General features: G+C 39.2%; 9 protein-coding genes, 2 long non-coding RNA genes, 1 other non-coding gene and 5 pseudogenes across 16 annotated transcripts in view; 7 read left to right on the forward strand and 10 right to left on the reverse strand.

Annotated features, from left to right (window-relative positions):
* The window catches only part of LOC111341812 (tetratricopeptide repeat protein 38-like), a 7167-nt gene extending 1494 nt beyond the window's left edge, over positions 1-5673 (forward strand). Inside the window, exons 2-6 of the mRNA XM_088748760.1 lie at positions 210-285; positions 600-753; positions 1399-3578; positions 3693-3770; positions 3852-5673. Of these exons, the coding sequence (XP_088604886.1) occupies positions 3459-3578; positions 3693-3770; positions 3852-3878 (225 nt within the window). The 5' untranslated portion in view covers positions 210-285; positions 600-753; positions 1399-3458 and the 3' untranslated portion in view covers positions 3879-5673. The remainder of the gene's footprint in view (positions 1-209; positions 286-599; positions 754-1398; positions 3579-3692; positions 3771-3851) is intronic.
* A 1902-nt stretch (positions 5674-7575) lies between these two features.
* On the reverse strand, positions 7576-8043 carry LOC148737888 (uncharacterized). Its single transcript, XM_088749348.1, has one exon. It carries the CDS (start codon positions 8041-8043, stop codon positions 7576-7578), a length of 468 nt encoding a protein of 155 aa, XP_088605474.1.
* A 1336-nt stretch (positions 8044-9379) lies between these two features.
* On the reverse strand, positions 9380-14250 carry LOC148737889 (fibrinogen C domain-containing protein 1-like). The gene is made up of 4 exons (XM_088749349.1): positions 14217-14250; positions 12922-13047; positions 11821-12186; positions 9380-10622 (listed from the first exon to the last, which is right to left on the reverse strand). The coding sequence occupies exons 1-4, from the start codon at positions 14248-14250 to the stop codon at positions 10447-10449; spliced, it is 702 nt and encodes a 233-aa protein (XP_088605475.1). The 3' UTR covers positions 9380-10446.
* A 7039-nt stretch (positions 14251-21289) lies between these two features.
* On the forward strand, positions 21290-22197 carry LOC148737890 (uncharacterized; annotated as a pseudogene).
* Positions 22198-22836: 639 nt separating this feature from the next.
* Positions 22837-24746, forward strand: LOC148737891 (uncharacterized). 2 transcript variants are annotated; one of them, XR_015996655.1, is made up of 3 exons: positions 22837-23277; positions 23373-23680; positions 24433-24746. It is a non-coding gene; the product is annotated as an uncharacterized LOC148737891 (long non-coding RNA). The 2 variants fall into 2 exon arrangements; XR_015996656.1 differs by having other exon boundaries at positions 22840-23277; positions 23433-23680.
* A 3168-nt stretch (positions 24747-27914) lies between these two features.
* On the reverse strand, positions 27915-34721 carry LOC148737892 (uncharacterized). The gene is made up of 8 exons (XM_088749350.1): positions 34712-34721; positions 33771-33893; positions 32727-32852; positions 32177-32302; positions 31418-31537; positions 29483-29608; positions 28266-28391; positions 27915-27928 (listed from the first exon to the last, which is right to left on the reverse strand). Exons 1-8 carry the CDS (start codon positions 34719-34721, stop codon positions 27915-27917), a joined length of 771 nt encoding a protein of 256 aa, XP_088605476.1.
* A 3190-nt stretch (positions 34722-37911) lies between these two features.
* LOC148737893 (uncharacterized) lies at positions 37912-39007 on the reverse strand (annotated as a pseudogene).
* Positions 39008-40223: 1216 nt separating this feature from the next.
* LOC111342948 (uncharacterized) lies at positions 40224-42063 on the forward strand. The gene has a single exon (XR_015996648.1). It is a non-coding gene; the product is annotated as an uncharacterized LOC111342948 (transcript).
* A 9808-nt stretch (positions 42064-51871) lies between these two features.
* Positions 51872-53116, forward strand: LOC111342947 (uncharacterized). Its single transcript, XM_088749351.1, has one exon. It carries the CDS (start codon positions 51896-51898, stop codon positions 53114-53116), a length of 1221 nt encoding a protein of 406 aa, XP_088605477.1. The 5' UTR covers positions 51872-51895.
* Positions 53117-57812: 4696 nt separating this feature from the next.
* LOC111342946 (uncharacterized) lies at positions 57813-70207 on the reverse strand. Of its 2 annotated transcripts, XM_088748751.1 has the most exons (13): positions 70066-70207; positions 67372-67634; positions 66600-66714; positions 65537-65659; positions 65167-65289; positions 64444-64569; positions 64012-64137; positions 62307-62432; positions 61095-61214; positions 60638-60763; positions 60329-60454; positions 58446-58565; positions 57813-58238 (listed from the first exon to the last, which is right to left on the reverse strand). In XM_088748751.1, exons 1-12 carry the CDS (start codon positions 70136-70138, stop codon positions 58483-58485), a joined length of 1530 nt encoding a protein of 509 aa, XP_088604877.1. In that variant the 5' UTR covers positions 70139-70207; the 3' UTR covers positions 57813-58238; positions 58446-58482. The 2 variants fall into 2 exon arrangements, 1 of the variants encoding a protein (XP_088604877.1); XR_015996649.1 differs by lacking the exon at positions 57813-58238 and having other exon boundaries at positions 58552-58565; positions 60541-60763.
* A 5449-nt stretch (positions 70208-75656) lies between these two features.
* LOC148737894 (uncharacterized) lies at positions 75657-77154 on the reverse strand (annotated as a pseudogene).
* A 7421-nt stretch (positions 77155-84575) lies between these two features.
* LOC111342945 (tetratricopeptide repeat protein 38-like) lies at positions 84576-91301 on the forward strand (annotated as a pseudogene). The gene is made up of 11 exons (XR_015996791.1): positions 84576-84591; positions 84790-84959; positions 85856-86029; positions 86451-86526; positions 86855-86974; positions 87807-87866; positions 88005-88043; positions 88357-88435; positions 88802-88872; positions 90276-90370; positions 91054-91301. The product of XR_015996791.1 is annotated as a tetratricopeptide repeat protein 38-like (transcript).
* A 2402-nt stretch (positions 91302-93703) lies between these two features.
* LOC148737895 (uncharacterized) lies at positions 93704-101106 on the reverse strand (annotated as a pseudogene).
* A 3867-nt stretch (positions 101107-104973) lies between these two features.
* On the reverse strand, positions 104974-109132 carry LOC148737896 (uncharacterized). Its single transcript, XM_088749352.1, has 4 exons — positions 109082-109132; positions 108092-108802; positions 106851-106985; positions 104974-105255 (listed from the first exon to the last, which is right to left on the reverse strand). Exons 1-4 carry the CDS (start codon positions 109130-109132, stop codon positions 105013-105015), a joined length of 1140 nt encoding a protein of 379 aa, XP_088605478.1. The 3' UTR covers positions 104974-105012.
* A 4805-nt stretch (positions 109133-113937) lies between these two features.
* Positions 113938-114546, reverse strand: LOC148737897 (uncharacterized). The gene is made up of 2 exons (XR_015996659.1): positions 114447-114546; positions 113938-114352 (listed from the first exon to the last, which is right to left on the reverse strand). It is a non-coding gene; the product is annotated as an uncharacterized LOC148737897 (long non-coding RNA).
* A 1063-nt stretch (positions 114547-115609) lies between these two features.
* Positions 115610-118616, forward strand: LOC111332300 (uncharacterized). Of its 2 annotated transcripts, XM_022937611.2 has the most exons (4): positions 115610-115911; positions 116117-116319; positions 116412-116575; positions 116860-118616. In XM_022937611.2, the coding sequence occupies exons 1-4, from the start codon at positions 115896-115898 to the stop codon at positions 117971-117973; spliced, it is 1497 nt and encodes a 498-aa protein (XP_022793346.2). In that variant the 5' UTR covers positions 115610-115895; the 3' UTR covers positions 117974-118616. The 2 variants fall into 2 exon arrangements, with proteins under 2 accessions (XP_022793346.2, XP_022793345.2); XM_022937610.2 differs by having other exon boundaries at positions 115610-116319.
* Positions 118340-120589, reverse strand: LOC148737898 (uncharacterized). The gene is made up of 3 exons (XM_088748752.1): positions 120282-120589; positions 119823-119966; positions 118340-119748 (listed from the first exon to the last, which is right to left on the reverse strand). The coding sequence occupies exons 1-3, from the start codon at positions 120295-120297 to the stop codon at positions 118421-118423; spliced, it is 1488 nt and encodes a 495-aa protein (XP_088604878.1). The 5' UTR covers positions 120298-120589; the 3' UTR covers positions 118340-118420.
* Between the last annotated feature and the right edge of the window lie 11801 nt (positions 120590-132390).

The raw sequence follows: 132390 nt of genomic DNA on the forward strand, positions 1-132390 counted from the left end.
GGAATTTCTAGGAATTCCAAGATCCATTTCACAAGAGTAGGCCGCGCTTATTTACTTATGGTACCTCAAGGGAAGGCGCTTATTAGAAATAGGGCGCTTATTTAAAAAAAAAGTATGAAAAAAAAAGGAGAAAAGAAAAACAGCAATGAGTTGAGTGTTAATATGACAGGTTTTGAGGAAACATTAAATTACCTTTCTATCAACGGCAGATATCTTCACGGAATGTACGAGTTTGGCCTGATAGAAACAGGAATTTACAGAGAAGCGGAGAAGCATGCACTTAAGGTTAGCTTTAAAACTTTGTTGATAGCAATTTTGTGATATTTAACTTCTTAAACAATTTAGGAATAGCCTGTCGTGATCTTCATTCTGAATCATGGCTGGGTAGTAGGCTTACAGTCTACATTTCCTTGTTGTGCTTCACATAATACTTCAATGATGTGGCTGTGTTCATTGCCTGAAGAGGCAGACTTCACCATTTTGCAGTCAAAACGCTGCAGTGATTACCACATCAGAAGTGGTTACATCCTAAAACAAACAATGGTATTCCAATGGAAGTGTTTTTTTTTTTTTTTTGTTTCCTTTTTTTTTTCTTGCAGTAATTTTATCTTGCGAAGGGTCTTGAATTGAATCCAAGAGATTGCTGGAGCACTCATGCAAAGGCCCATGTTATAGAAATGGAAGGACGTTAGGATGAAGGAATTAAATTCCTTAGCACGACCTTGAATGACTGGACTGTTAGGCCTACATACGGTGAATTGTACTTAACGTTAGCACCGCTGTCTTGCGCATGATATATAAATTTTTTTTTAATTTTACCTAACGTTAGAACCGCTTTCCTACGCATAATATATAAATTTTCTGCTGTTGCTGCCATTTAGATCTGGAGATTAAAAATAATTGGAAGGGTTGCAATAAGTTAGATTTAGAAGCCTTGGGCTCACATACCGAGATAACAGTCAAGTTTTTTTTTTTTTTGTTTTTTTTTTCAGCTTGCATTGGCTCGTTATACCAAGAGTAAAGTTACATGAATTTTTCCTTCAGGGGATTTAAAGAAAAATAAGCTCACACCCATACAATAATTCCGCCAGACACAGCCTTCAGTCTGAGCCCCATTGAGATTTTGGGCAATTGTCAGAAAACCCTAGCTTCAGATAACGGTACTACAAAATACCAGCAGGAGTTCTTTTTCTTTCCCGTGGTATGCAGTACGCCCTTAGTATTCCAGCACGTGCTGTGAAAGACATCGAGCCATTTCAACACACTTACTTCTCTCTGCCCTCCGATTGAAGCTTCCCCAGCAACAACAATAACAACAACAACAACAACAACAACAACAAAAGGACCACATTATTCCGTATTAATTTTAACTGTGCAGCTTTTCTTTCTTGTTCAAAGGTTGGGAAACGTTGCCATTCTGGTGCCATGCTTGCCTTAGTGGATGCTTCCTCACTGCTCTACACAGTTCAGATGGAAGCTAATGAGATAACACGTACCTGCAGATGTGTTGGGAATATCATTATTTGTTATTTTGTCGATCAATCGTTTGATCTATCGAATGATTCATAAATCAATTCATGGCACAATCAGTTGTACTAATCATTTGGCAGTCAGTCTACTAATTATTCAACCATTCAATCAATAATTTACTCAATAGATAGATTAAGGTACTATTCAAATAATCTATGAATCAATCGAGATTAAGCCTTAAAAAATTAAGCATTATTAATCATTGTAATGCAATTATTGTATACTGAAATTATTGGCATGGCTGAATTAAACGCACGACGTGATCCATTTTGTTTTACGATGTTTTTTGTTGTTTGTTTGTTTTTTTTCCTTGAGGTGTTGATGTTAATGATCGGTGGAGAGAGCTGTTTCATTTGTGGGAGTCACACACAAATAATCACATTTTGGTACGTGCCATACGTTACGCGGAGGTGTAGCATACAATAAATTATCATCTTCATATGCAAGTTGAGGAAAGTCGCAGGTGGTTACTGCAATGTCAGCAAACCTTGCAAAATGCCAATTACAGTCCCTTTTGAGAAAGCTCCGATGTGACATTTCTTAATGGTTTAAGGGAACCTCCACTCTTCTAACAATAGCGCTCAAACTATTCCAAATATACTTTTCAATACATCTGGTTTGAAAAAAGTTGTCTTACCAAGCATTCTGCCTTTTTCTTTTTTCTTATTTCTTTACATGTATGCGAGGTGGGAAATGTATATGACAGTGTCAGTTACTCCTGAAGGGATTTTGGCCATCTCCTGGAACTCCTTTTATATATTTGAGCTCCCGACGTCTGCATTTTGATAGTAACCCTTGGTTTCAATTTGCAAGAGCTTCAAAAGTAATGCGGGACTACCGAGATTTTGCCTTACTCTGTTGGGTGATTGGTCTAAGAAAACCCTTTACACCTCTTCAACCAATCAGAAGCAAACCTAGAATCAATGGCAAACTGGGAACTCCTGCGTTTTCCCGCGCCTCAGGCAGTTCTAATTTTGAGTCCTCGTTGGTTCTAAGTGATAGTTCCTTTCCTTATGGTAGGCTGATGTGATTACTTTGGTTTTCGCTCACGTTACCCAAGAGAGAATCGCTCTCCTTTCCTGGGTGGTCTTGCACAATGAAAAATACAAGCTGGTTCTTTCACCCAGACCTCTCATTAGCTATTGTTTAATTGATTTTTTTTTCCATATTTTGTTCAACTATTAACTTTTTCAACTCAGGTTTTCAATGATGTTGGTATGATGATGCATACACTGGGAGCAGAAAAGGAAGATGCAACACTAACTTAATGATGTCACTTAGAGACTTTGTTAGGAAATATGGGAAAAAAGTGTAGAAGAACGCTCAGATCAGCAACCTGTCATTAAGTAAAAGAGTGTTTAGTCATCTCTCAAGCGTCGATGGATTTTTGGCATTCTGATTAACTTACTACACTTCCTTCGATGTTAAATAGCCGCACACTTAAGTTATAGTTATTTATAACCGACCACATCACCAAATACTTTCCCAGAAACTGAAAAGGAGAGCATGAGAAGCGAGCGGAAATTTTATTATCATTATCTGCAAACGAGATTTGGTTGTTCCAGCTCGTGGTCGTAAAATTATTTCAAGTGACTGCTTTTCAGTGAGATTGTCTCATAAAAAGAAAGTAACTGAGAGCGGCGATATATTCAAACAATAGAAAGATTCATGAACTATCGTGAAAGAAGCACGTTACGTTAACCTTAGGTTAAAGTTTGTTCACGTATTTAAGAGCGTGACTTTTGTCTCTAGTAATATAATTATTTTGAAATTCTTTGTCTCTATGTGAGACGTTTTCAAGGGAGGAAGGGACCTTTAGAACGGGGGAGTCAGGCGCTAAGTTATTTGTCATCTCGATTATTTTTGTTATTAATGGCTCATGTTCTACTAAGGCATTAGCTCGATCGTTATTATGGCTTAGCCTTGCAATGTCTATTTTTTGTTTTTGGTTTTTTTGCTTTGTTTTGAGGGATGGCTCAGGAACAAATTGCAAAGTATCTGGAGAGGTTGGTTTGGTCCTCTGTGAAGCATTTGAACAGGCTGGCAAGGTACACTCACCTCTTTTACGGTCTCCCAACTTGACTTCACTAAACACTTAACGGACTTATGACTGGAACAATGAAATTCTTGAGGTTTAATTTTGTGTCTTTTTTTTTTGAAAGGGAAACTTTGACAGAGCTGTAGACATTTTAAAACCCTTCCGTTATGACGTTGTCAACATTGGGGGCAGTAACGCACAGGTTCGTATATTTTATTGCAATTCATCGTCGTTCATTATTGGAACTTGTGGCAACGTCTCTTTGGTTTCTTTTCATTGACAGTGCGGAATATCTATAACTTATTCCTGAATCACGCTGCTCTGCATTCATCACGAAAAGAGCAGCATCACTTGGCAAAGTAAAGTGCAGTTTCTTTTGTATGATCCTATATCCTTTTCATATCTAAATTAGATATCTGTTTATCCTGGCAGAAGAGACGACGACATATGTTCATACATTTTTTTTCGCTGAAGAATTGGGTCACAATATTCAAGTTATGGCAAGATATTCCGGTAGCCTGTTATTCTCTCCCAAACCTGTTTGAGTGAAAGTTTTTAAACTGTAAAACACCCCACTCAAGGCTCGAAACTAGCCAAGTGGCTAGTGACAACTTAGGTGTTACAACAATTTCAGCTCGCTTACTGGCTCAACTCAGGTCTGGAAATCGAAAACCACTAAATGTCTATTAGTCTGTGACTAGTGGGCTACCCTCAGTGCCATTGGAACCAGTTAGTGTGAGGTCGACACGCGTGTTATTGAAAAGCTATCACTTCTTTATAAACTTCAGATCTAATGCGTGAAATATAACCCACAATGGAATTGAGCTGAATACTATTAAGCGATACCTGGGCTGAGTCTTCAGCAAAGTGAGATGGTTTTTCTTTACACAAACGTCAAACTTTTCGTTATTGTTGAGACCCTTGGGCTAAAAGAAACTCTTTGAAAAAGATTCAGAGATTAAGTGTGGCCATTTAAACGAACACCACCCAGCTCCCAGTTCAAAATCTTTGGCTCGAGCCGAGAGTGTGATTTTGTACATATTTATAATCAAGTCAGAAATACGGGGTAATTTATGGTACGGGGTCACGGAGGGGGGGGGGATGGAGGGATGGAGGGTGGGGCATCATTTGTGTCTCATTTCCTGACCCTGCTAATGCATTTTTTAAAGCGTATTTTTTCATCTTAAACAATTCCAACAAAATTTTTTCCACGCACGCTAGCGTTTCTGGTTTGCTCCAAACAGCTCTCATTACTGGATTTGCAATTGAGAACGCATATATTTTGAAGCGTTATCGCCTATCGTCCAAAATAAAAGAAAAGAACGTCCGAGAACGCAGAGGGCAGCCACAGTGTATGTTTGGGACCTTTATCTAAAGTGATCAAAAGTCCGCCTTTTCACTTTTGTACTCAAGAAACAGTTTTTTCTGTTGTTATCGGTCCCTTGTGTTGATGTATCCCTGGTCATGGAACATCCGAAAATTCCAAAAATACGACTTTTCTTAAATAAAACTCTGCAAGATTAACCCTTAACGAAAAGGTGTGTCTTCTTTCCGGAGCATATAGACAGAGAGAAAGGCGATGAAAGAAATCGCTCCAATGACAGACCGACTCATGGGGCAGGCCCTTGCTTTACATGTGGAGTAAGGTCAGAGAGAGACTCTTAAAAATTCAAAATCGGATGGATAGCACCAACACAGTCCGGGTCAAAATAATGGCTCCATAATATTCGTTTAAGGAATTTAATTTACGAGAGCAATTCACCAGCTGGCCTGTAATTTCACTCTACGTTCATTTGTGTGTTGGAATTTTCGATTCAGTAAGTCGAAAGTGGTCCAGGGCTGAGATTGGTTCCTACGATTTTTTACTCACTGTTTGCCCCTCATTGGTTGTCAATGGTTTTCTCCTGATCACCTTCGTTCTCATGCTTAGGATACTCTCTCCTTCCAGATGACCCTGGTAACAAGTTTGCTTTTGGATTTGATTTCTCGACATTCAGTCGTAAAGTACTCTTACGTCATATCTCAAATTTTGTTGCATAACCACAACCATCTAACACCTTGTACAGTTTCCTGAGACAAAGTAAAATTTTATTTTGGTTGAGAAATCAGTGAACTCGTCTTAAAAAGGATTATTAAACTAAAAGGAAACAACACCTTTATCTCTTTCCACGTACGATAAATGGTTTGGTAAATAAGAGAATTGAACCCGAACGTTGCTATGCGTCCCTTGGAGCGTGGTGTGCAAAAAGATGTTTCAGTTGAACCCCTGTTAATTGGAGGTCTGCGGCCAAAGTGTAAAACTTGACTTGCATTGCTATGGTTTCATTGACACCATGTAACAAGGATTTTACACCTTATTAGAAGAGTAATTTCCTTACCGTTATATTAGTTTTGTGTAACTCTGACAGACAAACTATGTTTTCACGCTAAAAGTAAAATGCTAAGGTGAATTCAAGTTCCGCATATAGCTAACATCGTGTGGGAAAATTTTGCTGAAATGCACTTTTGTGAACTGGTCGCTACCGTAGTTGATTTAGTTAGGTTACTTAGTTAGAGACAAAGAGTCACTGAGGTCCTAATTAAAGAAAACATCGTAGTGCTTCTTAAGATGATTATGGTAGTTTAATATATTTTTTATATTCCTTCGTGCCCTTTTGTGGCAAGTTTCTTCTGTAGTTCTACAAGCAGGATCAGCTTGTATGCCCTCTCGGCTTAAGTTGTTCAGACCTGTTATTCACGTTTACACTTATTCAAAAACTTTCAAGGAAAAGCGAGCTGCAAGCTCTCTTACCAGTGCAAGTTTTCCCATCTGCAATAATTCTATGTTTACATACACAAATATACGAATCAGGGGTATTTTGGCAAATAGCATTCGGATCAGAGACAGGTAACGTAGCCTAGCATTCATCACCATCTAATAAAAAACAATCAGATATAATGTGCAAATTATGATATGAAATTAACTGGCAATGGGCTCTTTGAATGTTTACGTCAGTGTTGCGGGAATTTGATAATTGCCTGACAACACAACGGTTTTCCCAATAAACTCGCGCTAAAATCACTCGCACACGATATAACTTTTTTTAACAGATATATTTTCCTCTCACAATGTGCCGAGTTCGATTACAACACACGCGGTGTATTTTAGAACAAAGGATATACAATCGGTGAATGTTTCCTTTGATTAGTTACAGTTAATAACGATGACAGATTCGATGCCAGTCCCTTTCCGGTGACTAAACAACTAAATTCTAAACGCGTTAAAAAGGTTTTGATTATGTAAACACACGATTTCCGACACTCTTCCCCCATTTGCCTCGAGAGGGCAAATGTCCACGAACTTAAACAGTTGGAAAATCAGTCATGATCAAGAAATGTGTTTATTGTTCATTCTCGTTAATATCCTGAATGCGAAATCTAGCTGCTGCTGCAGCATCCCTTCGGGGTCTGTAGACTGGCGCGTCTGCATTCTGGGTTGCCGTTGGGGTCTGTACTGACTTGTCACAGCTCAACTCCAGAGGATAAAATTGCTGAATTGGGCGCTCCAAATGCACCTTTCCGGATTATAGCTTCGCCCCACGAGTCACGCCATCACGGCTGATGATTAAGTCTTCAACGACGCCCAACTTTCACTGAGCTCGGTTCTTCTCCTCTAATTTGATGATAACAACTTCTCCCCTGGATGGATAGGTCACGTCTCCTTTGTGCTTCAGCCGGTGTCTCTCTCTCAGTCCACGGAGGTACTCTCTTGTCCAGCGTGACCATAGTGTATCCTTGCACCCCCTCAAATACTTAGCTCTCTTCCGCAAGTCATGTTCCTGAACGCGATGAGGTTATAACTCTGGTATCATGTTCGGTTGACCATACAGGAAGAAGCTCGGGGTCAGAATAGGTAGCTGAATATCGACATCCACGTAACTCAGTGGTCTGTTGTTTAGTGCCACTTCTATGTCTAGCAGTACCTCTTCAAGTTCAGTCCAGGATGGTAGACCGTTTCCAGTGTGCTTCTAAAGAGCTCCTTTTGCGAGTCCCTCCATTCTCTCGAGTTGCCCTCCCCACCACGGTGCAGAACTCAAATTGAACTGCCACTTGTTCCCTTTGTAAGCGAGGAATTTCTGGAACCTTTCATCTTTCTTCACTTGGTTAATCCTCTGGGCGGCACCAACGAAAGTTCTTCCGTTGTCGGAATACACCTTTTGCGGTCTTCCACGTCGGGCGACGAAGTGCTTGAAACTCGCGAGGAATTCTTTAGTTTCCATGTTGGGCAGCAAATCCAAGAATAAAGCTCGTGTCAGGCTACAGGCGTACATCAACACATACGCCTTTCCCTTTGTCTTCGCGTTCTTACGGTACTTCAACGGTCCCGCGCAGTCGGCGCCGACTACTTGAAAGAGTGTTTGACCTTCCGTCCGATCCCTTGGGAAGTCTCCTTGGGATGGGATAAAATGCTTGGGCTTGAAACCGCCGACAGCCATGGCAACTATTTAGAATTCCTTTGGTCAATCTTCAATGGCGTGGAACCCAGCACAGCTCTCGGACCTTTGCCATGGTACCGACGGCTCCCCGTGGAGCGTTCCGAGATGAACTCGTGTTACGAGCTTCTCTGTGAAGGGGTGACTATCCGGAAAATATACCGGGAAATGCCCTTGGATTCTACCGCATGAAACCACTGAGAAGGGGTAAAAACTTCAGAACATTTTAATGCAAGGTAGGCTTGGACCGTCATCAAAAACATCATGTAAATACATAGATAAATAAATAAATAAGGTAAAATAAAGTAAATAAAGTAATTGAGCAAAAGATAAAATGATTACTTCGTCATTAGATAAGGACATTCAAGCGAAAACGAAGAATGAAAGATTGTAAATGACAATTCCCCTATATATGGTGATTTCAGCGAAAGGGACAAGACACTGTGCAGTATAGTAACTTGACTTGGATGTACTGTACCAAAATATTGAGTGCCTTATCACATTATGTTACACAAATGTCAACAAATACTAGCAATTGAGGTTTCTTGCCCTCTCTCTCCTTATCGCAAGGAACAAGAACTTTTTTTTCCCTTTATTACGGAATAAAACTAGTAATTGCCACTAGTCGCTCTTCTCTCTTCCCTTACTTTTATCTCTCTACCTGTTTCCGCTTGAAGTTCAGGAACAGAACCAAGAAGAACTGATGACAGAGAATAGTTTTATCAGGTTCGAACTGCTTCAATTATAAATTATATTAACGCCTGTTCTAAGGCCGTTTCTCGTTAAAACTCACCTACTATTTTCTTATTACTCTTAACATAATATCTTCCACAATTTGGAACAAAATTCTCTGTTCTGGCCTCCTTAGTCAGGTTGTTTAGTTCACATAGTTTCTCTGAAATGACGTAGCTAAAGCTGCGACATAGAAAATCCTTGTTACATCAGGCTGATGGCATTCAACTGCAATCGATGATTTCATCGTTCTGAAGGTGTGTCCGTCTTCCAAGCATCATACCTAAAATGGCGTGTCCATCCCTCTTGCATTGTTGAGCGAAAAATTCATAGACATAGCACAGAGCAATTACAATGAAGAATTATATCTTCATTACCCTTAGCTCGTCCTTTTCTGTGAGAGAACTTTCGAATGAATTTCAAGTTAAAAAAATTAAATAAAATAAATTCCATGATGGTTTAACTCACGAGCGTCTGTGCGAGGAAATTTACAGATAGACTTTCCCATCTTACAGCATGAAAATACATATTTAAGTTGGCGTAATGTTATCGTAAAGCTGCCGTAAAGGTCTAATTTACACAGCTTACATTTCATTGAATGTTACATTTCATTGAATGTTACATTTCATTGAATGTTACATTTCGTAAAGGCACGCTTTACGCGGCCTTTACGCATTGACGTAAATCTGGAGTAATGAGACTTCCTTAAGAGACCTTTACGCACAAAGTAAAGTTGGCGTAAAATAGAGTTTTACGCCGCTTTACGCCATATTTACAATTCGTAAAGGCACGCTTGACGCCATATTTACGCACCGATGTAAAGCTAGAGTAATGAGTAAAATGAGAATAATAAAGCTAGAGTAATGAGTTAAGAGACCTTTACGCACAGCGCAAGGATGGTGTAATGTAGAGATTTACGCAGGCTTTACGTAAGAAAATAAATATAGATGTACTGAGTCAATCAAACACTTTCATTGTTTGATCAGGCTTAAAGAAAGCTTAAAGAGGTCTTCAGATAGTTGAGGAGGGGGGGAGGGGCAGAAATTTACCGGATTCTCGCTCTGCTGCATTCCAATACACCACCCCCTCCTCATTGGTAGCCACGTGCTCGTAGCCATCAGAATTGAGGCAATAACGCAAAAACATTTTTTGCACCGAAATACTCCAAAAAATACGCTTATTTCGTTAAGTGAAAAAATTTTTTTGGGTCTAGGTCCACTTTAAACTTTCCGCAATCGCTGTGACTACAAGGTTATTTTGTGATGTTCTGCTAAGGATGCATAACAGATCTCCGATGGTGATTAGTGATTAAGCTTTATATAGTACCACAAGGCAAACTTCGCCTGTGATCGTTGTTTAGTTGTGCCCTTTAACGGATAACAGCTGGTAAATCAAATACGACCTCTTTACAAAATTATAAGTTAGGAAAAAATTTGTTAAAATGTTGACATGACAGTGACAGCTTTCCAATGCGAATATTTTACGGTTTGTCACATTAGATATGAGTCTGAATGCATTTTCGTTTACTTACTTCGTCCCTTCAAACTCAATCTATCATAGAAACCTACTCATTATTCGAAGCTATCTCGAATGAGATGCGCGATATTGTAAAAGTCAGCCTTTACAATTTACTCCTGAGTGGCTTCCGGTCTTCCGGTCTTTTTGGTTTAATTTTCATTTCCTCCATTTCCTCAGCCAATGGCAATTAATATTATTCATTTCACAATGTTTGTACCACCACCCTCTCTTACAATGCCTTGCACTTTCACAGTTTTTGTCTCTCTGACCATCATACGAATCTTTAGTGGAAAACTCTTTTCTATTTTGAGTTACCTGGTTCATCTCGCCATCTATGCAGATAAAAAAAGATAGAATTATGCTGAGTCAATTTTTTTTTCTAGTTTGTAAAAAAGAAAGAAGATGACAGAACAAATTAGATTGGCAGATGATATATCTAGAACTGGTTGATCATTAGATTTGCCGAATAGCAGAAGTTTTCCGAGCCCAGGATGACTTGAAAAAAAAAGCCCAGTCTGCGTGTTCTGGTCTACTGCAAAGCACGTGGGTAGTGTTTAGAGAAAGATAGAGGAGAAAGGGGAAAAGGACTAGGATGTAGTTAAAGAGTTCTTCACTTTTTCTTGATTACCCTGATAACCCTTTTGATATCATGTCATTGCTGAGCTGAGCCACAGATGAGAAAGGATCTTTTCTTGCAACAGATTGGGAAGTGGATAAAAAAGCTCAGAAAAACCATAGATCAAGAAAAAAAACAAATATACGCTGTAGGACAGGCACCGATACATGATAGCCAAGAGATGATCCGAGGCTTGATTGTCCGTGACATGGACTACGATATAAGGGATTCTGGTCAGCCACAAGACATTGCGCGCTTAGTCCTAAATTTTCCATTCCATTTTTATTCTTGAAATCTCCATTGTGTTCTATCATCCAAGAGCATTTACTGATTTAGATATATTTAGGGCTTAGCATTTGAGTGTTTATTCTGGGTACTTATTGTAGAGGTTTCCCACAATTTTTTCAACAAATTCTTTTTGGCAAAAAAGCTTGGACAGTCGATGGCATCTCGCTTTCCTTCACATGGAAGGCTTAAAGCCACGGAACAGACGAAAAACCTCAACCTCTGAAACGACAGGAATGGATACATCCAGCAAATGGCCAATTTTCGGATATTTTACTGTATTAAAGCGTCGATAAACTTTGCGCGAGGTGCAGGCACAAAAAGCAAATGATGACTCAAAGCTTGAAGTATTGTCGTGCCTGTACGACTCCTGCCATTCGCAAGCGATTTAGACATCTACCTTCAGCGATTAGTTCTAACCATAACTGGTAATATTTTCACGAATTTCCGGGAGTTGAGTGTAATATGAACGATTTTCTCTGCAGTTGCCCTCATACAAACAACAACAGGGGTATGGTTAACAAGGAATCTTCAACAGTTTAAGATCATATTCCACATTCTTAGGAAGTAAATATTCGCATACATATAGGATGGAATGCAAAATATTATCATAAAAGCTTCGTTATTACCTGGCGCTTCATATTTCAGCTTGTACCCGTCATCCTCATTCTGGACTTCAAAAGAATGAATCTGAAAAAATTTCCCCTGATCCAGATCAATTCGGAGTTTGTAGCGACCTCCTTTTGTCAGATGGTACATTTTGTCGAGCCCAAGCCAAAAATCTCCAGACAGATTACCAAAGCCTTCCTTGTATTGGAACCAATCTCTGTCTAAACTGAAAGAGGGATTTAATTTCTTTTGGAGTACTGTCCACCCCCCTCCATCCAAGGTTTGGTTGCAGAAAACATCAAAGGAACCCGCATTGTCCGGGTCTATGGTATAGACTCCGCTCCTTTGTACTCCAGAGTTGTACAGCTCAGCACAATCTCTAGGAACTGCGGGATATAATGTATTGGGAGAGGTCTTAGAATACATAGTCCAGACCAAGAATTAAGACTTGAGAACCCTTAAACTTGATTAAGCTCCAGACTTCTTGGCTCAGTTGTGGCAGTCGGCAAGATGTGGCTCCTTTATTCTGTACTTTCGCATCTACTTGTCCAAAACGAAATGTCAAAAAGCAACTGAATTTTTCACTCGGGTGCAAATATATATTCCACTCTAAAGGTAGCAAATTGATCTTAGGGAACCTAGAATGTAACCTAGAATGTAATTATGTCCGCCTCCCGGTTAGCTCAATGGATAGAGCGCTGGACTGTTGTGCGTGAGGTCGAGGGTTCGAGCCCCGGCCGGACCAATACTCAGGGTCTTAAAATAATTGAGAAGAATTTGCTACCTTTCTATAACATCAAGAAATAGTTAGATATTCTAGTCTTCTCGGATAGGGAGGAATAAATGGAGGTCCCGTCTCGTGTAGGGTTAGGGGCAGGAGACATTAATTTCCCACGCACGAGATTACTGTGTGATGGATGTCCTCCCTTGGGGTGGGATGGGTGGGTTTACTGGGCCCGCAGTAATTGGCGCAAACTGTTGCGGTGTCCCTGCCGGTCGGCGAAACTTAAATAAAGGAGTAATTTAAAGTGTTATTCATTTATCTACCTATTTACAAGAAATATTTAGTTTATATATTTATAAGTATTTATCAAGTAAGGAAGCGCTCTAAAGGATTCTACCGTAGCAGTGGTGTCCATCCCCAATGTATCCAGGACTACAAGAACAGTTGAACGATCCCTTGGTATTTGTACATATGGCATTGTCCCTGCTACAGTTGTTAATATTCTCAGAACACTCGTCGATGTCTGAAAGGATATCAAATGACAGTTAAAAGAAGGGACAGGGGGAAGGGTTAAACTATGCGTGCACTATGCATGAACAACTATGTACAACAAAAGCGATAATAAGAAACGTCATAAGAAGGAGCCTCAAACGCATATTTTTTAATAAGATTAGGGACCTTAAGAAACCACGACGGCGACGGCAACGAGGACGTGGAAAAACAAGAGATCTAATATAATTGGCAGAACAATAGCTCAGCACGTGAGTTTTGAAACTTTTTACATTTCTTAGCCGTCCTATGCAAAACAACAACGTGAAATCGCCAAAATTTGCGTCGTCTGCGAACCGAAACCGCGACGGCAAATCCATTTGGAACTCAACGGCTACTTTATACGTCATGCTGAAGTTCAGCTGTGGCGCTGTATGAGACAGTAGGCTCCTGCAGCTATTTTTGAAATTCTAACTAAGAGTAGGAATTCAATTTTTAATCCAAGTCTTCCTTGGCGTCGCCGTCGTGGTTTCTTAAGGTCCCTAATCACAAAAATGTAAAGAAAATGGTAAACACATATAGAAAACAGAAGAAAATATATAGCTCGTCTTCTCTTATTCGATACCAAAGTATCAGATCAGCGCCAAGGTTACGGCCCTTTTTTGCGGGAAGCCTGTGGAGTTGTGTCCATCGCCTCGGAATCCAAGATTACAAGACCAGTTAAACGATCCCTTGCTATTTGAACAAGTAGCGTTTTCCTCGCTACAAATGTGGATATTTTCGGCACACTAGTCAATGTCTTATAAAAAATCAACAGATTGCACTTATAATCGTAATTATCCTAACGCGGCTATAGCGTTGGCCTCAAGGATTGAGGAGGGCGCTAACCGGGGTTAGGGAAGGGGGTGGGAGGTGATATTTAAGTGTTTTATGGAAAATCTTTATTTAACCTTAGCTAATCTAGTTTTGATGGTAAAAGTAAGAGTTAATTCTGATCTTTAAACGCAATTCTGAGGGATACACTGAGATAAAAAAAAGTCACGTGGATGGAATGGGATCACGTGGAAGAGGCATATCGCGCTATTTGCAATGTAATCGCTCCAAAAGACAGAGAGGAGTTATTGCAAGCATTTAAAGTTCCGGTAACAAATGAAGTTTGCTCAGGTGACTTGAAGTCGCTGATAACCGCATACAAACAAGCACCTTCGAGGAACGTGAAAACACAGATCTTGAGCATATATGCAACGAGCGATTCAGCGAAATTCTTAAAGAAAATGCACAAGCCATTTGAAAAACTGATCGATCGACATATTAAGAAGGCAAGGGCTCATGCCAAAAATGTTGGAGCTGGTTCAACGTCAACAAACTGCCACACCACAGAGTGTGATAACGTTTGATAACGTATGATAACGTTTGACGGCGTAGAGAAGAAAGAAGACCTAAAACACGACCATGGTGAAGCCAGAGAGGCGATTCTTCAGTGGAAGGCGCATATAATCGGGACAAAGAATCAAGAGAGAGCCAAACAGAATTTGCTCGCGTCCCTCCGAAAAAATGCCTTCCTCATTTTCATGTACTGGGCTATGAAATTCATCCAACTGAAATACAGGGAAAAGCAGTCTGAGTGGTTCGGAAATAGGGGAATAAACTGGCATGTCATTTCAGTTATTACAAGAAATGCAGAGGACAACGACCTTGAGATCATGTTAAATGTTTATCTTTTTGAAAGCTGTGCCAAGACTGGTACGCGGTTTGCGCAATTCTGGAAAACCTTCTCGGTAACATCAAACAGATCAAGTCCATCGTTAACGAGGTATTTTTGCGATCAGATGGCGCAGGCTGTTACCACGACAACAATTTGATTGCAGCTCAGCTGCCTCTAACGTTGGTTCACGCGCTGAAAAAAAGGTGATGAGGTAAGATGAGAATGCTTTTTGATTACAACCCAAAAACATTCTTTCAAAAACATGAAATTTCTTAGCTTGATCGACTTCAGAACTTTTAAGTTAAAACTTTCTTGCTGTTTCTGTTCATTATAGTGACTTATATTTCAGAGCCGATACAAACAATTACGACGAATATATGAAGTTCATATATTTTTAACTGCGGTTATAGATACGTATGATGCACGATCTTCGCAGTAGAGAGCGCTATTTATGCAATAGCGAAAATCAGCTATTATTGGCTTGTTAGCTCAATTGGTAGAGCGCTGCACTAGTATCGCAGAGGTCAGTGGTTCGAATCCCGTACAGGCCTGATTTTTTTCAGGTCTGATTTTCGCTATTGCATAAATAGCGCTCTCTACTGCGAAGATCGTGCATCATACGATACAAACAATGTTGATCAAAATCTTTTGATAATACACCAAAGAAATGTAATTATCCTCTCCACCCTTAAAACGTAGCATTCCGCCGACCCCCCTGCTCAAAGGCAGATTAAAACGCATTTTAATCGCACAATACGTGTAGCGAATGAATGCTTACTTTCTCAAAGGACATCCCGAGAGAATTCAACTGAGTAGGTATTTATTTACCGCGGAGTTTTTCTTTTGTTGCCTCTTCTTTAGAATCCTTTAAAGTATAATTCTCATAAAATATTTTCATGATGAGCAGAATGTGGTAGTAGAGGCAGGAGCATACACTAAGCCTACCTAGTAACATCTGCATTAGTATGGTAGGTACTGATAGATCAGTTATTCTAACCAAGATACTTCCTTTTCTTCTTCTCAAGGTATGATTTTTCTGAACCACAATCTGGCAAGGATGTTTGTGATCGCATCATTAGTCCAATGAAATGGGAAATTTGTAGATATTGCAATGAAGGCCATAAAATTTTGACGGCAGCTGACATGCATGAAGCATTAAAAGTGAGACAAGTGAAGGGATCGTCAGTTGCTGTTTGTGAACTTGTCAGTGAAAGAGAGGAACTCAGAATTAAGCGCATCAATAATTTCAGCTTTTTCCACAATTTTGCAAATGAAAAGGGTGGTCTTCGGTTCTCAGAAGCCTATGAGGTCGGTAAGGGTAAATTAATACCATGGTCAGAGCTCATACTTGAAGAGCAAGACCCCGTTGTGTTAAGGGAAGTTGAGAATCATGGTTTCTTCGCAACAGGTCCACGGGCCATAAATCAGAATCGCAATCATAGCCAGGGTTCCAGCGATGATAATGAGGTTATGCTATTTCACTGCCCAGAAAAAGGATGCTGCACTGAGTTCACTTCTTCAGTAGATTTCCAAGATCATGTGCACCGCGGGGAGCACAGCAAGAGACATTAGCGAGCCTTTACGATGGCCTTAGATGTGACTGGGCAATGACATTTTCCTCCCTAACTCTTGAATCAAAGATAGCAACACCCGAAGTGACGGGCGAAGTTGAACTGATTAAAGTGTGTAAGATGGGCTGGGCCCTTCAGAAACCGAAAGGTAGCGGAACAAGATTCACCGAGAAAGTCAAAAGGTATCTTTCAAGTACGTTTCAAACTGGTGAAAGAACAAGCAGAAAAGCCGATCCCGCGCAAGTTGCAGCAAAAATGAGAAAGGCGAGAGAGGGAGATGGTAAAAGGAAATTCACCAGAAATGAATGGCTAACGAAGAGCCAGGTTAGAAGCTTCTTCTCGAGGCTTTCTGTTTAGAAACGAAGAAAATCCACAGTCCCGAAAGATCCAGAACAGGATGCACACAACGACGACGACGACGACAACGACGAAAGTCTTATCGCAGAATAAATTAAAGTAGTTACCTTGAACCTGAAGCAAGGAAAAGGGATGTAGCGGATGTCATTTCCGGAATCGACTTGCTCATCCAATATTATATGATGGGCATAATATTTGCGAACATGTTACAAATGACATGTTAGGGAAGTTTAAAGGCCCATTTTCAACCGAGATGCCTTGCGCGCCCAGATCATTTTTCATACATGAAATATACGCTATTTTCCTCGAAGTTGCGGAATCGCTCTGATATCTTCTTCCATCTTACTAATTAGGGCTTTCAAAGTTCCATCTCGAATCATGTGCGAACAACAAACTATCGTAGTATCCATATCAGTAAATAGTTTGTAATTCTTACATATATGACGGTGAAAAACGTCATTTGAAAAGTTGATGCCGCCGAAGAAGCGGTCTAGAGGAAGGCCGGGTCTGCCCGGCTCGGCAAAGGTTATTCGACTTCGAGAGTCTGTGTATGATTTATGGAGGGCAAGGAAAACAACAATGGGTCTCGGTAACACTACAGACAGTGCTTTTGCAGAAATGTTATTGCATTGTTCCTACGATGGAACCAGAGACTCCGGGGAGATTCTTTCGAGGTGAGAATAATGATTTGACTGATTTTTGCTTGAGATCTTGAGATATGTATATAAGCGATCTCATTTGTACAAGTCATTATTCATTGAAATGCGTAAAATAAATTAGTTTTGGCGTACATTGGTTATTTGTTATATTTTATTTAGTGTTGAAGCCGAACAATTTCCTTCAACATCAAGTAAGCTTTGTACAAGTTTTATACACAGTCTCGATTTATGATTTTTCAGTCTCAAATACTTAGCTGCAAATTTGTTTACTGCGTTCTTCACCAAATCTTTGTTTTTCTTTTAATAGCTCCGACCTCATTCGCTCCGACGAAGGGCTAACGCTCGAAACGTCAGCTTTTGTAATCATTACGGTGGCTAATTTACCATTTCAACTTTGTTGATATATCCAAATTATTTCTTTTAATAGTGTTTGTGAATGACTATCAGAGTTCGCCATTTAACAATAGCGCGTTTCCAAAACAAAAACAAACGACTGCAAAGGATCTCGGATGAAAATGGGCCTTTAAAGTCACCACATTGAGGGAAATGTTTGCTTTTTTGAACTTTCTTTCAAAGGGAGAGATTTGAAGGCCACTTTACTCAAGAAACGAAGGGACATGGTAACCGAATGCACGTGTTTCCAAGAAATTTCGGAAGGCTATTTCTAACTCTGTGCTTCATTCCATTTCACGACTTTCGATCGCTACATTAACTAGCTCTCAGGTATTTTATATGCGGAGATAAGTTACATTCACTGTGAGAATAGTAAGTGAAAACAGGAGCAAAGGGACCTGTCACTATTTATTGCCAGGGGTGGAGGATTTTGGGGGGATCACGCGGTTTTTAAGGGAAACGATAAGTTGTCACCAACAGACTTTAAATAGGGACTGATGAAAATAGACTGCCAATTCACCGCCATTGTGAGGTGGGGGTTATACGAATATCACAGTCTAGGTGGAATTTATTGTAATACTACCAAAATCCTCCGATTCCCCCCTGTACCCCTCCCGGATTATAAATAATGACCGGTCCCTAACTTCGACTGATTTCATCGCGAAATGTGTCATGCATTTTAAGACAAAAGTATTGAGACAAAGAAATTTAGCATTGTAACGATGGGAAGTGTGGCGAGGGGATTACCAACGTCTCGCTATTATTCTCTGCTTGGATATCCTTATCATCAAAAAATTACCTCAGAACTGAAAAGTTGTCACGCTTACGTTTGAACAATCGGAAAGTCTGATCTACTATTCACGAAATAATCTTTATGCTCATATACCTCGACTTTATACTTATTAATTACCAGAGGTAATAAATTAGTAATTACCAACATTTGCATCACATGAAGTGACAATTAATTAGCATAGTCAATACAATACATATTTGCCTTGCTGGTTTTGATAGTTGCAGGAAAAGGTTAAATTTGCCGCACAACAACGTTGAGGACTGTAACAACATAAAGTCTCTAATGATGGCAGCAGATGTTCAGAAAGGAGGGCCCGTTGACTGCATTCCGTGTACTAAACCTCGGTAGAAACTGCAAGAATTCTCGCAGAAGGTTAATTTGTAAAGAACACCGTAACGTACATGTGTCTGTGTGTCCTTTTTAAGCTGCAAAGTATGTCTGCAGTGATCATAATGCCAAATTGGACTCTATAATTTTGATCTTCTCCACTCTGTACGTGGCTATTGACTTGATTCAAGGAAAATTATCGAGGCAGCGCCCTCCGATCACCTTTGTTTACTTTGTCATGCAAGCGTTAAGACTGATTATATTTATGCCACGTTTTAGGATAACTCGCAATTTATTTTCCATCCATTTGTTAAGAAAACCTAAAATACTTTACGTAGATGATTAAGAAATGAGGTTTGAACGGTGAAAGACATATCATGGGTCATTTTCAGAATTAAGCAAATGACCTCTGACACATGCGCGATTAAGTAAAGACATTGATTTGCGTTGTTTTCAAGATGATGGTGGATGAAAGCTAGAGAGATACCCGCGGGTTTGAGGCAATCTATTACCTCCTTGGTGTATAAACTATCTTCTGATATGTCGTTTTAGCCCGATTTACGCCTGCATTTTGAGAATTCTTTGTTTTAAATTCAATTTGGTTAATTTTTGATTTGCAAACTAAGGTCGAAAGGAAGGGGCTCTTATGATCGCGCTGGTATAAATAGGATTTCTAGTGAAGTTTCCATATTTTGTCTGTGAACTAACTGAATATAGCTTGTAACTTGAAGCAAGAGAAAATTCCGTGAGCAACACTATTGCAGTCGCAGCGCGCTCGACAAAAGCTGTGAAATCTACACTTTCGATCGTTGTCTACACGGGTGGTTAGCCAAAAGTCAAATTTCGCTTGTGACGATGCAAAAAAAGAGAATTCAAAAACAACCAAACTATTTTTGAAATATGTGTCCTAAACCCTTTTCAAAAGAAAAAAAAAAATAAGGAAAATTTTTTTGGACGGGAAGTCGAGTGGACCGCTTTTAGCGGGAGTGGCACCTAAGTCCAAAATATACATTGTAATTCTCATATGCTGATCTGTACGTTTTACACGCCAAATCTCGCGTTTTGAATAATTTGAAATATCTAAGCAGTTGTATCCATCCCCTCCGAAACCAGTATTACAAGAGCAATTAAACGATCCCTTGCTATTAATACAAGTGGCATTGCTCTTGCTACAATTGTGGATCAGTATTTTCGGCACACTCGTCGATGCCTAAAATGAAACCAACAGTTGGTATCCAATATCGTGATCAAGTACAACGACGGGGAGGTTTGGGGATACTAAATTTATAGGTGCAGCTCAAGCTCATCTTGGTTCGATAAACAGACGAGTGAGATAGGTGAGTCCCTCATCATTCATTTTATCCCAAAAGTACACAAGGATTGAATAAAACCTTTTGAAGCTGTGCGTGGAGTTTCAGAGTTATATGGATTTCTGCGTTCATCAAAAGCATTCAATTGTGGATATTCATAACACACTCGTTGATGTCTGAAATAGAATTGACAGACCTAAGACCAAAATACTGCAGAATGAAAGCCGTACGAGGGGTAGTGACGATTCTTAATATTTATAAATCGAACTGTGTTTGCAATATAGTAAATTCCTTTTTGGCCGAGCCTGTTCTGTCAGGATGGCTGAATATGCCAAAGCAACTCAGCAAATATCCAGCGATCCTGACCTCACGCTTCAACAATAATATCCAGCGATCTTGAGCTTGCGCTTCACCAGTAACGCATATATCATGCCCTAAGTGATATCAGATTGCCATGCATATTGACTTTGTCTCAGCCAGGTTTGTAGGTTTTCCACGCAGACACGACAGAGCATTTTGTTTTGAACACTGTTTAGTACGTACCTGTGCAGTTATGTCCGTCACCAATAAATCCTGGTTTACAAATGCACTTGAATGCTCCCACGGTATTTGAACAAGCGGCGGTTATATTGCTGCAGTTGTGGATACTTTGAGAACACTCGTCAATGTCTGAAATCGTCAATGTCTGAAATTAAGTCGGCAGCCCTTCTGAGTACAAAAATACAACACTAAAGAATAAAAAAGAAAGGTGTCGAAATTGGGCTTCCAATTTAAAAACTGTATGGTGCTATATGGAAAAGAGAATTTTAACCCTTTTTCCGGTGGAGGGTGGCTCAAACGCACTCTAACTCCTAAGACAAAGGTATACCATGTACTTCCCTAGAGGGGAACTGAAGCCTAAAGTTGGTATTCTCTTCGCTTTTATTTCTAGTCAGCTCTAGAGGAGTAATATAAAGTGTCGATATTCGTTTTCGTTCACTTTTTGTTTTTTTACAAGAAAATCTGATTTGAAACCGCTTTTTTCCCGCTTTTGCGGCTGTAAGATCGTCAGCTCAAAATGATTAGCAGCAGTCGTTTATGACGTCAGTGTTGGGAACCAACTTGAGAAGGCCCAATAACAAAGTACAAAGCTAAGCGCATTTCTCCGTTCATTTGGCAAATATGAGTGGTATGTAGCCTTTTCAGTTCGAGCCGACGTATGATCCTGGTGAAGAACCAGTCGTCTCAGACGAAGAACTGGAAGCAGAAGCTCCGATAGATTATTCTTGGAGGGTTGGAAACGCAAAATGGTGTCTTTGCTGGGATCATTGCATAGCTATGCTAAAGGCTGACCAATGATTTTGTTTTCAAGAACTTGAGGAGTTGAGTCAAAAGTTGGATGATTCAGGTATGTTTCCGGTTGAATTTCTATTTTTTCGTTTTGAAGCGCTAGTAGTGTTTACTGTATGTGCTATGTAGATCGGTTGAGCTTCTCTTGTTTACTACATTTTCATGCTTTCAGTGAAACAACTTTGTAAGTCATTACCGTATGTACTGTTACTCGATGTAGCATCTATTGTTTACTTCATTTTCATTAGTTCAGTGTAACAACTTTATAAGTCAGACTTTTACTCCCGTGGCTTACCACATTTTGTATTTCCTCTATGAACCAGAGTTCTTTGTATAACTGAGTACTCGAAATTCAGGATTGCTTCCCTCGATACTGATGTGTTACGTACGGCACTTGTCGGTATTCACAACACATGCCGTAATCCTATCCCACATCCAATTAAGAACGGGTTAGTATCCATTATTTTTTTTTTTACAAAAGTCTCTCATCCCTATTTTATTTACCAACGCTTTGTAGTAACTACTTGTACCTTCGTTTTACTATCGATGGGTTCGTTTATTTCCTTGTTATTCATCTGTGTTTTCCTTTCTTTCATAGAATGTATTGCCTGGCAGCTTACCGCCATCTCTTGTGGCAAGAAAACAGGAAAGTGATTCCAGCGTGCGTTGTGAAAGCCGTACGCAATACATTTCTTGATGCGAGAGGTCAATATTCATATTTTAGGACGCGCGTTTCTTAGGTGTGGTAAGATTTGAGGCGAGTGCGGGAAGGGTGGCCGCCTTCTCTTCTTTGATTCCACAGCATCACATCTCCGCCAGGTTTATGGCCTTTTTACAGAGAAGTTGGTAAGTTTACGTGCTCAAAATCTCGCGTTCTTAATAATATGAAATACCTGTGCAGTTGTATCCATCTCCTCTGAATCCAGGTTGACAAGAACAGTTGAACGATCCCTTGCTATTAGTACAAGTGGCGTTGTCCTTGCTACAATTGTGGGTATTTTCGGCGCACTCGTCCATGTCTGAAATAATTCAGCAGTTGTGTTCAGTATCGCGACCAAAAAAGAAAATTACATGACGAGCTTTGCCCACCAAAAAAATTTATGCAAATTAGGCTAAGCCGGATCTGAGTTGCGCCTGGCAATTATTAACTGTAAGAGAAGATCTCAGTACGCGCCCACAGCACGTTCAAGGTGCTGCGGATGAAGTTTCTGTAATTACTTTTTGGCACTTTTCGGCGTCAAAATTGCATAGTTTGGGTAACCCAAAACCCTTAAGCTGATCTTTCTTGTCATAACACGAATGTTTTCCGGAAAGGGACACGCGGTAATGTCGTTGTCTCTCGTGTGCAGGCATTTTTCCAGGTAAAACCCTCGCGTGGAATCAACTCATGTTTAATTTAACGCTCCTTCTATGCGCACAATGTAAGCCAAAGCAATTTTATAGTTAAACGTAAAGATCAGAATATTTTCTTCTAAGGATGATAAATGATCGACGCTGAAATAAATTATACGCTGAAGAAAATGCAAAACAGCATAACATGTAAAAGAGGAAATTTGGAAAAATACGAAGTTACGGAAACCATGAAAATCTTCGATTTTTAAGAAAGGAAATTTTTATAATTCCAAGCTAAGTAAGCTTTTCTAGTGTTTCATTCTTTAAGGCTTTGTGTAGAGCGGGGCCTTTGTTTTATAAACCGTAAAACTTAGTGACAAGTCGAAAGGGCTCGCTCTTGGTTATGATACCAAAGAGTAGAGGGACACCACGGTGATCTTCCAGGTGTTTGATCATCGTCGCCGCTCGTGGTGTACTTCGCTACTTAGGTGAGCGAGATCGACGTTCTTCCTCTCTTTAATTCAGACAGCTGTATGAAAGACCTGATCCTTACAATGAAAAACGGTCGATTGTGCTTTTTCAGTGGCGGCTTTAACGCTCGTCCGTATTCAGCGCTTATCCTAAACATGCATGGCATCTCTAGCTATCTACAAGACACGCTGCGATGTATTATTCGTCCATGTTCAACACAACAACTGCGCTAGTGAGATAGAGAATCGAAAGATCACATTGTTGCGCTCGAGGCAGAGTGCGCTAAGTTTGCCAAGTTCTACAATGGACAACAGATCGTACGGCCTCCCGCAAGAATAAGGACAAGGTCTATCAGTTACAAGCAATGGATAAGTGGAATTGTAAAAAGTTTTAATTCGTCCGTGCATCGAAAGGCCGATGGTATGTAATTTTGCTCTTTTCCGTTCTTCACACACTCGAATACCTGTTAAAATTAAATTTAATTGCGGGTTGTGCAGTCAAAATGTAACGTCGCCCAATATGGTTTTAGTTAAACCAGTGTCTTCTGAGGCGCTTCCACCAAAATAATTTAGAAGGGAACAACAGCGCTAACCGATTTAATATCTTCTCAAGAACATGTCAAAGTCTATTAAAACGCAGAAATTAAAAATAGTAAGAATTGGTGGTTCATCTTAAAAATCATTAAAGAACAGTTCTCAGTTTGGCTCGATAGTGCTGTCACTTTGCAGTAGTTGTTCATAGTGACTTACTCATTACTTTCAGTATTTGTTCGAGCTGTTCTTCGACGAAATAGGGGACATACAAGAAATCGCAATTCACCTCTTAAACAAAAATAATAAGCTCTTCTCCCAATTGGACACCAGATATGACTGCGTAGTAATAATTGCGTTGTACGCGAAGTTGCAGTGTGAGAAAAATGAGTGAGGAAAATAATTCGAAGTGCTGTACAGCGCGGTTTTTAACATAGATTACCTAGCTAAATGACCTGCTTGTCTTAGATATTTACGATAATATGGGAAGGTCCCCAAGGAATACTAATAACCCGGCGTGTAATTTTGTGATTGACAAAACCTGATAACTCAGGTTTATGTTTGAAAGGGCAAATCATTTAGTACATTTCACTCCAGAAGTAAATAATCACTTAACTTTCGTAATTATTATTTTGGTCTCAGGCAAATGGTGTCGAGTTGAAAGATACTAAGTTCCTGAAACATACATCCAAGCTTTGTTAGCAGGCATGCCGAATGCTTTTATAAACGTGCGAGGGTAAAAATACATTTGCGGCCCCCTGTATGGAGAGAAAAATCCAAAGTTTTTTATTACAGGGATGGTAGAGTGAATGATGTTATTTCTGGTCTGAGTCATCAAAGTTCTGTACCATTAGAGTTAAGAAAAGCTATCGGGGGAATATGGAGGTTGCTGCAAGTAGTAGCTGTTAAACTCTCAACAAGCTTTACAGGCGGCCAATTAAGAGCATGGGGCAAGAAATCAAGCACGATTCTCACCCAGTAAACTAAAATGGTTGTTGGCAATTGAGATGGACGAGCAACCAGGAAATTTGAAGTAATCTGGTGGCCTGATCTTTTCTCAGGCACTAAAAATGGGAAACTGACCTTGCGATTTTATGTTCCTAAAGTGATACTTTGATTTCAATGATGTGTAGTACACAGTCTAGTTGACTTGTTCGTCATGTTTCCTTAAATTTAGTAGCTGTTTCTTGGCAGTTTTTGTAAGTTTGTAAAATGTGTTTTGCATTTAGAGGTACAAACTTGTCTGTAGAAGACTAAGATTAAACCCTGAATACAGCAAAATGACCCTGTAATATTAATGCAATTCATGTCTAGCTGGGCGCACTATACTCTGATGCCCTTCATTCTGTTGTAACCAAATTCAGAGGAAAAAAAAACCCCTGGAGAAACTCTTAGAGGGATAATATCTGTGGACTTTCACCATTTCTATGGTCATCAGGAATGACAGAATAAAGCAGTAATTGTTCACAAAGTCTTAATTCACTTAACTGAAAGAATAATGAGTTGGAGGGAACTATAGATCATTTTTTCCAAGCATCTCTAATAATTCATGATGGAAATAATAATAACATTGATAACAATGATAATGATAATAATGATAATAATAATAATAACAATGATAACAATAATAATGATAATAATAATAATAATAACGATATTAATATTTACAATAGTTAGAGAAATAATGTTCATTATCCTGATGGTTATAATTCCTGATTATTTCCATTAATCTAATCATTATTATTATCATTCATATTACTATTCTGATTATTTCAATGTTTATCTATGAACAAAATAGTGTTATTGTTAGTCTAGCTGAATGAGTATCCAAGTGATTGAAACTGGGGCAAAAACAAATCAAGAAAAGGCAGAAAAACCCCAAAAACTGTTCAGGACTGCAATTCTTGAGTTGGCTCATTGTGAAAGGTTTTGGGACTTCATTAAGCTAGTGCTGTCTGTAGTGGGCCCTGTGGCAAAGAGAGAAGAGTAGCAGCTGAATTAACAATTATAATAATAATGAAGACAATGATAGCATTGATTGACCAAAGTGCCTCCGACTAACAGATGATACGTGACAAACAGCATAAGCAACACACTTTTCAAAACAAAAAGAGCAGGCTAAAACTGCCATCAGATAAAAATAACTGTCCATAAAAGACTGACAGCATAGAGCTGAAAAAAATAGGGACTGGTTCTGCCATCAGATAACAACAGTCCATAGACTGACTACCCAAGAGAAACAGAACAGATTGGTGGTTCTGCCATCAGATAACAACAGCCCATAATGGACTGACTACCCAAGAGAAACAGATCCACCTGTTAGTTCTGCCATCAGATAACAACAGTCCATGGACTAACTACCCAAGAGAAACAGAACTAGGCAGGTGGTTTTGAATCAGAAAACAACTACTTAAGACAAGCCCTCTGAACAATGTGTCTTAGAAAATCTTCTGCATTCTAACATTCTAGTAAAGAGAAAAACTATCAGAAACACTTGAATTTCTACTTGGGGGAGGGGGGGGGGGTAAATAAATGAAAATCTACTTGCCTCAGCATGCCATCCTCATTGAGCAGCCTATTTCATTTTGAAAATGATTCAATCACAATCATAAAGATAATGATAACAATAACAAAATCATTAATAATAATGATAATTATAATAATCATAGCAATAACTACAATGACAAAGTCCGTGTTAGTCTGGCCTCTACCTTGCAGAAAATACAGCCCACCAACTGAAGCTGAATTCTTTAAAGGCATTGTATTGCAATTGGTCATTGAGGCACTCAAGCCACCTCACCACGACAAGGTACGAACATTGAGGTGGAAAAAAGGGTCTGTAAAATTGACTCCATGCTGATTCGAGATGAGAAATCTGTGTTCGAAGCTTCTTCAGTTCCACTCCAAGGGAATTTACCCTAGCTGATCTTTCTGTAAGTTAGGAAGCGAGCTCTTCGAAGTCGTGACTGAGTTTGGCGCCAAAAGTTAAATTTTTCGCGCCTTCGGGCTCAAAGTCTAGCGTGGCGGAGTTCACCAGATTTACGATAGTCATAAATCCCGCAGATTTAATAAGTTCGTCGGGGATTGTTTATTTCGAAGAAGATAGACCAGCTATTAGACCGAACGTGAACACAACGTAAACGAGGTCGGGAATCCTGGCTAACCCCACTACTTCGAACGATGAGTTGGCCGGCTGAAGTTCCCGTGTCGCCACACTTTGGATTTCGTCGGGAAATACCTTAAATACATCGCATATGAAATATTTACGCAAAGGAACGTCACATACCTCTTTCAAAAGTAGATACCAATGCTTGCAAGGGTCAAGTGTGGCACTTGTAATCCTGCAAAGACTCTACGTGGTTAAGTTAGCCGGTGGAAAGCCGCACGTCGAAAATCCGACTGCCTCTATGACTTCATTTCGAATGGTTTCGAAATCGAAAACATGATGCTTTTCGACATTTCGACATGAAAAATCTCGTCGAGGTTTAATATTATAATATTAGTAAGAATTTAACCAGGATACGAGGCCAAGTCGTGCGACCGCCACAGGTTTTGTACCAAAACAATAACATCGTGTACTACGATCGCAAAGCGTGAACACTGATCGATCCACCAAGTGACGCAATACTGGAAATTCGATACGGTTGTTATTCAGGTCGTGCGGCACATGAAAATTGCGATATCTTTTGTTACCGCTTTATGGCAAACCAAGCGAAAGAATCATACTTAAATAATCGAAAGAAAGGCTTTTCGAATACGGCGCCTCGCTGGTATTGCCTCTTCTGTGAAAAGGAAGGATCTTTGAAAGACTACGTGATTAAAAATGTCGTTATAAGGAAACAGGCAGAAACAGAGAAAACGCAGTATTTTATGACCATTACGCGCACAACAAACTTCATTTCATTTCATGATTTTGATTTTCATCGCCAACAGATGACCCGCGTTAACTCGCACGCAATCGCGTATCTCTCGTGGATTCGTGGACGCTAATCTGTATAATTACATTGTGGTGTAATTAATGTGATGACATCCACCCAACGCCTTCTTCCCCAAACCTCGGCATCAGTTTACGATGCCTGCTGAGAATTTTTTTCTTGAGCAAAGCTCGTCATGATGGGGAAGTTTCAAGGATGTGACTCTAATAGTTTGACGAAAATTGCAGTTGTTAAGAATTTCTTAGTTATAGCTTGAGCTCTTTTTATTCCCATAAATAATGAAATGAGATATATGAGTCTCAGATGATTATATTTATCCAAATAGCACGTCTTAAATAAAATCAATGGATGGTACCCATGATCATTGTTGCCTCTCGGAAGAAGGGAAGGAGAACGAGGAGCTAATGTGCAATTCAAATTAAACTCTACCACCTGTTAATCCAATTGAGTAGGGACGGGGGTGGTTTCTATGTTAGATGCGATGATTGGAGTAAATTATGATGAGGATTATAAAACGTGTGTTTCTACAATGTTCATTACCTGTGCAATTATTCACATCTCCGGTGAATCCACGTTTACAAATGCACTTGAATGATCCTTTGGTATTTTGGCAAACGACGTGTTCATTGCTGCACTTGTGGGTATCTGTAGCACACTCGTTGATGTCTAAAATAAAGTCAATAGACATTAGGTCAAAATACTGAATGACAGAGGTCACAGGAACGGGGAGATATGATTGCTAATGCTATTTGTCAGCAGTGATGCGTGAAGAAGCAGGTTAGAACAAAAAATGATTGACTGTGGATACTATACTCTCGGTAGTTGTATTCATCTCTGTTGCATCCAAAATTACAAGACCAAATGAACGATCTCATGGTGTTATTGCAAATGGCATTAGAACCGTTATGGGTGCTTTGAGCGCACTCTTCGATATCTACAATTAAATTAACAAACTGTATCATGATCGTAATAACGAGCACCACGGTTCGAGAGGGGAAAGTGAATAAAATTCGTACTGATTTTACCAGTATTTTACTGCAAAATTAACGTTCGTCCAATTAACAACGGGAACGACGAATTTTTATTTGTGATTAATGAACAAACTGGAGGGAACGTATCCAACAGCCATTGCACAAAGATACCGCGCTCTTTACTTCAGTTTTCTGATTTGAAGAATTAATTTTGACTTAACAAGTGACATTATCATTGCTGAGGCTGCAAGTACTTTTGGCATATTCTTCGATTTCTAAAGTACAAAATGGCAATGGAGAGAAGGCAAGACAAGACAAGACAAGTTAATGACATCTCGTTATCTCTAGAAATCGCTTCGTCCTTGTTGCATTTGTGGGTTTTACCAGCATACTGCGGATGGAGAGAGGGGTAAGTTGGGGAAGGAAGGCTTTAACACATAATGTTAAAAATACAGCATCGCCAGCTCATCTTTTTTTGAGAGCATGATAATTAACAAATGGTAAACACCACAGCGTACACTATCGAGTTATGGATGCACGCAGGAGGTTTCTAAGCACGAAAGAAGTGTAAGAGTCGCGCGAGTAAAATATCGATAAGTATTCTTGGGCCCGTCTCGGCTGTTTCAGGGCTTGTGTTATACCATTCAGTAAAGAATAACAGGTCATTGAAGATACCCCCTCTTAGTACGTTTCACCTCCTGATATGCTAAATCTCATGCTGTAATTGATTAAAGCATGTTTTTAATCATGAAATTAATTTGTTAAATAAGACAAGCTGTGAATCACCTTGGCAGATCCGTCCATCTCCAGTGAATCCAGGATTACAAGAACAGATGTACGATCCCTTGGTGTTCATACAGGTAGCATTGTCCCTGCTGCAGTTGGGGATATTGTGAGCACATTCATCGATGTCTGAAATGAAATCAAAAGACTCTACTTATGACCATGATCACGAACACCAAAGCTAAAGGGAAAAAGGAAGAGAGGTCCCCAATAAGCTCTGAATTATATCGAGTTATCATATATATTTATAACACAACCAAAGTAAAGCGCGCGCTCTGATTGGTCAATTTAGCTTCCCCAATTTGCCCATGGGTGTACGCTGCTGACGTGAGCAAATGCAAAGACTATTTTTCCGCGCGCGCTTGTTTTTTCTGGTCACGTAAGATTTGTTAAATAAAAGGGAACTCTTTAGCTACAATGCATCAATGTTATGTTATAAAATAAATGGTAAACACCACAGCGTACACTATTGAGTTATGGATGCACTTGGGAGGTTTGCTAAGCACGCAAAAAGCTAGAGTCGCTCTCGGCCATCGCCTCGACCAAACACCTTACGCGACCAGAAAAAAACAAGCGCGCGCGGAAAAATAGTCTTTGCATTTGCTTACGTCAGCAGCGTATACCCATGAGCAAATGGGGGACGCAAAAATTAACCAATCAGAGCGCGCGCTTTACTTTGGTTGTGTTATAAATCTAATTATTTAAAATTGTTGAAAATAATTAATATTAATGTTCACGATAGAGGACTGATTACAATATAAGAGAAAAGAAAAAAATTAGCATTACAATAATAGTAATAATAGTAATAATAATAATCTTATAATCTGATAAGTAAAAGCATATCTAAAACTATACAGAAAAGAGAAAGGTGAATGGCAAATCTAGAACCCTATATACAAGGCTGCTAAAAATCATTAAACAATGTCAATGGCTCCCTCGGCAGCTGCGATTTCAACGTCACAATTATTACAGTCATACGCAGCGCGGCGCTTCACCCGCGATCCTCAAATCATCATCGTCATCGATAATCATCATCATCATCATTTTCATCATGATAATGATAATAATAACAGTAATATTACCAATAATAATAACAATAGCCGGAAAAGAAAGCCAACTGTGTTTGTAGCACAACAAAGCCACGAGAGTAGTTTCTATTTTCTTTGTTTTGACTATCTTCTGCTACTTTTTGCGTTTCCATTGTCGACATTGTCCAAGAAGTACGAATTTAGTTCTAAGTCAAGTTTTTTTTCTTGCGCAGGATCAATGCGGGCAGTCCCGAGCGAGCAATATGGGCCCACTTCGTCCGCTCGGGTAGCCAATCAGAACACAGGATTCTCTTCATCTTGTCCACGGGCGCTGCAAGCGATGCAATAAAAGAGCATAATATTCCAAATAATATCAGATTTCCATTTACGGTAGCATTGTCAGGACCAGCTCTATAGATTTTTCGCGCTGATATGACAAAGCATCATGTTCTGAATAATTTGGTACCAGTGCAGTTGTGTCCCTCACCACTGAATCCTTTTTTACAAATGCACTTAAATGATCCCTTTGTATTGTTACAAGTGGCAGTTATATCGCTGCAGCTGTGGCTGTTTCGAGAACACTCGTCAATGTCTAAAATGAAATCAGCAGTCCATATCAATCATGCTGATAAAGAATAATAATAAAAAGAGGCTGAAAACTGGGCCTCCAATCTGAAAACCACAGGTTGTTGTTAAGATAAGAGATCTAACGTCACTCCAAATGGAGGCTGGCTCAAACTCTCTCTGAAAAAGCCGTGAATTGTACTTTTTCTTAAGTCATGGCATCTCAGGAACTCAGTACATGAGTTTGCAATCGAAAAGCAATATACCAGTCCGGTGTATTCTTAGGGAGTAGGGAATACCAATGGATTGCATGTATTTGATAAGATCGTGCTCCGCAGGATTTTACCTTCGCATCCATGTCCATCCTCGCTGAATCCAGGATTGCAGGAGCACTTGCAAGATCCCTCGGTGATTGTGCAGTTGGCGTTCTCACTACAATTGTGGTTTTGAACACACTCGTTGATGTCTGAAATGAAATCAGCAGACTGTCAAAAGAAATTACCAACCAACAACAATACTAGTTATAATAACAATAATAATAATAATAATAATTATTATTATTATTATCATTATTATTATAATGAAGGAAAAACTCTGCTAAAATTCAAATACTCCCTCCCAATAATCCTAACATTCGCATTCATTTTTAAGTTTGAATATATAGCTAAAGCAAAAATAATAATTAGTTAAATACCAATAAAAATAAAGAAATATAGTGCTAAAAAAAACAAAAACAAAAAACGGAAAAAAACTTGGGCTCGCCCTCTTCCTTGATACCACAACATCACGTCTCCGTTAATTTTTTTGCTTTTTATGTAGGGAGGCTGGTAAGTTTACGCACTTAAAATCTAGCAAATAACAATAATTATCAAAGTGACCATAACAATAATGATAGTAATGATAATAGTAATATATAATACCAAGAATAATAACAATACAGAAACAGTGAAAAATAATTAGAAAACCAAAGAGCAAAACATACATAAAAAATAGAGTTTCTTTCATTTCTTAGATACCCCAATATCACATCTCCGTCTAGGTTATAGCTTTTTATGCAGAGAGGTTGGTAAATTTACGTGCTCGTGCCCTGAAAAATATGACATACCTGTGCAGTTGTATCCATCACCACTTAAACCAGGATTACAAGAACAGTTTAACGATCCCTTGCTGCTGGTGCAAGTGGCGTTGCTTTTGTTACAATTGTGGATATTTTCAGCAAACTCGTCGATGTCTAAAATGAAACCAACAGTTGGTATCCAATATCGTGATGAAATATAACGACGGGGAAGTGTGGGGATATAACTACAAAAGCTGGAGGAAAATTGCTCTTGTTAAGAGTTTTCTAGATGCAGCTCAAGCTCATCTTAGTTCCATAAACAAACGAGTGAGGTAAGTGAGTCCCCGGTCATTAATTTTATCCCAAAAGTACACGAAGATTGAATAAAATCTTTTAAAGCTGTGCATGGAGTTTCAGAGTTTCTATGGTTTTTTGCATTGATCAAAAGCATTCAGTCATCCATTAAGGAATTATTCTACCAGAGCATCATCTTCCGAATCATATCTGGTTACCATTTATGTTGCCTTAATTCGTCCAGTTCTAAAGGTTTTTTCGCTCTGATACGACAAAGCGTCATGTTGTAAATACTGTTCAGTACCTGTGCAGCTGTATCCGTCACCACTGCATCCTGGTTTACAAATACACTTGAAAGATCCCGTGGTATTATTACAAGAGGCAGTTATATTGCTGCAGTTGTGGCTGTTTTCAGAACACTCGTCAATGTCTGAAATTAAATCAGCAGCCCTCATCAATTACAGTATTAAAGAATAACAACGAGCAAGGTATCGAAATTGGGCTTCCAACCTGAGTGTGCTCTAAGGAAAATAAGCTTTTAACCTTACTCCCAATGTGAGAGTTAGTGTCCTCGATTCTGAATCTCATTCTCATGGTGCCTTTCTTCACCCAGGTGTTTAAGTGGGTACCGGCGAATTTAATGCTGGGGGGAAAACCTTGCGGGGTAACCCTGCATCCCATCCGTTGGGGAGTAGAAGTACTCCTGGTCACTTCACTATGGAAGCCGGAGGTCTGATGAACAGACTTTACCCTAACAATGGAGCATGGCTCAAACTCATTCTGACCTCAAATAGGACATAAAATGTGCGTGTCTTGTATTATGTCATGTCAGATACTCAATACTTGCGTTTGCAGCCAAAAAGCTATTGTTATGCCTTGAGTAGCTCTGTTTATATCGCTCAGGGTCCTTCTTAAGCAGAAATGAAAATATATGGAATTATATCTCTTTAACAATATCATGCTCTGCTGGCTTATACCTTGGCACTGATGTCCATCCCCGCTAAATCCAGAAATACAAGAGCAGTTGTAAGATCCCTCGGTATTTGTACAGTTGGCGTTGTTGCTACAGTTGTGGGTATTTTTCATCACACTCGTCGATGTCTGAAATGAAATCATGTGACCATACCCATGATTGTTATCTTCAAAACAAGGAAGTGGGTGGGGGAGAGGAGTTGCTAATTTGCAATGGAAAACCGACTCTGCCGCTTGTTAATCCAGTTCTTCAGGAAGAAAGGCTTAATATTTGAAACCTGATACTAATAATTAGGATTCTAAAACGTGTATATCTACCATAGGCTAGTTAGGAGTAGGCATCATGCTCTGAACAATGCTCCTTAAAAATAAATACCTTTGCACTTGTCTATATCCCCGCTGAATCCAGGATTACAAGAGCAGTTGTAAGACCCCTTGGTGTTTGTGCAGTTCGCGTTCTCGCTGCAGTTGTAGGTTCTTGTAACACACTCGTCGATGTCTTAAATGAAATCAACGAACCGTACCCATGATTGTTATAATCAGAACAAGGAGGGGATGGGGAAGAGGAGTTGCTAATTTGCAATGGAAAACTGCTTCTGCCGCATGTTAATCCAGTGCTGACGGGAACAGGGCCTATTATCCTAAATATGATGCTCGAATCACCTCATATTTAGGATTATAACATAACTAAACTAAAGCGTGCGCTCTGATTGGTCGATTTAGCCTCCCCCATTTGCCCATAGGTGTACGCTGCTAACGTGAGCAAATGTTTCCAAGTGAGCAAATGTTTCGTAGGAAACTGTTTCTTTAAATAATGGCTGGAATCTCTTCTGCCGGAAATATGGAAATGTCTTCGATATTTCGGGAAAATGAGACAGATATGCCATCTTTAAATTATTTGATTTCTCATTTCTTGACCCACCTGTAAAGAGATTTGCGAGTCTAAGTGAAAGCGAACTTGCATTGCTTGTAAGCGAGTGGCACTCCAAAAAGACAAAAGAAACCACAAAGTGGTCTGTGTCCACATTTAAAGGTAAAAAGCAGCTATCAGAGATAACCTGACACTTTTAAATAGGCTTCGATAAAGCTAAGAATAATAACGAATTAGTTCTTGAAGCCTTTACCGATGAGTAAAATGTTTGTAACCGTGGAACCCCATTTAATTCTGTACGTAAACAATCTTGACGAAACCTTTTAAATTGCCTTTGTTAAAGAGCGTTGTTAACTACTCGGTCCTGTAAAAATAAGGTTCTTTATTTTCGCACACACTAATCCAAGTAATAATAAATGTAGAGTCAAAATTCACGTGTTTTATACCTTCGGGCATTTTGCATATAATTACGGTTACATTACAATATACACTAATTAGCAACGATTCTGTTGTGATAAATCTAAATGACAGCGTGAATTGCTGATTATGCAACATCTCCCCTCTAATAAAAAGAAACTTAGGCCTTAACTGAAAACATTGAAACTAATTAAATTGTCTCTATAAGTCTTTTAGGTCTTGTAATCACACGGCTTGGTCGTTCACTGCTACTATTATCGTCACGCTTCATACTATCGGCAGGAACGGGAGTAATCTCCTGTGCTGGACGAAGGAAGCGACGATTCCTCACGAACTGTGCTCCCTTAATAGTTTCGACACTGTACGATCTCGGTTGAGACGCTACTGGCGTTTTGGTAACGGTTGCTGGAGTCCACTGGTTATATTGGGGGTGAACCTGTACGTACACTCTCTGATTTTGTGGCAATGAAGGTACATCCCTTGCATTTTTCTTGTAGTGTTCGCACACTTTGTTCTTGTCTTTCACCATTTGCTCTCGGACAACCTGGTAACGAGGATTCTGGATAGGGGATTTGGTTGGAAGTAATGCTCTGTATTTTCGTCCATTCAATAGCTCTGCAGGTGACGGTATGCTGGTAGTAAGGGGTGTGGCTCTGTAGACCAACATAGCTAAGTTTGGATCATGTCCTGCGGCTGCACATTTTCTCATGCACTGCTTGACCGTCTGCACCGTACGTTCGATAAAAGCATTACTCTGCGGGTAACGAGGGCTGACGAGATGTGGTCAAATCGGTATTGGTTTGCAAAAGCTGCAAATTCCTTTGACGAGAACGGGGGACCGTTGTCTATCATAACGGTTTGAGGTACTCCATATTCGCTAAATACTTGCTTCAAAATCTCGGTGGTAGTGTTCGCATTGGTGCTGCGTACCTTCCGGATCACGGGAAACCTACTGTAGTAGTCTGCTATCAGGAGGTAGGTAGTAGACTGAAACTCGAAGAAATCAATTCCTAACTTTTCCCAAGGTCCTTGAGGAACTTCATGGGGCAACATTGTCTCGCGTTGTGGGCTCCTCGAGAACGTCTGGCACACTTCACAACCCTGTGCTGTCTGTAGTAAATCTAAAGTTATTCCTGGCCAGAATACTGCTTCTCGGGCTCTTAGTTGCATCTTCTCAAAACCAAAATGACCTTCGTGGATGGTTTGGAGGACTCTGCTACGCAATTTCTCAGGAACTATGGGCCGATGGCCTTTGAACAATAGACCATTCTCTGCGCTGATCTCTTCTCTGTAGTTCCAGTAGTCTACAAGAAGTTGGTGGCAATCTTTCTTTAACTCAGGCCATCCATTTGCTACCACTTGAATCAGTAGGCCGGAAATAGTGTCTTCTGCAGTTGCGCGTCTGAAATCTCCAACTCTCGTAGAACCGGCGGGGATTTCCTCTGTGAGCATGTGAACTGGGACGAAATCTTCCTTGTCTTCTCCTTCTTTAGGTGTTGGCTGAGGAGATACTCTGGACAGTGCGTCAGCTACGACATTATCCTTCCCTTTCAGGTATTCAATGTTTACGTCATACTGAGATAGTCTCAGCAATAGCCTCTGAAGGCGTGGTGAGTTACACACTATGGATTTCTTCCACACGCTGACCAATGGTTTGTGATCTGTTTGCACCGTCGCTGTGTATCCATACATATAATGATGAAATTTTTCAAGAGCAAAAACAACACTGAGCAGCTCTCGTTCAATGTTAGAGTAAGATTGTTCCGTCTCAGTGAGGGCTCTTGATGCGTAGATCACAGGCTTATCATCTTGGAGAAGAACTGCTCCTAGTCCTTTCTTGGATGCGTCTGACTGAATAGTGCTAGCTTTAGACTGATCAAAGTATGCCAATACTGGTGCACTTGTAATCTCTTTCTTGATAGCCTCAAATGCTGTTTGTTGTGAACTTTCCCAAGTAAAGAGAGTGTCCTTCTTACAGAGGGTTGTAAGCGGTGCTGTTAAATCTGCCAGTGATGGACTGAACCGGTTTAGGTAGTTTACCAGTCCTAGGAAGCTTTGCAGATCTTGAAGGTTGTCTGGTGGTTTCATCTCTGTGATGGCTTGCACTTTTTTGGGGTCTATCTTGTACCCGGCTGGGTAAGTTTTCCTCCGAAGAATGTGCAATCTTGAGACTTGAACACAGATTTGTTTGCATTGAAACTGAGATTGTTAACTCTCACTGTCTCTAGCAGGGTGATGACTGCAACGTCATGGGTAGTTTCTTCGTTGCGGTGGCAAAGGATATCGTCAACGATTCTAACGCTATTGGGGACACTTTTCAGTACTCTGTCGATTCTTTCCTGAAATACATCCCCTGATACCTTTAGCCCAAAGGGTAGGCGTAGCCATCGGTACTTGCCCCAGGGTGTATGGAAAGTTGTCAGGTAACTGCTTTCCTTGTCAAGAGAGACATGCCAATATTCCGATTTCGCGTCAAGCAAGCTGAAATACTTCGAATTTGCTAATTCCGGTAGGATGTCATCGACTGTTCTGCTGTACCACTGATTTCTCTTTATCGCTCGGTTGAGATCTTTTGGATCAAGACATAGCCGTAAGGAACCATCTGGTTTCTTAACTGGAACAATCGAGGTAATCCACTCAGAGCGCTCCCTTACTTCTTTAATGACTCCAAGCTGTGTCAATCTCTCCAATTCTGCTTTATAGGGTGGTTTTAGGCTGACTGCAACTTGGCGCGGTGGGTGTTGAACGGAGTTGTAGCCTTCCTTTAACTGGGTACGATAAGGTCCACCTGGTAAAGTTCCTATGCCTTGAAACACATCGCCGTATTCCTGCAGTAAGTAATCCTTAGTGGTGGGCAATGAGTGTGTCTTTCCGTTAATGGTTATCTTCTCTTTAGTGCTGCTTTGGATCACTGGTACCACTGGATCAGTGCATCTCTGAAGTCTTGGAATTACTGGGCCATTAGTGGTTTTCGTGGGCTCTTCCACGATTGTTTTGATAGACCTATCTGTTTTAGCTTGGACACCAGGTTTCTGGATTTCAGGGAAATTGACGTATTCCATGATTAACGCTTGCTTTCTGCCTAGGATCATATGACCTTTGCTGTCTGCGACTTCGCACAAAACTCTGAATATCTTGTTACCATGGTAAAGGTACACAATGCAGGAACCAAGGTTCTCCACTGGACTGTCATTGTAGCCCTTGAGATTCACGGTTGGTTTGCCTAACTTCAAGTCGTTTCCGAAGAGTGCTTTAGCCTTGTACAACGGCAGTATGTTACAACTTGCTCCGATATCAACCTCGCAGTCAATCTGGAAGATTTGTGATGGAAATTCCTGGCTGAGCCATAGCGGGCGGATGTGAGGTTCTGGTTTTGGATGATTGAGACTTTCTACTGTTACTGTCTTGAGGTGATGAATAGGCGCGTTCAAGTAAACTGGCTCGTATTCATTCAGTACGCAGTCCGTGCATTCAGAAGCTGTTGTAGACTGGACTTGTAACTCATTGACACGTGCGTCTTTACTCTTTGATTTGCACACGGAGCCGTAATGCCCTTCCTTCCCACACTTGAAGCACTTTGCCTTCTTTGCGGGACACTCACGTTTGGGATGTGACGGTTTCGCTCCACAATAGAAACAAGTTTCCCTCTTTGACCTTCCCTGTTTCCGATCACTGGAAGCTGGTCTCTGTTGCTGCTGTCTGTTCTGGTTGGCTCTTGATTGCCTGTTTCCTTGGAGTTTATGAACTTCCATTTGTAGTGGTTCGCCTTTGAATTCCGGTCGCATATAACCCACTTGGTGTGTTGTGGCGTCCTGATTCTGAGCGATTTCTATTGCCTCTTCTGGCGTCAATTCGGAACCTTTTTCAATGCATTTGTAATATGCCTCTTTCGAGCATAGTCCAATAACTATTGCATCCCGAAGTAGTCGGTCACGGGCTTCTGGAGGATATTCACACTGGTCGCACAGAATAGTGGCTTTATCAATGTACTCTGCAAGGCTAAGATCACCTTGCTCCAGGCGGCGGAAGTTTGATGCGGCTGCGAGTACGTTGGATTTCGGCTTTGTCCACTCCACGAACTTTTTAAACAGCACGCTTGGATCTCCCTTCTCTTCCGTAGTGAGATTCAGTGACCTAATGTGTGTTCTTCCAGCTTTTCCTGCCAAAATGAGAACATAATTTGCTTTCACAGCTTTGCTTTACGAAGCTAGCGGACCATTCAAAGGAAGTTCGCATTCCTCAACCCAATCCAAGCACTTTTGGTAACATTCGGGGCCTGGCGTAAAGTTTCCTTTCGGCGCTGGTAAATGCTCCAATTCAGCCATTGTAGGTTGAGAGAGTTGATCGCGGTGATCGCTGTCGACGTTAGTCTTGGCTGGGTTTGTTAAATCCTAACACCATGTTAACTACTCGGTCCTGTAAAAATAAGGTTCTTTTCGCGCACACACTAATCCAAGTAATGATAAATGTAGAGTCAAAATTCACGTGTTTTATACCTTCGGGCATTTTGCATACAATTACGGTTACATTACAATATACACTAATTAGCAACGATTCTGTTGTGATAAATCTAAATGGCGGCGTGAATTGCTGTTAATAGAGGGAAATGTTGTCTGTCCTTTCTGGTTCACCCAGGTTGAATTCCTGGCATTCAATGTAATGCCCGAGTGCTTCAGGGATATATAACATGTGACCTCTCACGCGAAAACGTACACTAGCGGCTATCCGTTCGAACGGCAAAACGCACGGCTAGTGAACGGATGACAAACGGATGGCCAAGCCGATTGAAACGGCTAACATGAACGGCTAAACGGCCGAAGAAAAATTTTGAACGGCTCAAAGTGAACGGCTGAACGGCTGAAAAAAATTTTTGAACGGTTCAAAGTGAACGGCTGTGGAAAATTTTTGAACAGCTCACGGCTCACGGTAAACGGCTGCGGAAAAGTCTTGAACGGCTGACAGTGAACGGCTGAACGGCTGTAGAAAAATTTTGAACGGCTGACGGTGAACGGCCGAACGGTTGTGGAAAATTTTTGAACGGCTGACGGCGAACGACTAAACGGCTACGGTGAACGGCTGAACGGATTGCTGTGAACGGTTGAACGGGTAAAGATGATAGTTATTTTCAATCAACGACCAGATTACTTTGACACAGAGCAAAGAAAACAAACATCATTCAATTTTCAGCTGAATATCGACTTTGTGGTTGCGTTTCCGACATTAACTCAGAACCTGTTTTTTAAAGTTCAAAATCAAACATTCCTGTGCACATTTCTCGTTAAATATCTACCAGTAACAGAGATACAGAGAACTAAGGTTATTTTAGGTGGACGAAACCATCTCTTTGGGTCAATAAGAGCAACGAGCGGCGTTTACACTTGTCAAATCACAACATTCGCCACAAGCGAAATTTGCATAACGTGTTTGATATTTTGCAAAAGGTAACGAAACGTTCAGTTCAGCCAATCAACTTCCACTCTAAAGCGCGTTGTCTTGACAACTACATGGAATTTAAATCTTGCTACAACTCTTCATCAAATCACCAAAATGGATGAAGGGGATCAAGTTGAGTTATTAATTGACAAAGAGGAAATCGTGGGGAAAGTGAAACAGTTTCTTCAAGCTGGATGCGGATGTTCTCTGGGCATTAAAGGTGGTCATTGTTCTCAACAATTCTTGGAAGCAGCTGTACTTGTAAATTTGAATAACTGTATGGAACTATCACATGGCGAACTCGACTTGGTCATACTGGCCAACATCCAAGCATTCACGAGCATTGAAGTATCGGGTGAAAAAAGAAAACGGAGTCCTCGATGCAGTTTTACTTTTCAAGCCAGAGCCATCTGCAAAGAAATGTTCCTAAACCTTTACGGGATCAGTTATTCCCGATTCCGCCGACTGAAAGACCACTACGAAGAAAACGGGATATCGCTGAGGGTTCACGGAAACCGCAAAAGACTGCCACACAACACCACACCGCACGCGGTGAGTGAGGATGTAAAAAAGCTTTCTAACAAATTACGCCCAAGAAAACGCTGTTCTTCTTCCTGGCAGGATACCAGGTTTTAAGAATGACGACATCAAGCTGCTCTCATCGAGTGATACCAAAATGTCTGTTTGGCGCGAGTTTAAAAAAGCATGTCTAGAAACTGAAAAGCAAGCGGTCTCCTACACTAAGTTTATTGATCTGTGGCAGCAGTTTCACCCGGACGTTTTTGTAGCAAAACCTATGTCCGACCTTTGTATAACCTGCCAGCAAAACACCTCTAAGCTACTACGATCTGCTAATCTTCCGGACCAGGAAAAATCCGAGTGCGTTCGAGCCCAGCACGAGCATCTGAACTGTGTTCAAACGGAAAGAGAGCTTTATAAGAGAGTCTGCCAGGAAGCGAAAACCAACTTTCAAACGATTGAAGACCAAATAGATTTGGACGAAGTTCACGAAGCCTGTTCCCTGCAGACAACAGTTCATTATTCTTTCGACTTTGCCCAGCAGATCCATATTTCTAGCAATCTGATGCAGCCAGGACTCATTTATTTCAAGACACCCCGTAAATGTGGAATTTTCGGTGTCATGTGCGAAGCAATACCCCGACAAGTAAATTATCTAATTGACGAGGTGAGTGACGTTGGTAAAGGAGCAAACACCACGATCAGTTATGCTCATCACTATTTCCAAAACCACGGACTTGGCGAAACACAGGCATATCTTCACTCAGACAACTGCTCGGGACAGAACAAAAACAATTATTTTATCTGGTATCTAGCATGGAGAACGATCCTGCGGTTGCATGACTCCATTAATTACTCTTTCCTAATTGCCGGCCATACGAAGTTTGGTCCCGATCGCTGCTTCGGGATAATCAAGAGATCTTATAAAGTACATTTTGTTTCATCTTTGTATGAGTTTGCGGACATAGTGGAGGGTTCAAGCACCGTTGGTGTCAACAAGGCACAGCTGGTTGGTACACACGACGGAAGGACCATTGTTACAGCTTACTATTGGTCTTCATTTCTCGAGAGGTACTTCAACAAACTGCCGAACATAAAAAGTACCATCATTTCAGATTTTCGAAAGACGAACCTGGAAAAGTTTACTTTAAAGAATTTAGCACTTCTCCCGAACAGTCACGAACGCTGCTGAAAAACAGTGACCTCGCTATCCTGCCGCCTGCATCCATGCTGCCACCCACGATCAACCCTGAAGGATTAAGTCACGACCGAAAACAGTATCTCTTCCGCGAGATTCGAACATTCTGCAAGCCCGGAACAGAGGACCTTGTGGCTCCACCTCCTTGAATTCTACCAGAACAAGACATTGCATTCAGCAGGGAAAATTCTGTATGTCGAACGTTCGACGTTGCACTACAGATAATAAACAAACGGCTCCTTTAGAGTGCACATGATGATTATGACTTTTTAGGTCTTTTAATATATTTTCTCGAAGTGTATTTAACAGTAAATTTCTTGACATAACACGTATGAACAGTTTATCAGTACTGCTGTTTACTGGCGGCATTGGCAGTGCGACTTATGTTACTAATTGTTTTCTTGCACGTTTTTCGGGAGTGGAAGCGGAATAATGAATAATGAATAACGGCTTGAAAAAGAAAATGAATAAGGAATAACGGCTTAAAAAGAAAATGAATAATGAATAACGAGGGCTTCATTGGGAATAAAGAATTATACCAAAATAGAATCGCGTAAAGAAGCGATAGAGATCATGCGCTCGAAACTTGCAACCTTCGTCAAATCTTTGATGTCTTTGATGGTTTTTATAACCTTTCGGTGCCTTCCAGTCTCAGATTCTAGTCGCGCTATTCAATTACAGATCCTCCTTTTCCAGCCGATTGCGCAACTTTTTCCCGATTTCGGTCCTGATTGGTGCGTGCTTTTTATGGTCGTTATGTCATCACTGTCTGGTTCGTCTCTTTGTGACTATCTGCCTCGAGTGACGTGTCGGTGTGTTTTTAGAGTTTCCAAGAGTAATCGAACTGTAATCTACAAATGGGGAAAAAAAGAAGAGAGATCGGACAGACGGTAGGTTAAACTCAAGCTTGATATCGTAATCGATATTCGGTTCATGTTTAATTGTCTGTTGTTCACTACAGGTCATACGCTATCAAAATTGTATTATTATTTCCAGGTCACGTTCCCAATCCTGGTCGCCTGAAAGGTCAGAGCGAAGCTCAAAACGGTCGAAGAGATCGGAAAGGTGGGTCAATTTTAAGTGCTTAAATGTTGATTTATTATAGTTTTCTGTTTAGTGAATTGTTTTCACACGCTGCAGCCAATCTTAAAACGCGAAATGACTGACGTCCACCGTAGAACAAAACTGAGCTTCCTTCGTCTTTTATTTAATAACTATTATTTAATAACTATCCGCAAAATACCGTTTAGCAAATTACGATTTCGTTTCGAAAAATAGCTAGAATTATTAATATGAAAAATTTCCCAATAAAATACACCAAAACATATACCATTAATTAGCGCATCGAGGAACTGTCTCGAAACTGTCTTCGTAAGCAAAATTGGCAAAGCACGTGGCGAGTTTCAAGATGTCAATCCCACATTTCCAACGGAATTACTAACTACTTTCTTCCAACTTTCTTTTCTACCGGCGAAACATACACTATCGAATATATGTGACCCCGTAACTGCTGTAATTTACAATATATCGTAGAATATTACACTGCCAATAATAAGCAACTATTCCCCATTGAAAAAATTTTCCCTAACCGAGACTCAATACATAAAGCTAAAGACGCATTCTTAATTTCAAAAGGCAGAACGCTTGTAACTCATGGTCTGAACATTCGAGAAGAAACATACTAATTATTCATTTTCGTATTAGTTTTCTTTCAATGTTTTCTTTGTATTTTTTGTTATCAGTTACTTTTATTTGTCTATCATTGCTATTTTTCTAAGTGGAGCCCCACGTACTTCCGTTGTTACGTAAAATTGTCACCTTTATTAAAAAAAAACATCTCACCTGAAGAAGGTTGGTTTGGCAAGCCGAAATACAGTATAACTATACATTTCTTCCTATGTTGTATCTATCTTTGCTTTTATACTATGATTTTAACTTGTTACACCGTTCGGTTTACTAGTTTGATTTAAACATATGAAGTTCCTCAAAGCAATAATGAACAATTGATTTCTCATCTACATTTTTGTTGGCACATCTCTTTCAGTTCTCAACACCTGTCACGATCACCAAGGAGGCGTGGCAGATCGCAAGAAAGAACAAGGTGACGATTTGAATGTATTTTATGGCACCTATTTGATCAGAGCTTTAAAGTTACGTTCAGACCGGTTTAATACAATATTGAAATAAAAAACAGACGATTATAGCTAAATGGATCATGAAAGAGCAAATCGGTGCTGGTTTACGCCTGCCACACTATTAGTATCAGTATAGCAGCTATAAAAACTCTCTAATCCTTTATTCTCAGTGATTAGTAAAGGATTAGAATCCTTTATTTAAAAAAAGATGTTAACCAGAACTTTGGGTTTAAGTAATGATCCGTACAACAAGGATAGCACTGAAAGGCAATGCACGATGGAATGTCAACTTTTTTCATTTTAACAACTAGTGATCTCATTGGCCTAGACTCAAAAAACCGCTAAAAAGTTATGGTTCAAGTTGCATTTTGTCTAATTTTTTTTAAGGTTTCAAGTATATTTGAGACCCAATCGCACAACATACAATTTTTAAAAGATATTGTATATGGCAAATTTAATATCTATTGTCTTTTGCTATTCTGATTGTTTAAGCACGAACATTACCTAAAATCTATTTGATGCAAATGGATTTTGTTTTTGTAACGAGCTCCTTCCCTATTCTTGAAATCAAAGATATTTTATGTGGGAAAGAGCCAATTAATGCCACGGAACAATGAAGTTTGCTATTGTTCTTATGTGGAACATTACTTAATATGGGTACCACATTTATTGCTTTCATTAATTTGTTGTGACTGTCTTGGTTGATTCTGAGGTGGATAAATTTTTGTTGTTATTGTTATTATCTTTTTCTGAACTGGCCAATTTGTCCTATCCATCATAGCGATGGACTCATGTCGTGAAAAAAGAAAAACTATTTTGATGTCTTTTGTTATCGATTTGTTCGCAGCAATTCCAAAATCCTTGTGCACTTCGAATCAGCTTCCAAGGATTTGTACTTGTCCATCGATATAATTTGGCTTTTTTGAACCATGTGCGTATGTAAATCAGTGTCTAAACTGAAAATTGGTGTTTTATTCCTAGATTTAAGCGCTCTAGGTTTCAGTCAAAGTCATATCACGTTCATTGGAAAGGCATCATTTTGAGATTACCGAATCGCGCCGGGATTCCTATAATAAACCAAGGTCAGTATAAGTGTTGTGGTCTGTTTAATTTCGATTAATTTGTGTTCACCAAGGTCTCGATACCTTCTCCAGTATTTTGAAGTAAAGGAGAATCTGGCGAAAAGTGCATTTTCAAAAAAACAGTGCTTAAATATGTTTTTAAGAAAATAACATCCGTCCGCCTCTTCAACGCCTTTCCCTTTCAACTTTGCGCAATACACTGGACTCGAACTGGACAAAACAATTCAAGATCGGTTCATATAATAACTTTTGAAAATAAGCATCGATTATGCGTGGAACTAGCTTACAGTCGAGGCTCATGCGGGGGAGTCTTATTAAAAATGTTTGCACGTGAAAATATTTTCCCGCATGAGCCTCGACTGCAGGCTAGTTCCAGTTCAATACCATGAATATGAATATTGTCGAACATTAACAGTCCTTGAACTATTTTCTACATTGACATATACTCTGAAGTAATCGGCAATCGATCGGCAAGCCAAGAATTCGGCCCTGGCATACGGCGAATTCACCGGGAAATACGCTTTTCAAAGGTTCATCCCTTAACTGTACATGTCGTAATAAAATGAGCCTTTTCGATCCTTTGGTGGTACTTTGACTGTTTCTAGCAAATGCACCGCTTACCGCTCAACTAGCTTTAACGTTTTAAAGAACCTTTTTTTCTTGTCGCGGATAACGTTTTCTATATACTTTTTCCTCTGTGTATGGGACAAATCCATTAGAACTGCGCTTCTGTTTGTAGAAAGGATTGTTTTAAATCTCCCATTTCAAAGGGGATTAATTGATAAACTAATAAATGAAAAATGTAAAACATTGCACAAGCATGGCGAATATTTGGCGCGAAAGCCTGTTGGTCGCGCGTACTTTTCCGCCTTTAGTTTATGGTCTTAATGTGAACACCATAAATTCCCATTTGTAAAATTTTCTTGTCATTGATGTTGCCATTTTTAATGGAAAAAGGGTAAAGTATGTTTAAAAGTTACTATCATACATAGCCCGATCCTAAATTGTTTTGTCCAGTGACGGTATTGTTGCATATGGCTTTATGATTTAGGCTTTACAGTTGAGTTTTATGGTTGTGCTGTAAAAAGAACTACATTTGTATTGATTTCGTTTTCGAAAGGATTTTTTGAAGTGCTGATTTTATGACAGGAGGGAAAACCGTATAACTCGCAGAAACACCTGTTGGAGAAGGGGGAGAACTAACGACAAACTCAACCCACATTGACGCCGGGTTCGGGAGTCGAACCCGGGACATATCGGTGGAACATGAGTGCTCTCGCCACTACACCCTCCCCTGCTACCTGTTATGATCGAGTTTTCAGTGGAGTATTATTTATTTAATTTATCTGTATATATATTCTCTTAGGTTCAAGCTAACTGAGTACTACAAACCAGTTCGTGAAAAATCGTTTCAAGTCAGTCAAGCTGGAGAAAGTAAGACTTTTATGTGTACATGTTTCCGTAGCACAATATAGTTTTGTGGGCCAACCATAAGTATGTGCTAGTTCTTGGAATTAAATGAAAACTGAATAAAGACTCCCTACGGTCAAATTAACGTACCCTTCTGATGTTTTTTCCTCGGTTGTGTCAGGACGACAGATCGTCCTTTTACTGAAGTTTCATGCGTATACATTGTATTCGGCGTTCAATATTGTATTCATTGTATTGGGACTCATTGTTCCAGTATATACATTTTTGTATTTCTGTACAAGTAGATATTCATTCGATGATATTATTAGACATTGCTTGTTGCACTGAAAAAAATATCAAATCCAATTTAAGGCACGTTTTGTTGAGATATTCAGAGCATTTGTACAAAAAAAATATTTAACGAGAGTGGCAGGTTACAAAATTAATGACAATTTAACATGATCTTCACAGGCACGATGATGAACATGACATTTCCAAAGTCTGACAAAGCGTTCTGTCTTGATACTGGAAATGAGATTGGTGTTACGCTATTTCGACAACCTCCTTTGCCACCGCCTAATCCTCCTAGCACTTATCCACCGGAACAAATGCGCCAATGGTGGGTAAGTAAGGATAGCATAGCAACCTATACGCTAGACGATGCTTTAAAAGAGATCAAGGCCCTATTTGAGTCAAGGAATACCTACATACTCCAATACTTTGATGGCTACCATCTAATGCCAATCGTGAATGACATGGATTTACGATCGTGTTTACGATATTTCTTTACAAACTCATCTAATCCAGACGTTTGCCGGGTTTTTCTCGAAGAGAAGCTTTACAAGAATGAAGAAAGTTTTAAGGTCCATATTGAAGTAACTGCCATACAGGCTTCTTCTACAAAGGCATTGTCCGAAAGTTTACATGCTGACTCTTCTCATAAAGGAAAGTCAAAACCAAAGAACACTCTAACTGAAGAACAGCATTTAAAAACGTCTCGAGCACGTTTTCTTAATAAACATGGCACCAATGCCGACGTGTTTAACAATACAACAATCACTTGCAAGTATGATCACCGTAGAAAGGTAATTTCATGTAAAGAATTCAATCAACAGAACTTTGACACACACGTGAAATCCTGTCATGCATCAAAGAAAAATCCTGCATCGGACATAAGGCTACTTCTGACGCTGATTGGTCAGAGTGAAAAAGAAGAAAGCGATGGAGAACAATCGCATGGAGCAAGTTCTGAGCGAGAGAATCTGCAAGATTGACTAGTGCGATATGATATTAATTTACTTGATGTTGATAAAATAGTGTTAATGTTTTGGTATCTAACTAAATCTGGACTTCTGCCGAGGACGCATATCTTTTACGAGGAGGTGAATGCATTTTGTTCTAGAGCATTAAGCTGTTACTCTACCGTTTCGCAAGCTTTTCCCCAGGAGTTTCCCGCTTTAACGTCCTGGTTGCACTCTAATCAGTTTTTACACGGCAAGGGAGCGACCCACTTTTTGAATGGTATTGGTGGTCATGGGCTTGGCCATCTCGGAGAAGTGAGCTTGTCACCGGATGAGTGGATTCAAAGTCATAATTTTGCGGGTCTTTCTCCGCGAACTCTTTCAAAAATGAACTCGATGTCACATATAACGAATGGCGTTCGAATTAATGGTGTGTATCAAATGTTCTTCTCGTTGAAATGAATGAACGCAATAAGTCTAAAAAGGCAGGGCGTAGTTGGTTACCTGATTGCTACAGCAAGTGATGCGATGGCTATTAAACCATGCCTTCAGTTTTCTCCGCAAGTGAATGGCGTTATTGGGCTTCTAGATCCACCTGTGATGATGTCAGAGGAAGTCAAAGAATTATTGGGAAATTCCGACACGGAAATAACAACATACCTGAAGACGTGCAAATTTAATACCCAGGCCCTGGAAGTCCACCTAACCTCAATGGATGACAGAGTTTCTCGGCCAGTTGCGGTGTTTTATGGAGGCTCACATGGCGGATGGCAAGTTGTGGAAGAATTGCATCAAAGGCTACGTGTCATTGACGTATGCGAAGGATGTCTTCTTGAAAAGAAGGTTAATGACTGCTCATAAAAATGCCATGACTGCTGGAGCAGTAAACGCCTTTGTTTGAAATGTCTTAAGGCGGGATTTAAAGAATGGCATCCAGCCGCAAGAACATGCACAGATTGCCATGAAAAACAAAAAAAACAAACCTGTTTTAGACTTTTGCAACTTGGTTGGTGCTCAGATTGCGAGTCCCGTCAAAAAGCTTTTATGGAAACCTTTTCCCAGAGACCTTTCAGTTACCACTGCCAGATCCCCCACACAATGTAAAATCTGTACGCTCCTCGGTCTTTTGGTGTTGGCTATTCCTGGATAATAGACTAGTTAATCTGAGGATCATCTTAGCAGTTAGAAGAGACAGCAACACCCGCGTGTCTTCCCCAGTGAAAAAGGCAGTAAGTCTGAAGGCACTAAAGAATAAGGAAAGAATGTCAGTGGAAACAGCCCTCGAGGTCTTTTCACCTGAAGTTCAGAAAGCGCTGCCAAAGGAAGACGTAGTTGTAACGATTGTCCCAGAAATTTACACCTTTTGGAGACAAAACAGGCCGGGTACTGTGGTTTGCCCTGTGGACACAGCTATGCACCATGAAACTGGGACTGTCTTCTTTAGTGACCATCAAGTTCACCAGATAATGATGTGTGACCTTCATTGTCCTGCTACGCTGACATCAATTGCAGGAGTGAGCCAGCCAGGGTGCCGCGACGGAAAAAAAGAGCCTGTTTTTAGAGCCATCAGGCCTTTGTGTTTACAACAACCTTCTCTTTGTGAAGGTGTAGTCTGATCGTCCGGGTGAGTGTAGTCCTGAGAAGGACTGTTGTCGGTGGCAGTGACTGACGTTTCGACAACCTGTGCGGAAGTCATCATCAGAGTCAAGTGAGTGATTGTTGTCAGTAGAATGTTCTTATTCCAGTTCGTGTGAAATGATCGGTTGGTTTTGCCGTGATGTTATTGGCTGTAAGACTCAAGTGACGTAAGTCGTTCGTGATTGGTCTGTTTCGGTCTGTCGGTAAAGCTAGGTTGTTCTTTTTCGGTCGTTTGTGATGTTTATGTCGTGAATGAGTCGTTTGTATGGGGCGGGTAGTTGTTGACATCTGTTTAGGGGAGTCTGTTCTAAGTTAGTAAACCAGCTTTCCAGAGTCAGTCGTTGAAAATAGTCAGTGCTGTAGGTTAGGCATTGCGCAGAGTCCCAGTCAATGTTGTGGTTGGTAAGTCGATGGTGTTCAGCAATGTGATTGCTGACATCACCTTTCCTCGTCGCCCGTCTGTGTTCAGTCAGTCTTGTTGTGAGGTTTCTGCCAGTCTCACCGATGTAGGAGGCTTGGCAGTCGGAACAATTGATCTTATAAATCGTTCCCTGTCTGTTCCTCGGTTCGTCTTTGTCTTTAACGTTGGTTAGTAACTGACGTAGTGTGGTGATGGGTTTGTGGGCGACGCGGATATTGAAGGGTAGTAAGATGCGCGAGATGTTTTCAGACATACCTTTTATGTACGGTATGGTTGCTGTAGTCGTAGGGGTTGCGGTGTCGTTTGTTTCGGTAGTGGTAGTGGGTCGGTGAGTGTTTCGTCGGATGAAGTCGTTGTTGTAGTTGTTCTTCGTAAAAACACGGTGAAGGTGAACGAGAACAAATACCTTCACCGTGTTTTTACGAAGAACAACTACAACAACGACTTCATCCGACGAAACACTCACCGACCCACTACCACTACCGAAACAAACGACACCGCAACCCCTACGACTACAGCAACCATACCGTACATAAAAGGTATGTCTGAAAACATCTCGCGCATCTTACTACCCTTCAATATCCGCGTCGCCCACAAACCCATCACCACACTACGTCAGTTACTAACCAACGTTAAAGACAAAGACGAACCGAGGAACAGACAGGGAACGATTTATAAGATCAATTGTTCCGACTGCCAAGCCTCCTACATCGGTGAGACTGGCAGAAACCTCACAACAAGACTGACTGAACACAGACGGGCGACGAGGAAAGGTGATGTCAGCAATCACATTGCTGAACACCATCGACTTACCAACCACAACATTGACTGGGACTCTGCGCAATGCCTAACCTACAGCACTGACTATTTTCAACGACTGACTCTGGAAAGCTGGTTTACTAACTTAGAACAGACTCCCCTAAACAGATGTCAACAACTACCCGCCCCATACAAACGACTCATTCACGACATAAACATCACAAACGACCGAAAAAGAGCAACCTAGCTTTACCGACAGACCGAAACAGACCAATCACGAACGACTTACGTCACTTGAGTCTTACAGCCAATAACATCACGGCAAAACCAACCGATCATTTCACACGAACTGGAATAAGAACATTCTACTGACAACAATCACTCACTTGACTCTGATGATGACTTCCGCACAGGTTGTCGAAACGTCAGTCACTGCCACCGACAACAGTCCTTCTCAGGACTACACTCACCCGGACGATCAGACTACACCTTCACATGTTACCCCCGGGTTCAAACCATTTACTGCACAACCTTCTCTTTGTGTGTGATTCTGGAAATGCGTCCATAAGGGTCCTTGACGTTGCAATGCTGGTAACGAGAAAGAAAACTGCTCACACGCTAGAAGTCAGTACAAGCGAATCAGAAGAAGAGGAAAATGATCTCCCCCTCACAGGAAAATACACGATCACCTCTACCCCTGCCCTGACATCAACGTGTAGCATTCACTTGGTTAGGTCGTTTTCTGTTTGCTGAGGTCGTAGAATTATGCAAGATTACCCGGACTTTTATGTCGGTGACACAAAACAAGTAAAAGCATTCAAGATAACAGATGTTAAGCTCACAACTCAATGCAGTGGAAGACTTCGGAAACTATATCCAGCAGCTGCAACCAACATCAGGGTTGCTCCAGTGGCACTCGTCTTTTACCAAGAACGATTGTTTATTGCTAACGCAGACACAAATGAACCGGGTATTTGTGTCGTACATGCTAATCGGGGAACTCTGTTGTCTACCATTACTTCACCCCATGATCTCAACTCCACCTGGAATATGCCTTGCAGACAAATGTCTTTTCGTATCATGTGGGAATCATACCATTCTTAAAATCTCTCAGATAGACACAAATGTGGCCGTTGAACATTTTTTCTGGAAAGCGTAACGAATCAGGCAATGAAGATGGCGTTGTCTCTTCAGCAAAGTTCCACTCTCCTCACGGTATTGGAAGCATAGGATGTTCCTTATTTATTTGTGACAGTAGAAATAAGTCGATCCGACTTGTTACAAACGCTGAGCCCTTGATAAAACTGTTATAGGGGAGCCGCGAGATTTTCATTTCGTGAGGCAATCTCTTTATTGGGCAAACTAGTGGAATTCTTAATGATGTGGGGCGAACAAACCAGGCGGAGGACCAGTCGAACAGCAACTCAAGGTCCCGACCAAGTGTTGTCATACACAACAAGGAGATCAATGGAGATGATGCATGGCAGCCTAACGCGACTGCAAAATTTTCTCTCCGAGTTAGGTGCTGAAGACCTTCCAGCACAAATTCGATTGTCTGCGCTGGTCACCCTTATGGTTGAAAATTTTTTTTCGCTCATGAGACAAGAGGATCCCATGCCTACTCAACTCGAGTACGGAATTAGACGCACAGCCTGTGTAAGGGAACTGGAGAAGAGAATGTATCGTGGGCATTTCCACTACTTCACCGGGCCCAAAAGCTATTATCCGGACAAAGAATTGGATTCTCCTCCTCCTCCCAAGCCATCCATATCCCTAATCGAAGATCAAATGGAGAAACTATCCCTTAGCGACACAAACGAGTTAAGGGAATTCGCTTCATCTTTCGGGAAGAGTGTTCGACAACATACTGTCAGAGACAAAAGCAAAGAAGATACTGGTCAGTTGCCGTATGCAATATCGTTCTCGTTGCAACAGCGTGAGCCTGGGTCAAATGTTGCAACAAGTTCTCTGTTACAGGGTGACACTCAACAAGTACTTTGTCAGCAGTCCGTCCTTCATTGTGAAATTTTGTTGAAAGCAGGAGAAGTTGTCGCTGTGAAACACGGTCGACGAAGGGAGAAATGGGGTTTTTTCTTGGCTCTCCTTCTAAAGGATCTCTTAGTTAAGGACAGAACTGCAAATGAACTGCAGTTTATCGAAAATGTAATGGATATTATGTGGCTGGACAATAGCGAAACTGAGGACATGTTCCTGTTCAAAGAAGCGTACGAAGACCACAAAAATTCGCCCTATTCCATTGTAGACCGTGTTTGTGTCGCTATCACCTCTAACCAAAATGATTCAAAATGCTATCAACTTTCGCAAGAAGTTGATAGAATTGAAAGTATTCTTAAAAGTGGAAACAACAGTGACATCGAGTCCGACGAGGAAAGTAGAGAAAGCGAGGTTGCTTCCGCATCCAGGGATGACCATCCCAGACGTGTAGCTTGTAATACGAGATCTGGACGCACTGCAACATGTTTGAGCCTAAATTCAGTTAACACTTTGCTTAACGCAACACACGTATTCATTGATATAAGTATTCTAGGATCTCAAAGTTATTTCTTTCGTTGTGTTATTTTTAAAAGCTTAATGTAATTTTGAGAAAGTTGAGTGACAATATTTCCACATCGGAAAGAATCAGTAAAATGTGGTTCTCGGGTATTTACCACCAAATCTACGAAGAATTCGCGCTATTATATTGTTGAATAACTATGCTGTTTTGATCTTAAATACGTTATCAATTAAAATTCCAGTGTTTTTTAGGTTACGTTATAGAGACGAAAGACTCAATCCGATGAACGAAAATAAGAATATCAAACATTATGATGCTTAGATATCTACCAATAATTTGCGCAAAGTAAATAGGACTATCGAAAAAGGTATATGTCGAACGCCATCGTAAGAGCTTTCCGTCGTCACTGCTTAAAGTCCCTCTAGTGTAGATGTTTAGTGTACATTTTTGTTCAGTGTACAGTATGTAAAAATAAATGCCACGCCTATAAGGCTGATATCTAAATAAACCTCAGGCTGGAGTTAAGTAAATAAATACGGTAATTAGATTGAACATGACGCTGACGGTTTTAAATTCATATTTTAATTGAAGTGAAATCATCTATTTCACAATAAGGCGAATTAGAAACTGCCTGAAAAACTCGAATACAGAATAATGAATAACGAGAAAAATTTAAAAATGAATAATGAATAACCTCGAAAAAAATGAAAGGAATAATGAATAAATGAGATCCAAATATTCCACTTCCACCCCCGACACGTTTTATAACACCCCAGCGCTTCATTGAAGATAATAATGTTTTTGGACGTTGCCTTTTGACAGGTTACTAAAGTGAGAAAGTGTACGCTCTTCTCGTATCGATGTTTTCGACTAAATGCGATGCTTTGAGATGTAAATGAAATAGTTGCCTTCTTACACAAAATAAAAACAAGCACGAAACACCGAAGCAAAGTATAATCTCTAGAAGAGTTATTGGAACTTACTGTAGAATGGTTAAATTTAGCGGTGGTTTAATTTCGCGCATTCAAAGTTTCAGCGTTTTTAGCGGTGTTTTAATTTCGCGGGTGCGTCAACCTTCTGTTTCATTGTTGTAATTTTTCCAAGGCTTTCAAAGATGTGTGAAAGAGTTGAGAGTAGTGATGCCATTACATATGCCATCACGTATGCCATTACATACACTATGTATCAGTCTCGCCCTGTATTCCCTTGTATCATGGTTAAAAAAGGCACCTTTGCCGTCGCCAAGTGTCCCGGGTTTATCCGATCCAAGCAATGTTCATGATCTCGTGCAGTGCAATGTTCCAGCAGAAGCTATCGCCAGGGTCAACGAGGAAACTGCTGTTCGCAGCCGGAAAAGGAAACGTGGAAATTTTGACTCCGACTTCGCGGTATCTAAATTTCGCGCCAAGTCCCCTTGCGCGAAAAATTAAACAGTGCTAACAATGAACCACTTTACAGTAGTGACATTTCGCTATTGTCGTGCTGGCTGTGTTAGAACCTCCCCCTTCCCCGTAAAACAAAATAATAATAGTAATAATAATTAAAATTCATTTCCAAGAGCTATTTTTACTTGACGCGTGCGAATAGTTTATCAGTGCTGCTGTTTACTGGCGGCATTTTAATGGAAGGTGCGACTTATGTTACTAATTGTTTTCTTTGTTTCCCGTATCATAACATCTTGGCGCTTCATTGAAGAGATGGTTTTGGACGTGACCTTTCGCGTAAATGAAGCAGTTGCTTTCTTACATGAAATAAAAACAAGCCTGAAACACGGCTTATACTATTTTGCGAAACGAGACGAAACGAAGCGAAATTTTGCGAAATGGCGTTTTTTCGCCTTTATTTAGCAAATATGTCCTCTTCGTCCGAAACAAAATGTTTCCACCAATAAAATGATCAATATTTCTAAGAGCCTGGTCACCTCTCATTGTATTGACCATAACAGAACTCGTTTCGCAAAGGAGTAATTTTGACAGAATTACTATTTTGCGAAATGGCGTTTTTTCGCCTCTATATAGCAAATATGTCCTCTTCGTCCGAGACAAAATGTTTCCACCAATAAAATGATCAATATTTCTAAGAGCCTGGTCACCTCCCATTTTATTGACCATAACAGAACTCGTTTCGCAAAGTAGTAATTTTGACAGAATTACTATTTTGCGAAATGGCGTTTTTTCGCTTTTATTTAGCAAATATGTCCTCGTTCGAAAAAAAATGTGTCCACTAATAAAATGATCAATATTTCTAAGAGCCTGGTCACCTCTCATTTTATTGACCAAAATAAAACTCGTTTCGCAAAGTAGTAATTTTGAAAGAATTACTATTTTGCGAAATGGCGTTTTTTCGCCTATATTTAGCAAATATGTCCTCTTCGTCCGAAACAAAATATGTCCACTAATAAAATGATCAATCTTTCTAAGAGCCTGGTCACCTCTCAATTTATTGACCATAATAGAAACTCGTTTCGCAAAGTAGTAATTTTGACAGAATTACTATTTTGCGAAATGGCGTTTTTTTCACCTGTATTTAGCAAATATGTCCTCTTTGCCCGAAACAAAATGAAAGACAACTACTTGTTTTTGTTCTCGATTGCTCTTTATTGGCTCGGAGTTTACTGTTTATTGTTGTTATAATTCTTTTTTCTATTCTGCTCTGTATTCCTTGTATTTTGTTCTGTTCTATTTATGGTTGCCGCAACTCGATTTTATAGCTGACCAACAAGCCACATGCGTGACTGGCAATTCCAGTTGAACTCAATTAACGCTCGATGTTTGGTCAAACTGCTAGGAAAATACGTTTTAAGGTGACCAGAGGTGACCAGGCTCTTAGAAATATTGATCATTTTATTGGTGGAAACATTTTGTTTCGGACAAAGAGGACATATTTCGGACGAGGAGGGCATATTTGCTAAATAAAGGCGAAAAAAGGTAATTTTGCAAAATTTCGTTTCGTTTCGTTTCGCAAAATAGTAGAAGTCCTCTTCGTCCGAACGAGGAGGACATATTTCCTAAATAAAAGCGAAAAAACGCCATTTCGCAAAATAGTAATTCTGTCAAAATTACTACTTTGCGAAACGAGTTCTGTTATGGTCAATACAATGAGAGGTGACCAGGCTCTTAGAAATATTGATCATTTTATTGGTGGAAACATTTTGTTTCGGACAAAGAGGACATATTTGCTAAATAAAGGCGAAAAAACGCCATTTCGCAAAATAGTAGTTCTATCAAAATTACTACTTTGCGAAACGAGTTCTGTTATGGTCAATACAATGAGAGGTGACCAGGCTCTTAGAAACATTGATCATTTTATTGGTGAAAACATTTTTTCTCGGACGAAGAGGACATATTTGGCGAATTACAGCGAAAAAACGCCATTTCGCAAAATAATAATTCTGTCAAAATTACTACTTTGCGAGACGAGTTCTACTATGGTCAATAAAATGAGAGGTGAGCAGGCTCTTAGAAATATTGATCATTTTATCAGTGAAAACATTTTGTTTCGGACGAAGAGGACATATTTGCTAAATAAAGGCGAAAAAACGCCATTTCGCAAAATTTCGTTTCGTTTCGTTTCGTTTCGCAAAATAGTACAATTTCGTTTCGTTTCGTTTCGTTGCGCAAAATAGTATAAGCCCTGAAACACCGAAGCAAAGTGTAATCTCTAGGGGAGTACTTAGGCTAAAGGACTAAATGGCTATTTATAGACGGCGGCAAACGTGAGCGACAAACAAATTGTAGGAGGAGATTGCACACTTAACTGACTGACGCATTGTACAGCGGTTATTTTTGAGCGCTCGCGAAAAAAACCTTCGTTTCCAGAGTTCATGCCAGCATGGATCGAGAGCGTGAAATCCTAAATTACATCTGCGATGAACGCCTCGATTTATTGGAGGTACTAAAGGAAACTGAAATCAATCTGCAAGAGACAGCTGCAGCTTTACCAGAAAGACAAGATTTGTCTTCTGTTATGGAGAATTATCGTTCTGTTGTTGAAAGTGTCGAGAACATGCTGAAGGGACTAGATGAATTGGAGGAGAAAGTAAAATCGACACTTTTGTGACTGCTATTCTTCGAGCAATCTATCAAACAACGGCTCTTTTAGGGGCCACCAAACACAGTAAATTTGTGACCAACTGAACAAGACTGACACCTTGTTTTTGAAATTTTATTTAGTCCGGACTAGCAAATTTGATCGGTAAATCTCATCAAGGAAACAGCCGTAATTTCAAGAATTTCTTACTTTTGACTAATTTATTTACTGCAATGTTTTGAGAAAACTTTGCAAGCTCTGGGAGCCGCGCAATCAAATTCAGTATCTGTAAGGCGTGCTCCCAATCTCAATAGAGTACGTAAAATTCCTTCTCAATAGAGTACGTGAGCAAATTCCTTCGCCAGAAATCTCTTTTTTCGCGCGAGCGGCCAGTTTGTCAGCACGGGGAAATATATTAACTTATTAAGCTTAACTCAGATTCCACCAGACGTATATGAGTAAAATTTATATCAATGTTGAGAGAATAGTCCGTAGTAAAAAGCGATTAGCTTCATTTAAGCGCGCTACAGAAAGCAGAGGCAAAATGCGAGTCCGCGGCTCATTAAAACTCCACAAAAGAACCATTACTAACCAAAGCCCTAAAAACACAAAATGCAATGTAAACGCTGAAGTTTTCCTAAGCGTCAATAAAATTACAATGGACGTTCACAAACGTTGTTTTTGACTAAACGCTTCGCAGCTCGGCATTTACAATTTATTTTTCCCTTGATTCCTCTCCACGCTTTATCTTTTTCCTCGCTACAACTAACTGGAAAACTGGTAAACAATAATACTTTTAAAGAATTAAGTTTGTTGTTGTCTAGACATTTTTTGTCATGGGAACCGTCCGTGTTACTTGTCGCAAGTTCTTCCTTGCTGAAAAAAAAAATGGAAGAAGCTTAAGTGCGCATAAGTGCCGCTGATTTTCTCTTCCCAGTGTCTGCTGGACGAGCTTTATTTTGGTGGGAGTCACGCAGGTGCCTATAAGCTCCTCGCCAACGTTCTGTGCTGTGCAGGGCGACTGCAACGCGCAGAAGGGAGGTGCAGGCTAGTCTCTGGTTGGTTCTCTTCGCAAAGTGTATTTAAGGTATCGATGTTGATGGTGGCAAGGTCTTCGCTGTCGGTTTCGTCTGCGACTCTTTCATTCACGCAACCTGAGCTGATAGTGACATTTAACTACAAAGGCAAAGAAATAGCAACCCGTTCAGTTTAAGTCAGGTGATAATTATGTGTCTCGGTTTGGATAATATTATACGAGTTAAGCAGTTGACTGCAATTTACTCGTAGCATATTGGGCTTAAGTTTATGCAAAGAACAAACAACCGAAGTGTAACTTGAGCAATAGTACGTATACAGAAGCAGAAAAATTACTGTGCAACTCACCAAAGAGAATAGATTAACTTTTTTTCTCTTGAGTCCCTCAAGGCGCTCTTCTAGTTATGAAAAACCTGCGGCGATTTTTTCTTCTAATCCTGCTATACGGCCTTGTATTTTCGAGAGCATCTAAAAGAGAAAGCAAGACGTGATAATGAGCTTAAAATTGAGGTAAATCCTGACATTACTAATAGAACCAAATCGAACGCTCGATTCAGCGAACTCGATTACTTTCGGCATCGATTTAACGTTTTTCTGGCAATTGAAATTTCAACCAAGGAATCCAAATTCATCAAAAAGCGTGTGTTCAACGAGTATACTAATTTTGGGGGACAATGATGATAACAGACAACAGGAAACTGGCAGCAAATTTCAAAGAAACGTTACCTTCAAAACACTCTCTTGAAAATCCATCTGCTTTTTCATAATTCCTCATTATTTTCTAACTTTATCCTCAAACTTAGTGACTAAGAAAAAGATCTGTGAAGTAGCGGTACATTTTAACAAAACACCACATGATTTAAGCGATTCCTCATTCCAATGCATTGATCAAGTGCAGGCGACAGTAAACAATTCAAGTAACATCGAGAAACTTTTAATTACCAAAGAAGCATATTGGAGCGCACAGTTGTTCTCTCTGGCACCCTTCGGCTTGAATAAGCGCCAGGAATTTCACTCCAAAAAAGGAATAAACTATAATTAATGCGGAGAATTTTTAAAAATTGGGCGGGCATCAAAGGTCCCATTCTCAGCGTTGATTGGGAATTTCAGTACAATTCTCGCCTTTCAAGTCAACGCTGGTTCCTTAACATTTCAGTGGATTCGACAATTTTTCCATTTCTTTTTATTGTGATAATTTTTCGCGTAGTAATTACTGTGTTTGTTTATATGTGTCATCACGACCTATATAAATCTATTTAAGGAATTTGTAAATTATTATATTACAACTGATGAAGGTCTCGGACCGAAACGTTTTTTATTAAACTGTCTTAGACTTTTTATTTGAGTATGTGTCTTTCTTAGCTCGAAGTTGTCCGTCCTCGTGTACTACGATATTTTTCCTACTATTTATCGAGGTTTGGACTGTGAATCCCTTTGGATACTTCTGGCGCGGCGTCACTGTTGGCTCGAGGCCTTTTAACTTGTTATATATATATAACAAGTTATATATATATATATATATATATATATATATATATATATATATAACATATATATATAACATATATATATATATAACTGCAGACAGTACTGTTTCGGCCTTCTGGGCCTCATCAGTGCAGTGCTAATGCTAGGATGGGGGAGAACCGAGACGGTCACCCCAAACGACCCAACCTTTGTGGTATCGTCTAAGCCATGCCAGAGTGCTCAAACTAGAGTAAACCAGCGAGCATGCGCAATTGCAACGGCAATGACTCATCCTAGATAGAGTGCTCAATTTGGACATGAAAGCAAAGCTTTGTATGCCAAAGAGCTATATCTAATATATATATATATATATATATATATATATAGCTATATATATATATATATATATATATAGTTGTTACAAGTGGCAGTTTTATTGCTGCAGTTGTGGCTGTTTTGAGAACACTCGTCAATAATATCTTAGCCCTCCATTTGAGCCAAAAGAGTGCGGCTCACGCTCTTTTAATTTAATCATGTAAGCAAGCTTGTGAGATACGAGTCTCGGATCACTTCTTGTAGCACGCGAGGATTGAATGGAAACATTCGAAAAGGTGCATACAAGAGTGTACAAGAATGGCTATTTAGCGCTGATTTATATCATTCGGTAAGCAAATATTCGACTGGTGCTTGGGCGCCCGCTCAGGGCAGCTACCAGAAACGAGGAAATTTACTTGTTGAATGATAAGACATCATTATGATCTTACCTTGGCAAGTATATCCATCTCCAGTGAATCCAGGATTGCAAGAGCAGTTGAATGACCCCTCAATGTTTGTACAAGAGGCGCTGCCCTTGCTGCAGTTATGGGTATTGTTAACACACTCATCGATGTCTGAAATGGAATCAACAGATCATACTCATGTACTGAGGCTGTAGGGATGAAAGGGAGGAGAAATTGTCCCAATATACGATCATCACCTTCCGAACGATATTAGGTTACCATTGATGTTGCCTTTGTTTCGGCTAGTTCTATAGACTTTTCGCGCTGATACGACAAAGCATCACTGTATGGCACCTGTGCAGTTGTGCCCATCACCACTGAATCCTGTTTTACAAATGCACTTGAATGATCCCTCGGAATTGTTGCAAGTGGCAGTTTTATAGCTGCAGTTGTGGCTGTTTTGAGAACACTCGTCAATGTCTGAAATGAAATAACTGAGTAGTCTTGAACTTCATATATTCATTGTAACTGAGTAGTCTATATTAACTATGCTGATAAAGAATAACATTGGAAGTGAGCTGAAAACTGGCTTTCCAAACTGAAAAAAACACAGGGTGCTCTTAACAAAAAGGGACCCCTAACCTCACTCTTAATGCAGGCTGGCTCAAACTCTTTCTGTCAAAGCCATAAGATTTACTTAGTACATGAGTTTACATCCGAAAAGCTATGCATCGTTTAGGAGCGTTCTTACGAGAAAGACTACCAATGGAATTTTATCTATTTAAAAACATAGTGTTCTGCAGGATTTTACCTTCGCATTCATTTCCATTCCCGCTGAATCCAGGATAGCAAGAGCAGTTGTGAGATCCCTTGGTATTTGAACAGTTGGCGTTCTCACTACAATTGTGGTTTTGAAGACACTCGTCTATGTCTGAAATGGAAGTAAAGGAACGCTCTCTTGATCATTTTCGTGGATGAAAAGGAGGGTACGGGAGTGATAGGCTACTGTCAAATGCAAAACCGATTCAACCACCTGTTAATCCAGTTCTACAGGGAGAATAGTAATTATCTTAGGTGGGATAATCGTTATAAATTTTGAACCCATCTTGCCCGCTCGGGATAGTCCGTTTTGATCCCGCGCAAGAAAAACATTTTGTGTAATCGTAGTCGTTGGACAATGTTGGTGGTGGAGACACGAAGAGCGACAGATGACATTCAAAACAAAGGAAACATGACCGACTGTCGTTAAAATATTGTGCAGCAAACATAGTTCCTTTTTTTCTGGCTCTCGAAATAAAGAAGTCATCTTTAATTCTAAATAAAGCGAAATATTTTTCTAAATAAGGAATATTTTGTTGACTGAGCTTGTTGTTCAGGAGGGCTCATTTAGCCTCACTTTCCGAGTTTGTTTCTTTGTAGTACTCAACTTCGTCTTGGTCCACAAAAGCGCAGAAAGAACTCAGCCATATCCTACAGTCTTCATCTCACGCCCTGATCAGTAACGTATAACTATAACATCGCTAGCATCGTTCTGCTTGGCTATCGAAGCAGGCAAGATGGGCCCATCCTGCCCACGCGGAATAGCTCGCTTTGATCTCAAGCATAAGTTCTTGATTCCTGGACAATGTCGGTGATGGAGACGCAAAAAATGGCAGACGACAGTCAATTAAAGAAAACAAAAACGGCTCTTGAGTTTACATCGCTAAAAACACATTTGGCTTTCTTTTCTGGCTCTCAAAGTGAACATGGCATTCTTAATTCTTTATAAAGCGAAATGTCTTTGCAATATAGTAAATCACTTTTTGACCAGGCCTGTTCTATAATGATGGCTGGATATATATAAGCTTCGTTCTCTTGTCAAAAGAACTCGGCCAATATCCAGTGATCTTGACCTCACGCTTCACCAATAACGCAGACTGATCATGCCCTAAATGATATCAGATTGCCATGCATATTGACTTTGTTTCGGGCAGGTTTGTAGATTTTTCGCTCAGACATGTTCTGAACACAGTTTAGTACGTACCTATGCAGTTGTGTCCGTCACCAATAAATCCTGGTTTACAAACACACTTGAATGCTCCCACGGTATTAGAGCAAGTGGCGGTTATGTTGCTGCAGTTGTGAATGTTTTGAGAACACTCGTCAATGTCTGAAGTTAAATCAGAAGCCCTTATCAGTACATCAGTCACAACAATAAAGAGTAAAAAAAAAAAGGAGGGTATCGAAATTAGGCTTCCAATTTAAAAACCATAGGGTTCTCTTAGTTAAAGAAAATTAACCTCACTTCCGTGACGGGTGGCTAAAAGGCACTCTAACTCTTGAGAAAAAGACATAACATGTACTTCCTTTAAACCATTCCATTTCAGGTACCCATTAGCAGACCTCTCGCAGGCTCGCGTTGCTCGACGTCCCATGCTCTCCCGGGGGAGAGGAAACGCAGATAAAGTTGCAGTTAAACTCAACCGAAACTATTCCATTAAGGCATGGTATACTCTGTTCAATGCAAAAGGTATTTTTGATTTGATATCTTTACACAAATGACTCAAATCTGATGCTGAACCGGCACATTGGTTACAAAGCTAATATTTTTTTAAAAGATAAAACTGTAACTGAAACATCAGTGAATGCTCATTGGTCCATATAAATTCGCAGATGGATGTATTCTCACCCAATTCTAAACTGTTAAAGTTTATTTGACTTTCTGAATATTTACTGATGCCTACCTAGACAGGCGTTGCAACTTTTGAAGCAATTGCGCAGCATATATTGTGGAGTTTTTGTGCATTCACCGGTTGATGCCCAGTATGTACATTGGTGGTTTTTATCCTCACTTCTTCATGCCAGGTTATCCGTCTGCCGAACTTTTGTTTTTTTCAAAATTTTGTCTCCCGCTCCTTCCTTCGTAAATTAATTTCTTATAAACCTGCGTTTCTTCGCTTGCGGGAAGATTTGAGGCGAGTTAAGGAAAGGTGGGCACCTTTTCTTCTTTGAGTACACCGTCATCAAATCTCCGCCAGGTTTATCGCCTTTTGCAGGGAGGTTGCCAAGTTTACGTGCTCAAAATCTCGCGCTCTTAACAATTAACAATTATTGAACGAGGTTGAGCAAAAAATATCGTGATTTTCCCGTGGCGAGCGGATCAATTATTTGCCGAAGCCGAAGGCTGCGGCAAATAATTGATCTGCGAGACACTGACAAATCACGATATTTTGCGATAACCGAGTTCAGTAATTGTTTTATCATTCGATCACCGAGTTTGTTTTCATTTTTTTGGGGGAAGCGTCAAGCAAGTTTCTTGTCAATTTTTTGGGGGAAGCGGCAAGCGCGCACTGCTGCCAGAAATTAGACGGTTTCCTTCTCAGCTAAATAATTTATTCGGTGCACTTTAAATTGTAAGTACAGTCAACTGTTAATTAACAAAATGTATGCCTTCAAATGGCTGAAACTTCCAGGAACAAGTTCACAGACCTCAAGGATTTGAAATCCGCAAAAAAAAGCTCGGGGAAGCGATCGCGATCCGCCATTTCACACAAGAGTGACCACAAGAGCGACCACAAGAGCGTGGTTACTATTACGCATTGGCAGAATATTATTTGCAGCAATAACGGAGTTAGACGGTATTACGAATGAGCAGACCATCATTTGTAGGCATTTATTTGCAGGTCACGTGGTGGGCTTCCGGCCAATGAATATGGGGGAAAAATCTATCGAATGATAATATGAAATACCTGTGCAGTTATATCCATCACCTCTGAAACCAGGATTACATGAGCAGTTGAACGTTCCCTTGCTATTAGAACAAGTGGCGTTGTCCTTGCTACAATTGTGGATATTTTCGGCGCACTCGTCGATGTCTGAAATAAAGCAACAGTTGTGTTTAGTGTCGTGACAAACAAAAAAATTACGAGCAGAGGAGCGATCCCTCGATATTTTTGCAAGTGGCAACGTCCTAACTGCAGCTATGGGTATCGCTAAGACAGTCATCAATGTCTGAAATGGAATCAACGGACCATACTCATACACTGAGGTTCCAGAGATAAAAGGGAGGAGGAAGTGCTCCAATATAATAGCATCATCTTGATTGTACTTGTCTCAGGTATTTCTACAAGTTTTTATGGGACGATATGACAAAGCGTTATGTTATGAATACTATTCGGAACCTGTGCATTTGTTTCCGTCACCACTGAATCCTGGTTTACAAGAGCACTTGAATGATCCCTTAGTATTGTTACAAGTGGCAGTTATATTGCTGCAGTTGTGGCTGTTTTGAGAACACTCGTCGATGTCTGAAATTAAATCATCAGCCCTCATCAATTACAGTATTAAAGAAAAACAACGACGAAGGTATCGAAATTGGGCTTCCACTCTGAGTGTGCTCTAAAGAAAAGAAGCTTTTAACCTTACACTTAATGTCAGAGGTGTGGTGGCTTCATATTTAGTGTGCTCGACTCTGACTCTCATGGTGCCTTTCTTCACCCAGGTGTTTAAATGGGTACCGGCGAATTTGATACGGGAGGGGGGGGGGGAAGAACTTTATGGGATAGCCTTGCATCCCATTCATGGGGGAGTAGAAATACTCCTGGTCGTTTCATGCTATGGACGCCGGAGTTAAGTGCTGCTCTGATGAACCAATTGGCTCGTGAACAGACTTTACCTTAACAATGGAGTGTGGCTCAAACTCATTCTAACCTCAAAGAAGAAGACATAAATGTACGTATCTTATATTATGTCATGTCAGGTACTCAGTACTTACGTTTGCAGCTAAAATGCTATTATTATGCATCGAGTAGTTCTGTTTATATCGTTCAGGGTCCTTCTTAAGCAGAAATGAAAACATATGGAACTATATCTGTTTAACAAGATCATGCTCTGCTAGTTTATACCTTGGCATTGATGTCCATCCCCGCTGAATCCAGGAATACAAGAACAGTTGTAAAATCCCTCGGTATTTGTACAGTTGGCGTTCTTGCTGCACTTGTGGGTTTTTTGATCACACTCGTCGATGTCTGAAATGAAATCATGTGACCATAACAATGAGTGTTATCTTCAAAGCAAGGAGGTGGGTGGGGGAGGGGAGTTGCTAATTTGCAATGGAAAACCGACTCTGCCGCATGTTAATCCAGTTCCGCAGGGAGAAAGGCTTAATATTTGAAACCTGATGCTTATAATTAGGATTTTGAAACGCGTATTTCTACCATAGGCTAGTTAGGAGTAGGCATCATGCTCTGATCAATGCTTATTAGAAATAAATACCTGTGCACTTGTCTATATCCCAGCTGAATCCAGGATTACAAGAGCAGTTGTAAGATCCCTTGGTGTTTGTGCAGTTGGTGTTCTTGCTGCAGCTGTGGGTTCTTGTAGCACACTCATCGCTGTCTGAATTTGAATAAACGAACCGTACCCATGATTGTTATTATCAAAACAAGGAGGCGATGGAGAAGGGGAGTTGCTAATTTACAAAGGAAAATCGCTTCTGCCGCATGTTAATCCAGTGCTGACGGGAAAAGGGCTTATTATCCTAAATATGATAGTCGAATTACCTCATATTTAGGATTAGGAAACGTTTTTTTCTACCATAGGTTAGTTTTGGACTAGCCATCATGCTCTGAACAATGCTCATTACTTGGGTAATTGTCAATATCCCCGCTGATATCAGGATTACAAATGCACTTGAATAATCCTTTGGTATTTTTACAAGTGGCATTTTTATTGCTGCAGTTGTGAGTAATCATAGCACACTCGTTCATGTCTGAAATAGAATCGACTGATCTTTCACCAAAATACTTAAGAATTAAGGTCGCAAGAGGGGAACTAATGTAAAGAGTTTTGCTATTTGTCATTAGATGCGTGTGACGAAGCTAGCGAGTGAAAAGTGGTGGTTCTGCGAATAGGAGAGTTTAAATCCATTGCTTTACTTTTCCACTGAATGCCTCAAATAGGTTGGTCCTAATGGAGGTGGCTTGAGCTCTTACAGATGTCAAACGACTGCACTGAGAGATATCTACAGAATAATACATGAATGCACGTGAGACTGCAACTTGAAAAGGAGAGGACGGTCTTTAAAAAAGAAAACGGATTTTATAACCAATGGGGCTGGCTTTAGTTCATTCCTGTTCACTCTAAACAAGACACCATACCCAGATATTCGAAAAAGAAAAAGATAATGAAATTGCGCCCCTGCCCTCCTTTTCCTCCACTAAGTCACATTTAACACGTGAAATAAGTACAGCCGATTTTGAATCTTAAACCATCCGAAGAAATGGACCACTGTGTTTTAATCAGTTACAAAGTTGATTTTTATCATTTTAAGTCTTACCCTCTTCACAATCGTGGCCAGTAAATCCAGACGCACACAAACATCGATATGGTTTTTTTGTAAATCCCGACTGGCAAGTGCCGTTGTTTTGGCATGGTGATCCATGGCAAAAATTCTTAAAAGAAAAAAAAAGCATGTCACAAGTAGTTGTCCACTATCTTCACAGCCTTCTCCTACATTTCGCCGAGAACTTGAGCGCGAAAAATAAATCGAGTAGGGGCGTCTTTGGACAGGATTTAAAGAGTAGAGTGACGTTCCTAAGAACGGCACTTAGTAACTCCTGTCGTAGCTCAACTCTGTCATTATGTCCATAGTGGTGAGCATCTTCTGAGCCATTTGATGGATCTAATTATTTCGATTGTTTTTAAACTTCGAAACCGATGGAATAAAACTGCCTTTTGCAGATATACCTTAAAATGACCATTACACTTACCTTTACTCACAAGAATTTTCTTATTAGAAGCAAGGTTGTAATTGTCTTTGTTAGAAAAAAGAGATTGATCAATTGTTTACTCAAAGCTGGTGAGCATGGTTTCTAAAATGAATACGACAAATTACTTGCTACTGTTAATAGAGTTAGGTGTCCTCAAGGCACTGAGAGGATTTTTGTTTTGAGTGACTGCTTATTTACAAAAGATCCGTAACGACGCTAGCACGCGGTTAAAATTATGTAAAAATAAGAAGTAATGGATGAAAGTACCCCTCAGCTCTCATGAATGACCTAAACAGAGAGAGGTGCAATTGACATTTAATTAACAGCTCGTCCATGTACCTTAGTTCCGTGATAAACATAGTTCACTGCTTTTACCAGATCCTCCTCATACTCTTTAGCTGTTGAGTTATTCAGTTCACAGTTGTGTATTTCTGCTCCATTTTCTCCAAAATAAAAGTTAACACTGACGCAGTTATAGTCCAAGTAGCAACGATATTCACATGTATCTCTGTCAATCACACTGATGTTTTCGATGGTGTGGTTAATAAGACGTTCTCCAACGAAGAACAGAGTCGATGGAAAGGCTAATATACGGCATTGATCTTAAAATACAGATTATTGAAAGTTAAATAGCGACATGGGTCATCAATTCTAAAGGTCTCAGTTGTTGTTAAACTCGCCTTCCAAGCGCTTGGTACTTATACTGATAGATAGATAGATAGATAGATAGATAGATAGATACTTTATTAGGCACAGAATCCATAAAGCTAAGTCACCTATTTACACATATTCGTTAAGATACCAAGATCAAATTAAAAATATATATTTTTTTTCGAGCCCAAAAGATCTCTAGAAAAGGATTGTATGACCTCCAAAAGCCAGATAAGTCTTTTCTTTCCTTTCTTTTGACCTCTGTTGCCCCAGCTTACATCAAACAAAGTATATCTGTCTTTGTATTTCCTTGCAACTACTTTCTGCCGGACACCTGAAACAACTAGCTTTACAGTTGATAAAAATGATACCGAAAATTGCAAAGTGTACCTTGACGAGCCCAAACCCCAAAGATAATTTGTGCCCAGAGAACTCAATAACTTCCATTAATGTTCAATGATGAAAGAGGCAAGAAATTTCAAGCACGAACTCCCAACTTGTGCCCAATATTTCAAATCACATTTTCCTCACCTATCTTTAAAGTTACTATGATAACGCGCGAGTGCAAATCCTGCTTAGCTTCTAATGAGCCACCCTGATGGACATCTTTACGCAGGCATGGCCTTGTATACATAACACGACGTGTGCAGTTCACTTCATTTGGTAAGTTCCCGTCTAGCTTAGCCAAGCTCTCTTTCTCCGATTGAGGTACACTGTACATCTTTCGAAGCTCAACGAAAGTAGATATTTGCATAAAAAACAATGATTTTTAAGCTCTGTGAATAGACGAAAATAGCTTTGGAGTTGGCGTTATGTTATCCCTAAACGCAGGACGGTTTATGGCCGTAGCAAGAAATCTGAGCTCTCTTACCCTTCTTTAAAATAGTACGAAATATTTGAGTGTTGTTGAATCGGTTACTTGTCTTAAAAGCTTACAATTTTCAACACAAACAAATTCTCGTCGTAAATTCTAGCAAAAACTTATTCAAGCATGCTAAATGCATTTCGCAGGTGTTGTGACTGCGGGAAATTCGTTCGGTTTTCGCTTCCAAGTAGAAAATTTAGCACTTCCTTGTGAAAATTTTTGGTCTTGGAATATCTCTTGGTCTCACTTCATTTAACTCTTATGCTACCCACGTGCTCTGAAAACTTCCTGCTGCAGTACATCCATTTTATGAAATGCATGGGCCAAGCACGAACAAATTCTTAATTTTGGATTGTGATATTTATTTTGTTTTTGTTCTGTTTTGTTGTTCTCATTATTCATATCGAATAAACTTGGTTTAGATAAAACCTGTCCATGAAGATTTGATAAAAACCCTCGGAAACCGCTATTGAAGATTAAAATCTCCCCATCGCTTCATTGTGCATAAATTTTGATTGAATTATGAAAATGCACTAATAAAGAGTTGCTAAATAAAACTAATTTCAGTATGTTCATGGTTAGACATTCATATCATCTATCTATTAGCCACCTGTCGAGTGAGAAGTTTTGATGTTCTCGCTCATTCGCAGTCAGCATTCCTTTTGCATTATTGGAAACATAATTACTCTGCCTGCATTTCAACAACTTTCTCGCTGTTTTTATTAGCTTTGAAAAAACTTACTCATTACGCTTCCAAAAATTGCGTAATTCTGTATGTACATAACACAGGAAGGCTGCTATGACGAAGATAATATGCCTCGAATGCCGAGTTCTAAAAATTACAAGACACTCGTTTTGGTATATGTTTAACACCTGTCGGCAATATGTTTTCGAGGTGTATAAATTTTTACTACGAAAATTTTCTGTAATTAAAAACAAATTATGTCAACTAAATATGAAACCAGCGAATAACTAACTACCCCAAGAGAGACTCTTATTCTACAGGAGAATGTAAAAAAAAGGAAGGCAATTCTTCGACTTAAAAAAAAATATCCTCTCCAACTGGCTAGTTGATATATCAATTCTTATTTCCTTGAGTGCCGGGCTAACTTTAGGCTCTTCCTTCAGTTTGTGCAAGCATTAAAATAAAGGATTTGTGAAAATATATTCATTAATTTTAGATGACCTTGATAAAATTTTAGTGGACCTTTATGAGTGTCTGAAAATAATTCAGTAATTGCGGATGTTGTTCGGTTATAACTAAAAAACTTTGTAAGCACATTTCACAAATTGTGAAAAATAATCTAGAATAGTTTTGAATGAACAGAAGATAACAGCACACTAAAATGGACGATGAGTTTCACTAGCCATTTTGTTACTTAGGCCTCTTTATACGAGAATTTTAGTCCTCGAAAATATGCGTTTCCTTTTTTTTCCTTTGATATATCGCTTAGCTGAACAATTAAGAGCAGAATAATAAAGGTTTCTTTTCAAAAAATGCCAACTTAAAAACATACCATCTGGGCAGGACTGAAATTGTCCGAGAGAAAGAACCACAGAGATAGGGAACAAGAGGAGAAAAACTCCCATGTCCGCGAAAAACAAGCTGAAAAGAAATCCTTTGAATGTTTTGGAGCTGGTGAGCAAACCGAAGAGCTTAACAGCAGTTTGTTGACTGAGCTGTACCACCAATTAAGGTTACACTTCCTAGAAACGCGTTAGCCAATCACATGTGGTCGTGATATATGAAGGATGTTTCGTCACCCGTCACAGAGACGCTGTGAGATTAATTAATGTGTGCTGAAACAGTAAACTTGGCTACTATTCTCCTCAGGCAGTTATTTCCAACTTTCATTCTCTATCCGGACCAGCACTAAAGATCTTAAAACAAGTGCAGTGAGAAGAATATGCTACCTTTCTATAACGTCAAAAATGTTTAGATACTCTAGTCTTCTCAGATAGGAACTAATAAATGGAGGTCCCGTCTCCTGGAGTGTTAGGGGTAGGAGACATAATTTCCCATGCACGAGATTACTGTGTGATGGCTGTCCTCCCCTGGGATGGTTGCTGGGTGGGAATTGGCTCTGAAAATCCCCCATGGGGAGTGGCAATTAACACATGTATGTATGTATGTATGTATCCTTAGGGAATCGTCGTGTACCTGTTTTAGTAATTATAAGCAGCATCAAACGAGAAAAGAAATTTTCAGTTAAACTGTGAAAATTAAAGCGCATAAAAAAGCCTAGATATTCAAATTGATGTCTCTGTGGCATTCTGACCAAATTTCCTGAGAAATTTTAGAACAAAATTTTAGAGATCATAGCCTCAATGAGGCATATTCTTTTGTTAAGTGTCGCTCTCGCTGAGAGTTTTTTTCAGCCCGATTGCACCTGCAGTTTAAGTATTCTTTCTCCAAATTAGTGAGCTTTTGATATGCAAATTAAAGTCGAAGAGAAGGTTCTCCTCTGATTCCAAGTGAAGTTTCCATATTTTGTTTGTGAAATGACTAAGTACGTCTTTTAACTTGTAGCAAGAGAGAATTTCGTGAGCGCGCTCGACACTTTCGATCGCTGTCCACACGGGCGGTCTGGCCAGAAATCAGTTGTAGCTTGTGGCGACACCAAAAAAGGAGGATTGGAGAACAACCAAACTATGAATGTTCAATACTGCCCTAAACAATTTTCACGAGGAAAGAAAAAAAGGAAAAACTTTCTCTTGACGAGAAGTCGTACATTTCCCCACCGATATATGGAGAATGCACTGTCAAATGCCTCAACCCAACGATTGCTTATAACAATTTTTAAACCAGAATTTTCCGCATCTTTTCTTAAAAAAACTGGTTTAGACGACAATATCTACCACAATAAAATCAACTTGTCCAGAATAAAACTTTTGGATATGAAATGAATAGTTTTAAAAAGGCCTTTGAAACCTCTATAGATATTCCTTTCGCTTTATTGTGCATCAACAATTATTGAATTATAAAACTCTACGTGGAAGGTTGTTTTATGCAACTACATACGCGTGATGATGGTAAACATCGCATTTGAACTCATGGTCTACCTATCAGATGAGCATATTCTATGCCTCCACTTATCTGCGTTTAAAATCTGCCTAATCTTTTTTTTTTCTCATTCAGTTGGCCCACACCGTCGTAATGTCGCTAAATTTTGCTAGTGCTTGTCACCTTATCCGTCAGGTTGCCCAGCAACAGTAAATATGGGAGCCTTAAGTCTCTATGAAGACAATTTTCGAAAGAATAGGCTACTTTTTGAGATCCTATAATTTAGTGTACTTTTTGCCAAATGATGCATCCTTCAACTTGCAAGTTTGTACCGTTAAACATTGCTCAAGTTTTTCCATGCAAATCTTCTTCGTCTTAAGTCTTATTTCTCCCTAGTTTGCAACCGACAAACTTTTCATCAGCAAATCGTTGATGAATCTGAATCTTACGGAAGACATAAAACGAAACTTATAATGTCACCGCCGCAAACACTATTTTATTTTTATTAAAACAAACAAGTGCTATTCACGAAAATTGAAAATTCGAGGAGCCTACAGGCCTGATCGAGAGTTGTTGTTCAGAAAACCTCATAACTGAAGTTCATCTTTAATTGTTTTTCAGAAAAAAAAAAAATTTTGTCATTAAGTCCCAACTGCTTCATATTGATAATTAAAATAAAAATTTTCCATGAGTATTTTCAAAGTTGCGTTACATAACAAATTTTCCCATTCTTATTATTCATATCAGTTAATCTTGTTTAAGTTGAAGCGTCTACACATCGAATAAAACATGCATAGGGAGTCCTTTGATTAAGTTCGAGATCTTCTCATGGCTCCACTGGATATGGGCAGTGATCGAGTTATGAGAAAATTCCTGTGACTGTTTCCATAATGCTTGTATAGCATCTGCATCGTTTATTGGCGCTCAATATTACAGTTATTCCAGGTATAACGCAAGAGAGACCCAAGTGTATGCGCATGCGTTTCACAGCAGATCAATGATAGTTTGCATGATTCTGGAAAGAATGAAAAAGAAAAATCACAAGGATCTAGAATTACCGGAGAAAAATCTTTTCGAAGGGATGGCAGAGAGAATTAACTAATCCAGTACACAGAAATTATTCTGACAGCCTTTAGCTCGCTTGCATGCGATAGTTTTTGTTTTCAAGTGCTAGATTCAGCGCGATGAATATTCGGTCGCCATATTGGACGGGTAGAGATTTGGTACGAGTGACAAAGCGCGGGGAAGGGAGAAGGGGAGATAACCAGAAAAACCGCCTGCCCGAAACCCATGATTTCTCACAAACCGTCCCATGTCCACTGCGTGACATCCCCGACAAGTCACACATTCTTGAAGGAACAATCAAATGGGATGGAATGGAACCTTTTCTCAAAAACTGACTGGCGTGTCATGTAGCAAAAGCGGTAACAAAAGTTGAAATCAACAGAAATTTGGAAAACGAGGAATGTAGAATTTGCAAAGCCAGACTACTCTTCCTATACGGGAGACGGCAACTTACATTTGAACGGAAAATTTATTTTGATCCCATAAAGAAAGGAATACAAGGGCCCTGAGATTCACGATATAGCGAACAAACCTTTGTACGGTTATGCAGTAAATAACTTGGGAATTTGAATTCATTCAGATTATAACTACATTCTAAATATAACCGAATAACTAAATCATACTGAACTGACTAACTAACAAACTAACTTATTTTAAACTAACTAGATATTTCAACACGGCAAAAAAACTAGCGTTCACCCTACGGAAAACAAAAGTTGAATTCACGGAAAACATGACAATTTACTAACGTTTACCCGCGTTTTGCCTACGGAAAATTCGACGTTTTCTGTGCGTTTTCGCATCAGTGAATCCTAGCATTCGTTCCATTATTCGGTAGTTTTCCTTCGCGGTAAATGCATGCAGGTAAACAATTTATTTTCCGGCATTAACCGCTCGGTTAACGCAGTACCGCAAGCAGCGTGTTTTCCTTTTGTTCATTGACATTTTCCGAGTGAACAACAACGTATTCACCAGAGTTAACAGCGGAAAACACACTTTTTCCGGGAAGGTTGATATGTGTAAATACGGGAAAACGTAATGTTTTCCAAAGTTTGCAGTTCGTATAATGCATAGAAAATGCTATGTTTTCTTTTGTTCGCAACCGTTTTTCGCCCGGTGAATGAAATGTTTACAAGAATTATCCAACGTTTTTCCGCGATAGCGAAATCGACGAAATTCATGGAAACGCATTTTCCGGCGTTTTACCTTTCATTGTTGTTCAGTTAATCTATGGAAAATAACAATATGTATTCTGCCATTTGCTGCCGTTCTGCGCATTCGAACGCTATGTTCACTGGAATTAACCAACCAAAAGCATGCATTAATTTTCCGGTATTTTCTGCAAAGGTGAATTCGTGCAAGGGATGCATTTTCCCGCGTTTACCGTCGCTCGGTTAATCGCTGTTCGTCAAATTTCACTTCTTAGACACAACTCTACTGCAGGTTCTCAAAGAATTTTGTCCTATTTCCCTCTTCCAGACAGGATAAGCACTCTTTACTAATTCTCGTCAAGTTTATTAATGCACAATGATATTAGCGGTACAATTTATTCAGAGTTCAAAATAGAGCCTGATAACAATCGTGTTTCTTAGCCTTATTTAACTTTACACATTTCTCTGTCTAAAGCCAAGAAGAGGCAAAACTTAACCTTTACAGTACAACTGATATGATAAAATTTGAAGGATGTACTGTCTGAAAAGTCATGTGTGAATCAATATATACAAACTATGACCAGAAAAGTGTGTTAAGGACATTAGCCAGAAGGCTCATTCTTTGATTGATTATTGATTAGTTCACTAATTTCAGAATGATCTTAGATAGCCACATAGTTACAATGCTTATCTGTTTTTCTGTATTTCGATTGGTTTTGTAATCGGACCTTTCAGCGTCACCACGCGCATATAAAAGGCAATTTTAGCGTCCCTTTAATCAGTTCTTCGTAAGTTTTGAATAGCCTTGGTAAACTTTCGCCCTTTCGTTTTTCTCAACCTCTGGCACAAGCGGGACCGATATGTGAGTACCTTTGTAACTTTGTTTTTCCCTCTCCAGTCTTTTCAGTGTTGGGCGACAATATACAAACAAATATTGCAATGATCTGTATAGATTTAAGATTCAAAGTCCAAATTCGTGCCAATTTGCGAGTCAGTGAACGCCCATCATTTAGATAGAACAATGGGCTGTTTATCAGTCATCAAACTCTTTTAATTTGTTTCCAAATTTTTTTTCTGTTTCACTTGTATTGTTAATCTCGTTATAGACTTTAGAGCCCAGTATTTAACATGCGATTCTTTGATCATGTATTCCGCGGCTTTTCGTTAGATTGATAGAACTTCGTTGTATTGTTGTTTCAGTTTACGATCGATCGTTCGATAGATTGATTGACTGTCAGAATAATCGTTATTTTCGTAATTGATTGTGGTTCGTGGTCGACTGCTTTTCAAGAATAAAGATTCGTGCAAACATTCAACTTTGGGTTGTCATTTCGATCAGTAAAATAGTCCCAAACACCTCGTTAACCGCGTTTTGGAGCGACACGCCCTTGAACTTTAGAATTTAGATTTTGGTGGCCGTAAACGCTACAAAGTGATTTGTAGATACATGTTTCAATTTCTAAACTTCTATCATAAGCATTTTGCAGAAATGAGTGTCAAGGTTTGAGGAAAAAATAATATGTGAACTTCATGTGCCGAGGGAATCAAGGCAACATGCTGAGAATGTCACCTTACATTTAATCTTACATCTGCATTAAATCTATTTGAAACACTTCTGATGTCTAAAATTGAGACACTACTCCATCTGATGGAGAGCTAGAGAACTATAAAAGAGAGAATGAAAATTTTAGCTTCCTCTAAAATAGCAGATACATCCAGGATTTTGGGCTCTTTAAAATGAGCATGGCAAACTGTCCTCACAGATAAAAGCTCACTGGAATGCACAATTTAGTCAAATATGAAGTAGTGTGATAATGTTCAAATATGCATTCATATATATGTGAATTATTTGCCAAAAAACACCTGTATTCAATCCTGGACATAAGTGCCAAATAGTGATCAGGGAAGGGAAAATATTCTAGAGACTGAATTCACTTTCCATTGACAATAACTTAAATGTAGGCTGCTCAATAACTTTAATTGCTCAAAATATTACATTTTAGACATGTATAAGTTTACAGTCTTCAAACTCTCTTGTAATCGACCATGATTGTACAAAAGTCTCACTTTAAATTTGCCAACTGAGGTGGTTTCATGTGAGAAAATTGAAATCAGCAAATTGTCAAATTAAAAGCTTAAGTCAGACAGAATAAATGAATGGAGATGGCAGACCTACATTATCTGTATCATTGGGCAAAAATATAGCAAGTTTATAAAAGATGGTCCCTAGAAGAGAATTGAGTGACTGTATACTAAAGTTTAAATTGGATTAAAGTGGTGGCCCAGTGCAATTTTTCTGGGATCTCTCTACTATTTCTATGAATTGGTCTACCAACCCTTCTTTTCACTGACTGCCTCTTTTGCTGATTCGTCATGGAAGACTTGTACCGCTGGTCTAGTATATGGAAGAAGTTGGTAGCTTCTTCTGTCCTCCAGGTAAACAAGGGGAGCCTCTTCACCATTGATGTGGGATCTTCTTAATCACACTCATCCGAGGAGACAAGACTAGGATGCTGGGCCTCGAAAATTGGTTCCCTAGTCTCTTCTTGACTTGCCACTTTGAGTCTCTTATCCAGTTTCTAAAAGGAAAAAATGTGAAAGAGGTTTTATAATACTGAATGGTGAGCAGTTCCTACAATAAAGCATTTATAAAGCTCTTGAATGAATCTCAGTGTCACTGGTTTAAGTTGTTCTTGGCATAAAAAAGTTTTTTTATCACCAGATCTACAGTTTAATTTGAACCTTAACCAGTTTTTAAATCAAACTTGAATTCAAACCTTCTGAAATTTATTCAAACATACAAGCTGATAAGATAGTTGAGTGTTAAACAGCCAAACAACTTTTTTTACCCTTTCAATTCTCTGTCGCTTCTTCTGCTCCTTCTAATACTGCTCGTACCATTTTCTTCCTGTTGTCTACGTTTCTTTGACGATGCGAAGTTTTGAGAAAGAGCATCTGAAAGGAAAGGTAGGTATACCAAAATCAGTTATACCAAAAATATTTTCAGTTTGCAGGACTGTAGTGAGGAAGGGGCAAGATGGAGCACTTGTCCCATTTAATTTCAACCCAAAGTTAAAGAGAAATTGTGTTTACGTTTATTTGGCGAAACAATCCCCGATTCAACATACCCAGAATTCTTCTTTCAGTACAAGGAGAATCATTTTGAATCTGCTCTATTTCTTTGACCTCTTTCAAGATGGTGGCTAATACAGCTTCGTTTGGTGGTTCATCCTCTCTGTGAGAAATTAGAAGAACTGCATCCATTAATAATATGACAATGAAACTAAGAAAGATAAATTTCAAGTTAAAACAGGATAAAACAGAGTTCTTGTGCTCGAGTATAAAGCGCAAATTAAAAACCTCTGGAAAATTACTTGAGCTTTTCGTTTTGCAAAGCCGAAACGCGCCAAATTTACCTTGTTTCAAAAAAGACTTTAAAAAAAATCCAAAATTAGAAAACAAAGACTACTAGTGAGGGTTTAGTCTGATCGTCCGGGTGAGTGTAGTCCTGAGAAGGACTGTTATCGGTGGTAGGGACTGACGTTTCGACAACCTGTGCGGAAGTCATCATCAGAGTCAAGTTCGTGTGAAATGATCGGTTGGTTTTGCCGTGATGTTATTGGCTGTAAGACTCAAGTGACTTTAGTCGGTCGTGATTGTCCTGTTTCGATCTCTCGGTAAAGTTAGGTTGTTCTTTTTCGGTCGTTTATGATGTTTATGTCGTGAATGAGTCGTTTGTATGGAGTAGGTAGTTGTTGACATCTGTTTAGGGGAGTCTGTTCTAAGTTGGTAAACCAGCTTTCCAGAGTCAGTCGTTGAAAATAGTCAGTGCTGTAGGTTAGGCATTGCGCAGAGTCCCAGTCAATGTTGTGGTTGGTAAGTCGATGGTGTTCAGCAATGTGATTGCTGACATCACCTTTCCTCGTCGCCCGTCTGTGTTCAGTCAGTCTTGTCGTGAGGTTTCTGCCAGTCTCACCGATGTAGGAGGCTTGGCAGTCGGAACAATTGATCTTATAAATCGTTCCCTGTCTGTTCCTCGGTTCGTCTTTGTCTTTAACGTTGGTTAGTAACTGAAGTAGGGTGGTGATAGAATTGTGGGCGACGCGGATATTGAAGGGTAGTAAGATGCGCGAGATGTTTTCAGACATGCCTTTTATGTACGGTATGGTTGCTGTAGTCGTAGGGGTTGCGGTGTCGTTTGTTTCGGTAGTGGTAGTGGAGACTACTAGTCTCTGCGAAGTCCTATCGTTATCGCTATTGTTTTCATTGAACAAAGACTGAATGCATAATTAATGTATGGGGTTATATGGTACTCTTGCGGAAACAACTTCTAAAGGAAAAATTTTGTATAATTATAGCCTGGGCAATTCCTTCTGATTTTAATAAAGTTTTTTTTGTTATTGTTGTGTTGATATTAGTTGCGAATGTGACCGTTATAACAACATAAACATAAACATGGCTTCAGGAAAAAAATATATGTATGTTGAACTTGAAAGTGAACCGTCTCGAAGTATTTGTAGGATATAAGAGGGAACTCGAGTGTTTTGGTAATGTTTTTCTTAATGTGACGTGCAAGTCATGTTGGTCACGTAATGCGCTTCTTGAGCTCAAATACGCTTATATAAATCGCTCTAAAAATTCGAAGTTTAAGTAGCCCAAAAATTTTAAAGCAGTTTCTGAAAGAAAAACATTGTTTTTGAGAACGGTTATTGTCTCAGTTTATGCAGCCATGTAACAATGGCCGATTTTAGTCGCCAAAGTTTAGCTATCTCTGAATGGGTGAAATTTTACCTGAATTATTCGTAAAAAATAGTTTTTGGGAATCCTAGAAAAAACTCTTTAGAACCTTTGAAAAACATCTTTTGTTTTAGAATTGTTATGTGGTAATCGAATTGCTGGCGAAATAAGCTTTTTCGGCCCGTTATCTTGAGATGCACTATTTCACCGGGAACCGCTTGACCTCCAAAACAAACGTCATTTGTCATAATTTTGAGGCAACAGAGTATGCAAAAGGAAACCTTTCCCGAAAAATAGAGGTTCGTAGTTGACAATATAATAATAATAATAATAATAATAATAATAATAATAATGATAATAATATTAATAATAAGGATATATACATATTGAAAAAGGTGAGAAATTCTTGGCTATTAACTAAAAAAAAGTTTAAAAAAAGATAGGCTTAGTGCAGGCGTCTCACAAGGGCGAGTGAAGCGTGCAATTGTTTATTAAACTTGCCATGTTTGATTTAGAGTTAAAGTCAACGTTGGGAAAAGGGGTAGGGAAAGGTGAAAAATATTCATTGCCCCACTACCTCCCCTCTCTTTTTGACCGCCGCTCGCTCGCTCGCCCCCTTTTGTACAAATTTATTTCTTTGCCCAGCCTTCCGTTGCGGTGAAAATCAAAGGTGGCAGCTATAATTTTCACCCAGATAACACTGAGTACTCGCCAGCCAAAATTACGTCTGTTCTGCGAGCTAAATAAAAGGCAACACTGAGAGCATATTCCGTTGTTCTTACTTCACGCTTTCCGACTCCTGATTTCTGGTTCTAGATTTTGTTTCCTGCTTTGCACCGCTGACTTCATTACAGTGCGGCCGCAATAATTACGTCTAGTTTAACGAGGTGTATTAAGTAAAGGAACATAGCACACTAAAACTGCATATTTTTTTTTCTCTCGGAATGTCTTATTTGCACAGTAACTGGAGGGATCTTGACTTAAGTGAAGACTGTTGGGTCTTATCTTTAGGCACGAAATTTTGTTGACATGAGTCTACGGTATCATTATACAGTTATGTTACTCGGTCGTACAGTTTCTTTCGACCTCCTCTCCACTAAATAATGTTTCAGTCGTCATTTGATGTACGTAGCTTTTATAAGTGTGTCCTAACTCGTTTATCATTAGTTTCAAAATTCTGAGAGGAACAAACTGATGAAAGGTTGGATGGACCTGAACTAAATGCGTTATTACTCCCAGCTCAGCGTGACCTCCATTGGGGACTCGCAGCGAATATTTGTTGTTTTTGTTTTTAAAGCGGCACGCACCTGCTTGGCCAAAATTTGTGTTCAAATTCTACCCTTTGATATATATTTTTATAGCACCTTACCCTTCACAGTTTCTCTATAATTTATTTTACAATGTGCATATTATGATGTGCATTCTAATTGCCGAATGCTTCTTTCAAACTCCTTAAGAGACTTAATCAGGTGGCCAGTTGTCTTTAAAAGAGGTCAAGGGATCCTAAAAATTTTGGCGGTGTTTTTAGTTGAAGAAATGTCATAATTTGGGCATACCATGCAACCACTGATATTAAATTGCTTGATTTTCCGTGTGTAAACAATTTAGGAAAATTTGTCCTCTGATATAGTTTTTAGAATCCCCCTGCATATTTTAAACAAACATGGAATACTATCAGTATTAGGTTTGCATTTCCAGGCATGTAGCCTTTTTGGACTATTTGTTAGACCAATGCTTTATGTTATCATTTCAAAAGCACCTTGTTTGTGTTATTTTATTTATTTATTTTTGGATAAAGGCTGAGGCGACTGTTCACTGCATTATATGAATTAACCCACTCAGTTAAATGATTGACTACTAGTTCATTTTGACCTGCTCCATTGGTTTGTGAGGTTCAATTACAGTATTCATAATTTTTATTAGTTAGCATCTTGATGGAGTGTCCAAACAACAAAATCAAAATAATGATAACCGACAATCAGAACATTCAATTAAAATAGTCAGACCATTTTACAGTTGTGTACTTAGCTACCCAGCCTTTGATTTGAAGTGAGGCTGAAGGTGACCTTATTGTGATCGAGATCAGTATGTAGTTAGCATAAGTAAGACTTTATTTATTGAGGATAGCACGTGATAGTGCACAAACACTAATAAACTTGTGGTCCTCCTAATTACAATAAATATATAAATACAATAGAATCATTAATATATTGAAAAAAAAAAGAAAAAAAAAAAAAAAAAAAAGATTACAAATATAAATAGAAATTTAGCTAATTACAAATAATATTTAATTGATAAAATATATAATACAAGATAATATAAACAAGTAAGAATATATAAAACTACTATCAATAAAATTTACCGATTAAAATGAGCTAAGCATGATTTGTCATCATAATAATATTTAAATACGTTGTCTTTAAAGGCCTTAAGTGTATTAGACTTTTTTAATTCAGGCTTTAACTGATTCCATAATTTTATGGCAGAAACTAGAAAAGTTTTCCCTCCTTCTCTAGCCCTTTTAAACTTAGGTAATAAAAAGTTGTATTTACAATATCCAGTGTTGCGTGAATGTACTGAACTTAATAATCTTAAGCTATCATTAAGATAATTAGGTACACAATAATTAATCCTTTTAAATAGTATTGAACATTTAGCTATCTTAGTAGAGTTATAAAATGGTATCCACTTTAAACGATTGAATAGCATAACTGATGAACTACGTGGTTCAGCATCTAATAAAACCCTAGCAGCTCTCTTTTGTAGCCTAAGTATTCTTAAAAGAGATTCATTAGAGCAAAGTGACTGCCATGCAACATTGGCATAATCAAATAATGGCTTAATCAAACTATTATAAAATAGAAGTCTTTGGTTAAATGGTAAACAAAGTTTGATCTTATTCAAAATTCCAATTCTTTGTGAAATTTTTTTGCACAGTCTGTCAACATAAGTGTTCATTGATAAATCGTGGTCAATGTCTATACCAAGAAGTTTAGCTGAGGGTACTTGTTCCAATGATACACCATTCATAGTTTTAAGAGATAAATTATAACCATCTGGAAGTTTCTTCCCAAGGCGTTTGCCTGTGACCAGTAGTGTTTTAGTCTTTTTTTCATTGAGAGGAAGTTTATTGGTGTGCGTCCAGCATTCAATTTCCTTCAAAGAAGCAGCTAGTGAATCTTGTAGAGAATCAACCGCTGAGATATCTGCCGATAATGTCAGTGTGGTGTCATCAGCATAGAGATCCAGGTCAGCACCATTAACATGTAGAGGCAAATCATTGATATAAATGACAAAAAGTAAAGGGCCAAGGATACTACCCTGTGGAACACCATGCCTCACAAGAGCAGAGTCAGATGTCACATTATCAAGAGCAATAAATTGATGTCTATCAGTCAAGTATGAACTAAACCATTTACGTGCAACTGGAGTTAAACCATAGGCATTCAGCTTTTGCAAAAGAATTTCACGGTCAACCATATCAAAAGCTTTCCTGTAATCAACTAAAAGAAGACCGCTGACTTGATCATTGTCTAGATTAAATAACAAATTGTCTATGACTCGTATAAGAGCAGTGTCTGTTCCATGGTGTTTCCGAAAACCTGACTGTAAAGGGTACAATAGATTGTTTTCACATAAGTAATTATAGAGATTATAGCATGATAAGTAATTATAGAGATTATAGCATGATAACAAAGTTATTTGCACTTGAAAAGCAGCAAGATTTATATCATAACCAGGTCACCCTTAGCCTCACCACTGTTCAAAGAATATTATACGTTAAACTTAACCACAGTAAAGTGTGTGCTGTGATTAGTCAACTTAGTGCTGCCCATGGGTGAATGCTGCTGACATGAGCAAATGCAAAGACTAGTTTTCCCCACACACATGTTATTTTTGTGGTTACATGAGATTTGCTAATTGACTAAAAGGAGACTGCTGAAATGTGTCAATGTTATGTTATAAAACAAATGGTAAACATCATTTGGAGGTTTGGAGATTGGAGGTTTGCTTAGCACTCAAGGACCCAGAGTCTCTCTCAGCTATTGCCTCACGTGACTGTTATGCCTCTCTCATGCTTAGTAACCTCCTGTGTGCATCCATAACAAGAACCCAGAGTCTCTCTCAGCTATTGCCTCACGTGACTCTTATGCCTCTTTCATGCTTAGCAACCTCCTGTGTGCATCCATAACAAGAACCCAGAGTCTCTCTCAGCTATTGCCTCACGTGACTCTTATGCCTCTTTCATGCTTAGCAACCTCCTGTGTGCATCCATAACAAGAACCCAGAGTCTCTCTCAGCTATTGCCTCACGTGACTCTTATGCCTCTTTCATGCTTAGCAACCTCCTGTGTGCATCCATAACAAGGGTGTATGCTGGTGGTGGTGTTTACCATTTGTTAAATGGCAACCAACTATTGGCCGGGGGTCAATGAGACCTCAAAGTAAAAACAAGCCAGTTGCCTTGAGGACATGAAACTGGGAGTGGTTGAGTTGCAAATGTTTTTTGCTTTTTTAAGTCTGGTTAGTGGAGAACATGGAGGAAGTCTCTGGGACTTATAGAGGGGGGCTAAGCAAAATCAAAGTGGTACGGTGGATTGAAACTCAACACTCACTTGAAAACTGCTTCATTTTTATGCATCACTTTTTAAAATAATTTCTGGGAGGAGGTGTGTGTTTCCTTACCGCTTAAAATCATGAAATGGTTGCCAAGAATGAAAATATTGGTCACCTATAGACAAGTAGACAGCATCAAGTATTACTTGACAACTGAACTACACCACTAATAGCCTCAGTAGAGTGAGTGGTGTGGCTAGGATTTTGAAACTTGGAATTAAGAAGGTTCGAGTTGGAAATTGTAAGCATGAAGATAGCAATAAATTGTTTGTTCTCTGTTTTTGTAGGCTTGGAGAAGTGAAGGATTACCACTGACAACAAGTAGCAATGATGCAGCAAAAATGTTTGATGCTACCCTAACACAGGTTGGCTTTGGTTGAAAATTTATATGGATATCAGGGCTAAACTCTAATTCCCTCTCTATGATAGAGCCTCACCAAAAAGAAGCCCCTTCCCAAAATTAGCTCCTTCCAAAAATAAGCTCCTTAAAAGGTCCTTTGAAAAAGGCAAGCCCCAGGGCTTACTTTCAGAATACTACAGTTACTGTAATTCTCACAACCATCAATGAATAGCAGTGATGAGTTTGTAAATAGTCTATCAGGTGCTCTGTTGATGGGGGTTATTACAAGATGAATTGGTTTTATCAACTGAGTTGATCACCAAAGATAACTTAAATGATTGGGATCATACCATAACTTCCATGTAGCTTTTTCCTGAGAGATATGACAATTAACCTTGAAAATTAACCCAGTGAAAACTAGCTTGGATCCTTGTGAGAAAATTAGTATCTAGTGTTTATTTGCTTCTTTTTCTTTTTTTTTTTTCTTTTTTTGGTTTTAGTACACAGGATGGTATGATGACAGCAGTGTCAGTGGAATTGAGGGCTCTGTCTCAAAGATGTTAGCAGCAGATCCCAACTTTGGTGAGAACTTTTCTATTCAGCATTTTGAATAGCAATTATTGTGCAACTTTTTATTGGCATGGACTAATGACAATTCTGGAGAGAATAGTCTACTGTTTATTAAAGAGATAAGACTTAGTTGAAACGTGTGTTAAGGAGATTGATTGTAAAAAGGAAATGTGAATTATTATCAAAACCATTTAAAAAAAATATATTGAGTGGAGTTGTTGAATTTTAACTAATACCTAACATGCAAAGTACTCTTCCTTGGATCTCCCCCTTGCCATTTTAGGGAGTAAGTTTCTGCACTCCTTTTAGTTCCTTAATTAATTTAGTAAAATTGACTGCTTGGCTAAAGTCACTGTTTCTTTCCAAACATTTGAGCAGCTTAGATTATTTATTGCCATTATGATATTAGTGAATAGGTGATTTAAAAATGACTTCTGGTGACTTTTAGAGATCAGTAGAGCTTAGTTATAAAGGAAGATTTTTATTGTTTTGACTACAAACATGAGAGTGCTTTTATCTTTGATGATCCTAATCAGCTAACAGTATGCTTGAGGAATGTGGTATGTCACTATCATGCAGGTGAACCCAGAAATGCTGTAACATAATTATTAGAGAGAGTTTCTGTGGTTCAGTGGTAGAGAAGTATTCGAAAATCAGGTTTACTTTAGGCACAAACCAGACCTTCATTCTGAAAGAGTATTATGGTATCATTTTTCTGGAGAGCCCAATTTGATTGACATAACCTGTTTTTGTTTCAGTAATGGGTCATGTGATCTCGTGTGGGTTAGACCTGATCTCATCTGGAAAAGGAATCTACACAGATCAAGAGCTGAAGAGCAGCATGCTGTCCCTCGAAGGGTTAACTGCCAGGAGTAACATCACAAACAGAGAGACTGCATGTCAAGGCAGTCAAAGAATGGGCAGAAGGGTGAGTGTTACCAAGATGTCATGTTAATCACTGAGACAAAATTTTGACTTTTATCAAGTATTTCTCTGTTCCTTTAAGACGTGTTTATCAAAATGGGTGACATTCTTAGTGACTGTGAAATGAAATCATATACGTGAACTGCGGATGAAGAACTGAGCACCATTCAAGCAGTAATAATAAATAAAGCCTTAGAAACAATTTTTAGGCCTGTAGGGGCTTTGAACCCATGATCTCTGAGATACTGGTTACTGCAGTGCTTTTAAACGCAGATTGTTCCCTTTCCTTATCTATGGTGCAATAGTTTATCTCATAACTTTATGGTTGCTACCAAGAAAACAGGCAAGGACATCTTTCACACCGAGAATTCGCTGCTCATTTTTATGCTTGAAAAGTAAGGGTGGTCTTTATCATCGCCGCCTTTGTCACTTCTCGACGACTGAAAATATCTTTGAAGGAAAAAATCTCATTTTTTTTTTACGTACCCACCATTACACCTACCCCTGTAAATATAAAATTGTCGTGTACAAGACAATTTGTGAAATTTCTGCGGCAATGAGTGGCAAGTGGCAAATTTCTCAAATAATCCCTCCCCCCTCCCCCCTCATCATCGGCGCTACGCCATGAGAGTGTGAGCGACAAGGAATACAATTTGGTTGGACAAAGAGGCCGTACTCACCATATCTCTTAGTTTCACTCTCCTTGCTTTATCTTTTCTGCTGCAGTTTCTTGAACAACCCCTAGTAGGTAAGATGGTATGATGGGAGTTAAGGGAGGGCGATTATAATTCTTGCCAAGGCTTTCATGTGTACGTCTTTTCCCGGCTACATAGAGGTGCCCCCTGTGGACCGCAATATAAGCAGTTAATGACAATATACTTCTATTCTCATTTCTTTCAGAAATACTGCCCAAGCATGTCTAACGTGGGAAGATATATTAATGGAGAACCCAACTGACATGTTTGCTTTGAAAATGGCTCACGACTCCTACTTCTATCTTGGATACCAACGTCAGTTGAGAGATTCCATCGCAAGGGTGATGCCGAAGTGGAAGGAAGACATGCCACTCTATGGGTAGATGGCACAGCACTAACTGTTCTAAGTTCTTTCAGTATTCAATCAGTATTAAGTCAGTCTTGTGTGGTGGATCCTGCCTTTCTCTCCCGGCGAAGTAAGAGGCTAGGCAATCAGGGAACTTGATCTCATAAACAGTCCTGTTTGTGTCTAAGTAAAAAAGTTGGTAAGTTAAACCTCAATTAAATACTGTTTTTGATAACCGTAATGACTCGATTTAGAGCCCATGGCGCTTATTTACTTACTGTACTTCAAAGGGGGGGGGGGGTGCTTATTAGAAACAGGGCGCTTATCCAAACAAAAACAAAAGAAGGAATGAAAAAAAAAAAAAAAGGAAAAGAAAACAGTGAATGAGTTGAGTGTTAATCTGACAGTTGTAAATTTTTGAGGAAACACGAAATTACCTTTCTATCAACGGCAGATATCTTCACGGAATGTACGCGTTTGGCCTGATAGAAACGGGATTTTACAGAGAGGCGGAGAAGCATGCACTAAAGGTTAGCTTTAAGACTTTGTTGATAGCGATTTTGTGATAATTAACTTCTTAAACAATTTAGAAAGAGCTTGGCGTTACCTTCATTCTGAATCGTGGCTGAGTAGCAGGCTTGCAGTCCATAATTCCTTGTTGAACTTTACATAATACTTCAATGATTTGGTTGTGTTCATTGCCTGAAGAGGCAGACCTCACCATTTTGCACTCAAAACGTAGCGATTATCACATCGGAAGTGGTTACATCCTAAAACGAACAGTAGTATTCCGATGGTAGTGTTTTATTTGTTTGTTTTTAATTTTTTTTTTTCTCGCGGTAATTTTATCTTGCGAAGGGTCTTGAATTGAATCCAAGAGATTGCTGGAGCACTCATGCAGAGGCCCATGTTATAGAAATGGATGGACGTCAGGATGAAGGAATTAAATTCCTCAGCACGACCTCGAATGACTGGACTGTAAGGCCCACATACAGTGAATTTTACTTAACGCTAGCATTGCTGTCTTGCGCGTAATATATAAATTTTTCTAATTGTACTTAACGTTAGCACCGCTTTCTTACGCATAATATATAAATTTTCTGCTGTTGCTGCCGTCTAGATCTGGAGATTGAAAGTAATTGGAACGGCTGTACTACGTTACATTTAGAAGCCTTGGGCTCGCATACCAAGATAACAGTCAAGTTTTTATTTTTTTAGCTTGCGTTGGCTCGTTATATCAAGAGTAAAGTTACATGATTTTTTTCTTCAGGGGATTTACAGCAGAATGCGCCTAACCGCTGGGTTTTCACAATGTCACGCGTTTTAATAGCCAGTGTAAAGTTATCACAGTAGATACACACACGCACACGCATGCACGCATACACATCCATACAATAATTCCGCGAGACACGTCCTTCAGTTTGAACCTAATTAAGATTTTTGGCAATTGTCAGAAAACCCTGACTTCAGATAACGTTACTACAAAATACTATCAGGAGTTCGTCTCTTTTTTTCGCGTGGTATGCACTACGCCGTCAGTGTTCCAGCACGTGCTGTGAAATATATCGAGCCGTTTCAACAAACTTAGTTCTCTCTGCCCTCCGATTCAAGCTTCCCCAGCAACAACAACAAAACGACCACATTATTCCGTATGAAATTGCACAGACCCGAAACCGGGATGATTAGTGAGAAAACAGTTGAGAGAGGAAGGGTTGGGGTTTATGGCCAACGTTCAGTTCTTCGTTTGTAAAAGTTAAAGATGTTCTTATTTCTTCCTTTCTTTCTTTCATCCTTCAATCACCCTGTGTAGATGGGAGCTATGCTAGCCTGTCATAATTACTGGCACTGGGCGCTATACCACATCGAGAAGGTTGTTATCTCTTTCTTTAAAGTTGTTGTTATGGTTTTTCTGTTTGTTTGTTTGTTTGTTTCCTGCTTTGGTTTTCGCATTTGTGGTTATTTTTTTTTTAGCCATGTTTGCTATTAAACGCCAGCCTTTCTTTATTAGGGAGAACATCAAGCCGCAGTGGACATTTATGACGAGGAGGTGTAGTGTAAACATGATCGATAACCTGTGATTTATTTTTGTTATGAGTAATTCTCATCAGGTCACATCTGATAGGTACATACACGACGTACATGTCAAATTAAAGTTATTTTATGCCAGTTTGTTTTTTAATTCGCTCAATACTTGGAGATTCAAATTATTATAATATCTTCTTTCTCTCTAGAAGTGCGATATACTTCATGTGTGTTTGTACAGTATCGTACACCTAGAGGGCAAATACATATTACAGTGACCTCGTTATGGCACTATTTGAATTGATTATAACTGTGTAGCTTTTCTCTCCTGGTCAAAGGTTGGGAAGCGTTGCCTTTCTGGTGCCATGCTTGACTTAGTGGACGCTTCCTCACTGCTCTACAGACTTCAGATGGAAGGTAATGAGATAACACATACCTGCAGATGTGTTGTGAATATCATTATTTGTTTTTTTGTCGATCGATCGTTTGATCTATCGAACGATTCATAAATCAATCCTTGGTACAATCAGTTTTACTAATCATTTGGCAGTCAGTCTACTAATTATTTTAACCATTCAATCAATAATTTATTATATAAATAAATCAAGGTACTATTCAAATGATCTAAGAATCAATCGAGATAAAGCCTTAATATTAAAGCATTATTAATCATTGTAATGCAATTATTGTATACTGAAATTATTGGCATGGGTGAATTAAACGCACAAATTGATCTATTTTGTTTTACGATGTTTTTTGTCATTGTTTGTTTTTTTCCTTTAGGTGTTGATGTTAATGATCGGTGGAGAGAGCTGTTTCATTTGTGGGAGTCACACACAGATGATCACATTCTGGTACGTGTCATCGTTACGCGGCGGTGTAGCATACAATTAATTATCATCTTCATAATTAGCAAGGTGAGGACAGTCGCAGGTGCTTACTGCGATGTCAACAAACCTTGCAAAATGCCAATTACAGTCTCTTGAGAAAGCTTCGATGTTACATTTCTTAATGGTTAAAGTGCATATGACACTAAATTTTTTTCTCATGTTTCTTGTTGTTGGATATCTATAGAAAACGTTTCGAAACCTCAAAAGAGCTGGAAACATCTAAAAATAGTTTTTTTTGCTTTCAAAATACGCGCAATTTGCCTTCAAATTTGTCCCGGTCATTGCGCGGCCAAAATTGCACGTGACGTCACATTGTGTACCCAGATTCTTCGAAGTCAGTGGAACTTTCAGAAGAGTCGGACACAAAAGAATTACTAGAATCACTGGACATCTGTGCCTTTCAATGCACTATCTATCTACTACGAAGTACTGCAGAATCCTCTTAGCGACAACAGACCTTCGTGGCAAAGGTATACAATGTGACGTCACGAATAACTTCGACGGCGATAAACTAGGTCCCAGTCTCCGGGACAAATTTGAAGGCAAATTTTTCGTATTTTGAACGCAAAAAACATGCTTTGTACATTTTTTCAGCACTTTTAAAGCTTCGAAACGTTTCCTATAGATATCCAGCTACAAGAAACAAGAGAAAATGATTTCGTGTCATATGCACTTTGAAGGGAACCTCCACTCTTCTAACAAATAGCGCTCAAACTATTCGAAATGTATTTCTCAATACATCTGGATTGAAAAAAATTGTCTCACCAAGCATTCTGTCTTTTTTTTTCTCTTTGTGCTTTACATGTATACTACGTGGGAAATGTCTATGACATAGTGTCACTTAGTCCTAAAGGGATGTTAGCCATCTCCTGGAACTCCTTGTATATGTTTGAGTTCCCGGCTTCTGTAATTTGTTAGTAACCGTTGATTTCAATTTTCAAGAGTTTCAAAAGTAATCGGGGATTGCTTAGATTTTGCCTCACTCTGTTAGGTGATTGGTCTAGAAAACCCATAACACCTTTTAAAAACCAATCAGATGCAAACCTTGAACCAATGGCAAACTGGGTACCCCCGCGTTTTCCCGCGCTTCGGGCAGTTCTAATTTTGAGTCCTCATTGGTTTTTAGTGATAGTTTAATTTCTTTCGTTATAATTGGATGGTGTGATTACTTTGATTTTTGTTCACAATACCCAATCGAGAATCGCCCTCTTTTCCTGGGTGGTCTTGCACGATGAAAAATACAAGCCATTGCTTTCACCCAGACCTCTCCTCACCTAAAGCCCAGGTCACTCACACATCATTCATTAGCTATTGTTTAATTAATTTTTTTTACATATTTTATTTAATTATTCATTTTTTCAACTCAGGTTTTCAATGATGTTCATATGTTGATGTGTACACTGGGAGCTAAGAAGGAAGATGCAACACTAAATCTATTGATGTCACTTAGAGATTATGTTAGGTAATATGGAAAAAAGTCTAGGAGAACGCTCTGATCAACAACTTGTCATTCAGTGAAAGAGTGTTTAGTTATCTCTCAAGCGTTGATGGATTTGTGGCATTCTGATTAACTTTCTACACTTCCTTCGATGTAAAATACCCGTAGATCTAAGTTATAGTTATTTATAACTGACTATATCACCAAGTACTTTCCCAGGAACTGAACAGGAGACTATGACAAGCGAGCAACAATTTTATTATCACTTTCTGCAAACGAGATTTGGTTGTTCCAGCTCGTGATCGTAAAATTATTTGCAGTGACAGGTTCTCAGTGAGAGGGTTCTTAAAAAAAGAAATCAACTGAGAACGGCGATGTATTCAAACCGCAGAAAGATTCTTGAACTATTGTAAAAGAAGCACGTTTCGTTCATCTTAGTTTAACGTTTGTTCACGTATTTAAGTGGGTGATTTCCGTTTCTAGTAATATAATTATCTTGAAGCTCTTTGTTTTTATACGAGACCTTTTCAAGGCAGTGAGGGAACTTGAAAACGGAGGAATCAGGCGCTAAGTTATTTGTCATCTCAATTATTTTTTTTATTAATGGATCATGTTCTACTGAGACATTAGCTCAATCATTATAATGACTTAGCCTTATAATGTCTTTTTTTTGTTTTTTGTTTTCTATTTTTTCTTTTGTTTTTCAGGGATGGCTCAGGAACAAATTGCGAAGTATCTAGAGAGGTTGGTTTGACCCTTTGTGAAGCATTTGAACAGGCTGACAAGGTAAATTCACCTCTTTTACGGTCTCCCAACTTGACTTCACTAAACACTTATTTGGATTTATCAACAAAGTTGAAATGGTAAATTGGCCACCGTAACGATTACAAAAGCTGACGTTTCGAGCGTTAGCCCTTCGTCGGAGCGAATAGAGGAATTGTGGGTTTTGTGTGCTTTTAAAGCAGAAAATGGAGCTCCGTTATTGGTGGGAACATGGCAACGAGAAAAATTAGAATAAATTAGTGGAATGAAAAGCGTTCGTTGATACCTGTGGGATTTAGATTGCCGGTTTGAAAGATGAGCTTTTGTTCAAGATCTTTACGGCTTTCCGTGCTACCTAAGTGTAAGGAAAGACCGCAGATTGCCATATGTTGCCTAGAATGATTAGGTAAATTAAAATGTCTAGCGACTGGTTTCGATGTGTCATTGTCATTCCTTTCCACGTCTCGAAGGTGTTCTCGGAATCGGTCACCTAGTCTTCTGCCTGTTTCGCCGATGTATATCTTTTTGCTATAAGTGAGAGTTATGCAATAGATTACATTGGTGGAGGTGCACGTGAAGTGATCGGTGATCTTAATGGATCGCTTAGGTCCCGATATTTTATCAGTGTTGTGAATAAAAGGACACGTTTGCGAAACAGGCTCATCTTTCAAACCGGCAGGGGATCAACGGACGCTTTTCATTCCACTAATTTATTCGTGTTTTTCTCGTTGCCATGTTCCCACCAATAACGTAGCTCCAGTTTCTGCCTTTAAAAGCACACACAACCCACAATTCCTCTATTCGCTCCGACGAAGGGCTAACGCACGAAACGGCAGCTTTTGTAATCGTTACGGTGGCCAATTTACCATTTCAACTTTGTTAATATATCCAAATTATTTCGTTACTCCCACCGACGCAGCCCCAAACAGTTTCTTTCAAAACTATCAGTCTTTATTCACTAAACACATGACGGACTTATGACTGGAACAATGAAATGCTTGTGGTTTAATTTTGTGTCTTCTTTTTTGAAAGGGAAACTTCGACAGAGCTGTAGACATTTTAAAACCCCTCCGTTATGACGTTGTCAACATTGGTGGCAGTAACGCACAGGTTCGTGTATTTCATTGCAATTCATTGTCATTAATTGGTGCAACTTGTGGCGACCTCTCTTTGGTATTTCCTTTGACACAGCGGGACATCTTCAACTTATTCCTGATTCACGCTGCTCTGCATTCTTCACGAAAAGAGCATCATCACTTGGCTAGGTAAAGTGCAGTTTCATTCGTTTGAACCTATATTCTTTTCATATCTGCATTAGATATCTGTTGATCCTAGCAAAAGTTTAAGTTTAAGTTTGAGTTTAATTTATTCGTCACAGGAATGGCAGGAGAGGGGAACAGAACTTTCGTTCTAATTGACACCTAACCCCCATTTTACCCACCCATCCCACCCCGGGGAGGACATCCATCACACAGTAATCTCGTGTGTGGGAAATTAACGTCTCCTACCCCAACCCTACAGGAGACGGGACCTCCATTTATCGTCCCTATCCGAGAAGACTAGAAAGTCTAACCATTTGCAGATATTATTACAAAGGCAGCACGTTCTTCTCAGTTAATTAAAGACCCTAAGTGTTGGTCCGGCCAGATTTGAACTCACGACTTCCCGCACAACAATCCGGCGCTCTACCAATTGAGCTAACTGGGAGGCGGTTTGAACTAACCATTGGCTTGACCCCATTGGGGCCAGGTAAAGTGAGGTCGACACATAGGCGTGATATGCAAAAGATATCACGTTTAAATAAAATTCAGATCTAATGCATAAAATATAACCTATAACCGAATTGAAATGACTACTGCTAAGCAATACCTGGGCTGAGTCTTCAAAGGAAAGTTAGGTGGTTTTTTTTAACATAAACGTCAAGCTTTCCGTCATTGATGAGATCCTTGGGCTAAAAACAGCCCTTTGCAAAAGATCCACAGCGAATAATAAGAGTGGCCATGCAGATGAACACCACCCAGCTCCCAGTTTAAAATCGTTGGCTCAAGCTGAGAATCGGATTTTTACATATCTATAATCAAGTAAGAAAGACGGAGGGATAAATTGCACGGGGGAAGAGTGGGGAACCATTTGTCACGGTTCCTGACCTCGCAAATGCATTTTCTAAAGTGTACCTTTTCATCTAAAACAATTCAAAGAAAAATTTTTTTCGCGTACGCTAGCGTTTTCATTTTGCTCTAATACAGCTCTCATTACTGGGTCCACCTTTTTAACTTGTGTACTCACAAACAGCGTTTTATTGTTATTGTTCCCTTGTGTTGATGCATCCATGGTCACGAACCATCCGAAAATTCCAAAAATACGACTTTTCTAAATAAAAGCCAGCAAAATTAACCTGTAACGAAAAGTGTGTCTTTTTTCAGGAGCTTATTGACAGAGAGAAAGGCAATGGAAGAAAACGCTCCAATGACAGACCGACTCATGGGGCAGGCCCTTGCTTTACATGTGTAGTAAGGTCAGGAGAAGACCCTTTGAAATTCATAGTCGGATGTACAACACCAACACGGTCCGCGTCAAAATAATGGCTCCATGATGTACTTTTAAGAAATTTAATTAACCATAGCAATTCACCAGCTGGCCTGTAATCCAATTGAATAAAACAGTAAGGAAAAGGTTTTTTATTATCATTACTGATGCATGGTGAACTTTCTAGAATGTAAGCGAGTTAAAAATCAAATGAATGCAGACAATGTATCCCACAAAAGCGAGAGAAAAGGAAGCTGGGCAGTGGATATTCAAGGTGGCTTTTTTAAATCACCGTTTACTTGTCGAACTGGAATTTGGAATGTTTTTATGTTTGTTTGTTTGTTTTTTGTTTTTTGTTTTTGTTTTTAACAAAATAAGTTGTCAGGTTATTCTTATGTAATTACACAAAGATAGTCCCAAAAGCGGAGGTTTGCTGCCTAATGGACACAAACTCGGCTACTTTCGCCTCCATACTAGCGCGATATCCTTCTCTATGGTAGGCGGCGAACATTGCTGGTGTAAAGAACTGATGATTGGTAGAGTGCTGTGGGAAAACCCCACACAACGCGTCAGACAAGCTGCGACATGTATTCCCATGGCAACATTCACAGCAACAGAACGTCAAGCGATTAGCCTCCTCCGATGACAGCTCGGGACCAGCCCCCTAAAGACCAGCCTCCAGGTCTTCATCCATGTCACCTAATGCTTCTTCCCAGGTGACATAAGGTGTAGTTTTCACTGCTTTGTCAGGGTGCCTGGGGACTATGTACAGAATTTCTCCTTCTCCAACTTTAGTCTTACCGTCACTGTTAACGTTCTTGTCATAATAATGTACTTTGAATCTGGGAAAAAAAAAAAAAGGAAAAACAAAAAAAAAAGAAAACTAAGACACTACATCAGCTGTCGGTGCGGTGCATTTCCAGACCTATAATTTGCCTAACCGTCCTCTAGCCGTCCTTATTCCAGGCAGCGAGTGCCCTGTCTTTTTGATAAAAAGGATTAGGCTAGATTGGGCAAGAAAGAGAACAGATAAATTTTACCGTTGCAATATTATTAAATCATACAAAAAGTTTTGTTTGTTTTATTTATTATTTTTTTTTACGTTCACACCCTGATAGCTCCTCAGTCATATGCAATTCAGTGGTATACGCTTAGTATATATTCACTATACAGAACATTAGGGAGATGACATTGACAACAGATTTCTGCACTTGAGGAAGTCTTTCTCATCTGTAAAACACATTCTATCTTTATCATAAGTTCCATAACGATTTCATCATTTATTTGGTTTCTTGGAAAATGGATCTGTTGCTAATCGCCCCATAGATACTCGTTAAAAACTTGTGAAGGTTAATTAAAATACATCTGGCCAATTCTATTCGCTCCGAGGATTGTTTTCTCATCGCCAGCCTCGCCGCCAAATTAAATTATCCATAACATTTCAAGTTGAGTGTCATGCGCTTGTGGCGGTTGCAAGGATTCAGCAAATACAAACATGAATTGTGAAACCATTGCACTGTATGTTATAGGAAGAATTTGGTATAACGTATGGTGGGCAAACTGAATAAGTTTTCGCAGGAGCGAAAAAAAACAGCAGCGATAGCTTATCTTGCTTTATATAGCGCACTTGTAATTGCTCGGCTGTGACCCGGGGCTCCTCTCCGCGAAGTTACCCCGAATATCCTCGCTTATATCTCGTCCATCCACAGCTGAAAATGAACATCCTAGCTTTTCCCTGGCCAAATTCAGAGCAATCAACAAGGATTTTCCATAGTCTTTGTCTACAATAGAGCGTCCTCCATGCACTACCATGATCTTTCCCAGTCTCAGTTTCAATAGGGGAAGAATACCAAGATTTTCAACGTGGCCGCCGTCAGTCAAGGATAAAACAGGTGGGGGTTTGGGTCCTATGTTGGTGGTATTCATCATTAAACGATAGTAGTGTATGGAAGAGACGTTGATCGTGAACCATCTGTCAAATGGATTAAAATATAAATAACTAAAGTGGTGAAGAAAGTAAGTAATTACTATCTAGGATATCATGAAGTGAACCTTTTTTACAGAATCACTGGAAAGATATAAGAGATTCCGATATTTCGACTGGAGTCGAGAATTTCGAACGTAGAGAATATGTCTTTGAGTAATGCTTCGCCCTCGAACGTCCGTAGCAGATATTGGGTTATCATCAGTTCAAAGTGTCTAGTTCCCAAACCTCTTGTCCGTGAAGTGTTTTCAAACTTTTAAGATGTATAGAACACTTTCTTAATTGCAGCCGGATTAATATTCTTTTGCAGTAAATGGTTTGAACCCGGGGGTAACATGTGAGGGTGTAGTCTGATCGTCCGGGTGAGTGTAGTCCTGAGAAGGACTGTTGTCGGTGGTAGTGACTGACGTTTCGTCAACCTGTCCGGAAGTCATCATCAGAGTCAAGTGAATGATTGTTGTCAGGAGAATGTTCTTATTCCAGTTCGTGTGAAATGATCGGTTGGTTTTGCCGTGATGTTATTGGCTGTAAGACTCAAGTGACGTAAGTCCACTACCACTGCCGAAACAAACGACACCGCAACCCCTACGACTACAGCAACCATACCATACATAAAAGGCATGTCTGAAAACATCTCGCGCATCTTACTACCCTTCAATATCCGCGTCGCCCACAAACCCATCACCACACTACGTCAGTTACTAACCAACGTTAAAGACAAAGACGAACCGAGGAACAGACAGGGAACGATTTATAAGATCAATTGTTCCGACTGCCAAGCCTCCTACATCGGTGAGACCGGCAGAAACCTCACAACAAGACTGACTGAACACAGACGGGCGACGAGGAAAGGTGATGTCAGCAATCACATTGCTCAACACCATCGACTTACCAACCGCAACATTGACTGGGACTCTGCGCAATGCCTAACCTACAGCACTGACTATTTTCAACGACTGACTCTGGAAAGCTGGTTTACTAACTTAGAACAGACTCCCCTAAACAGAGGTCAACAACTACCCGCTCCATACAAACGACTCATTCACGACATAAACATCACAAACGACCAAAAAAGAACGACCTAGCTTTACCGACAGATCGAAACAGACCAATCACGACCGACTTACGTCACTTGAGTCTTACAGCCAATAACATCACGGCAAAACCAACCGATCATTTCACACGAACTGGAATAAGAACATTCTACTGACAACAATCATTCACTTGACTCTGATGATGACTTCCGCACAGGTTGTCGAAACGTCAGTCACTACCACCGACAACAGTCCTTCTCAGGACTACACTCACCCGGACGATCAGACTACACCTTCACATAATATTCTTTTGTTTACATTTCAATTAGCCCTTCATGCCTCGCTTGAGATAATGTATTCTTTTGAATTTTGTACTGGAGAACGAGGCCAGAAGTGGTGATTTAAATTTAGACAAAAGGATATTAATCCGGCAGCCATTTATAAAAGGGGTCTATAATAAACTATTATTGAATTCAGCAAGCCTTTTCCTGGCAAGTCGTTCAAGTCTTCCGACATTTTTTCCTCCAGTTGGTACCAGCGCCAGTAAGGAAAATATCAGACAAATACCAAAATGAATCAACATTCCAGCAACCAAGACGGTTTCTTGGTCAATCTTCGCGAACAGGGTAAGAATGAGAGCCAAAGGAACCAAACGTATCAACTCTATTAGAACAGGAAGATTCTAGAATGAAATATGTGATAGTAAAGGTTAAAATAACTGAGATAGTACGAGTGAGCGACCTAATTGGTCTATAATCTGTCGTCTAATGCACCGGTGAACGCGTAGAAATTTGAAAAAATTAATAAAAAATTATAGGGAAAAAAAATCGAAATTTAGTAACCCACGCGGGATGTTGGAGGAACATTTGAAAAAAATTTTAACCACTTGCCTCTAGCTCGTGATTCACAAATTTTCCTCGTGTACTCCCAAAATCTCCTGTTGGTTATTACGCCGGTAAGCCTATGCAAAGTGAGGTCTACTGGTTGAACAATGTATGTGAAGCGAACGAAGAAACAAATCGCAGGTTGAATTTGGAATTAACAATGTTATTTTCTGTTTTTTTTTTTCCTAGAGTGCTGTCGCTAATGTTATAACGAATTTTCCTAACCTTTTAACTCCCATGAGTGACCAAAAAAGAATTTCTCCTTACCGTATCAATAGATTATCAAGCAGACGAGTAAAGGGAATAAAGGAAAATATCAATTAGGGAATTATTAGTTGATCCAATACCGATTTCTCCAAACTAACATCATAAGAACTGTAAGCAGACAGTAAGGAGAATTACTAATGAAATCTTGGTAATGCAAGGGTTAAGGCGAGGGGCAGCAACAACGAAAGGGGTTATCAGCTATTTTGGCTTCTATTAGTTAACAAATAGATTCCATGTTGTACGTCTGTTCCGTCATAACATCACAGATGATTTTAAAGTATGGGAAGAGAAAAACAGAGGCAAACAAAGTGCAGCAACCAATCAAAATGCGCGCATAATTGAGCTTATCATATAATTTTCACTACATCAATCATGCAAGAAATCTGTCACTTCTAATGAGATGTTCGCACGATGGATGTGTGGGATTCTCCACTACAATCCGATTCTGTTCCCTTAACCAGTTATGCATCATGATCACCTTTACGCAGAAGTGTTGTTTGTTTTCATGCCTCTGATCAGCCACAATAGACGCCCCGGCGGAGAGTCCCAAGATGACCTTTAAGTCCCGGGAGGGTGCCTCGTCACTTTGCTGCACTCCCATATCATAGCTGACTGCGGCATTCGACGTTGCCGCGGCATCGGAAAGGTATATGTCTTCGGGCAATAGCTTACCGTGAAGCTCTTGCTCGTCAGGAGATCGATCAATTCGTTCGATACCATGTGGGGACATGATAAGGACTTCGTAATGGAGTTCTCTGGGGGAAGGGGTGCGTCGCCATCTGTTGACAGTGGTGCAAGCGATGTAGATAGGTGTCAGGTCATCCACATCATCTAACGTCAAGGCTTGTCTGGAAGTTAGGTGTTGGACTCTAGAAATACTGAAACCTGGAAAAAAAAAGGATGAGGTTACGCCAAGAGATTCCGCTGCAGCCGTATCTACCAACGGTCTGTGGATAGTAGAACCCCTTTTGGATTATCCATCTTAGTAAAAACTGATAGAGATAAAAATAATTTTAAGTAATGGAAAGAAAAACATGGAGGTTATTCAGGCAACTGCGTTGCACTAAGTTTGCAAAATCACCCATCTACTCTACAAGCAGCCTTTTTTTTCCAAGCCTTTTTTTCCAAGGGTGACTTCGCCCTTGCCAACCCCCCTTTCTACTGAGCAGCGTCACTTCGTGCATTTAACCGTGGCCTGTGTAAGGTTATATAACATTGAACCTTCCGTAAGCATAGGTGGTCGCAAAGGGGGTTAGATGGTAGTCATTCATGAATTTTGTCCAGCAGATGTTTCTACTTTTGATTGTAATTTTTCTTTTTTCATTTTTTGGCCATTCAATAGTTACTTGACTGTCTCAGATTAATTTCTCAGCGCAATTGAGGACCATTCTTTAAGGCACTTCTTGTGATGTGGTGTCCTTGCCTGAGGTTAGATAACGATTGATAAAGATCACGATACTTCTACTATTCTTTCTCTCACCACCCACTCCTCCCAGCTAACTGCAAATAATCAAGAACATATGTAATATCACGATGATATAGCTAAAATGAAATGAATGAATGAAATAACTAGCACTGCACGAAAAAAATGGATTTACATAGGTGTCAAAAACTAGGCAAAACTGTAGTAAATGCACGTTTGCTACGATTTGCACACATTTATATTTGAGCAAATATCATTTACGCGCAAGATTTGCCCACCTTAGCAATGCTCGTAAATGCCACATTTGTATTTGATTTAGAATGCTTTGCAAAAGTGAAGTGCAACCATGAAATTGACAAATATTTGCTGTTTATGCAAAGTTCAGGTCAAATTTGTTGGTATGAGCACTTTTGTCCTCGTGGCAAAGATGTGCAAAGACTTGGTATTGAACTCGTTTGCTCCACATGGCAAAACAGGTGAAAGCTATGCAATTGCCAGTAGTTTGCTTTGGCAGGTAAAAGGCCGTCAAAGTCCTTAACTTGCACAGATTTGTTAGGGCAGTAAATGTGTCCAAAGAATTGCTATTACTAACATTTGCTCTTGGCTGCAAAATCGATCGAAGGCTCGAAAATGAGCAAATTTACTATGTAGGACAAATTACTGTAATTACTCACATTTACTTTGATTTTGCTGGGTGTTGGAAAGCTGATCAATGCTTCACTATTACACATTTGCTCAAGTTTAAAAAATAATTCATTTTACGTTTATTGCTCATGTTTTCCACAGCGCGGTCAAGAATGTCAAATCTCAGCTTTGCCTAGGCTATAGCTTTGTTTGGTTTCGCTATGCTCCACGTAACAAAGGAAAAAACAGATCACTCGCTTGTTTCCGCTGCATAGTAACAGAATTGATCAAAAGTCCTATTGCAGTCTTAATGAGAAAGATACATAAATTTTTACCTGACACATAAGTGGGGAAGACTTCGTTCAATGGTTTCGATCAGAGGATTGACCCACAATAGAATTACTGACAGAGCTAACAGATAATTAAAGGTTTTTACTGTAGGAGATTCCAAAGATACTTCAACGAAATACTCTGCTGTGAATAGTGAACGAGTATAGATAAATGACTACCATCAGAGTAGCATTTCTGCGCACGAGAGGAAATGAAATCCAAAGAAAGTGAATCGGTATCACAAAAACTATTTTTAACCAATCTGGAAGGAAAAGAAGAGAATCATGGAAAAACCATGGAAGAAACAAGATACCAAAGAGTGACGCACATAAAAGTACAAGCCAATTTGGAAGCTGTTTTCCCTTTTGGACGTAGCCTTTCAAGACAAAGCATATGAAAACAAATCCAACAGGCACGACGAATAGAACAAAACGGCTGTTAATGATGTAAGACGTTTGACGGCTCTCTTCGCAGTCTTCGAAGGTTATGTTTGGGCTTTCTCTTGCATCTTCATGACACGAACTTGTGCCTCCCCTGAGAACATCACCAAACACATAATCGATGAAGAGGGCTAACGGATAGGCGTATGAACCCCAGAGGAGGAATGGAGCTATAACGGAAACGAATAATATCATGGCACAGATGACCACAAACTCCACAAATCCACGACAAGGCCTTTGGAAGTTGCACACCAAGCCGGCATTTTCTTTCAAATGGTTAAAAAAGTCCTGACGCCATCTCTTGTTGTCTCTCTTTCCATATCTGTATTTCCAGTCCACGTGCGCGGAACCTCATCAACCGCTCCTTGGTACACAGCTTAGATAATCTATTTGTATTTCGTTCTGTAGCAATCTGCGTAACACTCCTGAACAGAATGGCGCTGACCGAGTACCGCCACCAGAAAATGAAACTCCAGATTTTGCCATATGAAGGAACTGAGATGGGTGGCACTGTTTTATCTGAAAGAAGAATATTTAAAAAAATGAAAGGGAGTGTAAACTTTTATTCTGAAATGTAAGTGAAAGCTCTATTAGCTGTGTGTATGTTGTGTCTTTACACGCCTCATAAGCAAAAAAATTGATGCAAAGCAAAGAGAAGTGAAGAGAAAAAACGAGGCAGTAAAGACGATTGTTACTGAAACAGGCGAACAAACACCCGTCAATTACTTTTAACATGCCCAGTGGTAATGGTTCAAGCTGGTTCCATGATCACACCGAAACTTCGGCCTACGAAAAGGCTTGGTACAAAACAAGGTAATTTGGTAAAATCAACTAAGTTAAAATTGTAAATTAGCCACCATAAAGAGTTAAAAAGCTGACGTTTCGAGCCTTAGCCCTTCGTTAGAGCGAATGACGAGGGGCTAACGCTCGAAACGTCAGCTTTTTAACTCTTTACGTTGGCCAATTTACAATTTCAACTTAGTTGATATTACCAAATTACCTTGTTACCCCCACCGACGCAGCACCGTGATAATTTCTATAGAAACTTATCCCCCCTTGGTACAAAACAGAGAGGTTGAGGCTTTCGTTCTTCCGGATGGATCTTTTCTTTGAATTAAGCAGGTATTAGATCTTAAGAAGGGTTCTTTGAACCAAAACCAATGAAAACAATCGGGACAAAGGCAAGAATCTCAAATAGCCAATGAGAACTCTTGTCGAAAACAGACATTCTGTCCTTGTCGATGACCATTGTGATAAATCCGTTTTCGCAAATAATCTGTTTTAATTAGTCTCAATTGATACAAAGTAAAATATTTCTTCTCACAAAGAAATAACCTAAATAACCTAAAAATAACAAGCCAAGCAAAGACACAAAATATAAGGTAAAACCTAACATAAAAAAAGAAAAAAAACAACAACAACTAAGGGAGTATACAAAATAAGACTGGTTAAAGCGAAACCATGCAAAAAACGAAAAGCTTGAACAAAGACAATTACATGATCCTGGAACCTACACTAACTAACGCTGCACGTAGTTGTACGCTTTTTGCAAAAGCAAAGGCCCTGTGATTACGTCACTGCGTCGGAATAGAGCTCTCCTCATCTCTTGTTTATAGGTAAATCTATAAATGTACGATTGCGATTCTCATGATTATGAAACCAAATGAAAGTGACGAGACCGTTGAGACCTCTTGATGACACTTACGGTTAGCTCTGTAAATCTGGGTTTTAAGATTTCAACTTTCAACTAATTAGTTTAGTTATACCTTGACTGAAAGACTGCACACTAATTAGTTTAGTTATACCCTTACTGAAAGACCGCATATTAATTACCTTGGGGTCATTCCTTGAGTCGCTGTGAACCAATTTTTAAACTAGACCTACTTTTCCTGCTGTTTTCTACAAATAATTCGTCAATTTGTTGAAACTCCAGATTGTGTTTATTTGTCACGAATGAGTGACAATATACGATGTACTTCATCGTCAAGCTTTTTAACGAAACAGGAATTTATGTTACCATAATTTTTCTCTTAGTATGAGAAAGGCACGTCCATTATTTATAACTTGACTCTTTTGATGTCAGTAGCTTTAAGAGAGAAAAAATAGTTTTCTAGCACAAGATTTAAGATCGATACAAGCTTTGATTCGTAGTGTTTATCAAAACAGAATTTGTGTATTGTAAAAAATTGGAGTTTATCTCACCCGCAGACTCAGCTGACGAGGTTCCATTCAACCTTACTGATATGAGTAAATCACCCATTTGCGTTGTCATGAAATAATTAGGTTGACCTTACCTTGATCTGAATAAATATCGCTGCCGTTGCTTTACAAAATTGACCTAGACCTTTAACATTTGTGATCTTCGAAACCTGCCCTAACCAGTAAAATATTCATGTCTTACATTTGCAATTTTCATCGAATTGAGTCAGTGGGTACCAGACTACAATCATTGCCAGTTACTCAAAGTACTGTCGAAGTGCACGTCACTGACTTCTTCCAGTCACTGTAAACCAACCTTAACATCTCAAAAGTAATTTCCCACTGTTTGCGTCAACAGATTTAAGAAAAAAAAAATCTGAAATTCTAAAGCTCGGGTCACCAATGAAGGACTATGTGTATTGGCCGCTTTAAATATTGCGTTTGTAATGCTTATGCTAATTTATGCTCTGTTCGGACTAGGTGCCCATGCCGGTTCTTAGGAGCGGGCACTTGGGTGTCTAAAGTAGCGTCCATTTTGTTGCCAGAGTACACTGCCTCGGAACGGGCATCCAGTCTTAATCGGGGCATTTTACCACTTGAATTAATTTGATGAGACATCCGGGGAAAGAGAATGATGCAAGGTTTTTACTCTATGACATAAAGAGCTCTTATCCTGTTTGAATATTTCTCACATAGCGGAGCTATGTGAGTGTGCCAGTATTTCAAAATCTGTCTTATCGGAGTAGTTAAAGTAAAAATTAATCATCAGGCGCAGGAAAAACTTCAGGTGCGCCGAAGAACAGCCTGACTGGGACTTACAAGAGGGACTTGAAGAGTATACAATAGCAAGACCGGGGAAAACATTGGAAAATAAATTGAAATTATTGTTTTCTTCACAAATTTCCCCAATTCTAGCATTTTTTCCGCGTCTAACGGCGCCACACGATAACTTAAGAAACGATCAGCTCCCGTGCAAATGGAATAGGAAATATGTAATTCGCCGACATTTTTAGACCTCAAAGGTTCTCTTGCTTTGCAGAGGACGGAGAGAAAATGTACAGTGCTTTAAACGCACGTGCTAAGCAATCGTCACGCTCATTATATCTTTGCGTTAGCCTCCATGATAAAAAGAAAAAAAATTAGATCGAGACTCGGGGAATTTTGCTGACAGATAGTAAATGACTGAAAACGCTCTTCCAATTTAAGTTCAGTTAATTAATGTCTAAACTCACAACGATATTTGCAGCTTTCTTTTAAACTTCTTTGGAAACCAGCCTAAAGCGCTGCGGCATCCTTCCTCGTTCTACAACTGAACGAAACTGCCCGAAGAGCTCGGCGTCGATTACCTTGAATTTACCCGCCTCTCAATGCCGGAAACTCATTTGAATTACAAATAATTTTTTTTTAATTGATATTTATATTTGCAGTGATTCTTGCACGTGGAATGAATTTACGAACTACAAGAAGTTTCAGCGTCCTCTCTAGCTTCTATGCAGTCAAGAAAGTATATACTTTCGACCTTATTGCTCTGGATATTTTCACTCTTGTCCAAGTCGGCTTGAATATTCCTCGTGTTGAATGCAGTGGTCCAAAATCCACGTTTAAGATTTATGCTCTTCATCTCCTCGTGACTTTTCTTCAGGTAAATAATTCACGGAAAGATGCATTTTGAATAGAAATCGGAGGAACTTAAGAATACCCGGTCACTTTTGAACGTTAACAATTCGATTGCTTTTGTGCTCCCGAAGTCGAAGAATAATTAAAAAAAGAATGCATCTAAACTAGTGCTCCCGCAGTCCCGCGCTCCTGAAGTCGAGGAAGGAATATATCTCGCAGCTGTTCAAGTCGACCACAGAATTTGCACTGCGGGACAGCGGGACTGCGGGACTGCAGGACTGCGGGACTGCGGGAGCAACTATTTAATTTGGCGACTTCTAGATTGTGGAGGCAGCTATTTAAAGACGCATATTAAGTGGCCGGGTATGCACACAGCACAGCGTAACACAGATCTTTAGTGACAGCAACTGATCTTTAGAGACCAGAGTACTGGTTCCTATCCTTCATACAGAGGCTGCAGATGACAGTACTTGCTGTTATTTTTATTGTCAGGAATCCTGACGAAACACTTTATGATAACCTGTTCTGCGTCTGTTTTTCAACCAGGGGAGAGTGGCTCTTACATTCTCATTTCCTTCATGCTATGTGAAGCAGTGTGACCAAGGAGAATAAAATTATTGTAATATCTTCTTTCTCTCTAGAAGTGCGAAATATTTCATGTATGTTTATACAAGATTGTACATCTTGAAGATAAATACATATTATAATGACCCCGTTATGGTGCTGTTTAAATTCTAACTCTGTAGCTTTTCTTTCGTGGTCTGAGATTGGCAAAAGTTGCAATTCTGGTGCCCAGGAGTGACCAAGACAGAATGTCTCCTTACAATGTTAATTAGACAGGTGATGAGAATAGAGACAACTATCAATTATAAGATTGCTAGTTGATTAACTAATAATCTCCCAATTAATAGTATTCTCTCCTCTCAATAAGAATCAAGGCTGCGTTCAATAGATTTGAAAGTCAACCCTTCATCGAAAAAATCCTATTAATAATAATGAATAATAATTTACTGACTTATATGGCGCAATTACCGATAGAAGAATTTTCGCTTGCGCATTTCAATCAAATGTAAAAAATTCATCGCTACATAGATACTAAAAACTAACAAATGAAATGTTCACTAAGAAGATGTGAAAATATAAAAATTAGATACAAAGAATTAAAAAAACTTTTGCAAATAAAAAATTCTTATTGGTTTTCTTAAACTTGTTGAAAGATTAGGTATGTCTGATAAAGCCATGAAGATCGTTACACAATTTAGGGGCTGAACCCAACAGATCGGATTGGTGCATAATCCACGCAGCCTCAGCGATCCTTGCCAGCTGTTAGCTATTGAGCTACTGAGAGTTATATCCTGTTTCTTTTATGATTCTTCATCTACGCAGCATCACCGGCGCCAAAGACAGATTCAGTGGCATTGGTGCCCAGGATCATGACTAGGCGTTGGAGAGAAAATTGACACTGAATTAGCACAGAACGTAACTGAGCCCTATTCTTAGTGGCCGAATTACACAGTGCAACCGCTGCTAACATGCAAGTAACTATAGGTGAAAAATGCTGAATAGATAAGGTCAGACATTTCCCAACCGACAAGCCACGAAACCAAGAACATTTGCATGTTATGATTGCGGGCAAAAGTTGAGCCACGTAGACCAGTATTTGAATTAACAATTTAATAAACTCAGGGGCTACACCGCTGACCTGAAAAGGCATTACTTTTAGGCCTAACTTTCCTCTTTGGTTAATCAGAATAGGAGATTGCTGAATTACCTTTGGTCTCTTTTTCAAAACGAGGCCTAATGTGCAACTATTCTTATAAATATGAGTTTAATTTTATCTCTGTGATTAACAAATGAATTATCATAGAAGACGATAGAGCACCAGGACTTTGAAAAAAAGGCCAAAGATAAATAAAAAATGGGCTTCTGGAGCGCTTTTCGTTGTTTGTCGAAGAATAAAAATCAAAGTAATCCCAGCGACCAAAGGTTTACGTTTTCATTAGCCCATGAGACCTCAAAGTGTAAACAAGCCGGCAAACTACTTAAAGCACGGGAAAACACAAAGGACCTCGTTGTCATTGTTTTGCGTTTTGCAGCTAATTGATGGAAAGGGAGGTACAGGTTTCCTGGACCAATCACAGAGTAAAAGTAAGCAAAACCAAAGCCATCCCTTATGGCTTTCGGCACTCAATTGAATATTGCTCTATTAACCACGGGATTGAAGGTAACTACCCCTTCTGAGCCAATAGGTTAAAAATGATAAGAATAACGATTATTTTCAGCGTACATAATCAATCATAATTTTTCACGATCAATTAAGGATTTGCTTTGTTGATCTCCTTAAGAAACCACATTGAATAGCAAAATATCAGCTACTTGCTAATGCGACGTGGAATTTGTATCGAGACACTCACCCTGTTTTTGCATATCTCTCTTTTGCAGTTGCATTGTTCTCCGCATTTCTTCCTCGCAGCTTTGCATTTACATTGACCTTTACCCTTCGCTTGGGCGCACTTTTTTCTTGGACTACAAGGGCAACCATCTTTTTCCTAAAAATGGAATAAACGTGAGTAATACTAAAAGACGGGCTGCGGGCTCTTTATGATAGTTCTATCCCTGGACTGGAACTGATCGTCAGCATACTTTTCTTGACGCTTAAACACTTGTTCACAAGCCGAAAATTATTTAATGGTATTTATTCCTGAGTCGGTATCCTAGTTGTGATACACTTATTTTTAACAGCTCAAACAGTATCTCGAGCCTTCAGGATACTTCCCTCCATCTCCAAATACCTTCGCCATTTATTTTTAAATCGAACGTTAGTAACAGCGTCAACGTATGGCGGGATCAACATCTGATGGATCGGGGTTTCAAAGAGCTCTGAAAAGAGCACCCAATCGCATACAGTTTGCTCAGCGATCGGAGGTTCAGCGAGCTCTGAAAAGGGCTCCCCAGCACTGAAAGTTTGTTGGACGATCGGGGATTCAGTGAGCTCTGAAACGGAGCTCCCGATATCGCCTACAAATTGCTGTGTGATCGGGGATTCATTGAGCTCTGAAAAGAGCTCCCGATCGCATATAGATTGCTGAGCGATCAGGGATTCAGTAAGCTCTGAAAATAGCGCCCGATCGCACACAGTTTGCTCAGCGATCGGAGGTTCAGCGAGTTCTGAAAAGGGCTCCCCGTCACTGAGAGTTTGTTGGACGATCGGGGATTCAGTGAGCTCTGAAACGGAGCTCCCCGTTATCGCCTACAAATTTCTGAGTGATCGGGGATTCATTGAGCTCTGAAAAGAGCTCCCGATCGCAGCCAGATTGCTGAGCGATCGGGGATTCAGTGAGCTCTGCAAAGAGCTCCCGATAGCATACAGTGTGCTGGTCGACTCACGCCATCATGACTTAGCTTAAATGAAGGTTTGACAGTTTGATGGCAGTCAAAGATACGTCATTCTTAATAATTCTATTCATTTGTTATATATATTCAAAAGGAGCCGGATAGTTTATGCAACAAGAATATGGCATAATGCCTTTCAGATGTTTGACTTTATCAAAACTCCACAAAATGTGTTTACAAATATCGCTATCGAAAAGCATATCGCAACTACTGCCCTTTCAGAAGTATGGGGCTTGACAATCCAAAAAGCTTTCGACCTTACCCTCTCAGTTTTCTTTTCGCTTCTACAGCTGTTACCTCTTTTACTGGGTTTTTGTGTCGTCCAGTCGTAGTTATCCATTTTGACAAAAAATCCAGCCTTTTCAAGTTCTGTAAAATCAGTGCATAGACGTGGATCGCTGTCTTTAATGTCTTTGGATGAAATAGGCACAATCATAATGCCTACCTCTGGGACGTTATTTCCTTCGCAAAAGTGTTTCAAATGAGTTGCGAGTTTCTTCCGGTAAATCATCGCTTGATGAAGTTTCTTTGAAAATTCAGCTGCTGATTGCCAAAAGTTGGGTAAATCATTACACCGTATCCAGTCGATAACTATGACTGTATCATCCTTCCCGACGCCAATAGCATCGATTTTGCCATTCCAGTGGTGTGTTTCGCCCGATTGTTTGTGGCTTGCATACCCATCAATTTGTAGTTCAGAGGCTATGATTCTGAACTTAAAGCGCTCTTCTAAATCGTTTATAAACTTTATTATCTCCTTTTCGTCGGGCTTTAAAGCAAGATCAGCCTTCCTCTCAAGCCTCCTCTTTATGTATTTTTGGAGCCTACTGTGTAGTTCCGTCCCTTTAACAGCGCTATTACTCTTATCCTTGCCGTTAGATGAACTTGTATTGGAAGTGTTCCCAACAGCAGTATTATCCGGTTGTCGGAAAGAGGACTGAACGACAGTTTTTGCGGACTGTTTTTTGCCAAACTGGAATTGAGCAAATTAAACATAATCAGAATAGTGGAAGTATTAATTTTCACTCGGAAAACTAGAATATATTTCGTCGTGGTAACAGTGAATTATCAGCAACTTTATTAACGAGTTCGGTAATATCGTAATTTGTTACTCACATCTACGGCTTTTATGACTCCCGAATCTTTGCTTGGTCTTTTACGTATTACACCATCGTCGCTAAAATATCTCCTTAACCTTGGGGATTTCAAGTACTCTACAAATTTTTTTAATTTCCTCTCTTGTTCTTCTAACTTCTGTCCATCGTCTCGCCCTTTTTTTATCTATTTCTTCCCCCGTTGCCATTCTTTCTAACTCCCTATCTCCGTTATACTGATGAGCGACAACTGGAGAACAGCGACAAGTTTGACTCAAAAGGTAAGTCGTGCGGCTTGCGTCGTTTGGGGAGAATTGTATACGCTTTATAAGAGAGCCCGATGAAATGAGTCTCCACTAGTATCTGTTGGATTCTAGTTTCTCAATTGAGACTCCACCAGGTTAGAGTATCCTCACAAGAAACTGTAGGTGTTCTGAAACTAAAGAAAACTTTATTTTTTTCAAACTTCGTGACTGGGTGGTATTTTACAAATCCTGCGATTGAGTCGGTTCGATTAATTGTTTCCGGGAGAAGGCAATCCTTGGGTTTCACCCACGTGACCAATACCTTAGCAACGGTTACTATCCGCCATCTTGGTGTCCCTCGAGCGTAAACAAACCGTATCTAACGAAGAGTTCATGTGAGAAAGAAGGGATGGTTTTATGCATTATTGTTGGCTGTTCGAGCAAAAGTGGAAAGCATAAAGACTAAGGATTTTTTCGTGTAATAATTTAATAATTTTATTATTTCTATAGCGCAAAATTCATTATATATATGATATAATGCGCTATACCTAAGATCATCACAAATCAAGGGGAAGAACAGGAGGAACTAGAAGTTGTTGTATTGTTCGAGGCTGGCGGCTGTTGTAGATCCTCGATTTTTTGGTCGAGCTTTTCTTTGAGCTTCTTAGCCTATGAGAAATCGATGTCTTTAGCCCTCGCATACGGCACTTCATTGACCTATGTCGGCAAAATCCATGAGCATTTTACCTGAGTGCAAGTAAGCTTGGGGTGTCACGAAAACTCACACCCCGAAAACTCAGACTCCTCGAAAATTCAAGAGATAAACTCGACTCATGATCACTCCTGGTAATCACTCGTGTATTTTGACCTTTTGGGTCTTCATCCAACTGAAGCAGCAAAAACAAGGCCGCAAGTTGCACGTTTCGCAAAATCGTCCGATGGTTGAGTATTAAAACATTTTAGAGTGACACAAGACTTCATTTAGCTTAGATTTCCTCCATTTTTCCCGTTAATTTTGAACTTTTCATTCACAGTTAACAGGATCAAATGCGCTCGCTCCAACACCAAAGTATTAAAATGTGGCGTGACTTTGACGAGCCGAAAGGGAAGTTTGTTTACCTTTTTGTACTTCGTCGCACAGATCCTTGTTGTCGCTCTGTTAAAATTCTTAAATATTTTGCGATAATAATGGATACAAACAGAGACTCGGCCCACCAGTCCCAAAACGAAGACAATTTTGCGACCCTTGGGCTAGAATTCTTAAATGAGGCAGAAAGAGAAAAACAACGCGAAAGAAGACTCGGCATCATCGCCGTCACGATTCGCCTCACTGAAGAATCACTCTTGATATTATTGTTCGTCTTTCGCGTCGGATTTGTTGCATTATTCCACCGGTTATATTATAAAACAATTGGTTCATGCTTTATGCTATGCACTATCGAATTATGGAGCACTTCGGAAGCTTGGAGAACACTTCGAGGGACCTGAGTTTTCGGTGTCTGAGTTTTCGTGACACCCAGCGACCTTGCCATGAATTCTAGTAGTTGCCTCTAACATAAATAAAACACTCGCGATATGTGAGCATGACTCAGCCAGTCCAGCTTTGCATCCCAAGCAATGGGCTGAAAAAATAGTCCCATCGTTTTCGGAAATGACCCAAATGTTCACTAAAGGATCATTCATATGCTGTGAATGCCAAACTCGTGCTCTCACGGCATACTTGCCGGCGATTACTTTGCCTACACTTGAGGTTACAAATCCCGACACCATTTGATTAAACGCCTCTAGACTCTTGAACGCCTTGAACTGCTTCTTGGTGTAGAAGCTGGTCTCAAGAACGAGGTAACTCAGCAAGTCCGACGCTTCCACAGGAGGCAAGCATTTTGGACTGAACTTCTCGGCTGGTATGCTTGCAGGGTCAACCCCAATGACCGAGATCTTTCGCAAACATCTTTCCTTCCAACTCTCTAAGCTTTCGGCATACTCAGAGAGCACTGGGATACCTTAAGATGAATGCAAGATACTTTTATCGCTTTTTTCTTCCTGGATATTCATGTAGTTAGCGAAATAATACGGCGATAAGAGAGAGGGCTTCCCTATAGAAATCGACTAATTATTCATAAATTTGACACCCGAGGGACACCAACATGGCGGCACTAACTTCAGCAAAGCTTGTGACGTCACCTGAAACCCAACCATATTTTCCCATCCGTTCCGCTCTCAGCGGGCGGTATCCGTTTCGTGTTGATCCTGAGACGCTTTGCAGAACATCTCTATCTTCTTTGCAGTTGCCATTAACACACCTTGTTTTGCCGGCTGGAAAGTATTTTTAAGCAAAAACTTCGGTCACGACCTTTTGGCGATAAATAATATCAATTTTATCTTCTTTCACCAAAATTGAAATAATTTTTGTTGTATATATTAAACTTGTTTTTAAAAAGATTGACATGCAGTCTGAAAACCATTTGTAATTTCAAAAATCTTCTCAAAAAGTAACTCAAAAAGTTAAAACGAGAAATATCTTCAGTTAAAAATTACAATTATCAGTGTGATTCTCGTTCATTTATAATTTATAAAACGTTGAGCGTGGCTTTAACATTTCTATAAAATCACCTTTGCTTATTCATTTTCTTCGCAAATCCCTTGAATTTAGACATTTCTACTATAAATCTCTTTGTTGAAACCGAAGAAATTTGATGACTGAAAGTCGCATTTAAATCGCTTGTGTCTAGCTAGAAAAAAGCATCCCATTTGATTTCAGTTTTTCGGTGCAAGAAAGACAAGATTAACACACGCCACTACAGAAAACAAAATGTGAAGACTCAAAACAAACATTTGAATTCACTTACAATTTGACTTCCCTTGACATTTAAATCTGAACAGTGGCAAACCTTTGAAGAATAAGATACAATGAAATACATGAAGTTCATATGTATCTTTGAAGAATAATCGTCTTTGGAAATGAACAATACTTTCCGTAAGATCTCTCAGCGTTTCAAGAGAAGATCGTCGCTAAAGTCACGGATATGCAAAGCGTAGAGCGCTATTTTTAGGGACTAGCAAATGAAAAGTTGTCACGACTTTCATTCGAAGGAGTTTCGAGTAATACTCGTTGCAGTCAGCACATGTGTAACCAAGTCAAAGAGTCCGTGTACCTTAGTGCCAACCGATTATCAATTCCGTAGGAAAATAAACATCAAATTTTATTTTCAGTGTTCGCTATTTTTTGCGCTGCAAAATGACGAAATTGGACTTCCGTTTTGGTTTTTCCTTTTTTCCCGGCCGAGATCGGACTTCGATGCTAAAGGTAATAGCATGTTCACAACACGCTTCCACTTTAGAACAAAGGAAATCAGTTTTAGCACGCTTAAATTGTGTCCAAGTGCAAACTTCATTAGCAAAATCGTTTGTTTCATAGAAACAATGGCGCAAAATCTTTTGTTTCATAGAAACAATGTTGCAAGCGAAGTCACAAGTATTTATATAAACGGACTATGCGCTTCTACAAATTTTCTGTTGTCTTTGTAGTTTCGCTCGCCAAATTAAGATTAAGCTTTTCCAAACTCTCAGCCGTCATTTCCAAGTATTCCACCGCGCTAAAATATCACAGAAAGTTTGGAGTGTCTTAGGGCTGGGAATAAACATAAGGCGCGTTTGGTTTCGCGAGTGTTCCATGGTGAGAAAACATTCGTTGCTAGATTCTTGCTGGTTTTAAGAGGGGTACTGTTGTCTCACTTGAATCTCGCTTGTGTCTGGCCATAAAATTTCGAACGGGAGGGCTTGAATATGGCCCGATCAGACGCGCTCGGCGGCACACATGTCTCGCTCTCTTCTCGCTCAATTCTCGTTTGTTTGTCTCGCTCGTGTCAGCCGAATCATCGCCATGACTTGTCATGTTTGATTCTCGCCGATTTGCATATTTTTTATGGCTGGTGTCTCACGACTGTTTCGCGGCGGAAGTTTAGTTCGCGCATGCGTTCTACAAGAAACATGGAGTCAATTATTACTTCTCTGGTTAATACCAAATTATGTGAGATACAATGAAATATATGAAGTTCATATATTTTGAACTGCGGTATTACATACATATGATGCACGATCCTCGCAGTAGATAGCGCTATTTAAGCAATAGCGAAAATCAGACCTGAAAAAAATCAGGCCTGTACGAGCGCTGCACTAGTATCGCAGAGGTCAGTGGTTCGAATCCCGTACAGGTCTGATTTTTTTCAGGTCTGATTTTCGCTATTGCTTAAATAGCGCTATCTACTGCTAGGATGGTGCATCATATGTACCAAATTATGTATTTGCATAAATCTGGCGTCCATGGCAACCACTCGGACTAAGGTCCAGTTTAGCCAATGAAATCTTGCTGTATTTGTAATGTATGCGAGTGAAATTTGGCATGGCGGATCCATGCACATGGACGAGGCACTTGCTGTCGAAAATTTGGGTAAAATCGGTTAAATTTTGCCTGTGTTCGACGAAAACGCGTTGCTATAGTGGAGCCCAACAAGCACACCCTATGAAATCGACTGAAAACTTTGATTTTGATTCGGGAAAGGCCCGAATTTTTTCCAGCAAAGCGAGAGTCACAAGAGAAGACGTGAAACCTTACTAAACAACTGACGGAGGTAAGTGTTTTAATCCGAATTGTTTTAAAGTCCATTCAAGGCGCTTTTGATATGTCAAAATCGGCCGTTATGCGACTCCATTTTGAATTTCGGAGGTACTGAATTTCGAGCAGAAAGTCTAGTTTTGGTTCTAAAGAGTGCGGTCACACTTTTATTCGTCCAATAGAGAACTTAGCAAATAAATTACACTAGATCTACATATATAGTACACGTTCTTAGTCAACGAACCAATACATTGCCACTGTAAAGGAAAGCGTTTTACTCATTCGCTCTTCGTTTTAAATTTCTCTCTTTAGGTTTGGGAGCTTTCCCTGCTAATTCTGGATTTGACGTAATCTCGTGTCCTTTTTCTTCACATCGTCAAAATGCTGAGACTGGGTTTTGAATTCGGAGTGTATATCTTCAATCCCTTGTTCACAATAGAATCCAAGACCCATGTGACATTGTCGAAGGAAAGGGCACACATGTTCTTGTAGCATATATAGCTTTGGTGTGATCATCATGTCTCAGGGAATTTGCCCTAATGAACTGAAGAAATTTGTGATGTCTTCCTCTGCAACAAGAACACAAGAAAAGGGGGAACAGTGAGACATGATCCTATTATTGTATTCATGTTTTCCATGAAAGGCAGTTATTCTTTCACTTACCTAGCTTATCAGTCTTGTCATCAATGAGCTATTTAAGGGTAGAAGTTATGTCACCTTGCAGCAAGTGTATATATGGTTACAAATGAATGATTTTCCATGTAAGCTTGTCTCTCCACATTCATTTTCTTAAGAACCTCATCCAAATGAATTGGTAGTGGTCCATTGGCTTTCTCAAAGGCAGCCAATTCCATTTGTTCATCTGCAAGCTTTTCCTATAATGTTGAGATAGTACCATTGAAATATGAACTACTTTACGTACTGTTCTGTAGCTATGATTTGATGGGTTGTTAAATTGATTTGTGCTAGTGTAATATTATAAATCAATAAACTATAACACAGAATCATAGCTTCCTTCACTAAAAAATTAAGATAGGTTCGAATCATGTGTGATGGAATTGGCGGATTGTACAGCTGTGATACTGGAAAACACAAATTGAGAAAAAATTACCTCTTCCTTTGCATTTCTAAGGAGTTTGTCTATCTCCTTCTGTAGTAGTGTAAAGTAGGCTGGCATGATATTTACACTAGAATGCAGACTTTGTAAATTCAGCAACCTCTGTGAATAGTAAATAAATTCTTTTATCTTACTTTGTCCAATTCAATGTCCGGCAGTTTCTCATGAATCACTTTGTGATAAAACTTTTGTTGACTTGTAACAGAGCCATCTGCTACAAACTTTTCATAATCCTCTTGAATGTTTTCAAGGGTTGGAAGTTCAGTATGTCCATGTTTATGGCAAGAGACTTGCATCATTTTGGGATTTATCTTGCACCAATGACATAAATACTTGACTGCAAATACAATTCTCATGGTGAAAACCTGTTTCACAGAAATAGTAATGTACAATACAGGCTACATTTAAGTTCTTTTAGTTGATTGCTCAATCATATAGTTATTAGTATGCATGAATTATTGTGTAGATCAGACCTGAGGCACCAGCTGTTCCAGATATCTTACATTCACCAATTGAGTCACCAAACAGGAAAACCACTTTCTTTTCACCTTAGAAATAGGTGAAATGTAAAGAACAATTTAGTCAAAATTATGCTATTTCTAGTCTCTATCATCTAGACTAATTAAAAGTGTAATACATTTTTTGTTACTCACCCCCAGGTTGTTTTTTTCAAGGTGTTTACTTGTTCTTTATATTTCATTAAGGCTGTCTTTAAATAGGCCCTTTGCAGCTAGGAGGTCACGTGCCTAGCAACGCCGAATTGGAGAGCAAGCTCTTCTGCGACGACAAATCGAATGAGTGTCTTGAGCATCACGCGTATGTATATCTGAAAGGCGGTTATTTTGAATTCAAGCGGTAAATACCATTCCATCTCTCAAAATCCAGTAAGTTTAGCATATAAATATAGCTTTTAGCACATCTTCAAATCGGAAAGGTTAATATTAACTGGGATCGCGGCAAGAATATCAGCGTCAAGTCGACTACGAGTTACAAACATGGCTTCTCCTCCAGGTATGTAGAATAGATCTTGTCTTCTTCCTGCACTTTGATAGCGACGTTTGGACGATTAATACAAGTAAAAAGAAAGAAAATACAGTAATTCACTACGCCTTAGGGTTTAGAAGCTGTTTACTTTTGAAAAACATAGAATTTTGGCTGCTTATTCCCCTCAAGACTATGGTGTCGGAACCAACAAGCGTTGTTTTCATTGTTGTAGATATCGATATGGACGAGTCAGTTGAACAATCCATTACGGGCAGAAAAAATTCTGCATACCATTGCTGTGTTCCCCTATGTAATGGGGATTCAAGGTACCACGAAGATTTGCGTTTCCATCGCATTCCCGGTCGTACCAAGGATGAAAAGTTGAAGAAGGAATGGCTGGTGAAAATCCGAAGAGACGAAGGTCCTGACTTCAAGGTATTTTATAGAGACATTTCGATTTTCAAAGCATTTGGCAAGGATTTGTTCGGTCAACTTGTGTCTAATGGCTTATAAATTTTCCCATTTAGATAACAACTAGTACGAGAGTATGCTCAAGGCACTTTACCAAGGAAGATTACCTTCCCCCCACCAAGTCTGGTAGCCAGCGACTGAAAAGAGGTGCTGTTCCATCGAATTTTAACTGGAATTCCTCCTTCAAAGCACGAAGAAAGATTATTCGACATGTCGACAGGTAATATATTCTTTGGTTATGTTTTAATGCATCGTTGAGTTTATGAGGTTACAATGATAAGTCTAGACTAGAATGCTTCTTTCTTATTTTTAAATACTGTATCAGTTTTGGATAAATATTAACTGCTATTGAAAGCATTTGTGAAACCTTGTAGAAGGGATGTATGGTTAAAAAGTATATATACAGACCTCAGGTTCTTCAATTTCTAGAAGGATGTAATTGTTTTAAAATTTAAAATTATGTAAACTATATGAGTATATTAAATTTTTTGGCTTTCTTTGCAGAGATACTCAAACAGATGATAGTGACACTGATGGAGTGGAAAGTGAAGCAATGCAAAGCAGGGAAAGTGTGGAAACAGAGGTGCAGTCTCTGAAGGCTCAGCTTCTGGCCATGCATGGAGAGCTTGAGGCGAGCAGAAAGGAAGCAGCTGCAGCTAAAGAAGAGCTAAGAAATGTCAAGGCTAAAGCAACACTAAGTAAATTTGGTCTGGAGAGATTTGGTCCAGACAACGAGAGTATAAAATTTTACACTGGCTTTCTCACAAATGAACATATTAAGCTTTTTTTTAATTTTATTAAACCCAGTGCTGAACTAATGACCTACTGTTATGCCTCTGGAGAGAGAGAAAACAGACCAGCCTCCAGAAATATGCTTCTAATAGATGAAATGTTTATGTTTCTTGTTCGGCTTAAACTTGGATTATTTGAGCAAGATCTTGCTGATAGGTTTGCAATTCATATATCATCAGTCTCTAGAAAATTGGTAACCTGGTCCAATTTTTTGTATTTTTTTCTTGGAAGTCAAATCATTTGGCCCTCGAGGGCAGATGTAGATAGATGCATGCCTGAGGGTTTCAGAGAACTCTATCCTAGCACCAGAGTGATTTTAGACTGCACAGAGATTTTTGTGCAAACACCCACATCCCTGTTGTTACAGTCACAGCTGTACTCATCCTATAAGAGCAACACAACTTTGAAAGGTCTTATTGGAATCACCCCTCATGGAGCAATATGTTTTGTTTCCACTTTATACACTGGAGGGATTAGCGACAGGGAAATCACAAGATGTAGTGGTATTTTAGACCTCTTAGAAGCAGGAGACTCAGTGATGGCAGATAAGGGGTTTGATATAGGTAACATGCTACAGGAGTATAATGTTGAGTTAAACATCCCTCCTTTTCTGGAAAATCAAGGGCAGTTTTCAACTCAAGATGTGCAAAAAACCAAAACTATTGCAAGCCTTAGAATACATGTAGAACGTGCCATCAGAAGGGTTAAGGAGTATCACTTTTTGGATTCCGATGTTCCTCTTTCAACTTTAGGTTCAGTTAACCAGCTCTATTCTATAGCCTGTCTTCTAACAAATTTTCAAGGTCCCTTAATCTTATCAAAGTGACAACATTACAATGTAGTGCACTCATTTGGATTAGAAGATCATTCAGAAGGATTAAATATTTAAACTATTACAAAAAGTGTAAGTAGTCATAATGAGTCTTTTAAGTTTGGTTAATTGGGGGATTACCACATATATTTAATTCTTGAATTTGAGTATGATGATGCAAGTAAATAACAAAACCTTGGCTAAAAGAGCTTAAAAAATACTAACAAGAAAGTTAGGTCACATTTCTGTTTCTGCAAAAAAATGCTCCATGCATTCCATGGGTCAACATCACCTCATCCCTCATCCTGACATTATCTGGTTGGCACCAATTTTAGAAAAGTTTTTAAATCTAATATAGTTGTACACAAATTAGAGCAAATATAGAATGGGTTAAAAGAATATTGAAGCTAAATCTTTTCATAACAAATACAGTCTTGAGAGTAAGCAAAGACTAGAGGCAAATCAGCTTAGATAGTAATTGAAAAAAAAAATGTCCACCTTATCTTTAGCCCCTTGGAAAAAAATGGGATCAAAAAGGATTCTTGTGCAGACAAACATGTCATCATTCATGTAACTGAAAAAATCGCACCAGTCTAGACCAGTGAGGCCCAACTGGCACTGGACTTGGTAATAATAAATGTCACTCTTCTTTAAAGAATACTGGTTAGTATTATCCTTGGTAAGATATCTCACATCATCAAATGAGGTTGCCCCCTCCCTAACAACTTTAACCTCCAGTAAACCAAAGGGGTTCTGGTCACTACCAAGGGCATCCAAATCATAAACTTTCCGGTCAGGGCTGCAGCCTAACCATGGGCATTTAGGATTTATAATTAATCCTGATGGGAATAAATTCACTCTGCCATTTTTTGCTACATTAGCATAGACTGTTGCTGCATGGGGTTCAAGTTCTACACCCCTCTTCATTGCTGGAGTTTGAACAAATCTTGCCGGGTTCAGCTGACTTACAAGGTTTTCAAAATTTGAAACTCGCCGGGCAACTGTACCAAACTTGCTTGCTGTTATCCGCTTCTTTCGCAAAAGACGCCAAGTCTCGCTTAAACTTTGAGTAATTGTTTCTTCTTGTACCCTGAGAGAAATCTCACTTGTGACAGAAAGAGAGTCAAATAGGGCTTGCTGGTTTGCCTCCAGGCACACAGACACATTATTTTGAAATCTATCATTTGCACTCTCAAGTGGTAAATCTGGAAATGCAGTGCAGGTAAAATCATTTACTAAATAGTCTGCAGACATTTTTTGTTGATAAGAAATCAAACACCCTTTGGGGACATTTCCAAATTTGCTTGGGACAAATGAAACAGATCTCAGGTCCTGCTCAGAAGGAACAATGGTTACAAACAGAGGCTTTGGCTGAAGACTGTTAAAATGCTCTTTAGTCATTGTTCCATATATTGGTGATGGGGAGTACAGGTTGCTTTTGATGTATTTGTTGAAGGATGCGCCTAGCTGAGGCTTCTTCACAAGTACATTTTGAATTTGCTTTGCTTCAATTTTTTTCCCCCTAGGCACACTCCAGCGCTGCTTCATGCTGGTGCATGTTAGATCATCTGGCAGAGTTCGATGCCCCAGTTGTTTAAGTAAAGCCAGATAATAGAGAAGCCCTATAACATGATGGCAATACCCTCCTGATCCAGCCACACAAGAGCACCTTCCAGACAAAGAATTATTATCCATGCTTGAAGAAACTTCCAAGGAATGAGGTGGCTCGTTCTTCTTCATCGAACGAAAACATTTCGATGCAATTTTCACCGCGTCGTTGGCCCGTATCACTAAAACATTAAAACATAAATATAAGATTCTGATTGAGAAAAACAAATAAGAAATACTCGATTTTATTACTGACCTTTAATCTCGTGTAGATATCCAGGTTCTGCCATAAACTTGTATGCCTTCGCTGTGCTAGTGCATCCAGACATTTTTTTTGCATATTGGCCGACATCATCGAAGGTCAGCGAGGGAAATATTGAAAGATCTTGGCTCTCTTCAGCTAAAAAAAGCAATAAAACAAGAACATGAGCAACATAAGTCTAACGATTTGGTAAAAATCTTCAAATTCATACGATCATTAAATTGGGCGAGTAATATCTCTGTACTTCTAGTGGTGAATTAAACAACTTTGTTGATTCTATCATCATAGTTTCAGGGGAAATCCATGGCCAAAATTCTATGTTTATCGGTAGTAAACAGCTCCTAAACTTTTACGTGTAGTGAATTAACGTATTTTCTTTTTCTCTACTTCTATTCATCGTCCACACGTCGCTATCAAAGTGCAGCAAGAAGACAAGATCTGTAGTCTACATACCTGAAGGAGAGGCCATGTCTGTAACTCGTGGTCGACTTGACGCTGATATTTTTGCCGCGATCCCAGCTGAATATTGACTTTTCCGATTCGAAGATGTGCTAAATGCTATAATTATATGCTAAGCGTATTGGATTTTGAGAGATGGAAGGGTATTTCACGCTTGAATTCAAAATAACTGCCTTTCAGATATGCACACGCAGGACGCTCATGAGACTCATTCGATTTGTTTTGCAGAAAAGCTTGCTCTCCAATTCGGCGTTGCTAGGCACGTGACCAACTAGCTGCAAAGGGCCTATTGGCCCACTATCTTTTGCATGGAACATAGCAAAGACAATGCCATTGTCTGGACTGATTGATCCCGTGCCTCTTTGCAAATTGGGCACATCTACTCATGCTTGATGTTTTCAACAAACTGTTTTGGGTAAAGAGGTTCTGATCTTCAATAACTTGGTAGATTCTTTACCTCCTCAGGAAATGAGAATGTGGCTGGGTGGTTGAAAGCCTAAAGTACTATACATCCCTTCCACCATTTCTACTTGTTCCTTGGGTCCAGCAGAATCCTCTGAGTTTTACTCCAGGTTTACTCTTCTTCTTCTTCCAACCAGGTTTCTGATGATCTTTGAAGGAACTACAAATCTTATAGTTTCAAGGAGACTTGTTAGGCAAGATTGCTTGAAATCCTCATAGTAACTGTGGGCTACTGGCAGAGAAATAGAAATAAAAGATATTTCCCTACGGTTGAAAATGTTTTTTCTACATCAGTCAACCCTTCGATAGAACAAAAAAATGAAACAACGGCGGGTCGAGTTGGAATAATTATTATTACCACTATCATTATCATTTACGTTACTACTCCTTTGTTATTCTCTGCAGCGTACCATGCATTCTAATAATGCTTTAAAAATTGCCACATTGGGTGCAAAGTGTAACCTATGTTGATCTATAGGAATTCAACGCTGAAAAATTTGTTGTCTCAACTCTCAGTAAGCTAGAACCATGTTAAAAAAAACAAAATAGAAAAAGAAAAAAATCCCCTTAGTCAAACCTTTACGTTTCGCGCTTTAATTTATCGTTCGCCTTCGTGACATGCCTGTCACGCAGCGAAGATAAGCTTCACCAGCCAACCAATAAGAGAAACAGTCAAACAATCAAACGCACAAACAAACAAAAACCTCAAAGGCCTTTTCATACAAAGGAATGCTTTTTGTATTTTTATAATGCAAGTATAAAGTATTTGTTTACATTTGAATCAATCGATGGAACTTTCACTTATTTAATACCTGAATTCAATTATCCCTAACAATTTGTTCGTTATAAAACGGTGAGCGAAGTTTACTCGACAAATACACTTTTGGTAAGCCTTTCGGACAAACTGCTTCCTCTGTGCTGAGTATCGCCCTCGGCCAACGACTTCGACATCGCCCAAGGAATAGCCTAGCGATTCCGAAATTTGTACGAGACCATCATTATTCGAGTTCCCTCAAATTAAACTGGAGCAATCTTCGCCACTCTAATGAGAGCCTGCGCTCACTCCTTTTTTTTTTCTTTCATGGGTTCCACTGCCTCCCCTGACGGCACCCACCACCTCCGCCTAATACACCATATTCTTCTGATCCCTCTTCCCCACCACCAAACCCTCCAACTGCTCCTGGCGCGGGACCAGCGCCTGACCTCCAAAGCAAACGCCTTTGTCATAATTGTGAGGCAACAGAGAATGCAACAGGAGACTTTATCCGAAAAATAGCGGTTCATAGTTGACAAAATTGGAAATATAAAAAAAATAATAATAATAAATAAATAAAATGATAAAGGCTCTAGTGCAAGCATCTTATTAGGGCGAATTAAGCGTGCAATCGTTTATTAAACTTGCCATGTTTGATTTGGAGTTAGAGTCAACGGTAGGAAAAAGAGGTGGGGAATGGGGAAAGGCGAAAAATATTCCTTGCCCCACTGACCTCCCCTCTCTTTTTGACCGCCGCTCGCTCGCCCCCTTTGTAAATATTTATTTCTCTGCCCAGCCCTCCGTTGCTGTAAAAAAGTCAAAGATGGCAGCTCTAATTTTCATCTAGATAACACTGAGCACTCGCCCGCCAAAATTACGCCTTTTCTGCTAGCTAAATAAAAGGCAACACTGAGAGCATATTCCGTTGTTCTTACTTCACGCGTTCCGACACATGATGTCTGTTTCTATATTTTGCTTCCTGCTATGCACCGCTGACTTCTTTACTGTGGGCCGCACTTTTTCCGTGTTCTGTAATGTGCTGCTATCACAAGTGTAATAAGTAAAGCAACATTAAGCACACTAAAACTGTATTTTATTTTCTCCCGGAATGTCTTATATGCACAGTAACTGGAGGGATCTTGACGTAAGTGAAAAATGTTGGGTTTTATCTTTAGGCAGGAAATACTGTTGACACGAGTCAACGAGTTATGCACAGTCATGGTACACTGAATAACGTTTCAGTCGTCATTTGATGTACGTAAGTGTGTCCTACCTCGTTTATCATTAGTTGGAAGATTTTGGGAGGAACAAACTGACGACAAGCTGAATAGACCTGAACTGAAATAAATGCGTTATTTAACCTCCGGTTCAGCGTGACCTAGCTCCCCTAGGAGCTCGGAGCGAATTTTTTTTTTTTTTTTATGTTTTGTTTTTATAGCATCTTACCCTTCACAGTTTCACTATTTTATTTTACAATGTGCATATTATGATGTCCACTCCTTGCCGAAAGCTTCTCTCAAACTCCTTGAGAGACTTAATTAGGGGGTTGTACGTACGAAGTCAAGGGATCCCAAAAATTTCAAGTTGTCGGTGTTTTTAGTTGAAGAAATGTCATAATTTGGGCATACCATGCAATCACTGATGTCAAATTGCTTGATTTGGGAAAATTTGTTCGCTGATGTAGTTTTTAGAATCCCTCTACATTTTTTAAACAAATACTAGTATTAGGTTTGCAGTGCCAGGCCTTTTTGGACCATTTGTCAGACCAATGCCTTATGTGATCATTTCAAAAACACCTTGGTAATTTAATTTAATTTTTTTTAATTTTTTAATTTTTTAATTTTTGTATGAAGACAGGCCACTGTTCACTGTATTATAAACCCACTTAAACGATTGACTATTAATTTGACCTGCTCCATTGGCTTATGAAGTTCAATTATGGTACTCATTTTTTATTAGCATTTTGATGGAGCGTCCAAATAACAAAATCAAAATAATTATGGTAACAGACAATCAGAATATTCAGGTAAAATAGACCATTTTACAGTTGTGTACTTGGTTGCCAAGCCTTTGATTTGCAATGAGGCGGAAGATGACCTTGATGTGATAGAGACCAGTATCTAGTTAGCATGATAACAAAAGATTAATTTTCATTTGAAAAGCAGCAATGTCTGTAACTTAACAAGGTCACCCTTAGCCTCATGACTATTATAAGTTAAAAATAACCACAGTAAAGTGTGTGCTCTGATTGGTCAACTTCGTAATTGCTGAAGCGAACTCCTCGATTGATTTGGTTTAATCACAACGGTGAAACAGATCTACAGGATAAATCACAAAATCCATACACTAAGTAACGCGAACTATAAAGCTAAACGGAACACAATATAACAGACTTACGATAATAAGTTCAATTCGCAACATATTTGTTGATGTTCATGAGTTCGAGTGTCCGAAACGATCTCGCTGACTAGCACAGGTCAGCGGTCCTGGCGAGTCCTCAGTATGTGGCCAGCGGTAGTCCCTTCAATTGCACCATTTGTCCATGGGTGTACGCTTCTGACATGAGCAAATGTAAAGACTAGTTTTACACACACACTTGTTATTTTTTTTGGTTTCATGAGATTTGCTAATTAAAAGAGGGCTCTTTGCTGAAATGTATCAGTGTTACATTATAAAACAAGTGGTAAACACCACAGCGTACATGTTGGAGGTTTGCTTAACCCAGAGTCTCTCTCAGCTATCACCTCACATGACTCTTATGCATCTTTTGTGCTTAGCAACCTCCTGTGTGCATCAATAATTAGAGTGTATGCTGTGGTGTTTACCATTTGTTAAATGGCAACCAACTATTGGCTAGGGGTCAATGAGAGCTCAAAGTAAAAACAAGCCAGTTGCCGTTAGGGCATGAATATGGGAGTGGCTGAGTTGTGTAATGCTTTTATATTTTTTAGTGTTGTTGATGGAGAACATGGAACAAGTCTCTAGGACTTTTCCCAGAGGGGGGTTAAGCAAAATGAAAGTGATAGGGGAATCTCACATGAAAACTGCTCCATTTTTATGTATCACTTCTTAAGATAGTTTCTGGGAGGAGGTGTGTTTCCTTACCACTTAATATCATGGAGTGGTTGCCAGGAATGAAAATGTTGGTCACCCAAATAAATTTAACACAGCATTAAATATCACTTGACAACTGAACCACACTGCTAATAGCCTAGAGTAAGTAGTGTAGTTGCTTGGATTTTGAAACTTGGAGTAAGGAAGGTTTCAGTTATGAACTGGAAGCATGGAGATAATAATAAACCATTTGTTCTCTGTTTTTGTAGGCTTGGAGAAGTGACGGATTACCACTGACAACAAGTAGCAATGATGCAGCAAAAATATTTGATGCTACCCTAATGCAGGTTGGCTTTGGTTGAAAATTTATACAAGTGTCAGGGCTAAAGTGAAATATCATGAGAATCAAACTACTAATTTTAACTTGGCTCTGACGAAGGGCTAACGCTCGAAACGTCAGCTTTTGTAATCATCACGGTGGCCAATTTACCATTTCAATTTTGTTGATATATCCAAATTATTTCGTTACTCCCACCGACGCAGCCCCAAACAGTTTCTTTCGAAACTATCAGCCTTTACTAATTTTAACTGATACAGATATCTTAATTTTTATTTATTGTGCACAATTCTAGTATGGCAAGATATTAATTTGTTTTTATGATCAACTTGAAAAACCCTAATTAATATGTATGATTATCAATGTGGGAGAGGTGTAAATCTAGATTTGCCTTGCCTGCAACCATTAATTGATAGCTACAAAATGAATAACAAGGAAAATCTTTATGAAGATATGAGCAACTTTAAATTTTCTAAATAAAAATTAAGTTTAAATGGCTACCATAAAATTCCGAAAATATTAAGCCCCTCTGTGTACAAACCCCTCCATGTAGAAGCGCCCAAATTTGAAATGAAAAAATACCTCGTATAATAAGCCCCTCTGAACATAACCCCCTGGGATTTGTATTTGGAAATTTAATTCTTTATAATACAAACCAAAGCAAACTACATATAACCACTTTTATCAGGAAGTCTTTTTAGTCATAAAAGAATGATTCCATGCACTAAAGCAATGAGGTCAACAAGTCTTCAATCGCGCCTTGAATTCATTTGGTCCATAGACAAAGTATTTGCAAGGAAGTTCAATCCTGTCATCCTGCACCCAAACTCCCTCTGGGGCTCGACACTTTTCATAGTTATCATGAACTGTGAGCCTGAACTACATTACTGTTTTTAGTGTATTTCCATTCTAACAAAGTTTATTGCCATTGACTGTTTGAACTTGGCATTTTCAATGTGATTAATTTGTTATCATCAATCTCAAGTCAAAACCCTAATAATTACCAGTTGCACATTAAAAAGCTTTGACACAAATTTCCCTCCAATTATAAGCCCAGCCAGTTGAAATGCAAATTTTCCTCCTATAATAAGCCTCTTGGAATATAAGCCCCTTCCAAAAATAAGCTCCTTCCAAAAATAAGTTCCTTCCAAAAATAAGTTCCATCCAAACATAAACTCCTTCCAAAAATAAGCTGCTTCCAAAAATAAGTTCCATCCAAAGATAAAATCCTTCCAAAAATAAGTTCCTTCCAAAAATAAGCTCCTAAAAGGTCCTTTGAAAAATATAAGCCCCAGGGCTTATTCAGAATTTTACAGTAATTCTCATAACCATTGATGAATAGCAGTGATGAGTTTGTAAATAATCTATGGTGGTCTCTTAATGGGGGTAATTATTACAAGATAGATTGGTTTTAGGCAACTGAGTTGATCACCAACGGTAACTAAGGATTGGGGTCATGCCATAACTTCCATGTAGCTTTTTCCTGAGAGATATGACAATTACGCCTCGTGACAACTAATGTCCTTGTGGGAAAAAATGTATCTGGTTTATTTATTTTTTGTTTGTTGTTGTTTTTTTTCTTTTGGTTTAATTCGTACACAGGATGGCATGATTGACAACAGTGTCAATGGAATTGAGGGCTCTGTCTCGAAGATATTAGCAGCAGATCCCAACTTTGGCCGGTGAGAACTTTTCTATTCAGCACTTTGAACAACAATTATTGTGCAACTTTTTATTGGCATGGACTGAAGACAATTCTGGACAGAATAGCCTATTGTTTATTGAAGAGATAAGATTTAGGTAGATACTTGTGTCAAGGACATTGAATATAAAAAGAAATGTGAATTATTATCGTAATCATTTAAACAAATATTGAGTTAATTGAGTTGTTGAAAACTAATACCTCGTGTGCAAATTAAAATAAATATTCTTCCTTGGATATTCCCATTGCCATTTTAGTGATTAAGTCTTTGCACTCCTTTTAGTTGCAATCAGTAAAATTGACTGCTTGGCCAAAGTCACCATTCCTTTCCAAAAATTTGAACAACTTAGATTATTCAGTTATTGCCATATTAGTGACTGGGTGATTTAAAAATGATTTGTGGTGACTTCTAGAGAGCAGTAGATCTTGGTTATAAAGGAATATCTTTCTTATTTTGTCTAAGTACATGAGGGTGCTTTTAACTTTGATTATCCTTATTGGCTCACAATATGCTCAGTGGATGTCACCTGAACCCAGAAATGGTGTAACATATTCGAGAGAGTTTCTGTGGTTCAGTGCTAGGAAAGCATTTGAGAATCTGGCTTCAAGGACAAACCAGACCTTCATTCTAAAAGAGTATTAATTTATGGTATCATTTTTGTGGAGTGTCCCATTTAAATGATATCACCTGTTTTTATTTCAGTAATGGGTCATGTGATCTCATGTGGCTTAGACCTGATCTCATCTGGAAAAGGAATCCACGCAGATCAAGAGCTGAAGAGCAGCATGCTGTCCCTTGAAGGGTTAGCTGCCAGGAGTAACATCACAAACAGAGAGACTGCATGTCAAGGCAGTCAAAGAATGGGCAGAAAGGTGAGTGTTACCAAGATGTCATGTCAATCGCTGAGACAAAATTTTGACTTTCATTAAGTATTTGTCTCTTCCTGTAAGACGCGTCTATTTAAATGGGTGACTAATCACATTTTTAATGATTGTGAAATGAAAATCACATGCGTGAACTGTGGATTAAGAATTGAGCACTAATTAAGCAGTAATAAAAATAAAGCATTCACAAAAATTTCTAGGCCTGTGCGGGCTTTGAATCCTTGATCTCTGAGATACTGGATACTGCAGCGTTTTAAACAGATTGTTTCTTTTCAACAACATCTTTATTTATAATCACAATTTAAACTATAAATTAAGACTACCTGCAATATAGCGAAGCTAATCGAGGCAGGTAGTATGGGAAACTTGTCAATTACATATTAATATATTATTCCAATGACAAAAAATACATAATTACAAAGGTACATATGTCAATTACAAAAGTGAATACAAAAATATAGGTATGCTAATTAACGAAGCCACGAGCACATAAATAAAAACAGGAAAAGCTCAAAATACTCTTTATTTTAATGAAATCTAGTTTCTTGCCATTTCATTTATTAATATATCAATATCAGGATTTAAGAATCCTGGTCTAGAAGGATATGAAGTAAGGATTCAGTTATATTTTGGGAGCTGTCTCAAAACATCAGGAATACAGTTCCAAATTTTTGCGCCCATAGAGGAAAAAGAATTCTTGTAGTGATTTAGTCAAGAGTAGTTTATATAGAAGTTACCAGCGGTAGGAGATCGTGTGTTATAATGATGAGCATCTTTAATGAGTCTAAAGAAAGCAGAAATATTAGATGGCACGACTTTGTTATAGACATCATGCTTTAAGATAGAGAAATTTTTAAACTAGATTAAAGGTAAAGACAGAATATTGGTAGAGATCAATCATCAAGCGGGATACCCGTTTTTGAAGATGGAGTATCTTGTTTGAGTACGTTTTGGCTACGTGTCCCCAGGCAGAGCTGTTACAGTTATCTATGGTACAATAGTTTATATCATAACTTTATAGTTGTGACCAAGAAAATATGCAAACACATCTCTCACACCAAGAATTCGCTACTAATTTTTATGCCTAAAAAGTAAGGGTGGTCTAAATTATCATCGCTGCCTTCGTCACTTCTGGAAGATTAAAAATATCTTCTAAGGCAAAAATTCCTTATTTGTTTTCCCTACCCACCATTATACCTACACCTACAAATATGAAATTGTCATGTACAAAACAATTTGTAAAATTTCTGCTGCAATGAGTGGCTACTGGCAATTTCTCAAATAATCCCTCTACCCTTCTCCCTTGTCATCGGTGCTACACCTCAAGAGGGTGAGTGACAAAAGGGGTACAATTTGGTTGGACAAAGAGGCTGTCCTCACCATATCCCCTTTTCCTTCACAGAGGAGCCCCTTATGGACAGCAATATGAGCAATTGATTACTGACAATATACTTCCATTCTCATTTCTTTCAGAAATACTGTCCAAGCATATCTAACGTGTGAAGATATATTAATGGAGAACCCAGCTGACATGTTTGCTTTGAAGATGGCTCACGACTCCTACTTCTAGAGATTCAATCGCAAGGGTGATGCCGAAATGGAAGGAAAACATGCCACTCTATGGGTAGATGGCTGAGCGCTAAATGTTCTAAGTTATTTCAGTATTCAATCAGTGTTTAGTCTGTCTTGTGTGGAGGATCCTGCCTTTCTCTACGCAGTAAGAGGCTAGTCAATCAATCAATATCAATATCAGTCAATACTTTATTTACCCACATAGCGTCAATGAGCTCATAGAGCTCATTCAAAATACGTACGTGCCAGAGAACTTGAAAATACTTGCGTGTCAGAGAGCTTGATCTCATAAACAGCTCCGTTTGTGTCTACCTAAAAAGGTTGTTAAGTTAAACTTCAATTAAATACTGTTTTTGATAACCGTAATGACTCACTTTAGAGCCTTAACCCTTGCAAACTGAATTCCCAGTTTTCTGGGAATTCCTAGGAATTCCAAGGAATTCTCAAAAATTCCAAACTATGCAAATCAGCTGTAATATGAAAAGCTTGGAATTACTGGGAATTTCTGGGAAAGGAAGGTTCCAGTTTTGTGAGGACTTGGAATACCTAGGAATTCTCAAACATTTTCAACTCTGCAAACTTAGCTCTGATTTGAAAAGCTTGGGATTACTGGGAATTTCTGGGAAAGGAAGGTTCCAGTTTTGTGAGGACTTGGAATTCTAAGGAATTCTCAGCTATACAATTACCACCTTTAAGTTAAGAAGGGCGGAATAATTGGGAATTTCTGGGAATTGAATTTGAGGCAAATTAAATAACCCTGAAATCCAAATAATTCAGAGAAATTCTCAATACCTTGAATATGAAAGTTTCAAGACAAGGAGTAATTTTAGAGGCTTAAAACTGTTTCAATAAAAGATATGCTAAACAAAATATACCAACCAAGACTGAGATGTATATACCTGAGATGTATGTACTGAGATGTATATAACCAAGACTGAGATGTATATATGGTTGTTTATGTTTATCATGAAATATATTATTTAAACTAAGGTTTAGTAAATCTCAATATAAATATGCACTTTTCCATAAAGCAGCAGTCAGTGATATAAAGTGCAAATTGTCAATTTAAATCCAATGTACCCATATCACAGATATGCTTTCTAACCTCAAAGGCCTCGTGGATTCCAGTCATAAAAGGTTTTCTTGTGATGCAAAATGTCTCATGTCCGGAGATGCGCCGAAATCATAATACATAAACATAATCATAAGCATGGGTCAACGCTTCGGAATGTGCACATTAATTTGTAGGCAAAAATTCTACCGTACTATAATCGCTTCCTTCTCTTGTACAAATGTTTCTTCGTTATGAGACGCACTTGACTCTGTTGGCACCGCTGCTAGCTCAGTAGAAGCGAAACAGGAATCGAGATGGTTGTGTTGGAACGTGTCGCTGAACGCTTGTTACGGTCCATCGGAGCAACTTCAGAATACCCGTCCATGTGTCAGGAGGCTTTGAAGAATGAGTCCATCTGTTATAATAATGAGGGTAAAACACGTTTGTAATCACAGTTAAAATTGTGATTGCCTTCTGGTTGTTTCTCAACTTTGCCGTGAACACAACTCAAGTCAGGGTTTCGAGTCTTTGTTTCCTCGACGGCTTCCGGCCACAAATCTTGCATTTGTAGTACATTCGATTCTTCTCGATTATGTTTACGTAGAGTGAATTCACATCATTATTTAGATCATCTTCAGAACATGGATACAAGGTAAAACCATCGTCAACATCGCCGATCAGCTCAGTGAAACCTTGCGTGTTCTCTTAAGACTGCAATTGGGTAAGCCAGCGGATTCTATTTACAAGCCAATGGCAATTCCCAAAGTATCCACGTGATCTTACCCGTGATTGGAAACAAAGGAAATTCCATTTGGCGCTCATCTTTGAATGTACTTTTCATCCACTGATCGCTCGTGCGTTAAGTTATTCTTCTCTCGACTGTTTTGCTTAATATGACATCTCTAAAGATGGATTTTATCGTCGAGCAATGGGAAAATGAGAATAGCGTGAGTGCTGTAAATGAAAAGCAAGTCTTTGGCGCCGTGAAGTTGAAAGAAGGGACAACGTACAACCATCGATTGGCCGGCACAAGGATCGAGCGGCCATTTAATTATAAAGCTACGGATTCTGAAAGTTTGTGGTGAGTACAAATTGCGATATTTGGTACGTGATCAAACCTGAGAAGCGAATCGGTCACATGCATGCCACAGTTTCTTAAACTTACGCTTTTCAATGAAATAAATCTATCAGTAGGCTAAAGGTTTCAGGATTAGTTTAGTCGCGTTTGGAATTTGGCAACTGAAGCTGCGAGCCCAGCAGAAAAAGACAAACGGCTGCTTAGTCTGCAGTTTGGGATAACTTCATTGCAATTAATTATTACAGTTACAACAAGAATTTAATATTAAAAATCAATTATTTAACTGTAATAAGGCCCTTCACTCCCAAGAGTGTTCAGTCAAAATTTAGAAAAAATCTCTCAATTTCAACTTGCAGAATCGACAAAAACAAACAACATAGCATGGAGATGTTGCTTGACAGCTTACATTTGAATTTTAACACACGAGTTTTATCCAAGGAAGTTACAACCACATTAAATTAAGTCAAAGCCTGACTCAGGGAGGAAAGGATAAAGTGTTGTTTGTATCATTATCCCAAATTAAATGATTCCTTTCAAGACTATTTTTTGACTGATAGTATTTATTGCAATAAACATAACCCAAGCTATTGCATTTCATGAAAAAGAATCAACAGATTTTATTCACAATTTGTGTCAAACCAAAATTACTGATTCACTAGGACTATTTTAAATGAATAGCTGTAATTGAGGATAATTAATACGAAGTTTTCAAGAAAAGAAGAAGAAATTTCATCCTAATATTACTGCATGTTGATGTTAATATACAACAGCAAATAATTAACATGTAAACCTGAGTTAGCAGGTAAATAAATTTCATTGACTGCTTAAATTTATAGTTGGGAGTTAATACATATATGTATTTGATATTAGTTGCCTTGAAGTATTCCTAAAATTCCCAGTAATTCCTTGGAATTTCCAGCAAGTTTTTAGATTCACAGTATTTCAGGGAAGTCATTGGTACTCTGAGTTGGAATTCCTAAAAATTCCCAGGAATTCCCAAGAATTCCCAGGAATTTCAAGTCCTGTTGGCTTATGAATGTGGAATTTTTTAGAATTTCTAGGTTTTTTTGGGAAATTTCAAGGTTTTTTTGGGAATTTCTAGGATTTTTTGGGAATTTCTAGGTTGTTTTTGGGAATTTCTAGGTTTTTTGGGAATTCCTAGGAATTCCCGCTCTGAATTACCGTGAAAACTCACACCTCTCATT

Source organism: Stylophora pistillata, chromosome 2, assembly GCF_964205215.1.
Source record: "Stylophora pistillata chromosome 2, jaStyPist1.2, whole genome shotgun sequence".
Lineage (NCBI taxonomy): Eukaryota > Metazoa > Cnidaria > Anthozoa > Scleractinia > Pocilloporidae > Stylophora > Stylophora pistillata.

Bases quoted from the DNA above. Each gene is read 5' to 3' on its own strand.
- LOC148737888 (XM_088749348.1), bottom strand. From the start codon at position 8,043: ATGGCTGTCGGCGGTTTCAAGCCCAAGCATTTTATCCCATCCCAAGGA.
- LOC148737889 (XM_088749349.1), bottom strand. From the start codon at position 14,250: ATGCTCAAGATCTGTGTTTTCACGTTCCTCGAAG. The intron at 12,187-12,921 runs GTAGAATCCTTT...TATATCCCGCAG, and splicing joins GGATGGACACCACTGCTACG to TTCCTAGAGATTGTGCTGAG. The intron at 10,623-11,820 runs GTAATAACGAAG...TTATCTGCATAG, and splicing joins GCTGAAATATGAAGCGCCAG to ATGGCGAGATGAACCAGGTA.
- LOC148737892 (XM_088749350.1), bottom strand. The intron at 31,538-32,176 runs GTATGTCATATT...ATTTCATTTCAG, and splicing joins TGATGGATACAACTGCACAG to ACATCAACGAGTGTGTTCAA. The intron at 28,392-29,482 runs GTGATTCACAGC...ACTTTATTTTAG, and splicing joins AGATGGACGGATCTGCCAAG to ACATCAACGAGTGTGCTACA.
- LOC111342947 (XM_088749351.1), top strand. From the start codon at position 51,896: ATGATGTGGGGCGAACAAACCAGGCGGAGGACCAGTCGAACAGCAACT.
- LOC111342946 (XM_088748751.1), bottom strand. From the start codon at position 70,138: ATGGGAGTTTTTCTCCTCTTGTTCCCTATCTCTGTGGTTCTTTCTCTC. The intron at 66,715-67,371 runs GTACATGGACGA...TTTTCTTTTAAG, and splicing joins ATGTTTATCACGGAACTAAG to AATTTTTGCCATGGATCACC. The intron at 65,290-65,536 runs GTATTTATTTCT...ATTTCATTTCAG, and splicing joins GGATATAGACAAGTGCACAG to ACATCGACGAGTGTGATCAA.
- LOC148737896 (XM_088749352.1), bottom strand. From the start codon at position 109,132: ATGGCAACGGGGGAAGAAATAGATAAAAAAAGGGCGAGACGATGGACA. The intron at 106,986-108,091 runs GTAAGGTCGAAA...TTCCATTTTTAG, and splicing joins GCGAAAAGAAAACTGAGAGG to GAAAAAGATGGTTGCCCTTG. The intron at 105,256-106,850 runs GTGAGTGTCTCG...TAACATTGTAAG, and splicing joins GAGAGATATGCAAAAACAGG to GAGACATTCTGTCTTGGTCA.
- LOC111332300 (XM_022937610.2), top strand. From the start codon at position 116,077: ATGGTGTCGGAACCAACAAGCGTTGTTTTCATTGTTGTAGATATCGAT. The intron at 116,320-116,411 runs GTATTTTATAGA...TTTCCCATTTAG, and splicing joins ACGAAGGTCCTGACTTCAAG to ATAACAACTAGTACGAGAGT. The intron at 116,576-116,859 runs GTAATATATTCT...CTTTCTTTGCAG, and splicing joins ATTATTCGACATGTCGACAG to AGATACTCAAACAGATGATA.
- LOC148737898 (XM_088748752.1), bottom strand. The intron at 119,749-119,822 runs GTCAGTAATAAA...TTAATGTTTTAG, and splicing joins ATATCTACACGAGATTAAAG to TGATACGGGCCAACGACGCG.